This window comes from Microtus pennsylvanicus, chromosome 22, assembly GCF_037038515.1.
Source record: "Microtus pennsylvanicus isolate mMicPen1 chromosome 22, mMicPen1.hap1, whole genome shotgun sequence".
Classification (NCBI taxonomy): Eukaryota; Metazoa; Chordata; class Mammalia; order Rodentia; family Cricetidae; genus Microtus; species Microtus pennsylvanicus.
Window position 1 is genome coordinate 865085 of NC_134600.1, and position 141251 is coordinate 1006335.

The 141251-nt window shown below is 46.1% G+C and overlaps 4 protein-coding genes and 1 non-coding gene across 10 annotated transcripts in view; 4 read left to right on the plus strand and 1 right to left on the minus strand.

Moving 5' to 3' along the window:
- Positions 1-7198: 7198 nt before the first annotated feature.
- Als2 (alsin Rho guanine nucleotide exchange factor ALS2) lies at positions 7199-66906 on the plus strand. Of its 4 annotated transcripts, none has more exons than XM_075956434.1 (34): positions 7199-7331; positions 15296-15373; positions 17783-17937; positions 18917-19812; positions 23173-23530; positions 25244-25412; positions 26348-26444; positions 31351-31428; positions 32501-32683; positions 34165-34336; positions 36574-36754; positions 38449-38514; positions 43000-43162; positions 44284-44415; positions 44739-44867; positions 45166-45236; positions 45517-45583; positions 46138-46340; positions 46456-46521; positions 47485-47583; positions 48041-48205; positions 48804-48915; positions 49175-49252; positions 49933-50066; positions 51759-51926; positions 55174-55291; positions 55895-56052; positions 57194-57316; positions 57747-57923; positions 59210-59255; positions 59480-59541; positions 60082-60231; positions 64108-64204; positions 65761-66906. In XM_075956434.1, exons 2-34 carry the CDS (start codon positions 15354-15356, stop codon positions 65797-65799), a joined length of 4932 nt encoding a protein of 1643 aa, XP_075812549.1. In that variant the 5' UTR covers positions 7199-7331; positions 15296-15353; the 3' UTR covers positions 65800-66906. The 4 variants fall into 4 exon arrangements, 3 of the variants coding, with proteins under 3 accessions (XP_075812549.1, XP_075812552.1, XP_075812550.1); XM_075956437.1 differs by having other exon boundaries at positions 51762-51926; XM_075956435.1 differs by having other exon boundaries at positions 7313-7621.
- On the minus strand, positions 50271-50377 carry LOC142840111 (U6 spliceosomal RNA). Its single transcript, XR_012908895.1, has one exon. It is a non-coding gene; the product is annotated as a U6 spliceosomal RNA (small nuclear RNA).
- Positions 66907-72914: 6008 nt separating the features above from the next.
- Positions 72915-100467, plus strand: Mpp4 (MAGUK p55 scaffold protein 4). Of its 2 annotated transcripts, XM_075956067.1 has the most exons (21): positions 72915-72990; positions 75348-75469; positions 78865-78942; positions 79289-79369; positions 80177-80308; positions 80974-81055; positions 81919-82004; positions 83377-83448; positions 84114-84310; positions 85616-85680; positions 88657-88674; positions 89859-89897; positions 91340-91360; positions 92596-92610; positions 93089-93130; positions 94631-94801; positions 95925-96005; positions 97051-97144; positions 97931-98039; positions 99068-99202; positions 100115-100467. In XM_075956067.1, the coding sequence occupies exons 1-21, from the start codon at positions 72915-72917 to the stop codon at positions 100304-100306; spliced, it is 1908 nt and encodes a 635-aa protein (XP_075812182.1). In that variant the 3' UTR covers positions 100307-100467. The 2 variants fall into 2 exon arrangements, with proteins under 2 accessions (XP_075812182.1, XP_075812184.1); XM_075956069.1 differs by lacking the exons at positions 88657-88674; positions 89859-89897; positions 91340-91360; positions 92596-92610.
- A 1999-nt stretch (positions 100468-102466) lies between these two features.
- On the plus strand, positions 102467-118892 carry Tmem237 (transmembrane protein 237). Of its 2 annotated transcripts, XM_075956079.1 has the most exons (13): positions 102467-102563; positions 103717-103748; positions 104519-104529; positions 105893-105949; positions 107433-107570; positions 110099-110216; positions 110876-111033; positions 113517-113640; positions 113908-114099; positions 114871-114944; positions 115753-115843; positions 116699-116820; positions 118303-118508. In XM_075956079.1, the coding sequence occupies exons 1-13, from the start codon at positions 102531-102533 to the stop codon at positions 118362-118364; spliced, it is 1212 nt and encodes a 403-aa protein (XP_075812194.1). In that variant the 5' UTR covers positions 102467-102530; the 3' UTR covers positions 118365-118508. The 2 variants fall into 2 exon arrangements, with proteins under 2 accessions (XP_075812194.1, XP_075812193.1); XM_075956078.1 differs by lacking the exon at positions 104519-104529 and having other exon boundaries at positions 102472-102689; positions 118303-118892.
- Positions 118893-121862: 2970 nt separating this feature from the next.
- LOC142839919 (cation channel sperm-associated targeting subunit tau-like) overlaps positions 121863-141251 on the plus strand; it is a 38157-nt gene continuing 18768 nt past the window's right edge. Inside the window, exons 1-2 of the mRNA XM_075956337.1 lie at positions 121863-122216; positions 140580-140666. Coding sequence (XP_075812452.1) covers positions 121863-122216; positions 140580-140666 — 441 coding nt within the window. The remainder of the gene's footprint in view (positions 122217-140579; positions 140667-141251) is intronic.

Consider the following 141251-nt stretch of genomic DNA (forward strand, 5'->3'; position numbering starts at 1 on the left):
ATTGTACACATGTGCAAAAATTTCTCTGAGAAAAAGAGCTATGTTTATTGTTACAACAGCATTAATAATATCTAACATCTGAACTTTCAGACGTTAAGTTTTAAACCTTGTGGGATTTAATCTTGAGCATGTACTTTAAGTTTTATTTCAAGATTTCTACAAGAAAGTAAGGTATGGGGCCCAAACCTGTGTTTTCAACACTTGGGAAACAAGTAAGAAGATTGTCATGAATTAGAGGCCAGCCTGGGCTACAGAGTATCTCAAGACAAAGGCAAAAGAGAAACAATTTGCTACATAAGATCTAAGGCAAGTCTAGCCAATGATTTACTAAAAATTGAGACATTTATAAAGAGAGACCAATGACACACACAGAACAAAGACAAGGTAGAAAGACTGTTACCCCTCAAATCCAGTTAAAGCTTGAGTGGCATGGCATTCCACTTGTTCATTATAATAAAGTTTGTCAGAAATGTTCATTTTGGGTCTGGGGAGATGGTTCATTGGGTAAATGTCCCCACCATCAAGCCGCCTGACCTCAGTTCAGTGTTAGAACCTCAGATGGGAGGAGAGAACTGACTTTGTCCAGTTTCCTTTGAGTTCACCACTGCATACACTTAATTAAGACACTGAAATATTGAAAAAAAATAAAGAAGTGCTAGTTCTTTCCTCAAAGATTGTGGACTTTATCACAGACAAATTATATCCTAGCTGGATGGGGATACAGGCCTGGAGTCTGTGGCAGACTTTGGAACCTGAGGCAGAAAGATCCTGAGTCTGAGGCCAGCCTGGACTACATATTAAGACCTTACTAAAAAACAAAACCTATGTTCTAGGCCCGGGTTAAGGTAGTTTCATAAATTTTAGGTTAGTGTGTGTATGTAGGTTGGAGAGTATTTTACTCTGTAGCCCTGGCTAGCCTGGAACTCATTATGTAGGTCACAGTAGCCTCCAACCTGTGGTAAGCCTCCTGCCTCAGCCTTCCAATTTCCAGAATTACAGGTGGCATAACCTACCAAATAAGTTTAAATTTTTTAAAATGACCAGCATTTGTGTTAGCCCACAAATATGCTTAATAGAATATCTGACTTTTCCCGTTAATTTTTTTTTGTATGTGTGTGTGGAGGGTGTAAATGGCTTATTACTTAGGTTTAAATTGCCGTTTATGTACTAGAGAGCGCTACTGAAGGGAAACTAAAATATCCGTCAGAATTTCCAAAAATTAAATAATTCATGGTTTTCTGAAGTTCGAGGAAAAACATCAGATGACCTTTGAAAATGTTTTCCAGCTCTGTGTCCAAAGCGATCGTTTCTGTTACCAAAGACTTCTAATATGGACAGGGATTGCGATGATTTCCCGGCAAACTGTAGGTCAGAGCAGTTTGTGCTGCAGACCGACTAGCCTGAGGCCTTCTGCAGTATGATGGAAGTCCCAGAGGAGGCCCAGCCCGCCCCAGGCATGGGCACTGTCGCTGCCTAAACCGACTGACCCAGACTGAGCCAGGGCGCTCAACTGTGCAGCAAGACCCCTAGGGCCAGCTTAGGGTGGTTTAGCCCTGCCTGCTTCGCCCTCTTCCTTCCCCTCCTGTTACCCTGGGCTAGAGTTTACTGCTCCTCCTCTTTCTCTTCCGTCTTCTTTCCAGGGAAGCTGGGTTAGGAACAGTGGTAGCCTCCGTTCGTTCGTTCGTTCATTCATTTACTATTTATTTATCTATTGATTTGATGTTTTGAGAAAGCCTCATGTAGTGTAGACTGGATTTGAACTTGATATGTAGCCAATGGTGCCGATGAGTTCCTGGTCCTCCTGCCTCCACCTCTGAGTGCGGCTGGGATTACAGGTGTGTGCGCTATATCCAGGCTCTCTCTCTCTCTCTCTCTCTCTCTCTCTCTCTCTCTCTCTCTCTCTCTCTGTGTGTGTGTGTGTGTGTGTATTCAATAAAATTGCCGGTTATCAATAATTTCAGTTTAGGTTCTCTATCATATTTTGGCTGTTCCTTTTCCTCTCTCAAATGTTGTAGATTCAAATTACTGTGTTTTATTTGAGAGCTTGTGTATTTCTTCAATTTCCATTCTGCTTTTTATTAAATTTAACAATTTTGGGGGTGATAGGATTTAATGATTTTTATTGAATATGTGGGTAATCACAGATGTTCCACACTACTAACATGAAAAAATGTGGTCATAAGTGTTAAAATAATCCCTAACAGCCACAGAATGGAAGCCCAGAAGTAGAACAAGATCTTTACTTGATGACCAAGTGATTGATCGTCACTGTACATCGTTAAGTGAAGGAAGAAAACGAAGAGCAATGACTATACCAAGTTACCAAGTTACTCTGGCCGTAAAGAAATGACACAAAAGACATTGCTAATTTCTGTGCTTTAAAAGGTCCCGGCTGTCTTTAGCATTGCCTGACAGCTTCTGCTCCGTCCTAATGGAACAGCCTAGCTTGGATCCTGGTCCTTTAACACGGCGGTGCACACTCCAGTCTAGAAAGTAGGGTTAGGACCATTATTTAAGATACACACTGGAAGTTATTTCTACTTTCCAAGATGCATGTGTTGTGGGTATGTAAATACAAATAAATGCAAATTGCAAAAATAAATGTGCGGTAAAATCTGATCACCAGGAACTCTGTGTGAGACCTCACGAAACTCCCTCTCCCGTCCCATTCCAAGGGTACCCGAGCCCCTTCTGACCCTGGTTTTGGGACGAGGACAGCCTTGTACCAACAGCACCACCTGGTGGCTGGGATGAGAACTGACTAGGTCAAATTTTTCTTCCAAACTCCAAGTCTCGGCACACGCTCCAGTTTTCCTTAGACTTTGCAGTTCAGAGCTGACCTGATCCCACCTCAGGTAGTCTTTTCCTCGCCTTTACACATATCTCTTTTTTAATTTTTTTCTTTGTGTTATTCAGTTGTTCATAAATTTTTCTGAGTCTCCAACCTATCTTCAGCCTGACAGTCGCTAGCATCAGCTCAGCGATGCTCGCCTATGGCCACACCACCCTGGCTGCCCTCCGCAGTGCCTGAAATGTACAGGCTTGAACAATGACCTTGAAAAATCGAGCATTTCAAACCTTTGTGCAAAACATTCAGTTCACGTCCTCTCTTCAGAAATACAGTCCTTACCAGCTCTTAACCCCACCCCCCAAGTCTGTTTGCTCCGCCATAAACTGTCTTCTGTGGTAGCCAAGTGGGGAGATGGTGGCTCACAAATCAGAAGTGAAGTTCCTCAACCTAACATTTTAGACTCCTTGGATAAAAAGGCATCGGCTCAAGTCTGGCTGCTTCCTGTGGGCATGAGGCAACGTGGGAGAGGGGAGAACTGGGAGTCGGAGGGCTCACGCTCAGCGAGAGGTGCGGCTGGAATGGCATCCAGTTTACTGTCATCCTGGAGACTTCAGGCAGCTATTTTTTTTCCACAATTGGGCGCCAGAGCTCAGGACGGACGGATGGCTGCGAGCCACCGTGTGGGAGCAGGGAATCAAACTCGGGTCCTCTGGAAAGGAAGGGCAATCGGGAAATGAACAGTGCTTTTATTTATTTGTTTGTTTGTTTATTTATTTATGTATGATTTTTTCGAGACAGTGTTTCTCCGTAGCTTTTGGTTCCTGTCCTGGAACTAGCTCTATGAATAGTGCTTTTAACCGCTGAGCCATCTCTCTGGACGGTTCAGGCAGCAGTTTCTTGAGGGAGATGAGAAGGCAGGTGGCCAGGAGAAAAAATATTTTGTTATTATTGGCCCTATGAATGGAGTTAGTCATGGGAAGAGTCATTCACTGCCAGGAAGAATGGAACAGAGAAGGGCCCTAGTTGTACAGGTGAGGCCTGGGTGTATAGTTGGGACACAAAAGCAGAGATAACCAGATTTTGGTTGATAGGTGTCCTTGATCTAGGAGATTTGGTACCAATGGTGAAGTCCTAGGAGCTGGTGCAGGTGTTTTCATTGTCTGGAGAGTGCTTTGTAAGTTGGTCTTGGCCCAGACAGCAGGAGTGACCTGCTTTTCTTCTCTGACTGCTAGAGAAAGAGAACAGACTTGGAGGCAACGCTCTGTGGCTCTGGCCGGATGACCCTGGCAGAACCTTCACCTCCTCCATCTCATGGATTCAGAAGTTTAGTCCTTTAGTATCAGGGCAGCTGGGAGTACAGCAGTGTGCAGGAGAAACGGTGCTGGGGAATTCTACATCTTCATCCAAGGGCAACAGGAAGTGAGTGCTAAACAAATCTTAAAAAAAAAAAAACAAAAGAAAAACAAAAAAACTTAAACCGCTGTTTTGTTCTATTTTTTGTTTTTTGGTGTTTTTTCGAGACAAGGTTTCTCTGTAGCTTTTTGGTGCCTGTCCTGGAACTAGCTCTTGTAGACCAGGCTGGCCTCGAACTCACAGAGATCCACCTGCCTCTGCCTCCCAAGTGCTGGGATTAAAGGCGTGCGCCACCACCGCCGGGCTAGACTAGTGTTTTTTGTTTTTTGTTTTTTTTATTAAGAATTTCCACCTCCTCCCGTTTCCCTCCCCCCCCCCACTCCTCTTCCCCCTCCCTCTCCAGTCCAAAGAGCAGTCAGGGTTCCCTGCCCTGCGGGTTTATTTGTGTAACCCTGGCTGTTCTGAACCAGGATGGCCTTGAACCTGCCTCTCGGACCTGAGTGCCTCCCTGACAGGTTCCTATCCTCTTTGAATGATAGCGCAGACTGGTTCTGTTGCAGGACTGTAGGTGACATCTGCCTTCAGCAGACCAGAACAAACAGAGATTGCAGATTGTGACGACAAAGACTGTGAGATTAAAAAGCGGAAGCAGAGGTCACATTAAACTGGAACAAGACGTGGAGATCTAAGACTGACACAGTCATAAAGGGGAGGAGAGTCCTCAGACAATCTCCACAGCCCCCCCCCCCCATTCTCTCAAACCAACCCCTTTACGTTTCTGTAACAGTTTGGAGTACTTTGCCAGATGGTGGTGATGCACGACTTTAATCCCAGCACTCGGGAGGGAGGGAGGCAGATCTCTGAGTTGGAGGCTAGCTTTGTCCACAAAATGAATTCTATAACATCCAGAGTGCTGTAAATAAATTTAAAAAAAAGCAGTGTGCAAGAGTAAGACTTCGCGAGACAGAGTTCACTTGGAGGGTTTTCTTTTTATTAGGGGAAAGGGAACATAAAAATAGAGGAGACTGATCTCGGGACAGAACCAGCAGAAGAGGAGAGAGAGAGGGGGGGGAAGTAGGCAGGGCCCTTTCAAAAGGGAGCCTAGTGAATGTGCACGGGAGGTACTCTTACTGGCTACAGCTGAGGATGTATCCTGTCAGAATCCCCAAGGCAGACCAACACAGATGCCTGAATACCAACACAGAGCAACACAGAGAAACCCTGTCTTGAAAAGCAAAACAACAACAACAACAAAAAGTAGGTAGAACGTTAGGCTGCACAGGAGATGAAGCAGAAAGAAAACAACTAAAGATGAGAACAGTTCATTTATTGGAGAGAAAGAATGAGAAGTGGAACTGAGAGATGGAAGAAAGGAATTTTAAGAATTGGGCGAGTCTCTACATGGATTAGAAGGATTCCTTTACACAGGGGAAGGATTAGTTTGGGAGGACCCAATATCTCTTTCCAGAAGTGGGAAAGGAAGGCTTCAGCTGCAGGGAGATTTTCAACAGTACTTAGGGAAAGGGAAGGAAATTCACCTTCAGGAGTCCCCTTTCCTCAGAAATGTAGATGAAGATTTTATTTTTATTTTTTATTTTTATTAAAAGAGGTGGGTAGGCTAGAGTTCAGGAAGAGGTTAGGGAGTGTGAAGGTGGGGTTACCTAGGCAGGGAACTGGAGATGAATGTGAGCGCGGTGTACAGATGGGACTGTTTTAGGCTCAGAAATACAGTTTGGCCACATGGATGTCTCAGTTGAAGCTGTGTGACCATCCTGAGAGGGGTGCAGGTGTTCTAAGGGGAGACACTTGTGCCCCTCCTTTAGGCTATTAAACTAGTAGTGTAACGGGACCCAAGAATTAGAATTTCCTCAAGAGTCTCTTGTTGGGGAAGGAAAAGATGAGTTCCTGTTGAAACCAGAGGGAACAGCGGACAACTAGTCAGTCCGCTTTGCAGGACAGACCAAGAGCTGAGGTTTGGTGTTTATGATGAGCAGAACCACACTGGAGCATATCTCTTGCCTTTTATTATTTAAACCTCGTGGTGGGGTGGGGAGGGGACTCAGTCATTGGACTGAGCCCTTTGTTCTTCCTCATGTAGTCAGGTTGGAGGAACCAGTTGGGGCCCTGTATGCAGGACTTTAGATTCGGAGTATGTATCTATCTTAAATGGAGTAAGTGTCAGTTTGTAGGTCCAGCGCTGCACACTGCCTAGCAGCAGAGTTCGCTCTTGCTATGTTCCCGGGTAATGTTCCAGGGAGAGCTGACTGATGCAGAGTCCTGGAACCAGGACAAGCACGGATTGCTGCGGAACTGTGAGGCATGAAAAACCAATTCAACGTTGTATATTATAGAGGAGCCCCGAGAGAATCGTGACGGAGGACAACTCATCGCTTCCCGCCTTGATCTACCCTTTGGGGTGGACGCGCGGCACACGCACACTAGTGAAGACATGACGTCATGCGGGGGGGGGAAGCGATCTTCGTTAGAGGGCAGTGAATAAACGAAGCTTGAAGACAGTTCGTGTTTTCAATTTTTTGTTATTTTTCTTGAGACAGGGTCTCACCTAGCTCAGGCTGGCTGTGTGGCTGGCCTCGAATTTCTGATCCTGCTGATCTCTGCCTCACAAGTGCTGGGCTTGCAGACGTGTGCAGTCATGCTCCACGAGGTAAGATCTTTCTTTCTTTCTTTCTTTCTTTCTTTCTTTCTTTCTTCCTTCCTTCCTTCCTTCCTTCCTTCCTTCCTTTCTTTTTTTCCTTCCTTCCTTCTTTTTTCTTTCTTTCTTTTCTTTTTTTTCTTGCATCTTTCACAGTTTCGAGGAGGCAAACTTGCAGTAACCTCCCACCTCTAGCGCGGCCTACCGTTACCGTGGAAACGCGGAGGCCGCCCGGTCCGTTCCCTAAGTCTTCCGTTGCCGCTAAAGTGCGCCCTAGGACCAATGGTTCCGCCTTACCTCAGTCTCTTGCCTGCAGTCGCTGCTGCGTCCCAAGCAATCTTGATTCCTGCCGGACGCCGTCACCCGCTCCCGTTGGCTCCACCCACTCCACTCCGCGGGCCCGCCTCCTCTAGCCCCGCCCCTGCTCGGAGGCCCGGCCCCCGTGAATCAGCTGATCCGGTGTCCCCCGCGGTGAGGTCCGGAGTCGCGCCTGGCGGGCGGGCGGGCGAGAGCGCGGAGCTTAGGCAGCGTCAGGTGAGCCGGTGCGGGTCCGGGACGTCCCTGGGTCGGAAGGCGGGCTGCCGAGGTGTGCGAGCGGGCGCTGCGCTGGCCTGCGGGCACCGCGATTGTCTGTGGAGGAGCCCCGGACGCGGTGGCTCGGCCCGGGTCCCTGCTGCTGCCGTGGTCCGGCTGTGGGATTCCTCCGTGTCCCCTCTTCCCGCCTCCGCCCACGCTGCTTTCCGCCCGTTCGCTCTGGAGGGTTTCTTGAATGCCCGCAGCGGGCGCGGGGCTGGCAAGCGGCTGAACCTCGCTGAGTGCCCGAGGTGGGTTTGCCCCCAGGATGCAGATCGCGGTGAGAAGTGGACGGGGGCTTTTGGGAGCTTTTGGTGGCTGGAAATAGCGTTTGTGGAAAATAAAAATAGTAATTGGTAGTTTGGCCAACTCCTATGCAATAATCCTCCAGAGAAGAGAATAAACATCCTGAAGACAAGAAAAGAACACAGGGGCGATCTGGAGGAAATGGTCCTCACACTGATGTTGGTCCTCCAACATCAGGGCTGTTTTGCAGACAGGCGGCTGTGGGTTTGTAGAAGCAAGCTGCATAAGCAAGCAAGGATTTCTGTGGTGACCAGAGAGGAAAAGCACACTGGTTGAACTGGGGTGGCCAAGGAAGCGCTTTCTTTTTGGTTTGGGATGGAAGGGAGGGAATAACTGCTGTACCCAAATTCAGGTTGTTCGTCTATTGCTCTTACATTTCTAACGGGTCCTTTAGATGGCTGTCAAGGAAACACTGTGTGATGTAGGTTTTTTTTTTCTCAGCAGGCACATAAATGCAGCAAAACCGTACTTTTCTGTTTTTGTGTGTTTATCATATACATGTGTTAGGTAATTGAGGTCAGTGAAAATTTTGCTCTTTATTTCGTATTTTTGATTCAGCGATTCGCTGTGTAGCTCAGTCTGGCCTAGAACTTGTGGCTCCCCTCCTGCCTCAGCATTCTCAGTGTCAGGATTATAGGCGGTCACCGCCATACAATGAGTGAAATTAATATTTTAACCTTGGTAAAAGAAGTGCAGTGCTTAAGAGTTTTATTTAGGCTTTGGAATATCTTGAACACATCTGTCTTTGAGCCTCTTTGCCTCAGTTTTCTTATCTCTACCCCAGACTTTCTTGGTGTTGGTACTTTTATACGTATGGCTCATGCATCATTTATTGTGGTTCCCAGGCCATGGGAAATGACCAATATCTATTAACTGTATAGTTACTCATTTCTTCTAGTACATCATGAGTCAGGCTACATAGTGACCTTTGCTTTCTAAGCGATAGGAGCAATAATATTTTGAAAGGAGCAAAATTGGAGTTTATTAAGAAAAGGGTATAACACAGATTTAAGCACAGGCATTAAAAGAGTGGGCGAGAGACATCTAAGGATGGGCACAAGCTTCTCTCTCTAGAGTCACCAATAGATAGTAGGACCCTAAAGAAGACATAGGCTTCTCTATTGACTGTCTCTGATAGAACAACTATTCTTCATTTTAAGAAATAATTTTATGGTTTTTATTTAGAGAAAAAATGATTTCAAGTTGTTCTCCAGTAACTTTGGCATTTCATAAAGGTATTTTAATATGGAAAATATGCTGATATAATCTACACCTAGTCAATACTTGTTACTTCCTGAATTATGACTAGTATTGGTAGATATAGAGTTTGTAGTTAAATCAAAGCTGTTTTATAATCTTAAAATTTGCAAACATGGCCCAGTGAGATGACTCGTCATCAAACCTGATGGCTTTAGTTAATTCCTGAAACCCAGTGATAAAAGGACTGAGCTGACAGCCTCGAGTTGTCCTCGTGAAAAATAATAAATTAAATAAATATAATAAGTTTCTTGAAAATTCGAAAATAGTATCTATAGTAGTGTTCAACAGGTAATTTGGTGTTAAATTGAGTATAATTTGGTGTAAATTGAAAAATAAACCCGAGGTAATTTGGGAAGAAAACTCGAATAGTGTTCACAAACCACATTTATTTATTTTTGAGACAGGGTCTTGATTTGTAGTTTAGGCTGGTCTAGAATTCTTGATTCTCCTGCTTCAGCTTCTGGACTGCTGGGATTATAGATATTTGCTACCGCACATACCCCTACTTTCTGGGCTGCTGGGATTACACACATGTGTGCTACCCACATACCCATACTTTCTGGGCTGCTGGGATTACACATGTGTGCTACCACACACCCCTACTTTCTGGGCTGCTGGGATTACACGTGTGTGCTTCTGCACATACCCCTACCTTGGGCAGTTGAACTGTCAGGGTAAAGGGTATGGTGAGATATTGCTGGAGTTCTGATTTTAGTTTTTATGTGAATTGATGAGTTTAAAACAACAGTAACTGATCCTGAGTCTTTGGCGGGGTGGGGGGTTAGCCTTATGTACTTATGTATCCTAGGCAACGATACATAAGTCGTGAGCCCTGCTTGGAAGCTGCAGCGGAGTCAGAATGCTAGGGGTTCTCGGGAGGGTCGAACACAAACCCATCTTGAACTCTTAAAGTGCTGGGAGCAGATTCATCCACAGTGCTCTGGAAGGAATTTGGATATAACCTGACTTACAAAGCTACCAAAATTTTATGAGGTCATTAGCATCTTATTTTGAATTGGTTACATTTGTTAATAAATGCGTTATCCTGAGATATTTTAATTCTAACAATTAAATGTCAAATTCCAAGACAGTGCAACAACTTATGCCTCTTATTGCTATGGCAATATTATAAAATATTTCCTGAGAATTTTACTTATTTTGGAAAACCCAAATTTTCAAACTGTGCAATAGGTACAGACAGAACCTAAGTGAGCATTCTTGGGCATTTCTGGTGCCATGGCCACACACCTTTACTTTTAGAGGATTCTGACAGTCAGAAGTGAGTTTGGTAGGTCTGGGTTAAAGCTGCAAGCCATTGAAAGAAGGGTTGGCTGGAGGGAAAGATTCAGAGGGTAAAGGTACCAAGCCTGACCACATTCGTTCAGTTCCCTTGACCCACATGGTGAAAGGAGACTGGTTTCCAGAATTTGTCCTCTGACCTCCACACATTAAACAAATAAACAATGTTTTAAAACCTAGCAAAAGTAAAAAGGAAAGAAAGACTATAAACTGAGTATTGGGACAGCCACCTGCAACTTCAGATCAAGGGCTGTGCCTTGCATGTAGGTTCTCCTTCAAATCTAGTCAGCTTGTTTGCAATGGTTAGTGTGGACACGAGGTGTAAAAAGTTCACGCTTTCCGACCTCCAGCAGCTTTAAATGAGTAAAGACGGAGTTAGGGCAGTTTCCCGCTAGCGCTAGCGGAGAATCGTAAGTCGTAAGTAGGTTTCTAAGCCATTTTAGAGAGTGTTTTTGGGGAGGGAGGTTAGAATTTGAAGTGGCCATGACAGGTTTCCAGCTGATTCGCGTGTCAGTCCTTACAGGTCTGCCATCCTCAGCCGTGCATGCTCGCTAAAGGTGTCAGCGGCAAGAAGCAGTTGTTGGCATCTGGGATATTTGTAGATGTTGGAGTCCACGCATGCCTTGATCCACATGTAAACACAGTGACCAGGACTCCAGGATTTTACCCGGTAGCATACCAGAGTCTCTTAAATCACTAGTTACTGTATCCTCAGTGTGAACTCTGGTTTATTACATTATAACAAATTGCAACTAACTCAGACTTCAAAAGGAAAACACTAGTTAGGTATAGTGAATGGCTCATACATGTAATCTCAGAATTTACATGGTTGAGGCAGGAGGATTGCAGATTTCAAAGCAACCTGAACTATAGTTCTGTCTCTTAACTCCATTTTTTTAAACTTTGTGTGTGTGTGTGTGTGTGTGTGTGTAGACAAAAAAATTGTGGATGGCTACTTGAAAATCTAGTAATTTTGTGTTCGAGTCAACTAGTGCCGCTATGTAATCTGTGAATTCCTTTCAGAGTTTACGATACACTTGGCTCCTTTGTTTTATTGCTTTCCTGTTTTTGGTTTTAACATTTTTTTGAAACAAGGCCAGGAGTCCTGTGGAGCCCAGGGCGGCCTGAACTTGCTATAGCTGAGGCTGGTTTTAACTTTTGATCTGCCCACCTCTGCCTTCTGTGTTGCTGGGATTAAAGAAGTGTGTCACCATGCCGAGTTTTGTAGCAGTATGATGCTGGACTCTTTTGGGGCCCCCACTACCCAGCTCCCAAAGGAATCACACACGTAGACTTATTCTTAGTTATAAATGTCTGGCCTTAGCTTGGCTTGTTTCTTGCCCGCTTTTCTTAATTTTTATTATCCCCTCTGCCTTTTGCCTCTTGGCTTTTTCTTTCTCTTACTTCTGTAAATCTGTGGATTGTTGTGTAGCTGGATGGCTGGCCCCTGGTATCCTCCTCCTTCTTGGCCTACTTCTTCTCCAAACCCTTTCTCCCAGTTTTCTCCTTCTATATATTCTCTCTGCCTGCCAGCCCCGCCCATCCTTTCTCCTGCCTCGCCATTGGCCATTCAGCTCTTTATTAGACCACAAGCGTTCTAGACAGGCAAAGTATCACAGCTTCACAGAGCTAAACAAATGCAACATAAACAAAAGTAACACACCTTGAAATAATGTTCCCAACACAGTTTGCCTTCCTATCATAATGTGTAAAGTTACTTATTTAGATGTGTGTGGGTGCGCTCACATCATGATGAGCATGTGGAGGTCAGAGGACAACTCTTGGGGGCCGGTTCTCCTTTCACCATACCGGTTCCAGAGATTGAACTCAGGTCATCGGGTTTACTCCCTGAGCTGCCTCGCCAATCCTCTTGCGCACAGAGTATGTTTAAAAGGGTACTCTGGCTCCTGCTAGGTACTGTGATCAGAAGCCCACTCCTTGATCTCTGCAGATGCACAGAATTCAGAGTAAACGCTGGCTTCAGCGTTCACTGCACACCGTGAAATGGACGTCTTACCAGAGCTAGCTGCTGTCTCAGACAGAGTTAGTCGCAGTTAATAGTTCTGTTGATCAAATAGCATCACGTTTTTCAGATTTACCATCTGTTTGCATGGCACCTTTCGTCCAACTTTGAAGGATCCAAACCATTCTAAATTAAGCTCTAGAGTAGAAAGTAATTTCCTGCAGATACACAGATGGGAGTAGTGAGAACTCCAGGAAGTCTGGAATAAACAGATGGACGTTAGGTCACCCTGCCAGTGTGGCTTGTTTGCAGAGCCGTGACCATGCCATGCCCTCTGCAGAAAATTGTAAATTTGGTCTCCGTATTATAGGGTCTGCAGAAATGGGGCTTCATTGCTTGTATTTGTGTGTGTGTGTGTGAATTTCGGTGCCTTTTAAGACATGAATTTTTAAATTGAAATTCATTCAACATTTCCTTTGCTTTTTTCTTTTTTTTTAAAATATTGATTTTTTTTAAACTAATGGGTCATTATTTTTGTACAGTAATCTTTATTTAGCTCTTTTCCATTGGATGACTTTTTAGTCTTATGTTTTGAGACAAGGGCTTGTAATGTACTCCGTTAAACTTGAACTTTTTCTTTGCTAATTACTAATTAATGTATTTATTTATTGAGGTAGAGTTCCCATAGCCCAGACTGGCCTTGAACCCACAATAATCTAGCTCTCTACCTTCCTAGTCCTAGGACCACAGGCATGTACCACCATGCCCAGCTTGGCTTTGAACTTTTTCACTCTCCTGCCTCAGCTTTTTAAGAGCTGGGGTTATGGTCAGTTGCTACTATGCCTGGGTTCAGGGTGTAGAATTGTATTTTATTTTACTGCTTAAGGGGGAATACTCGGGAATGAAGCCAGAGCCAGTGTGTGCTAAATGCTCTTACCACATAACTACATCCAGAGCCAGTATACTCTAAATGCTCTTACAACGTAACTACATCCAGAATCAGTGTGTGCTAAATGCTCTTACCACATAACTACATCCAGAGCCAGTATGCTCTAAATGCTCTTACCACGTAACTACATCCAGAGCCAGTATGCTCTAAATGCTCTTACCACGTAACTACATCCAGAATCAGTGTGTGCTAAATGCTCTTACCACATAACTACATCCAGAGCCAGTATGCTCTAAATGCTCTTACCACGTAACTACATCCAGAGCCAGTATGCTCTAAATGCTCTTACAACGTAACTACATCCAGAACCAGTGTGTGCTAAATGCTCTTACCACTTAGCTACATCCAGAACCAGTGTGTGCTAAATGCTCTTACCACTTAGCTACATCCAGAACCAGTGTGTGCTAAATGCTCTTACCACTTAGCTACATCCAGAACCAGTGTGTGCTAAATGCTCTTACCACTTAACTACACCCCCAGCAGGTTTGGGTTTAGTTTTATTAAACTAAAATGGGACCTTCAATATGCCAACAGTCTGAGTGTGGAATTACCCCAAGTGATTAAGATCTTTTTTTTTTCTTTCTGGTCTTTCCTTTACCAGTTCAACATGGTGTGTGTGTGTGTGTGTGTGTGTGTGTGTGTGAGAGAGAGAGAGAGAGAGAGAGAGAGAGAGAGAGAGAGAGAGAGAGACTTGTCCTTATGAAGTCTTTCCGATGCATAGAACTCCAGGTTTTGTAGGAACAACACTCTGTCATCCAGTTAAATGGCATCATTGGCGTTCTCAGTGGACAGCCGTGTTGGGAAGGAGCTGCACTGAGCTCTGGCGAGGGCTCAGCTTATGGCACGGGTGCCCGACAGATAGTTCATCCCTTCTCTGGTTAGCACGGTGGGGCATAAGTAACGTTCCAGAAATTCTGAGCTGGTGATTGGTGAGGGTGAAGGGCCTCTGTCTAGATCAAATGGCAAGTAGTGGGCCCAGAAACACCTTATTTAAAATCCAGATTGTTTCTAGCCATTTCAAGTTTGAAGTGTGTTAGCTTTGAATTGAGATTGATTTGTGGGAAATTACCACATAAGTTCCAATATATGGAAAATGTTATATTTTAATGAGGCACATAAAGTAATTTAATAGTTATCAATTTTTGTTCATTATTGAAAATTAGGATAACTTGGATGTGATAAATCACTGAGATTTTAAAAAACCTTTCTCAGTTGGAATTTAAATTTTTCTGTATCCCAGAAGTACTTAAAAAGTAACCTTAAGCCGGGTGTTGGTGGCGCACGCCTTTAATCCCAGCACTTTAATCCCAGAGATCCTCCCAGGCAGAGGCAGGAGGATCTCTGTGAGTTCGAGGCCAGCCTGGTCTACAAGAGCTAGTTCCAGGACAGGAACCAAAAACTACGGAGAAACCCTGTCTCGAAAAATCAAAAAAAAAGAAAAAAGTAACCTTAATATATGTGTTAGTTGCATTTCTACTGCTGTGATAAAATACCATGGTTACCATGGTTACGACAACTTAGGATGTATTTAACTGGGCTTAGGGTGAAAGGAGTTTGTGCTGGCAGAGCAAAGCTGAGAGCTCTGGAGCTGTGGACAGAGGCAGGGGGTGCGCTGGGAATGCCTCTGGGCGATTGACACCTCACAGCCTGTCCCAGTGACACACTTCCAGCAAGGCCACACCTCCTGACCCTTCCCAAATAGTTCCTCCAACTAGGAACCAAGTATTCAAATAGATGGGGGATGTCTTATTCAATCTGCCACAATCTGTATGTAATTTTTATACTGAATATGTTGATCTTCAGATTGAATTGCCTCCTTTATAATAATTTCTTAAAACCTAAAACATTCGTTGCCTGGAAGAGTTTGACTTCTTGCAGGCTTCCTCATCGTCTTTGACCTTGTATTTGACAGCCAGCGGCATTTGTAAGCTCAGTGGGCAGGCTCAGTCCTGACCTGACTGGGTAGGCAGGCTCTGGAATAGTTGGAATAGTTTCTCTGAATATTTATCACTCTGTGAACACGCACTTGTTAGAGGTCCGCCCTCCCCCGCTCTCCCTTTGAAGGAATACAGTGGCAGGGTGTTCACGTAGTCCTCTCTGCTCCTGTGCTTCCCGTTTATTATTTACTAAGCCGAGTCTTCTGTTTAGGTCTTGATAGAACTTCTGCGGCGGGAATGATTTGGTAATGGAGTATTCCTCCTGACCGATGGACTCGAAGAAGAAAAGGTAAGACGTCTTCTCCTTGCAGACAGCTCCACATGGTTGTAGGGAATGTTTAGTGTGATTCTCTTTTCAGTGGAGTTACGTAGGAGCACATGGTTGTAGGGAATGTTTAGTGTGATTCTCTTTTCAGTGGAGTTACATGGGAGCACATGGTTGCATTTGTGATTGGTAGGTAAAGAGACAAAATTATTTAAGTAAAGATGATTAGAGAAAAGCTTCGTTAGTTTTGTATGCTTATAAACTCTTGTAGACATCTCTTCTTATCAGTGTTGTTTCAATCTCTCTTTTAAAAGGTTAAATTGTGACTTTCACAGCTTGTTAAACTGAATTATAATGTAAGGAAATATTATTTAGCAAAAGTAGAGACATTTTAAAAACCTTTTCTGCTTTTACTAAAATAGAACCTGTTATCTTGAAACAAGCAAACAAAAACACCGAGTGTAGCTGGGTGTGGTGGCACACATCATTAACCCTAGCACTCAGGAGGCAGAGGCAGGCAGATCTCTGAGTTCAGGCCCAGCCTGGTCTCCATAGTGAGCTTCAGGCCAACCAGGGCTGTTACGTAGAGAAACCCTGTCTCAGGTGTAGGGAGGCGGGATTCTTTCTTGACAGTATTTGGAAAGTATAAAAGACTGTTGTCAGTTACAAATTTGATTCTTAAAAAGTCTAAATATTGGAAAATAATAGAGGTTCCCCCCAAAAAAACTTGAACCAGGCAGCTATGGGTGGTGTATATACTAGTTATCCCAGCACGTGAGCGGTTAAGGCTTGAGGAGCAAGAGTTTGAAGCAAGCCTGGTTACATAGGGAGATTCTGCTCCAAAAATCAAACGCCTATAAACACCTCCCACCCCAGTGGAGTTCCCATATAATCTAGCCGTCTCACTGTGGGCACATATCCAAAGGGAAGGAAGTCCATATCTTGAAAAGGAATATAGACTCCTCTGGCAGTAGGAAAAATATGGCATCAACCTGGGTATCCATTGATGGGTTAAAAAGAAAAGTGGTGTATACTGACAGTGGCCTGTATTCAGCCGTAAAACAATGAAACCTTGTTATTTGCAGCAACATGCATGGACATTTTGTTGAGTGAAATGAGTCAGGCATAAAGACACACACCACGTCCCCTTACTTACATGTGCAAGCTAAAAGTTGATCTCTTCAAACTAGAGGGCAGAACGCAGGAGAATGGATGTGGCCAGTGTCTGTAGGGTGCCTCTGTAGAGGAAGACTGCCTTCGAAGGTCTTGTCAGGCTGTAGGGCGAACGTAGATGGGAACAGCAGTGTGTGTCTCACTCTGTAACTCAGACTGTTCTGCAGCTCAGAATGCCTGCACTGCGCACCCCAGCCTCCCTAGTGTTGGGGTTGCCCTCGAGGGCCATCACACCCATTCTGTGTATTTCCAAATAGCTAGCAGAGAGGACTTTGAAGGCCCAAATACAAAGAAACAAGTTATGTTTAAAGTAAGGAATGTGATCATTATCCTGACCATATAGAATTAACACATTGTTGCACTTTCTCTGTATGTTCAAGTATGTGCTTGATACAAATAATCATATTTATTTATTTTTTTAATTTTTAAATGAAACCTAATTTATTTATTTATTTATTTTAAATATTTATGTATTTATTATGTACACAATATTCTGTCTGTGTGTATCTCTGTAGGCCAGAAGAGGGCACCAGACCTCATTACAGATGGTTGTGAGCCACCATGTGGTTGCTGGGAATTGAACTCAGGACCTTTGGAAGGGCAAGCAATGCTCTTAACCACTGAGCCATCTCTCCAGCCCCAAATAATCATATTTAAAAGCTGGAAATACAGGTGGGCTGGGGGTAGAGCTCAGTTACACATCGCTCGCCTGTTCCGTGTATGGCCTCGGGGTGGCCCCGGGGTCAGTCCCCAGCTCTTTTAGCGAATGTAAATCCGTTAGCTTTACAGTCCACAAAAGGTGAAAGATTTCATTTCTTCGTGTCTCTCTCATCAAATCAGAATGGTTTTGTGCTGCCAAACATTAACCATAAAAATATCTCAGACCTTATTGTGTAGAGGCCAATGTGGGTTTAGAGTCTCTCCTAGCCCTTTATATAAAGAGCTTTGTTATCTTGGCCCCGGTGTCATTCATAACCACAGTGTAGAGCAAATGCTGGGCTGTCTGACCCAGCCGTCCCAACGTCTGTGCTGGCAGAAGGTGCCATCCTGGATTCACAGCCCTGTGTAGAGCGAATGCTGGGCTGTCTGACCCAGCCGTCCCAACGTCTGTGCTGGCAGAAGGTGCCATCTTGGCTTCACAGCCCTGCCTTCCCCAGTGCATATCCAGACATATAGAAGGAGAGAAGTCTCTTGAGGGCGAAAGATAACTGTTTGAGTTGTGGGAATAATTTTTATTGTTTTCTTTTTAAATGTTTGTAGCTCAGCAGAGGCAGAAGGATCCAAAGAAAGAGGCCTGGTCCACATCTGGCAGGCAGGATCCTTTTCTCTAACACCGGAGAGGTTGCCAGGCTGGGGAGGAAAGACAGTTCTTCAGGCAGCCCTGGGTGTGAAACACGGAGTTCTTCTGACTGAAGGTATTTCACAGGGCATGCCTTGGTGGCGCACGCCTTTAATCCCAGCATTCGGGAGGCAGAGGCAGACGGATCTCTGTGTGTTCGAGGCCAGCCTGGCCTACAAAGTGAGTTCCAGGCCTGCCAGGATTGTTACACAGAGAAACAACAACAACAACAAAGATATTTGGAAGCCTTTCCCTACCATGGTATCTTTAAAATCTAGAGATAGGCCAGTGAGATTGCTTGGCAGGTAAGGGCACAGGGCACCTCAGCCTGACGACCTGAGTTAGGGCTTCCTAATCCACACGAAGATAGAAGGAAAGAACCACCTCCTTAGGTTGTGGGTTGAGCCTCCCCCACATCTTACGCACACACTAATAATAATGTTTTTAATAGAAGAATAATCTAGTGTCGTAGCCAGGTGTGGTAGCTCATTCAGGAGGCTGAAACAGGAGGTTTGCCGTAGTTTGAGGCTAGCCTGGGCTGCACGATTAGTTCCAAGGCAGCCTAGGTTACAGAGGGAGACCCGATCTCACAAAAGCTGGGATAGTTGTTGTGGGAAAGCTTCTCCTTGTTCTCATGTTTAAGCAATATCATGTTATTAAGTGTCCAAATTACAGAAGACAGACGATCATCTCAGCTGGGGAATCTATAGAGCTCCATGGTAGAGTACTCGGTTAGCAGGAAAGGCCCTGGGTTCAACCCAGGACGGAAAGAAAAAAGAGGAAAGTAAACGTTCAACTCATGGCAGGCGCCGTGTTCCTAGCTGTGTTTTCCAGGTGAGGAGTTGGCACATAGCTAGCTGCGGTTTACCTCAGTGTTTGCTGGCTGCTTTATAGCGGCTTATGATGCTGATGTCTGCTGGCGGTGGGCCTGTGTACCTTAAATTCTCACCGCTCCCCAGAATGCCAAAGATGCAAAAATGCTCTGCACTTTTCCAAGTCTTTATGATATGCTTCTGAAGGTTCACTGACTCTCCCCTATCTCTTTGGAACCTTAGATGGTGAGGTCTACAGCTTTGGGACCCTGCCCTGGAAAAGCGAGTCAGCGGAAGTCTGTCCAAGCAGTCCCCTTCTAGAGAGTGCCCTGGTTGGGCATCGTGTTGTCACGGTGGCCACGGGGAGCTTCCACAGCGGAGCGGTGACAGAAAGCGGGGCGGTGTACATGTGGGGGAAGAACGCCGCTGGCCAGTGTGCAGTAGCGAACCAGCAGTATGTGCCAGAACCGAGTTCCGTCAGCATTTCTGACTCGGAGACCAGCCCCGTGTTAGCCGTGAGAATTCTGCAGTTGGCCTGTGGCGAGGAGCACACCCTGGCCTTGTCAATCAGCAGAGAGATCTGGGCATGGGGCACCGGCTGTCAGCTGGGTCTCATCACCACCACCTTCCCAGTGACAAAGCCCCAGAAGGTGGAACACCTTGCCGGGCGCGTGGTGCTCCAGGTGGCCTGTGGTGCGTTCCACAGCCTGGCACTGGTGCAGTGCCTCCCTCCCCAGGATCTGAAGCCCGTCCCGGAGAGATGCAACCAGTGCAGCCAGCTGCTCATCACCATGACGGACAAAGAGGACCATGTGATCATATCAGACAGCCACTGCTGCCCCTTAGGGGTGACCCTGTCTGAGTCCCAAGCAGAAAACCACGCCAGCACTGCCGCCAGCCCTCAGACGGACGCACTGGACGGTCCGGGAGAGGTGTTTGAGAACGCTTTGGTAGAAACTGAACTGAACGTGGGAAACGTTGAGGCCACAAACGGCGGTGCCGTTTCCTCTCAGCAGAACGTGGCCGGGACAGCCGAAGTGTCTTCAGCCAGAACAGCTCCCTCTTACCCTGACACCCAGGCAGTAACTGCGTACCTGCAGCAGCTGTCAGAGCAGGAAGAAAAGCCACCCCAGGTCCAGGTAGCTGCTGCGTGTTATAACGTCAAGGTGTTTTGGAGTTAAAGTATTTGTGTTTCTTTAGGAACTAAAGTCCTGAATCTTGGGAGCAGGTTTTATTTTTTCCCATCAGGCTGCCGTAATTCTGTTTTGCTAGGCTGAGAGAGGGAGGAGCCTGTGTGAAATCAGAAATGTTCTTGATCTGACCCTTTTTAGTGTTGAAGGATGTCATGCTCAGCTTGCTTTAGAAGTGGCCCAGGCCCGCGTGTTACTTCCTTGCTTGTGTTTTGCCAGCCTGGCTGAGGCACCACATTTTGGTCGTCCCCAGAACAGCTCAGCTTCGTGCAACCGTGAACTCACAAGCTGCTTCTGGACTGCATTGGTGCATCTCTTCAGAGCTGTGTAAAACTGTTTCCTTCTGTCTAGGGACCTTGCCAGGTTGCAGAATGTTTAGTTGAAGGCAGATGTGTAATGATTCAGTTTCTAGACGAGGTGGTGCATGCATGTAATCTCAACATTCAGGCGGCCAAGGCAGGAGGATTGCTGTGTTGAAGGCTAGCCTACGCTACATAGTATTAAGGTAGCCAGGGCTACAATTAACAGTGTCTCATAAGACAAAACAAAAGAAAACAAAAAAGAAAAGAGAGAAGAAAAGAAACTACAAGGCTTATGTTTCAGATTTGTGGTTTTTAGTTTTTTTGTTTTCTGTTTTGACTGGGCCTTACTGGCCTTATTTGAGGTGGGGAAATACTTTTGTCTTGTTTATAATATCCTCATTTAAAAACATAGGAAATAAGTGACACTGTTGTTGGAAACACATTGTTCCAGAAGAGCAGTTTCTGGTTTCCCTCGGGATTACCTTTGTGCTAAAGGGGGGGGGGGGGTCGGAGGGGGGACGAAAGCAAAACATCTCATCCCAAAGAAACTGCTATCTTTTTAGCTCAGGGTCTTTAAAGCCACAAGAGTTTTCAGTTCTTTATCCCCAAGTCTACTCTCTCAGAGTGAGAATGTGGGATATTTTTAGAGATAGTCCTGTTTCACATATATTCTCTGAACTTTGTGTTTGACTTTTTTTCCAATTAAAAGTAAGCTGTTTATAAGAAAAAGTATTACAAAAATCCAAACAAAGCAGCATTAATCTAGCAAGAATGTTTGTAGAAAATTCTTAGACTGTACATGCTTATAAAACATTTGACTTTGCTGGATCTCAAGTTTGAGGCCACTGCAGACTATAGAATAGATCCTGTCTCAAAAACAAACACAGAAGACCAAGTTTATCCTTTTAAAAGTCATTCCTCCATTAAATATAAAGCTAAAAGCTTGTTGTATACAGCTCATTTGGCTATCAAATTGCCACCTTTAAAATTCTGCATTCCAAAAAAAAATCAACAAAAGGAATTGCATTTTCTTTGAACTTATTTTGATAAATGTCTGATGTTTTTTATCATGCATATTGGTTTTGGCAGTGTGTGTTCCTACTAAATTTAACGTAATTTTTGTAAGTAGCATTTTATATGCTGTTTTTTGTCATTGGTTGACTATGAGTTCTAAAATCATATCTTCAACCAAAATTACAAGCAATTAGTTTTTTGTTACTTTATTCATTTAACTACAATAAATAGCTAGAATGTAGCTCAGTGGTGGATTACTTGCCTAGCCTGCTTGAGGCTTTCAGCACCCCAAAATAAAGAATTTAGAAGTATCCATTCATCCATCCATGCATGTATATGTAACAGGTTGGGAATAGTAGTTTAAGATTATGGCCAGTGTTTTCCTCTGCTTAATGGTGAGAGCTTCCCAAAGCCGCCCCTCTCAAATGCTGTTGGTGCACCTGTCAGGAGCATCATCAGCAAAGGTCAGAATCGCAGTCTTACGCTGAATCAGTTGTCAGGAGAACCAAATCGTCATGGTTCTTGCCGTGAAGTGTAAGTAGTTTTCAAGCCTCTGCTGGCTGTTTTAATTAGATTACTCGTGTGCACAGAAGTAACTTCTAGATTTGATATGTAATTTGACAAACTCTGTTGAGTATCTGCTGTATGCCAGATACTATGCTAGGCACTGGGGATTAGTTCAAGAAAACCAGGAGCCAATGTTATTTCTATTTGTTTTTGTTTCTCTGTTTGTTTTGTTTTTGAGACAGCATCTCACTGCGTAGCCCAGGGTGGCCTGAGACCATGCTTTGCTGGGTTTGGTTCTGCATTCAGGATCTTTGACTATAAGAAGCAATTTTTTTTGAGACAGGGTTTCTCTGTAGTTTTGGAGCCTGTCCTGGAACTCACCCTGTAGACCAGGCTGGCCTCAAACTCATAGAGATCCACCTGCCTCTGCCTCCCGGGTGCTGGGATTAAAGGTGTGCACCTGCTCGTGGGTATGTTCCTGTGAGTGCAGGTGCCCATGGAGTCCAGAGGCATTGTATCCCAGGGAGCTGGAGTTGCCTGCCATGGGTGCTGGGAACTTAACCTGGGTCCTCTGCAAGAGCAGCAAGTGCTCTTAACCACCGAGGTATTTTTGTGTGCTATTGGGTATATTTAATGTTTTTTTTCCCTTTTAGTTAACAGTGGTATTTGATAATTTAGCCTGCTTTTCATTGGAATTGGAATTATTTTGTTAATCTTTTTAATATTCCCACTTGCTTCATATATTAATTATTAACCGGTCGCTTTTGTCCTCTCTGGTAACCAGAGCAAAGGTCGTAGCTGCCCAGCTGCTGTGTCATGGGAGATAAGTCTGTAGTGTGAGGGATGGTCAGAGGTGTACGATTTCCTCCTATACATCCTACCTCTACATTTTCATTATAAACACCTCCTTTTCTTAAAATCTTACTTTTTCTACTTCTTAGTAACAAGCAATCAGTATAAATTTTCCTGAATGTATTCAAATAACAGACTGGAATTTTTCCACCCTTCTGTCCAGAGCACCTTGTATTAACCCCAGTGTTTTTGTTTTTTCTTCCTGTTTAGTGCTTGAATCAGACTCCCTGGGAAGCCTGCGCTGGCTTTGAGCTGAGCTCCCCTTACCTCAGCCTTCCCAGGGCTGCAGCCAGGGCTCTTCATCCCTCAGTCCTCCCTCTCCTCTCCCCATGCTCGGTCTTATAAAACATGCCCTCAGCAAGAGGAGGTGCTCAGGGAAGGAGCTATGTTTTCAGTGCCATTTCCATATTCTGTGTTAACTCAACAACCAGGAGGGCACAGTTTGAGGCTGAAGACAAGCCGTCTGTTGTTGTTGGCCTGGCTATGCTGTGTAGCCCAGGGCAGCACCCTTCCTGCGAAGGTTACAGACAGGACCTCCTCCTTGGGTCTGTTTTGGAATTTTTTGCAGATAGCTGTGAGCATTAGCTCTTATTGACTGTTACTACAGGGATTTTACATCCGTGTGTTTGTTTAGCCTCCTGTAGAGGAAGCTGGCCCTGACCTTCACAGTCCACCAACCACAAGCACCTCAGCCCTCAACAGCCTGGTGGTCTCCTGTGCGTCTGCTGTCGGTGTGAGAGTGGCCGCCACATACGAGGCTGGGGCCTTGTCTCTCAAGAAAGTCATGAACTTTTACAGCGCCGCCCCAGGGGAGACAGGAGCCCAGTCGGGCAGTGCTCCCACAGGCCCAGAGAGCCTGAAAGATCTCAGAGAAGAGCAGGTGAAACAGGAGTCAATGCAAGGGAAGAAAAGCTCCAGTCTGGTGGACATCAGAGAGGAAGAGGCGGAGGGAGGGAGCCGAAGACTCTCCCTCCCGGGACTGCTGTCGCAAGGTGAGGTGTGGGGGACTGAGCTTCACAGGCTGTGTTACAGCAAGTTAACTTTCCTATTGTTGAAGCTGGCATATTCAGATCCTGAGCCTTCTGTAATGGCAGTTTACACAGTGGTGGCTTTAAGAGAAAGCCACCTGCTTCTCTGCCTCAGAAACAGTTAGAGAATATAACTTCAGCTTTTTTAATGACTTTATTCAAAGTTTGTACTGCTACCAAATTGATGTATAAGATTTACTTCATGTTATACATTGTTATGGACATAGTAAAAGCTAGTAACATCCTTTTAAAAGACTAATTTAATAAAACATTAACCTAGCAAGGCATAGTGACCCACACTTCTAACCCCAGCACCCTGGAAGCAGAGGCAAGCAGATCCCTGAATTTGAGGACAGCCTGGTCTATGTACTGAGTTATAGGACAGCACAGGCAACACAGTGAGACCCTGTCGCAAAGCAAAACAAACCGACTAGATGAGAGAAAGAAAGAAAGAAAGAAAGAAAGAAAGAAAGAAAGAACCCACTGACCTTTATATTTACCCAAAACGCATAAAAAGATTTTTTTAAAGAAATTGCTTTCTGTGTGTGAGTGTTTTGCCTGCATGTGTGTTTGTGCACTATTTCGAGCCTGGCGCCATGGAGGCCAGGTTACCTCGAGCTGGAATTACAGCTGTGAACCACCATGTGGGTACGGGAATTTAGGCCAGGTCCTCTGGTAGAGTAATCAGTGCTCTTCACCGCTGAGCCATCTCCAGCCCCTGTGAAAGATTTTAAAGATTTATTTATTTATTATATATACAATATTTTGCCTGCACGCATCCCTGTGGGCCAGAAGAGGGCACCAGATCTCACCACAGATGGTTGTGAGCCACCATGTGGGTGCTGGGAATTGAACTCAGGACCTCTGGAAGAGCAGCCAGTGCTCCCATCCTCTGAGCCATCTCTCCAGCCCCCCTGTGAAAGATTTTAAAGCTTTCTTCCCTCCATAGAAGTTAAAGTTTTATATCTTAAAATTAATTCTTTTTTAAAAAATATTTATTTATTTATTATATATACAACATTCTGTCTGTGTGCATGTCTGCAGGCCAGAAGAGGGCACCAGACCTCATTACAGATGGTTGTGAGCCACCATGTGGTTGTTGGGAATTGAACTCAGGACCTTTGGAAGAGCAAGCAATGCTCTTAACCTCTGAGCCATCTCTCCAGCCCAAAATTAATTCTTTATTAACAGTTCTTTGTTATGTATGTGAAATTAAAGCTTGGCTTAGGAAGTATTAGCTTTTAACGATGTTTTGAAATAAGAGAGATTTGTCAACTTTGTGGTATTTTTAGTATATTCTGTTTTTTGGGAGGGGCAGGGTCTTACACTGCAGCCCAGGACGGCCTCAGACTCAGCAGACAATACAGGCATGAGCTACAGCACCCATTATTAATTACCATACTCTTTAGGATGTAAGTTCTCCAGGATGTTGGTAAACGTTACACAGAGAACGGTCTGCAGCCAAGTTTTCGGCAGTATGGCAGATTAAACACTCCCACTGGCTTCTACTCAGGTCCATGAGCATCATCTGCAGACTAATGGGGAGAGAGGCAGGGCGCAAGACAGTAGGGAGCATGACCAGCCAAGCACTCTGCAGGGTGTTTCACAGACACCGTGTTAGTGTGTTTCCTCAGAAAGTCTCTCTGTTAAAGCATCGGCTTCCCTGTTTGTTTCCAGTTTCCCCCAGGCTCTTAAGGAAAGCTGCAAGGGTGAAAACCAGGACAGTGGTCCTGACTCCCACATACAGTGGAGAAGCCGATGCCCTCCTGCCGTCCCTGAGAACAGAGGTGTGGACCTGGGGGAAAGGCAAGGAAGGGCAGCTGGGGCACGGTGACGTCCTGCCCAGGTGAGTGCCACCGGCAGGTGCTGATGGGGGTCAGGTTGGGCAGTAGACTTTTCCTGGGGTCTCCACGCATCCATAGCCAACAGGGCAGGTTACTGTGCACCATTAGTGCTGAAAAAAGGCTTTGTCCTCGGTGCCTCAGTCCAGGCTGGAGGCTAGGCACAAATGGAGGCGTGTACCTTTAGCTTAGTGCTCAGGAGAGAGGCAAGCAGATCCTTGTGAGTCTGCAGCCAGTCTGGTCCACATAATGAGTTCCAGGCCAGCTAGGGGTACATGGAGAGATCCTGTCTCAAAACAAATAATACAAGCCAATAAAGGACTGGAGTATCCGCGTACACTTGTCCATTCCGTTTGATGTGCGTTCATCTTAGAATACAGGAAATGGTGTTGGGATAAAATAGTATTTCACTGAAGCATTTGAATAGTTACATCTTTTCTGGCCCCAAAGATGTGGTGTGCTCTCTAAAGCATTGAGCTGTGCGTATATCAGGGAAAAGGGTCATTTTCTCTGACAGGCGTTCTCAAGACTGTCTATCCTAGCGGAGCGAAGGGAATGGGGATAAAACCTGCCTTACTTCCTGTGTCCTCTGTCTAGTCCCAGTCTTTACGTTCCTATTTTACTTCCATGTGTGGCCTGGACTGGGCTGACTTGGCAGGGATCTTCCTGTCTCCGGGTGCTGGGGTTGGGGCCTGGGCAGTTCTTCCAGCTCAACTCCACGGTTCTTAGTCGATTCTGAATTACAGGGATTGATTAATGATGACAGACAATGCCGCAAGTAAAAAAAATGAAGATTAAGTATAATGTTTAGTAGTTCGAACATATCCTCGTTATTTTTGACATTTTATTTTTATGTAACAGTCCTGACTGTATACTTCGGGAAAGTTATGCTGCTGAAGATGTGTTGACTCTGTGTGTACCTGTGTTTGTTTCCTTCAAGGCTTCAGCCGCTGTGTGTCAAGTGTCTGGATGGTAAAGAGGTGATCCACCTGGAGGCAGGTGGCTCCCACTCCCTTGCACTTACCGCGAAGTCTCAGGTAAGGGCAGACTGGAGTGCGGCAGCTCCTGTGCTGACGGGAAGGAGGCTACCCTGGTCAGGTGCTCGGCTGTCTCTGGGCGGCTGTACTGCCAGGTCAGGTGCTCGGCTGTCTCTGGGCGGCTGTACTGTCAGGTCAGGTGTTCCGCTGTCTCTGAGCACTGTACTGCCAGGTCAGGTGTTCCGCTGTCTCTGGGCGACTGTACTGCCAGGTCAGGTGTTCCGCTGTCTCTGGGCGACTGTACTGTCAGGTCAGGTGTTCCGCTGTCTCTGGGCGACTGTACTGTCAGGTCAGGTGTTCCGCTGTCTCTGGGCAACTGTACTGCCAGGTCAGGTGTTCCGCTGTCTCTGGGCGACTGTACTGCCAGGTCAGGTGTTCCGCTGTCTCTGGGCACTGTACTGTCAGGTCAGGTGCTCCGCTGTCTCTGAGCACTGTACTGTCAGGTCAGGTGTTCCGCTGTCTCTGGGCGACTGTACTGTCAGGTCAGGTGCTCGGCTGTCTCTGGGCGACTGTACTGCCAGGTCAGGTGTTCCGCTGTCTCTGGGCGACTGTACTGCCAGGTCAGGTGTTCCGCTGTCTCTGGGCGACTGTACTGTCAGGTCAGGTGTTCCGCTGTCTCTGAGCACTGTACTGTCAGGTCAGGTGTTCCGCTGTCTCTGAGCACTGTACTGTCAGGTCAGGTGTTCCGCTGTCTCTGGGCACTGTACTGTCAGGTCAGGTGTTCCGCTGTCTCTGAGCACTGTACTGTCAGGTCAGGTGTTCCGCTGTCTCTGGGCGACTGTACTGTCAGGTCAGGTGTTCCGCTGTCTCTGAGCACTGTACTGTCAGGTCAGGTGTTCCGCTGTCTCTGAGCACTGTACTGTCAGGTCAGGTGTTCCGCTGTCTCTGAGCACTGTACTGTCAGGTCAGGTGTTCCGCTGTCTCTGGGCGACTGTACTGCCAGGTCAGGTGTTCCGCTGTCTCTGAGCACTGTACTGCCAGGTCAGGTGTTCCGCTGTCTCTGGGCGACTGTACTGTCAGGTCAGGTGTTCCGCTGTCTCTGGGCGACTGTACTGTCAGGTCAGGTGTTCCGCTGTCTCTGGGCGACTGTACTGCCAGGTCAGGTGTTCCGCTGTCTCTGAGCACTGTACTGTCAGGTCAGGTGTTCCGCTGTCTCTGAGCACTGTACTGTCAGGTCAGGTGTTCCGCTGTCTCTGGGCGACTGTACTGCCAGGTCAGGTGTTCCGCTGTCTCTGAGCACTGTACTGCCAGGTCAGGTGTTCCGCTGTCTCTGGGCGACTGTACTGTCAGGTCAGGTGTTCCGCTGTCTCTGGGCGACTGTACTGTCAGGTCAGGTGTTCCGCTGTCTCTGGGCGACTGTACTGCCAGGTCAGGTGTTCCGCTGTCTCTGGGCGACTGTACTGTCAGGTCAGGTGTTCCGCTGTCTCTGGGCGACTGTACTGTCAGGTCAGGTGTTCCGCTGTCTCTGAGCACTGTACTGTCAGGTCAGGTGTTCCGCTGTCTCTGGGCGACTGTACTGTCAGGTCAGGTGTTCCGCTGTCTCTGAGCACTGTACTGTCAGGTCAGGTGTTCCGCTGTCTCTGGGCGACTGTACTGTCAGGTCAGGTGTTCCGCTGTCTCTGAGCACTGTACTGTCAGGTCAGGTGTTCCGCTGTCTCTGGGCGACTGTACTGTCAGGTCAGGTGTTCCGCTGTCTCTGGGCGACTGTACTGCCAGGTCAGGTGTTCCTCTGTCTCTGAGCAACTGTACTGTCAGGTCAGGTGTTCCGCTGTCTCTGGGCGACTGTACTGCCAGGTCAGGTGTTCCGCTGTCTCTGAGCACTGTACTGTCAGGTCAGGTGTTCCTCTGTCTCTGAGCAACTGTACTATCATAAGGCGGCACTACCTGTCTCCTTTGAGGTTTTTAGGTTTTACGTGGCGGTGAAGAGGAGAGCAGGAGAAGGTACCCAGCCTGTCTCAAAGGAGCCAACCAGGCTGAGGTTGTAGCGTAGCACACACCCACGCGGGCACGTGGTGCTTGGCTCCATCCCCAGACATGAACCAAGCTAGTGGCACAAGCTTGTCACCCCAGGCCGTCCTTTGCTGCATGGTAGGCTTGTAGAGTGGTAGGGCAGGAGGAGGGAGAGAAGCCAGTCGGGGTACACCTGGGTTTCCCTGGATCCCTCCCGTAAGGTGGCAAAGAGACTGACTTCTGCAAGTTGTCTTTGGAGTTGCACCTGCCCCCATCCAGACAATAAAACAAATAAATGAAGAATTTCAAAATAGAATGGCCCATGACAAAGGACAATTTAGCAAACAAATTTAAAACTATTTTCTCCTGATAGGTGACACTGCATTTATTTTCATGTGCTATTTGGGACTCAGGAGAAAAGAGCAGTGGCAGAAGTTTGGGCGGGACCTTGATGGAGGATGTGCGTTTTCACTGACTCAGGAATTTCCTAAGGACATAGATGCACATATATCTATAAATCTCTATAGGCAGGGATTTAGAAAATGTGTTATTATTGTGCGTATGTATATGGTGTATGTATAGGAGTTTGTATATGATGTGGTTGTCTGTATGATGTATGTGTAGGTGTTTGTATATGATGTGGATGTCTGTATGATGTATGTGTAGGTTTTTATATATGATGTGGATGTCTGTATGATGTCTGTGTAGGTGTTTGTATATGATGTGGATGTCTGTATGATGTCTGTGTAGGTGTTTGTATATGATGTGGATGTCTGTATGTGTAGGTGTTTGTATATGATGTGGATGTCTGTATGATGTATGTGTAGGTGTTTGTATATGATGTGGATGTCTGTATGATGTATGTGTAGGTATTTATATATGATGTGGATGTCTGTATGATGTCTGTGTAGGTGTTTGTATATGATGTGGATGTCTGTATGTGTAGGTGTTTGTATATGATGTGGATGTCTGTATGTGTAGGTGTTTGTATATGATGTGGATGTCTGTATGATGTATGTGCAGGTGTTTGTATATGATGTGGATGTCTGTATGATGTATGTGTAGGTGTTTGTATATGATGTGGATGTCTGTATGATGTCTGTGTAGGTGTTTGTATATGATGTGGATGTCTGTATGATATATGTGTAGGTGTTTGTATATGATGTGGATGTCTGTATGATGTCTGTGTAGGTGTTTGTATATGATGTGGATGTCTGTATGTGTAGGTGTTTGTATATGATGTGGATGTCTGTATGTGTAGGTGTTTGTATATGATGTGGATGTCTGTATGATGTATGTGTAGGTGTTTGTATATGATGTGGATGTCTGTATGATGTATGTGTAGGTATTTATATATGATGTGGATGTCTGTATGATGTCTGTGTAGGTGTTTGTATATGATGTGGATGTCTGTATGTGTAGGTGTTTGTATATGATGTGGATGTCTGTATGTGTAGGTGTTTGTATATGATGTGGATGTCTGTATGATGTATGTGCAGGTGTTTGTATATGATGTGGATGTCTGTATGATGTCTGTGTAGGTGTTTGTATATGATGTAGATGTCTGTATGTGTAGGTGTTTGTATATGATGTGGATGTCTGTATGATGTATGTGTAGGTGTTTGTATATGATGTGGATGTCTGTATGATGTCTGTGTAGGTGTTTGTATATGATGTGGATGTCTGTATGATGTATGTGTAGGTGTTTGTATATGATGTGGATGTCTGTATGATGTCTGTGTAGGTGTTTGTATATGATGTGGATGTCTGTATGTGTAGGTGTTTGTATATGATGTGGATGTCTGTATGATGTTTGTGTAGGTGTTTGTATGATGTGAGGATGTCTGTATATGATGTATGTGCAGGTGTTTGTATGTGATGTGCATGTCTGTATGATGTGGGGCTTTGCCCATGCTACAGCATATGTGGAAGCCGGAGAACAACTTCATGGGTCGGTTCTCTCCATCCTCCTTGACTTGGTTCTGGGGATGGAAATCCTGCTACGAGGCTCGCCCTGTCCAACGCTTTTCCTGATTCGGGTCATTTACTGGCCCTGTTGAAGGGTTTCAATATCATGGAAAATTGTCAGCTCACTAATAATCCAGTAGTTAATTAGTGGAGGCGAACCCACAGTGGAGATTATGTAGCTATTAAAATCAAGCTGTATTTTTTGTTCTTGAAATGAGTTTCACCTGCAGCTCAGGTTGGCTTCTGACTCAGCAGCTGTGGCTTCAGCCCCTTGGGTGCTGACTTACATACAGGTGAATGATCACAGAAACGTCGACTTAGCTGGACGTGATGATGCGGTGCCCGGTGCCCGACATGTCAGTACTTGGGATGCTAAGTTAGAATGTCCTGGACTAAAGAAGCAGCGGTGATTTCCTTGATGTATAGATTTTGTTTTATGTTATATTTGCATATATTCCATTTAACAATTGGTCTTAGGACGTTTTCACTGTAGGGACCACATTGCTCCAACTCCCCACCAGTCCCCTCCCTCTTCCCAGCCAACATCCCTCCTTCCTACACATACCTATGCGTACCCGATTGTTACAGGAGCACATGCACCTTATAGAGCCTGCACCACTGAAGAAAAGGGTCTGTGGGAGGAACGTGCCTTCCTCCCTAGTCTGGTGGACTGGCCTCAGACCAGAGATCCTCCTGCCTCAGCCTCCTGACTGTGTTCTGATGATAAGCTTGTGCCACCATGCCAGGTTTCATTTCTGTTTACTCCTCCTCCGCTTCTGTTTTCTTCCTCCTCCTCCTCCTTCCTCTGAAATGGGAGGAGACAGGCTCTCACTTTGTAGTTCAGACTAGGGGCATCTCGCACCTCGTTCTCCTGAGTGTATAGAAAATGAATGAATGATCTCGTGACTATATAGATACAGTCTCATAGAGCTGACCTGGTCATGGTCAAGTGCACACGTCTCACCTGAGCTCCTGTTGTCTCTGATAGGTCTACTCATGGGGCAGTAACACCTTCGGTCAGCTCGGGCATTCTGACTTCCCAACCACAGTCCCTCGGCTTGCAAAGGTACCTTGTGTAATTCAGAATTCTGTGCTATAGCACTTTGTGTGTCTAGGGAAATTGTTTTGTAGATAAATTTAGTTCATAAATATAATTTTTCTAAAAAATTGATTAAAATATGATTTCATAATATGAATCCACTTCTTTTCCAGCTAAATGCAGTTTTTCAAAAATGTTTTTACTTCACAGCCTTGTCTGTATTTTGAATATTGATAGTACTTCTGCCTTCTTTTAGCAAAAAAAAAAAAGGAGAAAAAGAAAAAAGATTCTTTTATACAAAATTTTATGTCTTTAGTGTGTTCTGGGCTATGTTACAATCAAACAATGTCTACTTTGGCTTCTCTCTTAAGTTTGGTTTTAAAAAGTCATAATTTTCTGATGTTATGTTCTATAGCTTACATCACAGTAAACCTTATGTTAACACTTTTTCTGCAGCAAAACTACAGGTTCAGATGACCCTGTCTCTGACTTTTAGATTGATTTTCATTTATATAACACTGGCCTAGGTCCACGTGGGTGTCTTTTCAGGGGTCCTGCCTGTTCCAGCATCCTGGGAGCTGGCACAGTGACGTCACAGCAGAGTTAGTGAGTGGCCAGCGGGAGATGGATTTCAGCACCCGAGGGCCCAGTTGGCCGCAGTGAGAGTTAGCCTTAGTAGGTGTTTTCTTTTCAGGTAGATCTCTGCACACCGCTGAGTGTGGTGGACAGAGGTGCGCTCGAGGTGTGACTTTTAGAGCAGGGCTCTAGAGCCTCCTCCCTGTAAAATAAGCTGCCTCTAGACACCTACGAAAATAACATTAAAAACTATTAAGAACTATACTTTTTCCTTTCCTTATTCTACTTTTTCAGATTTTTATAAAAATCCAATTCAGGTTTAAAAGCTGAACAGCAGTTTTTTGGTTATTTTTTTCCCCTCCTTCTGCTCTGTTCTGTAGTAACTGGGTACCTTGCTGGGTTTGGTTCACCCTCTAAGGTATGGCTGACTGCCCGTGCCCGCTTAAGTAATCTGTTTCCTGCAACTGGATTCTCCTCGGTTGCTTTGGACAGATGGACAGACACTGTCTTTCTGTCATTGCAGGTTAGCAGTGAAAATGGAGTCTGGAGTGTGGCCGCCGGCCAGGATTACTCCTTGTTTCTGGTGGACACCAAAGACTTCCAGCCTGGGCTGTATTACAGTGGCCGACAGGACCCTGCAGAAGGTGATACCCTTCCGGAGAATCCCGGTGGTACCAAGACTCCAGTCCTTCTGTCCTGTAACAAGGTGAATAGGAGTTGGACCCTAAAGCCCACATTGTGTAGCTGCAGGAGCCTTTGAACTACAAGTCGGCCTGACTTTAAGTCCTCTGACCGCTTCACGCTTCACATAAAACTGCAAACCCCTTCCCTTCCTCCCTTCTTATCTCTCTGCTCTGTTCTCTCTAACACACGTGAGATGCTGTGACCTTATCCGCTGTCTGTCTTCTGAGTGTGGGGCTTTCTGGCTTCCTCATCCATTGTTGTGTCTGCACAAAACACGTGCTGGTTTCATTATCTTTTTGAGGCAAGGTCTTGATCAACACGCAGCTCAGGGTAGCCTGGGGCTTGCTGCACAGGCCTCCTGCCTTCTTCTCCCGGTAACTGGGCTTGTGTGATCACTCCTGCATAGGGCAGGCTCTGGAAGCAGTTGCTGAGCCGAGCTCTCCTGGAGGAAGGCTATGCCTGTGCTTCTGTTTCGTGATGCCAGGGCTAGAACTCGGGGCTCTCTCTGCACGGGGCAAGAACTCTCCCACTGAGCTAAGCCCCGAGCTGTTTTTATTTCATTTCTGTTTTGCGATGCAGGAGTATTGAAAAGTGCCATCCACAGTGAGGTTTCCTGGAGGTGATGCATTTCTAACTCTTCTTGGACACTGCTAACTTGAGGGTCCTGAGCTGTGCTCACCGAGAAGGCCCCAACAAGTCACAGGCAGAACTGCCTGCCTGAGTCCCTGAGTTTAGCCACTTCTTCCTCTTTTGAGGATCTAAACCAGTGTCTGTTTTTCCACCTCCTGCCTCGTCTTTATACACTGAGAACATTCACTTGTTTCTGCTTTTCCTGTTAAAGCAACGCACATCCTCAGAGAGACATGTCAACAGGGAATGTAACCCTCAGTGCTGGTACAGCCTAGATTTTCTATTCTCATTGGAAACTGTGGTTTTGGACCACATAGTCTTTGGCTGTCTGGTTAGTAGGCTCTGAATGTATTGAGACAAGACCTTAAATTGCCAGAGGCAGCATTGGCCAATTTTTTTTTTTTGATACACTAACCTGGAACTCACTGTGTAGTCAAGATGGCCTTGAACTCCCAGCACACCTCCTATTTCAGCCTCTGAGTGCTGGAATTATAGGCATTAAACATCTTTTTGGCTATGTGTTTTCTTAAAGAAAATCCCCTTATGTTGGCACTTTTAAGAGACAATAACACAGACACTTGGTATAGCACAGGGCTCCTCTTTGTTCTCATTAATCTTATTTTCTGCAGAGTGAGTCTTGAGATATGTAGTTCTTATCAGTTGACTCTTTAATACACCTGAGGTATCTTGAAATAAATACAAGTAAGTATATACAGTTACTCACATTTAACAATGGTGTGTGCATAAACCAACTCCGAAACAAAGGAGTTCTATACGCAGCATTTGTAAATCTTCACTGTAAGGTGTTGGAGCTTAATAACCTGTTCCCCAACTCCTGGGTATCAGTGATCTTTTTATCTTCCCCCTTTTTAGCTTGGATATATAAGCAGAGTAACAGCAGGAAAAGATAGTTATCTCGCCCTGGTGGACAAGAACATCATGGGATATATCGCCAGTCTCCATGAATTGGCTACTACGGAAAGACGGTTTTACTCAAAACTAAGTGACATCAAGTCTCAGATACTTAGGCCTCTTCTCAGTTTAGGTAAGTTGTCACCTTCCCCCACCCCCACCTCTAGATCATCAGGGCTCTCGTTTTAACTGTCCTTCTGTATTAAAAGGAAGCCCGGTTGGTTGGTTGGTTGGTTGGTTGGTTGGTTGGTTGGTTGGTTGGTTGGTTGGTTGGTTGTGTAGACAGGGTGTCCTGTAGCCCAGATTGGGCACCACTCACTGTGTAGCTGAAGAAGATCTTGAATTCTTGATCCTTTTGCCTCCATCACCCAACTGCTGAGATTAAAGGTGTGAGCTACCATGCCTGCTGGGTTTTATCGCTGTTATTTCCTCCTATGCTAGTCTCAGCGTTACCTGGGTCTCTCAGCGTGTGTCTCTGTGCCTTGTGTTAAGAAAACTCCTGCTCCCTCCCGTCTACAAGCACACACTCACACTCAACAGTGCACATGCTGTTTGCGGCTCATCAGGAGCCAGGCTGCCTCACCTCCACCTGTTCAGATTCCCAGAGCTCACTCTTCCTGCACTCGTAGAAACCGGAGCTGTAGGAAGATGTGGCTAAAGAGAAAAGTATATTCTTCGAAAAAGTTATCCTCGAAACTAGACTTGAGCAATCATACTTCTGCATCTTATCCTTAAGATACTGTATAACTTCATGGGATTGTTTCCCTTATAGTTCTTAGAATTGTATGTATTTGTGTGTGTGTGTGTGTGTGTGTGTGTGTGAGAGAGAGAGAGAGAGAGAGAGAGAGAGAGAGAGATAATGTTTATACAGTATCTTTATACAGTATTTAGAATTGTATCTGTGTGTGAGTGTGTGATATTGTATAACTCCATGGGATTATTTCCCCTTATAGTTCTTAGAGTTGTATCTCTCTCTCTCTCTCTCTCTCTCTCTCTCTCTCTCTCTCTCTCTCTCTCTCTCTCTCTGTGTGTGTGTGTTCATTTGGAGGAAGAGACCTGGTTAGTAGTCTTCATCTACTTAGACCATGAAACCCAATATGAACAAATTCAACAGAATCGCCATATACGGGCTGCCCATGCATGTTTCAGCATTGCCAGGGCATAAATTTCAATTTTTTTCATTCATATATTCATTTGTATTTATAATCTCTTAAAAGCACTACCAGAATGTGAAGGTTCTCACTCCACATTAGTAGGACTTAACAAATGTTTATTCAATCACAAAAAGAAGTTGGAAGTGAGGCGGTAAGACAGAGGAGATAGTTCCCATGGCCTCCACTGGGACGCCTGTATCCATGTATCCATGGTATCTGGGGTCTCTAGGACATCAGCAAGGAATGCAAAGTGAGGTTTGGGAGCTATTAAAAATAACTGCAGTACATGGTAAGACCCTGTCTCAAAACCAACAAACAGCCGAACAGCCTTTCCCTGACTTATGACTTGAGATGGAATTTTCTTTCTTTGTCTCGCTGGCCACAATTAAGACTCAGAAGTTAGGCTGGTAGTCTTTTACCCTATTAAGGGAACGTTGGCTTGTGTCAGGTGAGCTTCTTGTTCCTAATGGAAAGATCCCTACTTTAAACAGCCGGGCAGTGGTGGCGCACGCCTTTAATCCCAGCACTCGGGAGGCAGAGGCAGGCGGATCTCTGTGAGTTCAAAGCCAGCCTGGTCTACAAAAACTAGTTTCAGGACAGGCTCCAAAGCCATAGAGAAACCCTGTCTTGAAAAAAAAAAGACCAAAAAAACCCTACTTTAAACAGCTGACTTAGCAATTCACTTTTATTTATTTGGAGTTTGTTTGTTTTTTTAGTTTTGAGTTATGGTTTTGTGTAGTCCTGGTTAGTCTTCAACTCTCTATGTAGCTAAAGATGACTCACTCACTCCTGTTCCTCATACCGTCCCCCAAGTAATGGAGTTACAGGCGTGCACCACCACTCCTGACCAATTTAACTGTGTCTGTGAATAACAGTGTGTGGAGCCCCAGCTGTGTAACGTCTCCTCCAGAGGATGGGCTCAGAACTTAGGCAGGAGAAGGGAGTGTTTTCAAAATTTCACAAGTGTTAGCTTCAGCGGGTCTGCAGTTTGGCTGAGATACTAAAAAATCACCTGGGAAACCTTTAAAGAAACACCCATTCAGAGATAGCAATACCAAATCCACGGAACCAGGGACCCCATAGTCTATAGGTTTCTGTGACATTTGTGGTAGTGACTGGGGTTCCACAGATGAGTGTTTCAACAGAGAGAGTGTTTTCAGAAAGGGGACCATCGTAAGAAGCTCTTGGTGTTCATGTTGTTATCATTTTGGTGCAGAAAATTTGGGCACTGTGACCACTGTCCAGCTGTTGCAGGAAGTCGCAAGTCGGTTCAGCAAGCTGTGTTACCTCATTGGGCAGCACGGAGCCTCGCTTAGCAGCTTCCTGCAGGGCGTGAAGGAAGCCAGGAGCCTGGTCATCATGAAGCACTCGAGTCTTTTCTTGGACAGTTACACAGAGCAAGTATCAGTCTCAGCACGGGGATTTGCAGGGGAGCCGCACCTCAGAGGAGAGTGCACAGAGAAAGTGCACTTGGAGATAGACCTGAAAGGTGTTTCATTTCATCTCAGCCGACCAGAGTTCCGCAGTGCTGAAGTTCAGTTTCCTTCTGTACCCAACAGAGATGGATAGCATATTTTATTTACATAAAATGTCTCATTGTAAATCTGGTTATTTTTGTTTACTTAGGTAAATTAGACCAAAATTTGAGGAAATGTAGAAGTGTATTTAAAGAGCTAAAGTGTGAGCCTGCTTTTTACTGCTGTGTGACGGGACACTTAGTTACATTTAACGCAACGGTGTTTTCTGAATAACACCAAGAATGTTTTATAAGTAAAACAGACCAAGTATATTTGTAATCTTAAACTATTTCTCACTTTTTCTTGATTTGTGTTTTGATACCATGATTCAAGGCAATAATTTAAGTGTTGTTTTAATGTATACCAGGTAACGCTGTTGATTCCAAGGCTGTGTTGTTTCTATACGTAGCTTATTTGTTCTCCATCTATCTGCCAGAAATTGACTCCGTGCCACCAAGTGCCAGGCACGGCACAGAGTTACAGAATGGGGCCAGTGAGGAACACCTGTTGCCAGGGAGTTCCTGTCGGGCCTGTGTTTTCCCTGGGTTATAAATAACCCAAGGACTGATGTGTGTTTATTATCAAGAGCTGCAGGCAATGCTAATCAAAAGGATATTTAAAGTTGCCCCCGTTCCCACCAGCAGAAATAGCCTGCAGTCACCTAGTATTTATTTCCCTTTCAGACTTAGTACCTAAGTGACTTCAGCCGCAGGCAAATTAAGTATATTGGAAGCTGTTGTCTAGGAAGAATTATCTTGACTTCACTCTTCTAACTCATCAGACATGAAAAATAATGATAGAAGTTGACACACAGATTTATTCTAAAAATTAGACTTTGTTATTTGTATGAAGGTTTCAGCTTTTATTAGTGCAATTTTCCCTTTTTTTTAAATCTTGTATTTATTTACCCCACCATACCTCCCCTCCACTTGATTACTCGTGACCTTTTGCTTTAAAATGAAGTTTCTGTTGTGCTGAGCAATCGTTTAAAGCACAGTAGTTATCTCTGCAGGTAGGATAAAACTGATTTACTTCTGATCGGTGAAGGTTGAGGCAGGATTTCTCTGGTAACAGTTCTGGCTGTCCTGGAACTTGCTTTGGAAACCAGGTTGGCCTTGAACTCACAGAGGTCTGCCTGCCTCTGCCTCCTGGGTGCACCACCACCTGGCTCAGTAATTTACATTTTTAGCCTCTACCACTGAGGCTCCCTTTAGGAAGAATTTCCCATCCCTGGCAGTATCAGTCGCTTACTAGCCCCAGAGTCTGAAAGGAGTGTTCCTGCTCAGAGCAGTCTGTCTGGATCACTGGTGGTATTTAATCAGTGCGATCTATTAGCGGTCTCACCCAGCTCCCTAGTGTTTCCTTAAGGCTTGTGAATCTTGTTTCTGTTAGTATTTCTGCTGCCCTGCTTCTACTATCCCCTGCAGCATCCGCCCGCCCACTCTTCTCTGGTGGTGATGTCCCAAAAGTTCTGAAATTCGAGGGTGAGATTTCAGAAAGTGTCTAGATAGGCATTTGAAACTGCACAGAGCTAATTTCCGTCACTAATGCCGGTGTGTCTTCTTTTCCGCCAGGTACTGCACATCAGTCTCAAACTTCCTGGTGATGGGAGGATTCCAGCTCCTCGCGAAGCCTGCCATGTAAGCGGTCCGCACCTTCCACTCACCCTTCTAACCGCTGTAGAGTGCACGTTTGGGGTTTCTGTTTTTCCTGTTTTATTTTATCTGTTCTTGTTTATATTTTTATCGTATTCTTTGCCCTCCCCAAGCTCCTCTGAGATCCTTCTCCCCAAAACTCACCCAGTTTTGTCTTTTTCTCTTAAAAAAAAAATTAGGAATCATGGAGTCAGCTTTGTGTTCAACTGCTTCACGGGGCCTGCCGTGGGGTGTGGTTGATGTGTCCAGTGTCCCACCATTGACTAAAGTGGACTTTCCCTCTCCCAACAGCCATCAGTTGCATATAGCTTCATGGCTAGGGCTGGGACTAGTGTCCGCCTCTCCTTCTCAGGGTTGGGATTTTGTCTAGTTGGAATCTGCCCAGGTTGTGTGCATGTGGTCACAGTCTCTATGAGCCGATGTGTTTATCAGCTCTGTTAATGTCTGGAAGATGATGTCTCTTCAGAAACATCGTGGCTCTTAAACATCTTCCTGTCTCCTCCTCTGCAGACCCCAGCTTTGAGGGGAGGGTGTGATAAAGACATCCCATTTAGGGTTGAGTGCGCCGAAGTCTCTCACTCTGCACACGGTCCACTCATGGGTCTCTGTGTTACTCTCTGTTGCAAGAGGAAGCTTCTCTGGTGAGGGCTAGCAGTACCGGTCAGTGGTACCGGTCAGTGGGGACAGCAGTGTCTGCAGGAGCTGTCTGTCTTACTGCCGTGTTTACTCAATAGAATAGGTTTCTCCCAGGGCCTGGGACCCATCTAGTCTCAGGGCGGTGTCAGATACAGGTTCTGTCTCCTGTGGTGGACCTTAAGTATCCGGTTACCCTGTGCCATCGTGCCATTACCACACCAGGGCATCTCTGCCAGGCCCATCACTATTGTAGCTGGCAGAAACTGATGGTTATTTCCTCCTCCGGTGCTGTGTATTGCAGCTTTCAGCAGCTTCCAATTGAGCAACAGCTCGACTTCTCCATAGTCCATGACGTAAATATGTAATGTTTTCAGCAGTAGGGTCTTACTGTCGGGTAACCAGTGACATTGACTGTGGCCTGCAATGTTGGGGGGATCTATAGGACTCCTTTGGCCAAAAACTCCCAAAGATGTAATATATTCTTGATACCGAGGGTTTTCTTTGGTAGCATATGATGTCTTGGGGTACTGTCTCCTTCATTATATGATAACTCCATTTACACTTCTTTTGTATATATTAGGAAGTTTCTACCGTGGGAGTTTCCAATGGCTTTTCATTTGGAGTACCATGGGAAAGCTCTGCATGGTCATTTACCCATGAATCAAAGCGCAGTGTTCCATTAACTCTGAGGACAGGGTACCGTTAGCCCCTGACTGTCACCAGGTGTAGTTAACTCTGAGGACAGGGTACGGTTAGCCCCTGACTGTCACCAGGTGTAGTTAACTCTGAGGACAGGGTACCGTTAGCCCCTGACTGTCACCAGGTGTAGTTAACTCTGAGGACAGGGTGCTGGTAGCCCCTGACTGTCACCAGGTGTAGTTAACTCTGAGGACAGGGTACGGTTAGCCCCTGACTGTCACCAGGTGTAGTTAACTCTGAGGACAGGGTACCGTTAGCCCCTGACTGTCACCAGGTGTAGTTAATTCTGAGGACAGGGTACCGTTAGCCCCTGACTGTCACCAGGTGTAGTTAACTCTGAGGACAGGGTACCGTTAGCCCCTGACTGTCACCAGGTGTAGTTAACTCTGAGGACAGGGTACCGTTAGCCCCTGACTGTCACCAGGTGTAGTTAACTCTGAGGACAGGGTGCTGGTAGCCCCTGACTGTCACCAGGTGTAGTTAACTCTGAGGACAGGGTACCGTTAGCCCCTGACTGTCACCAGGTGTAGTTAACTCTGAGGACAGGGTGCTGGTAGCCCCTGACTGTCACCAGGTGTAGTTAACTCTGAGGACAGGGTGCTGGTAACCCCTGACTGTCACTAGATGTAGTAGGATTCTGAAGGAGCACTAAAGTCTAAGATGCAAGATCTGGTCCTTCAGTGCTGGCTTTTGTTAGACCTGACACTGTGGTCAGCTCAGCTCTTTTCACAGCAGGACACCTACTTTATTTTCATCTGAAAGAATGGGCATTTTTCTCCCTTTGGAAAAGAGCAGATGATGTCTGCTGTGATCGCAGAAAAGGGTACCTCGCATGGACTACATCTTGCTCCTGGACAAATAATATCACAACCTCTGATACAACACACTGATCTAATAACACAGGCAAACTGAAAGTTCTATATTTTAGTAGAAAATACTTCAGATATTCATTCACCACCCATACTTAACAGGTTTAGTCAGGTGTGTTTTTATTTTCTATGCTAACAGGAGTGCTGACATCTTGGTCTTACTTCTGTTTTTTGTCAGTCTGATCCTTCTTTGTTAACCTTGGCTAGTGTTCAGCAAAGGATTGCACTAGGAGTTCTAATGTGAGTTGAGGTGCCTCCTCTCCTTTGGTGTTTTCTGGAATAGTCTGTATAAGCCAGGAGGCGTTTGTGTCTTGAAGGCTGGGTTGAATGCATCTTACAACAAAAACAAAATCAAACCTTTGCTCTTCAATGGGAGTGTTTCCTCTGGGGAGTTTTTGAACTGCTGGTTTGGTTCTGTAGTGAGTAAGTCTGTCTGGGTCTGTCTTCTTACGACTTTAGTCATTTATTTGGAAAATTGTTTATCTGTTTCCATTTCGCTAGCATTTCTAGTTTGTCTTCAGGTGTCTCATCTCATTTCTCCCCACTATTGTTCCCTGCTGTTACTTATTTAAGCCTTTTATCTTTTGTTTGTTTTGGTGAACCAATACGTTTTATTGGGGTTACTCGTGGAAATATGGGTGAGGAGTTACAGGAGCAAAAATGATTCAAAGGCAGCTGCAACGCCGTAGCCCACCCCAGCATGGGTGACAGCTCGCTGCACAGCCTGCAGGCAGCTCAGCAGGCTGGAGAGCGACCCTTCCCGTCTAAAACTATTCCAGGCAGAGCTGGTCTGGTCTCCAGAGTCCTCTTTGCAGTGTGACTTGCTTATTCTTGGGAAAAAGGGACCCAGTGAATCTGGTCAGTTTCAGGAACTTCCTAGGGCTCTTTGGAGTTGTCTGCCTTCCTGCTTAAGGCGTTTTCCCTGTAGAATGGAATGTTTCACTCTAAGAGGAAAATGTTATATATACTTCACCTCTTCTTCCAGCTCTTAGACTCTTCCCCAGTGATCACAGAGTTCAGAGGGATGACTGTAAGTGCCTTCCGCTGGGCAAAAACTCAGCCACCCTGCCCTAGCGGCAGTCACTTGTCCTCAGGGCTTCACCAGTGTTTATGAGTTGAGGCTGAATCCGTCGGCGATCTGCTCCCCTAACTGGAGTCTACTTTGTTTATTTTAAAAATTAGGACGGTCTTGTCAGCAGTTTGCTCCCTTTTAATGTTTTCAAAGATTGGGTACTGTTTCTCATTTTAAAATGTTATATTAGCATATATTAATTATTCATAATAGTAGCTTAATTACAACATTTACATGCCTGTGTAGAATGTATTTTGATCATATGATCCTCTTGCCTTCTTCCCAGTCCCTCTGATTCTTTCCTTTTCCACCCTGTACCCTTCCTCTTTCATGTCCATTTTCTTTAATATCCCAATGTTTTTGTTAAGGTTGTTTACAGGATCATGGACTAGGAATTATATACTAGGACCATCATACCAGTGACCACACCACTGAAGAAAATGCCTCTCCCTTCCCCATTAACCATTAACTTCCCGTAAGTCCTCAGGGAAAGGTGGAGACTCCTGACCTTTATTTCATTAATTCATTGCTGGTCACCCATGAATCTTTCAGATTCATAAATTTAGACAGTTCATTGATTTTTCATTATTATTATTATTATAGCACAAGGCTGGCTTCAAGGAGAACTCCTGACCCTCCTGCCCCTTCCTCCCGAGCACTGGGATTACAAGCGTGTACCACCACGCCTGGTTTGTCCCGTTCCTCGAAGTCTAGTTCAGTGGTCAGTGTGTGCTGGCAGTCGAGAGGGAAGATGGAACTTAGATGTATTGTTAGTTCCACACCAGTGCTCAGAGCAAGGAGCCCTGTTTTCCCACTGCGTCTCTGTTCAGCACAGCTCAGCAGTGGCCAGACCCGCCAGAGTCTTGGGACTCTGGGCTGTGAAGTAACGGAATGGTGCCAATTTATCATTTATCCCCGAAACCGTGGCGTGCTGTGTTCATTTCCTAGAACACCAGGAAAGTCTGTTACCAACCGTTTCTATTAGAGGTGCTGTTGTTACCGTTGCTGTATCCTGCACTTTAAAGTCCTATTTTAGAGGTTAAAAATTATAATTCTGTTACTTACACCTGGGTCACTTTATTGTGTCTATATTCATTTCCATAACACCAAGACTGTGCTGGGAGACTTTCTATGTAATACCGTTCATACTGTTTATCCCAGATGATCATAGGATCCCGTTTCCCTCTCTTCCAGTGATTTCCTAAATAAAAACCAAGAACTTTTACAAGATTTGTCGGAAGTGAATGATGAGAACACCCAGTTGATGGAAATACTGAACACACTGTTTTTCTTGCCAGTCAGGCGACTTCATAATTACGCCAAGGTTTTGCTGAAGCTCGCCACCTGCTTTGAAGTGGTAGGTTCCCCCACGTGCCCAGTATCAACATAGGTTGTTTGCATGAAGTCACCTTAAGACGCTGGGCCCCACTAAATTAATACTTAGGCGTGTCTAAAGATTTCACTCTCTGTGAGAAAGTGGAGGAGGAAGGATAAGCAGGGTAGAGCAAGCTGTGGTTCCATTTCCAGTACGGAACTTATTCAGACCTTTTCACCTCGTGAAGCCGGCTAGACTAGAGCATCCGCTGCGACTGCTCCTGCAGGAAGGTCTCAGTCGCATACACATGGTGCATTTCATGCTCTTGTCCCTGTTCTTTGTTTTTTTTTTTGGTGGGTGGGGGGCATGGCTTTCAAGACAGCATTTCTCTGTTTAGCCTGGCTGTCCTGAAACTTGTTTTGTAGACCAGGCTGGCCTTGAACCCAGAAATCTGTCTGCCTCTGCCTTCTGAGCACTGGGATTAAAGAACTGTGCCTGCCTGGTTTTTCAGTCACTGTTTTCTGTGTTTCTGTTTAACCACCATCAACCCTGGAGAAAGCTGTAATCGTTATAGATGAGCGAGTGGAGGCGCAGCTGAGAAAGGCTCCCTGTGGACGGACCTGTCTGCCCTACCAAAGAAACACAGAGACTTACATTAACTATAAACTGACCTCTTAGCTCAGGCTTATTATTAACTAGCTCTTACAACTCAAATTAGCCCATAATTCTTATCTGTGTTTAGCCACGTGACTTGGTACCTTTTCTCAGTAAGGCTGTCTCATCTCGCTTCCTCTGCATCTGGCTGGTGCTGTTTCTCTGTCTTTCCTCCCAGAATTTTCCTAGTCTGGTTGCCCCACCTATACTTCCTGGCTACTGGTCGATCAGTGTTTCATTAAATTAACATGAATGACAGATTTTTGCGGTATACAGGAGCTTTATCCCGCAGCAGCTCCCTTCTCCTACCAGTGTCTACCCAGTCTCACATGCATGGTAGTGGAGTACTCTGACATCGCCCCCCCCCCTCCCTGGCTCCCTTCAATGGGCCGCTGGTGTCCTTGGGCTGAATTTTCCTCCTGCTTCTGCTATAACACACCTGTCCCGCACAGAGGATGCAGTGTGTGGATAATGTTTTGTACTCGTCCCCCTTGTTTATTGGTCTCCAGGCATCTCCAGAATATCAGATGCTGCAGGATTCCAGTTCTTGTTATGAATCTCTTGCTCTCCATCTCGGCAGGAAGAGGAAGGAAGCAGAGTACACACTGGGCTTCTGGAAGACCTTTCCCGGGAAAATGACGGTAAGCCCGCCCGCTATCGCTGGTCCCACCAGCCAGCCTCTCTCTGCTCCTCCGTTCCGGTGGCATGGCCTTCTGAGAACCAGAGCAGTGAGTGTTCGAGTCCCCGTGCATCCCTTGGTTCCGGGGTCCTGCAGACTCCGCTACCTTGGGTTTCCTTGCTGCTGTTTCAGGCTCCTCTGGGCTCTAATTTTAGGAAGGGTATAAAGCTGCGATAAGCTATGACCGAAAGGTGGCCCCAAATACACCTTGAGCCTAGTTTACCCCTCCTTTGCGTGTGCATCTGTCTGATGTTGACGGCTCACGGACCGCGTGGTTCCTCGCAGGACTCCCTGCGGAAGCCAGAGCGCCGACTTCTGTGTGAGAGCAGTAACAGGGCGCTGTCGCTGCAGCATGCGGGCAGGTTCTCCGTGAACTGGTTCATCCTCTTCAACGACGCCCTGGTCCACGCTCAGGTAGGCTGGATCCCTAGCAGGCAGTTGTGAGCTGCTCTCTCATTAAGCTACACCATAGCCAAGATTTTATTTTCTAGTTTGAGAATGAATGTCAGCCATGTGCAGGGTCCTTAGAGCAGGGATGGCAAGGCCCACCTTAGGTGGCTGTGATATGGTGATTGCCGCAGGGATGGTCTCTTAGCCCTCTCAGGGGATTTGTGCCATGGGGCCCACCTGACCTGGTGACAGGAAGGGACCTAGCAGAGACCCGAGGTTGCCGTGGGCTCCTCACAGATGTGTCCTGTGTTCTCCTTTCCAGTTCTCCACGCATCACGTGTTCCCTTTGGCCACACTGTGGGCAGAGCCACTTTCCGAAGAAGCTGGTAGCGTGTACGTGTGTCTCCTTCTACTCCTCTTCTTTCCTTAAGTGGGATGGTCAGGGAAAAGTGTGGGGGTGGGAGGGCATAGGAAACCGGTGAAGGTCGCAGAGAGCGGCAGGTGGGCGTCCTCACTGCGCCCGCTATGGTGACACAGCCTTCTGGATCTCCTCCCTGTGTGGAGCTCAGTCTAGAGCAGGAGCAGCTGTGCTCATGGGGAGGGTGGGGAGGGTTCTGCTGTCGGGGTGGCAGGTTGCTCTAGCGGCTGGTGTTCATCCTTGGGGATGTTTTAGGAACGGCTTGAAGATAACCACACCTGAGGAACAGTTCACGCTCGTCTCCTCCACACCCCAGGAAAAGGTTAGTTCTGCATGGTGTTTCCTGTCAGCTTGGCCTTTTATGTTCGTAAACAAGAGACACACGTTGTTGTTGCTGCTTTGTTAATAACCCTTAAATCAAAACTAGATTTTTGCCCTTTTGTTCTGTTTTCCTGAAACAGTGACTTGCTGTGTAGCCCTGGCTAGCTTAGAACTCACAGAATTCTTTCTGCCTTAACCTTTCAAGTGCTGGGACTATGGGAGTTTGCCATGATGCCCGGCTGATCTTTGTGATTCATTTTATTTGTTTTTTTGTTTTATTTTGGGTATAGGTAGCATCTTACTGTGTGGTGCAGGTTGACCTGGAATTCACTGAATAGTCCAGGCTGGCCTGAAACTCACAGAAGCCCTTCTTGCTTTATAAAGTGTGACTTAATTTTAAACCAGTGGCAATAAATTCTAAGAGGTGGTTCACATCACTCAGTGAGAAAAGTGATGGGTGAGAGAAAAGGCACAGAAGGAAAAGCCAGGGAAACTTAGTGTAGTACCTGACGGATTGCTGCCCTGTACTTCCTGACGTGGACTCTCTGCCTCTAGACCAAGTGGCTTCGGGCTATCAGCCAAGCCGTGGATCAGGCTTTGAGGGGGACATCCGATTTCCCACCCTATGGAGGCGGCAGCAGTGTTCAGAGACAGGAACCACCCATCTCAAGAAGCGCCAAGTACACTTTCTACAAGGATCCTCGCCTGAAGGATGCCACTTACAACGGGCGCTGGCTTTCGGGGAAACCTCACGGCAGGTGAAGAGCGCTCCGTCCTTTTCCTGGGGAAGGGGGGTGGCAGTCACATTGTGGAGACAGCCTTGTTTATCCGAACCATGACTTGATGGTTGTTCCTTTTGTTTATGCCTTCCAGGGGTGTTCTGAAGTGGCCGGATGGGAAGGTGTATTCTGGCATGTTCAGGAATGGCCTGGAAGATGGGTAAGGAAATTGTGTAAAGTAGCAGATGAATTTAAATCTGGTCTCAAGCTGTTGACTGATGGCAGTTGCTTTTCCAGCAAGCGGTGGACTTCTGCTGTGTAGGCGTTAGGGTGCTTTGGATTCCTGCAGAAGATGAGCTAGGGCAGAATTTGTGAGTCAGCTGACCCAGCAGTGTCACCGGGACACACAGGACATAGAGAAATGTTATTTTCAGTACGTTTGCAGAAATAGCTTTCTCCCCTCTTGCTGTGCTGAGGATGGACTGCAGGACCTTGGGATGCTGGACAAGCGCCCTACTGCTGAGCTGCTGCCTCTTGCCAGCTTTTAAATAGTTTCAGATTAGCCGGGCGGTGGTGGCGCACGCCTTTAATCCCAGCACTCGGGAGGCAGAGGCAGGCGGATCTCTGTGAGCTCGAGGCCAGCCTGGTAAGGTAGTTTCAAATTCATTTCTCTGTTAAGAGGGAAATCTTTGGAGGGTGTTATGGAAATGATCCTCTGCTGACCTCACTTTTGGATAAGCTTGTCATCACATTCCTTCGTCCACTTAAAGTGGAGAGGCTAGCGCACACGCGTGACAGTGGTTTCAAGCCCTTCAGTGGGTATCTAGGATGAAAGGAGGATTCGGACCCTCACTAGAGAGATGCATGAGCTGTGTGTGCCGTGATGTCCCCAGGGAGACAGGCTGCAAAGTAGTGGCAGAGACGGGAGAGGACACAGATGCCCACTTTCCAGTGCCGTTAGAGTCAGGCGTCTCACGGTGGCCAGGGAGCAGGCCTGGGTTCCACTCCCCAGCCTGTGCAGATGGCTTAGCTAGTAGACATGACTTCAGCCAAGACCCACTCACCCCTGTCCTATAGGTACCATTTTCTCCGTCCTCCTTGCTAAGATGCTTGTTTGTAATCACATGCCAAAGGTGAGCACATCACTTCTGCATCTTCTTAGGCTTTTCCTTCTCCTTGGCAGATATGGTGAATACAGAATCCCAAACAAGGCCCTGAACAAAGAAGACCATTATGTGGGCCACTGGAAAGAAGGGAAAATGTGTGGCCAAGGGGTCTACAGGTAACGGTGTGTGTGGGAAAGCCTGTGGGTCTGGTGTTGCCCTTTGTGCAGAGGCTTCCTAGAAGCATGCCCTCGTCCACAGCGTGATGATAGTATTATTAAATGTGGCGTGTATCTCCATTTACCTACTGAATAAACCATGACTTTCTATACAAGACTCATCTATAAGTCTAACTTTATTTTTTACTTGGTTCTAATTTGAACAGAATTTTCTTGCATTCTTCCTAGCTCATTATTTCATTTCCCATAAGGGACTAAGCACATATTTTTTCATGTTAGTGCAAAATATTAATTACATCACCTTTAATGATTGAGGCTTAGTCCTTCAAACTGAGGGTTTTGGATTGTTTTTTATGCTTATATAAACGAGTAATTATAGACACCCAGAACAGCGTAGCCTTGTATTTCCTGCAGTTGGTAATGCACATGCTATATCTCTTTGCCCCTTCCGCCGCAGCTACGCCTCCGGTGAAGTGTTTGAAGGCTGCTTCCAGGATAACATGCGCCACGGCCACGGTCTCCTCCGCAGTGGAAAACTGACTTCTTCTTCTCCTAGCATGTTCATTGGCCAGTGGGTGATGGATAAGAAGGCAGGATATGGCGTCTTTGATGACATCACCAGGTACAGTGCTCCACTTCTGTCCCCTTTTCTGCCCCTTCTCTCCCTCCAGTAAACCTCCCACGTAAGCCCTGTTGTATGCCAAGACTCCTTCCCGCCATTTTTTTAAAAATACACCAGTAAGAACCTTCTGAGTTTAAGTGGGTGAAAGCTAAACCTTTTGTGACAAATTATTTAAAGTTTGATTCTATTATAGTTTGAATGTGTGCTGTTCTTTCTTAATTGCATATTTTATTTTGAGACAGGGTCACACTGTGTGGCTCTGGCTAGTCTTTATCTCTCAGAGATCTGCCTGCCTCTGCCTCCTGAGTTTAAGGTACACTCCACCATACCCGATCTAATGAGATATTTTAATGTTATGGAGGAAGTATATAGAGCGTATTCAGTCTGTTGGGTAGAACACAGTATCAGATCCCTGTGTGAATACTGCTCTGACTGAGATGCCTTTTGCATCACACTGTCTTGTCTGAAGAGGTGGCGTGGAGTAGACTACTCATTGACTAGATAGCTGCAGCAGCTCGACCCAGGGGTATAGCTCAGATCTTCTCCACTCTGTCCTTCTTTCATTTGATGGTCACCTTTCTTTCTTATTTCTGTACAGGGGAGAGAAGTACATGGGGATGTGGCAAGATGATGTGTGCCAAGGAAATGGAGTGGTAGTAACCCAGTTTGGGTTGTATTACGAAGGCAACTTCCACCTGAGTAAGATGGCGGTGAGTGGGCTGTGCCCATGTGGTTCACATTGACTTTTAGAATCTCCTATGTCCCTGATGTTTAAAGTCTTTCCATTACTGTTTTCTTTTGTTTTGTCTGCTTGGAGGTGAGGCCTCACTCTGTAACCTGGGCCAGTCTGGGTCACTGTATAACTTAACTGCCTGCTTCTGCTTCCTGATCTGGGGTGTCTGACCGGAGGCTTTGGGGGCGTGTTGTGACTTCTGCGGTCCGTGTTGTGACTTGTGCTTCTCCACTCAGGGAAATGGAGTTTTGCTTTCAGAAGATGACACTATCTACGAAGGAGAATTTTCCGACGACTGGACCCTCAGTGGAAAGGTCAGGAAGCAACCTGGTTCTTTCTTCACGGGCTCTCACTTCTTCTTGACTTTAAATTTTTTAAAGAGACTAAACTTCTTCTTGTGCATTAATATATAACTGCCTCAGCACCTTTTCCCATTAAATGCCGGAACTCATTGGCTGTAAACTCCCTAAGGAGTCAAGGATAAACTTGGCTGCTGGTCTTCCTCCTCCTCCTCCGTCTCCCGTGTTGGGGAGTGCACCATGATGCTCAGCTTCACTTGGATGTAGCGCATACGTATTTTTCCCTCAATGCTTGATTTCCTGTTGCGCCGACACCTGTTCTGATCCCTCTCATGTTAGGATTAATTCGTTCCCCATCCTAGTTTTCCCAGATAAGGTTTTCAGACTAGGGACTTAGGCGCTTTAGAGTTTTCTGAGACAGACATCAGCAGCCATGGCTTTGACACGGCTTCAGCAGCAGCCTGTGAGTGGAATTCAGTGCGTTTCACCCCACTAAGAAGATTTCCTGTTTTCCTGTGGATTTTTTTCCTTTTACCCCTGAGTTGTTTTCATACCTTCTCTCTGGGCATGTATATACATGCATCTTTTGTTTATCAGACTGGCAAAGAACAAATTAAAAAGGAAAGTGTTAAGTATTTAGTATTTTTCCTCTTAATTTTGTAATGTTCTAACCCCACTTCTCTTTCACTTACCAGGGAACACTGACCATGCCAAACGGAGACTACATTGAAGGTTATTTTAATGGAGAGTGGGGGTCTGGGATAAAGATCACCGGAACCTACTTCAAACCTAGCCTGTACGAGAGTGATAAAGACAAGCCCAAAGCCTTGTGAGTACTCACCCTGGGGTAATTCCTGGGTGTTCTGAGTTGTCTTGCTTTCATCAAAGTAGGTTAATATTTTAAAGCAAACTCAAGTTTTACAATTGTCCTTTTTTAAAAATATTTATTTATTTATTATGTATACAATATTCTGTATGTATGTATGCCTGCAGGCCAGAAGAGGGCACCAGATCCCATTACAGATGGTTGTGAAAAACTATGGAACGCTTCACGAATTTGCATGTCATCCTTGCGTAGGGGCCATGCTAATCTTCTCTGTATTGTTCCAATTTTAGTATATGTGCTGCCGAAGCGAGCACTACAATTGTCCTTTTTAAACAAGCTGTAGCGTCTATAAATTGCCCACTGCCTCTAGTAAAGATAGCTCCATCTGTATTCCTGACTGAAGGCAAAGATGGTTCAGAGGTGCAGGTGTGGAAACACCACACACAAGACACACACACTCCAGTACAACCTGCATCAGTGAGGAAAAGGCAGAATCGAAGTATAATTGTTCTCTCAAGTTTTGGGTTGTATTTTCCCTCTTGATTGCATCTTAAGCTTTGGGTTCTTTGTTTTTTGCGCCCCCTTACTGTGTATCCCTGGCTGGCCCTGGACTCAGTCCCCCTGCCTCAGACTCCTGAGGACCAGGCTGACAGCTGTGCACTGCACACAGTTGTTGGTGTTTACCGCTGTCAAGGCAGGGGACCTGGGAGAATGGATAAATGATAATGGAGAGGGCTAAAGTCTCATGCAATAGTCAACTTTATTCAGATATCAGACAGTTTATACCAGGGGTTCTCAGTCTGCGTCCCGACCCCTTTATCAAAACCTCTGTCTCCAAAAACATTCATATTACAGCTCATAAAGTAGCCAAATTACAGTCATGAAGTAGCAGTAGGAACAATTTTATGGTTGGGGTCACCACAACATGAAAAATTGTTTTAAAGGGTCACCATCTTAGGAAGGCTGAGAAACACTGGTTTATATTCTGAGGGTTCAGAACAGTTTCATGACTAAAGTGTATGGTCACAAGGACAAGCTGCACGTGGGAAGACCATAGAGTCTTGTAAACAAGCAACCACCACCACAGTGTGGCGTACACTCACTTCTGTGTGCTGCCCCTGGGGGAGCACTAAAACACCCCGGGAACAGTGTCATGTTTGGAAGAAACTGAGGTCACAAGAGATCTTATCCCTGGAGTGTCCTCACCAGCACTCAGAATTCTCACAGGATCCCGTTCTTGGGCCATGTTCGCACATTGTGCTTTCATTTCAGATTCTCTGTTCCAATGAGAGCTCACTGCATTTTCTGTCCATGTTGGCTTTGTTGTTGTTGCTTTATTTTGTTTTATTTGTATTTTTAGAAATCCGTATGTAATACATTTCACAATTCTTGTAAAATGAAGTATAGAAAACCATAGTTTTATCAAGAGTCTATTTCCCAAAGTCAGTTCTGTAGAAGTGTGGACATCAGACCAATACTGTTGTGTGTAACAATCCATGTACATTAGTATCTGGTAAACAAACACTTACTAAAGTAAATCCCTTCTAAATCTTCCTCCAGTGTTTTTAAGAAAGAACTCCCTCTGGTGTACTGGCAGTTTGGCTCACAAAGCATTTTGAATTGAGTATAATTTTTCTCCTTGGGGATGACTTTTCACAAACTCTGGTGAAGCAAAGGCTGGTGTGGCTTCGTTAGCAGGAAGCTGGGAAACCTGGCGGTGGCCGCGGATGAGAAGTGGAGAGCCGTGTTCGATGAGTGCTGGCGCCAGCTGGGCTGTGAGAGCCCAGGCCAGGGGGAGGTGTGGAAGGCGTGGGATAACATTGCCGTGGCCCTGACCACCAGTCGCCGGCAGCACAGGGACAGGTGAGCAGACGTCTGGCAGCCCATGCCAGAGCCCGTGGCAGAGTGTGCTAAGCCAGAAACTTGAAACCAGGCAGCAGTCGGGTTTGTGTATCCAGCTGCAAATGTAATGTCTAATATGGTTTGAAAGTCTGTGGGAGGGGGCGGCACTGCCACTCAGAGTGCATTGTGGGTAGCTTGGGGTAGCTTGGTCTGCTCTGTCCCTCGCAGAAGCATGCCATTTGGAAGGAAGGGAAGCGTGTTTTATATTTTGAACTTGGAACTGAGTTCATTATCAATCACGGCTGAATCATAGAAGGCTCTCTGGGGAAAGGTGTGGTATGGCCTGTCAGCTCAGGGCAGAAGACATAAAGAAGAACCAGATTTGCAGGGCAGAGGTGGTGCTTGTGTTTAATCCCAGTACTCAGGAGGCAGAGGCAGGCAGATCTCTGAGTTTGAGACCAGCCTGGTCCACAGAGTGAGTTCCAAGACAACCAGGGCTACACAGAAAATCCCTCTCTGGGTGGGTGGATGGGTGAATAAGGACCACATTCAAGTTTTAGATTTGAAATGTACAGTAACCCAAAGAACTCAGCCTGGGCTCAGGAGCAGAACTGAGGTGCTGATGGTAGAGACAGTGAACTTGGGAGTAGGTCAGCAGGAGCCAGCTGCTCCTGGGAACACAGGTGAAAGCTGGCTGGGGTGGGGATGAGCAGAGCCTGAGAACTGGTGGTTTCCGTGTATTCCAATTCTAGAAGAGAAGAGAGACGACTCTTGTGCTCCCCCAGAGGACTGAGGTTAAAAACAACCAACCAACAAAAACCCAGAATTCTACAAAAGAAGAAATGATAATGATACGGGTGGAAAACATTTTTGAAGCATTAATGACTGAGAAAGGCTTGTAGTTTGGAAAGACATGAACCTGTAAATTTAAGAAATTGAGCAAATTCTTGGGAAGAGAAGTCCGAGGTAGTCACGTTCAGAAGCATCACTTTCATAGTGAAAGATCTTGAAGCAGGGCTAGAGAAGAGAATGGATCACACGCAGGGCTAGAGAAGAGAGTGGATCACACGCAGGGCTTGAGAAGAGAATGGATCACACGCAGGACTAGAGAAGAGAGTGGATCACACGCAGGGCTTGAGAAGAGAATGGATCACACGCAGGACTAGAGAAGATAGTGGATCACACACAGGGCTAGAGAAGAGAGTGGATCACACGCAGGGCTAGAGAAGAGAGTGGATCACACGCAGGGCTAGAGAAGAGAGTGGATCACACGCAGGGCTAGAGAAGAGAGTGGATCACACGCAGGACTAGAGAAGATAGTGGATCACACACAGGGCTAGAGAAGAGAGTGGATCACACGCAGGGCTAGAGAAGAGAGTGGATCACACGCAGGGCTTGAGAAGAGAATGGATCACACGCAGGACTAGAGAAGAGAGTGGATCACACACAGGGCTAGAGAAGAGTGTGGATCACACGCAGGGCTTGAGAAGAGAGTGGATCACACGCAGGGCTTGAGAAGAGAGTGGATCACACACAGGGCTAGAGAAGAGTGTGGATCACACGCAGGGCTAGAGAAGAGAGTGGATCACACGCAGGGCTAGAGAAGAGAGTGGATCACACGCAGGGCTAGAGAAGAGAGTGGATCACACGCAGGGCTAGAGAAGAGAGTGGATCACACGCAGGGCTAGAGAAGAGAGTGGATCACATTTAGGGCTAGAGAAGAGAGTGGATCACATTTAGGGCTAGAGAAGAGAGTGGATCACATTTAGGGCTAGAGAAGAGAGTGGATCACACGCAGGGCTAGAGAAGAGAGTGGATCACACGCAGGGCTAGAGAAGAGAATGGATCACACGCAGGGCTAGAGAAGAGAGTGGATCACACGCAGGGCTAGAGAAGAGAGTGGATCACACGCAGGGCTAGAGAAGAGAATGGATCACACGCAGGGCTAGAGAAGAGAGTGGATCACACGCAGGGCTAGAGAAGAGAGTGGATCACACGCAGGGCTAGAGAAGAGAATGGATCACACGCAGGGCTAGAGAAGAGAGTGGATCACACGCAGGGCTTGAGAAGAGAGTGGATCACACGCAGGGCTTGAGAAGAGAGTGGATCACACGCAGGGCTAGAGAAGAGAGTGGATCACACGCAGGGCTAGAGAAGAGAGTGGATCACACGCAGGGCTAGAGAAGAGAGTGGATCACACGCAGGGCTAGAGAAGAGAGTGGATCACACGCAGGGCTAGAGAAGAGAGTGGATCACACGCAGGGCTAGAGAAGAGAATGGATCACACGCAGGGCTAGAGAAGAGAGTGGATCACACTCAGGGCTAGAGAAGAGAGTGGATCACACACAGGGCACCACGGGCGATGAGTGTGCTCAGTCTCAGCAGGAGCCTGCAGCCCAGCATTTCCCAAACACTGAAAGAAAATCAGAGATGAACTTTTCGTTCATCTTTTCCCTTTCCCCTTCCTCTTCTCGGTTTCTCCGTCCGCCTCTCTTCTCCTTTCCCAATGCCCACAGGCACTGCTGAGCATTTAAACGGAATCTCTAGTCTTGCTTGTAGGTAGTTGTTAGCGTTGTTCCTTTGTTGCTCTGGTCTTCTTACATAACCGCACACATTTGATCTTTCAATAGTTAGTTTTGCGCTAATTTTCATTTGCATCTGTTAGTTGCTTTCCAGTATTCGCAATTAAAGAGAATTCAAGTTTTGACTTCAACAGACAATGATACTCTGTATTTATATGTGAGGAAGGTAAACTAGACTGGAGTCGCATGGGCTCCTTCACCAATGGGCCCTGCAGTCACCCATGCTCCTTGCTGTGGGCAGAGGCCTCGCTTCTCTTGCCCATCTTCATCTTTGCTCCTTCATTTATTATTTTTAGCTCTTCCCTTATTTCCTTCTCATTGGCAAGACTGGCACCAGCTGTCATTTCAGGTCCATGAAATTGCCCGGCACTGCGCCTTCAGTTGGACAGTGTATAGTTTTCACGGTTCCTTACAGTAATGAAGTAATGTCAAATGCTGTCTTGAGTAGACTTATGTAACAGCAGGTCAGCCACATTGAGTGCATCGGGTCTGTGCTGGGTCAGAGTAGCAGGTCAGCCAGCTTAGTACATCAGGTCTGTGCCGGGTCAGCGGACGCTCAGGGTAGCAGGTCTGCCACCGTGAGCAAGAAGGGTCTGTGCCAGATGCTCCCCTTCCTCCTCAGTTGGCGACTCTGTGATGTTTTGCTTTCTCATGCGAGATGCTGGGCTCTCCTCCTCTCTCCACAGTCCAGAAATCCTAAGCCGTACACAGACTCAGACGCTAGAGAGTCTGGAGTACATTCCTCAACATGTTGGCGCCTTCTCTGTGGAAAAATACGACGACATCAGAAAGTATTTAATCAAGGTAAACAAGTCAAACGACCTCGCCTCCGTGAGTTAATCACGAAAGACTGTAGATCAGCTGGGTGTGGTCACACACACCTGAAGCCTCAGCATGCTGGAGGACCAGGCAAGACCGTCGGCTAACCTGAAGCCAGCCTAAGCTACAAAAGCCCTCTTACACCCCACTTCACCTCCAAAACAAACAGACTCATCATTCAAATGTTAACCTAGTCTTGGTTTTACTTTGTCTGTTTTGTTTGCTAAATCTTTGACTTTTTGAAAAGATTGTGAGCTCCTGTACTCAGATGCACACACATAGTTTAAAGAAAAAAAAACTTTAAAATATGTAAAAAGGAAAGCAAAAGTAAAACAGGTCACAAAATGTATGTGGAACGTTACCCTGATGGAAAGCCACAGTGTGAGGCCTGTCCCTCTGCCGCAGTGGGTATTCAAACCGCAGCTCCCTATGGTTCTCCCTACAGTTCGGATAGGCCCAGTAGTTAGAAAGTTCCTTTTTCCTGACCCCAGTTTGACTCCTGGTGTTGCGGCGGGTTTATTGTGGGCTGGTTTCTGCTGCTGTTGCCCTTGCTGCCTATTGACCAGCGCCCTTGCTCCTGCTGCCCAGGCCTGTGACACCCCTCTGCATCCACTGGGCAGGCTCGTGGAGACCCTGGTGGCGGTGTACAGAATGACGTACGTGGGCGTGGGGGCCAACCGCCGGTTACTGCAGGAAGCTGTGAAGGAGATCAAGTCCTATCTCAAGCGCATCTTCCAGCTTGTGAGGTAAGAGAGCGCTGCACTGGTGTTTGGAAAGTCCGGACTGTTCTGCTAACCCAGCGTTGTGTGATGCCCGTTTCCCCTTTATCACAGGAAGTAGTCACTGAGAAGATGGTTTTATGCCGCAGAGTCTTCAGTAACTTAAATAATGGAAACACATTCCTGATGTGTTCGTGCTCATACATTTAAAACAATGAGCCTAGCCATTGATATTCCTGCCTCGTCAGCATTCTCACTCACTAAATGTCACTGAAGGTGAAAACAAATACAAGTGTGGTTTCCCAAGTCTGATTTGGTGTAAAATAGAGCAGTGTTATTCGTATTGAACTTCTACGCTAAATCGTATCTCCAAACCCTAAGCACAGGACAGACAGAGCTGACTGTAAAGTTGGGACCCTCACAGCAGCTCCAGTCTCTAACCAAGATAACACTGAAAAGCGAAAACGGCCCTGGTTTCGTTCAGCTTACGAGCCAGGGTGAGGAAGAGTAGATAACACGTGCGGTGTGCCAGCAAGATTAGCGCTCGAAGGAACTCTAAGGAAGGGTGATGAGCTGGGCTAGAGGAGGGGCTGCTGATTCTGGGCGCCTGAGCAGAGAGACTAGGAGAAGCGGTTATATGAACCAGTAACTGTCATCCAGAGGACAGATTCAGGCAGCAGCAACTTGGAGCTTGGAAGCTGGCTTTTAAACCAACAAATGAGTTCTCTATTGAGTCACCTCGGAATTTGCCCCAGAAGCTTCCTTGTGTCGCCAAGCACCTTTGGACTGTGTGGGTGGGGAGGGAGCAGGGTGTCTGGACATCTGGACGGGATCGCTGCATGGGCGTGTTGCTGTGCCCCCTTTAGCCAGAATCATACAGCAGCCACTTTAACTTTCCTTCCCTGCTTAATAAAGGATCTTTCTGTGCAAAGGGGTGTTTGGGTGTAGCTGGTCTGGAAGGGGACCCCGCTGTGCAGTTCCCTTTACAACCACTCCATCCCGTTCTGTAGGGAGCATCATTTGAGAGTCTTGAGGCTGAAAGAGTTGGTTAATGGTGGATTTTGATTTCATAGGCCCTTACATAGCTCAGCTGCTAGAAATTGATATTTACTTTTTTCAGCTGCTCTGGACATAGGATTTTTCTGGTCTGTTTTCAATTATTGCTTAGGTTCTTATTTCCTGAGCTTCCTGAAGAGGGCAGCACAATCCCTCTGTCTGCTCCTCCGCCCACTGGAAGGAGGTCCTTCTGCACTGGGAAGTCAGATTCCGGATCCGAGTCCCCAGAGCCAGGGTGAGTGAGCTCGGTGAGGTGGTGGAGGGTTAGGGAGAGGGCTGCGTGACTCCCAGCTCCACATTTCTTCAGTGGCCCCTCTAAGGTTCCTGGCCACTGTCCAGGAAGGAGCAGCCACACAGAGCCAGGCATGAAGGCTGCTGAGTTAGGTGACCCTGCAAAAGCAGCCTCAAGATGGAAATGAAGGAGATTTTCAGTTTGGTTTCCAGACATCCGATAGAATTGACACTTGGTCACAGAGAGTCAGCTCCATGTGTGTAGAATTGACATGGTCTGGGACAGTCAGCTCCATGTGTGTAGAACTGACATGGTCTGGGACAGTCAGCTCCACGTGTGTAGAGCAGCACTCGGCAGGTCCTGTGAGCCGTGTTGTCTAGGAAGGGAAGTGCTGCCTGTTTTAACACCCCTGCCTCCCCTCTCGTGTTTGCAGGTATGTGGTAACAAGTTCCAGCTTGCTGCTCCCTGTGCTGCTGCCTCGCCTCTACCCCCCTCTCTTCATGCTCTACGCCCTGGACAATGACCGAGAGGAGGACATTTACTGGGAGTGTGTGCTCCGACTAAACAAGCAACCGGACCTCCCTCTCCTGGGCTTCCTCGGGGTGCAGAGGTCGGTACCGAACTGAAAATCCTTGGGCACTGCCGAGAAGTTCTTGGCACGCGTGCGTGCGTGTGTGTGTGTGTGTCTGTGTGTGTCTGTGTGTGTGTGTCTGTGTGTGTGTGTGTGTGTGTGTGGTTTCCCAGCCTTCTCATGGTCTCATTTCTGAGAGCGCTCACCGATCTGAATGTGTTCATTATCATCTATGAACTAGATGACTCATCCCACATAACAGAGATGCATGATTTCCATTCCTATTCCTTAGAAAAAGTTACTTTAAATCTTTGGTGGTCCTTGCCACTTTTTCCTTCTCTCACTTGCAATTTAGAATTTCAGATCCTAAACATTTTCTCTTTATCTCAGACCCTTGTTTGTCGTTTTAGGGAATCACGCGATCATCCTCTCTAGAGTAGTGGAAAAGATGGCCCAAGCCACCCAAGGGTTGTGCCTTCATGCTGTAAAAACGTGCATACACTTATACTGAGAAGCTTTTTTTTAATTGAGTGATTTAATAATAAAAATGTGATGAGGGTAGATGAAGGAGATATCCCGGGCTGCGGTGTGAGGGCTTTGGAATATAGATGCCAAGCTCCTGGGACATAGTAGATGCCGTTGTCAACATAAAAACAACAGCTCTCGACTTTCAGGACGTAAGAGACAGTGTCCATGGCCTGGGGACACAGATTTAATTAGGTTTCCCCAAACCCCGTCTTCCAGCATGGAAGCAGTTTTACAGGGTCACAAAGACCCAGGGAGGCAGGGACATTAGCTATGCTGTAGACCCAGGATGCTGTCTAGTGACAGTCTTAGCTCTTGGATTGGTGAGATAGTATTCTGCTAAGTTAATACCACCTCTTATTATCACAAGTTGTTCTGAGTTAATACTTTGTAAGAGGTTTTTATTTATTATCATAAGGTGTTTTCTTTTTCAGATACAGAGTGGGGCCGCAAATGGCTATTCTGGAAGGCTGAGGCTAGTCCAGGATAAAGTGATTGGTCTCTGAACCCTCAGAGTTCAGTGTTTCTGTAGCACCAAAATCCAGTCAGTCCCTCAGGCTCTGCAGCCGCAAACTAGCCACAGCCAGGCACAGCTTCTTTATAGGAACTTTCGTTCACACTATTAAATCATTTCCAGACTTTCTACTAAACCTAGGGAAAATGTAAATAAAAACATGAAACCCAGAACCAATTTGTAGAGAAGTTATTTTTAATGGGAACAGGGAAACCAAGGTAATGATCCCCCCTTTTTAAAAAGGGGGTAGACCTACCAAAATGACTACTCTTTGCTTTCATTGTAGGAAATTTTGGCCAGCAACCTTGTCAATCCTCGGGGAGAGCAAAAAGGTAAAGCCAATTTTAGCTTCTCGCCAAGCTCGCTTGTCCTTGCTGTAAAGCCGACTTTAGCTTCTCACTAAGCACGCTTGTCCTTGCTGTAAGGTGTCCAGTTTACATGCGTGTAGTCATGTTAATGTCGGATTTCCCCAGCAAACTGGGTCCTCCTACTGGATCCCTTGCTATCTCGGAGCTGAAGATGCCCCTCTTCTCTGACAGTCCTCCTCCTCACGCAGGTTTTGCCCACAACAAAGGATGCTTGTTTTGCCTCTGCCGTGGAATGCCTCCAGCAGATCAGGTAATGTCGGGCGTTGTTGCGGAGCCACGCTGCCATCACAGCGGTGGTCCGTCCATGGCGAGGAGAAAGAACGTGTCCCCCACCCCTTTCTCGCCAATATTTTTTCCAGACAAGATCTGGCTGTGTCATTTTCCTCTCCACTCCTAGAGGTTGTGAGAATTCTCGTGAAGACCACAGCTCTCTTTGTAAACATCCGGGCTGTTTTGCTCTAAAATGTCCTTGTGTTTTCAAGGAGCCGAGAGATTTATCTGAGTACCCCTCTCATCAGCCAAATGGAACTTAACCAACTTCCGATTCAGAAAAGAGATCCCTTTGATCCCGTGGGCCAGAGGAAACATTCTGTCCGGGTTCTTTGACAGCCGGAGGCCTCATGCCCAGGCGCTGTAGGATTACAGAGGCCTCTGCGCCACACTGTGGTTGCCTGTTGTGTCTGATCCGAGGCATGCGAGACCCAAGAGGGACTATTGTTTAAAAATGGCTGGAGATGGCTTTACTGGGGAAATCTTAGGATATCTCTACACTCTGTCTCCACCACAACAGCACAACATTTACTCCGTCAGACAAGCTCAAGGTCATTCAGCAGACCTTTGAGGAGATCTCCCAGAGTGTCCTGGCCTCCCTGCAGGAGGACTTCCTGTGGTCCATGGACGACTTGTTCCCCGTCTTCTTGTATGTGGTGCTACGGGCCAGGTATGGAGGCTTTTCTGTGTATCTGGCTCCGTTTGTGGTTTCCCAGGTCTGCCCTTTGCTTCTCTTGGATTGGTGATAGCAGGTGTTACTACTAGAGCAGAATCTCACTTCTCTGAACCCAGGCCACAGCGGCAGTGTTTCTCAGCCTGGGGGTCGCAACCCCTGTGGGAGGTCAAACGACCCTTTCATAAGAGTTGCATATCAGATATTTACATTCTGACTCATAACAGTGGCAAAAATACAGTTATGAAGTAACAATGAGATAAGTTTATAGCTGGGGTCACCACGACATGAGCTGTGCTGAAGGGGTCACCGCACAGAAGGCTCAGACCCGCTGCCCTGTGGTCCTGTGTCTGTGTGAGGTTCTTCTTTCCCTGCCCTGTGGTCCTGTGCCTGTGTGAGGTTCTTCTTTCCCTGCCCTGTGGTCCTGTGTTAGGTTCTTCTTTCCCTGCCCTGTGGTCCTGTCCCTGTGACAGGTTCTTCTTTCCCTGCCCTGTGGTCCTGTGTGAGGTTCTTCTTTCCCTGCCCTGTGGTCCTGTGCCTGTGTGAGGTTCTTCTTTCCCTGCCCTGTGGTCCTGTGTGAGGTTCTTCTTTCCCTGCCCTGTGGTCCTGTGCCTGTGTGAGGTTCTTCTTTCCCTGCCCTGTGGTCCTGTGTGAGGTTCTTCTTTCCCTGCCCTGTGGTCCTGTGTGAGGTTCTTCTTTCCCTGCCCTGTGGTCCTGTGCCTGTGTGAGGTTCTTCTTTCCCTGCCCTGTGGTCCTGTGCCTGTGTGAGGTTCTTCTTTCTCTGCCCTGTGGTCCTGTGCCTGTGTGAGGTTCTTCTTCCCCTGCCCTGTGGTCCTGTGTGAGGTTCTTCTTTCCCTGCCCTGTGGTCCTGTCCCTGTGTGAGGTTCTTCTTTCCCTGCCCTGTGGTCCTGTCCCTGTGTTAGGTTCTTCTTTCCCTGCCCTGTGGTCCTGTCCCTGTGTGAGGTTCTTCTTTCCCTGCCCTGTGGTCCTGTCCCTGTGTTAGGTTCTTCTTTCTCTGCCCTGTGGTCCTGTCCCTGTGTTAGGTTCTTCTTTCTCTGCCCTGTGGTCCTGTCCCTGTGTTAGGTTCTTCTTTCTCTGCCCTGTGGTCCTGTCCCTGTGTTAGGTTCTTCTTTCCCTGCCCTGTGGTCCTGTCCCTGTGTGAGGTTCTTCTTTCCCTGCCCTGTGGTCCTGTCCCTGTGTTAGGTTCTTCTTTCTCTGCCCTGTGGTCCTGTCCCTGTGTTAGGTTCTTCTTTCCCTGCCCTGTGGTCCTGTCCCTGTGACAGGTTCTTCTTTCCCTGCCCTGTGGTCCTGTCCCTGTGTGAGGTTCTTCTTTCCCTGCCCTGTGGTCCTGTCTGTGTGAGGTTCTTCTTTCCCTGCCCTGTGGTCCTGTGTTAGGTTCTTCTTTCTCTGCCCTGTGGTCCTGTCCCTGTGTTAGGTTCTTCTTTCCCTGCCCTGTGGTCCTGTCCCTGTGTTAGGTTCTTCTTTCCCTGCCCTATGGTCCTGTGCCTGTGTTAGGCTCTTCTTTCCCTGCCCTGTGGTCCTGTCCCTGTGACAGGTTCTTCTTTCCCTGCCCTGTGGTCCTGTCCCTGTGACAGGTTCTTCTTTCCCTGCCCTGTGGTCCTGTCCCTGTGTTAGGTTCTTCTTTCTCTGCCCTGTGGTCCTGTCCCTGTGTTAGGTTCTTCTTTCCCTGCCCTGTGGTCCTGTCCCTGTGTTAGGTTCTTCTTTCCCTGCCCTGTGGTCCTGTCCCTGTGACAGGTTCTTCTTTCCCTGCCCTGAGGTCCTGTCCCTGTGTGAGGTTCTTCTTTCCCTGCCCTGTGGTCCTGTCCCTGTGTTAGGTTCTTCTTTCTCTGCCCTGTGGTCCTGTCCCTGTGTGAGGTTCTTCTTTCCCTGCCCTGTGGTCCTGTCCCTGTGTTAGGTTCTTCTTTCCCTGCCCTGTGGTCCTGTCCCTGTGTTAGGTTCTTCTTTCCCTGCCCTGTGGTCCTGTCCCTGTGTTAGGTTCTTCTTTCCCTGCCCTATGGTCCTGTGCCTGTGTTAGGCTCTTCTTTCCCTGCCCTGTGGTCCTGTCCCTGTGACAGGTTCTTCTTTCCCTGCCCTGTGGTCCTGTCCCTGTGTTAGGTTCTTCTTTCCCTGCCCTGTGGTCCTGTCCCTGTGTGAGGTTCTTCTTTCCCTGCCCTGTGGTCCTGTCCCTGTGTTAGGTTCTTCTTTCCCTGCCCTGTGGTCCTGTCCCTGTGTTAGGTTCTTCTTTCCCTGCCCTGTGGTCCTGTCCCTGTGTGAGGTTCTTCTTTCCCTGCCCTGTGGTCCTGTCCCTGTGTTAGGTTCTTCTTTCCCTGCCCTGTGGTCCTGTCCCTGTGTTAGGTTCTTCTTTCCCTGCCCTGTGGTCCTGTCCCTGTGTTAGGTTCTTCTTTCTCTGCCCTGTGGTCCTGTCCCTGTGTTAGGTTCTTCTTTCTCTGCCCTGTGGTCCTGTCTGTGTTAGGTTCTTCTTTCCCTGCCCTGTGGTCCTGTCCCTGTGTTAGGTTCTTCTTTCCCTGCCCTGTGGTCCTGTCCCTGTGTTAGGTTCTTCTTTCCCTGCCCTATGGTCCTGTGCCTGTGTTAGGCTCTTCTTTCCCTGCCCTGTGGTCCTGTCCCTGTGACAGGTTCTTCTTTCCCTGCCCTGTGGTCCTGTCCCTGTGACAGGTTCTTCTTTCCCTGCCCTGTGGTCCTGTCCCTGTGTTAGGTTCTTCTTTCCCTGCCCTGTGGTCCTGTCCCTGTGACAGGTTCTTCTTTCCCTGCCCTGTGGTCCTGTCCCTGTGACAGGTTCTTCTTTCCCTGCCCTGTGGTCCTGTCCCTGTGTTAGGTTCTTCTTTCCCTGCCCTGTGGTCCTGTCCCTGTTACAGGTTCTTCTTTCCCTGCCCTGTGGTCCTGTCCCTGTGTTAGGTTCTTCTTTCCCTGCCCTGTGGTCCTGTTCCTGTGACAGGTTCTTCTTTCCCTGCCCTGTGGTCCTGTCCCTGTGTTAGGTTCTTCTTTCCCTGCCCTGTGGTCCTGTCCCTGTGTTAGGTTCTTCTTTCCCTGCCCTGTGGTCCTGTCCCTGTGTTAGGTTCTTCTTTCTCTGCCCTGTGGTCCTGTCCCTGTGTTAGGTTCTTCTTTCTCTGCCCTGTGGTCCTGTGCCTGTGTTAGGTTCTTCTTTCCCTGCCCTGTGGTCCTGTCCCTGTGTTAGGTTCTTCTTTCTCTGCCCTGTGGTCCTGTCCCTGTGTTAGGTTCTTCTTTCTCTGCCCTGTGGTCCTGTCTGTGTTAGGTTCTTCTTTCTCTGCCCTGTGGTCCTGTCCCTGTGTGAGGTTCTTCTTTCTCTGCCCTCTGGTCCTGTCTCTGTGTTAGGTTCTTCTTTCTCTGTCCTCTGGTCCTGTCCCTGTGTGAGGCTGTTCTTTCTCTACTCTCTGGTCCTGTCTCTGTGTGAGGCTGTTCTTTCTCTACTCTCTGGTCCTGTCTCTGTGTGAGGCTGTTCTTTCCCTGGCCTATGGTCCTGTCTCTGTGTGAGGCTGTTCTTTCTCTGCTCTCTGGTCCTATCTCTGTGTTAGGTTCTTCTTTCTCTGCCCTGTGGTCCTGTCTGTGTGAGGCTGTTCTTTGTCCTCTGGTCCTGTCTCTGTGTTAGGTTCTTCTTTCTCTGTCCTCTGGTCCTGTCCCTGTGTGAGGCTGTTCTTTCTCTACTCTCTGGTCCTGTCTCTGTGTTAGGTTCTTCTTTCTCTGCCCTCTGGTCCTGTCTCTGTGTGAGGCTGCTCTTGTTCTGCCCTTTGGTCCTGTCCCTGTGTAAGGCTGTTATTCTCTGCCATTATCAGTTGATTCCAAAGGAACGTTCACTTGAAGCAGAATGAACTTCCCACCTCTTTCTGTCTGGCACAGGATTAGGAATTTAGGCTCTGAAGTCCACCTCATTGAGGACCTGATGGACCCCTATCTCCAGCACGGTGAGCAAGGCATAATGTTCACCACCCTGAAGGTGAGTGGAGACAGGTTTTAATCTCAGTCTGCCCTTCATTCACCGTCTTATAAACCATTCCGTAGCTGCTTTTCCTTCCTTTCTTTAGTGTGTGTGTGTGGGGGGGTGTAGAGAACAGGGTCTTCCTCTACAGCTCAGGCCGGCCTGGAGCTCTTAGTGGCCTTTCTGCCAGTGCTTCCTAAAGGCTCCAATGCAAGGCTGAGCCCCTGTGCCTGACACACTGTCTTCTTTATGGAAAAACTCAGAGTAGACTTTATTTTTCTTTTCTTTTATTGAAAATAGATTTTTCTTCCTGATTATGGCGCTTGCTTTGCCTTTGCAGTGTAACAACCTGATTATGGTCTCCCCTCCCCGTATTCCTCCCCGCTCCTACCTACCCTTCCATCCATACCCACACCCTTTCTGTCTCTTGTTAGAAATCAGACAGGCCTCTAGGGAATATAATAAAATACAATAAAATAAATAAAAAACAAGCAAATTGAAATAGGACAAAACAACCAGACAAGAAAAAAAGCACAAGAAACACATATAGACACAGAGACACACTTGTTCACACACACAGGAATCCCCTAAAAACACAAAACTGGAAGCCACAATACAGACGGAAATGACCTGTAGGTTTTTGTTTTTTTTTTTAAAAAGTCCCTCTAAAATCATGAGGCAAAGAAGCTCCAGTGGTTCTCTTGAGTTCATCCTGTATTGGCCTTCCACTGCCAGGTAATAAAATCTTATAAAATTATAATATTTAATATGAAGTCCTATGTTATGGTCACATAAATAGCAAGTCCCTAATGGAAAGGATAGTGCTCATATTAACCATACAGCAATAAAATTTTCACATTGGAAATAGAAGGCGCTAAATAACACTGCTAAAGATATTGAATAAATATAAAAATAAGCATTGCTGTCATTGCAGCAGTCTCGGGGGGCGTGCAGCGATCCGAAGGGAAATAGGTAAATGCTCACGAGGTCAGACTCTCCGAGTCACAGGAGTCCAGACCGAAGTGTGCTGTGCCCGGGATACCAGCGGCACCATGGTCAGCTTTACCCAGGGCCGGTGCGTTTGTAGTGAGGTCACTTCCCCGCGTGGGTGACTGTGGGGTAGACAGCGGCTAGGCTGCTCCTGTGTGAACGGTTACTAGACGGAGATCATTACCATCTGATCGACAGCAGCGAGGTGTTGGTGTGTTTGCGATTGATCCTAAGAAATCAACTTCAAGAGTGGAAAGCGGGCGTCACCCTGGTGTTGTACATGGTAACCCTGAGCACGGGCAGAGGGACCACTGAACGTGCTTCTCTGAAGGGCGTGCTTGGGCGCCCTGGCTTGTCCTGTGCAGGGCTGCTCGGGTTAAGTCACCGTTAGCTGTGTCTGGGGTCTGTGATCACACAAGTCCTGGTGTACCTCCAGACTTCCCAGTCCCCAGGCTACACAGAGCCATTGGGTGGAGTCACAGGGAAGAGTGCAGGCAGGTGAATCTATGGCTGCTGTGTTAATAAGGGATTGTTCTTTCCCTGGCCTTAAAAAGAAAATTTGAATTTGTTTTGAATTTTTTCAGGCTTGTTACTACCAGATTCAGCGTGAGAAGCTTAACTAGGTCACCTGCCAGCTTGAGAGCTGGATTATCTCTGTGGAGGTTGCGCGCCACCTGGAGCCGCCCGGTGGTGGCAGAGAACCCTGTTGAAACTGGAATGGACCGTGTGTTATTTCTGAGCCTTACCAATAATAATTAGAGCCCTGGGCTCAGGGCGGAGAGCGGAAAAGGAACTAGGAATCCGCTTAGCCGGTGTGCTGAGATCCTCACACCTCCTTAGAAGAGGAAACCGGTTACCCCTTTCCTATAGGGAAATGTCTCCCTCGGCTCCATGACGTTGCAGGGAGATTTCCCGAGAAAGCTGCTCATGTGAAAGAAGTTACTGGCCGTTCCTAAGTTATTGGTTTGTCCGGATCCTTCCGCAGTTATCCCCATCCGCCAGCAAGGAGCGGGCTGTACTTGAGACTGAAGCAGCCGTACCTTGCCTCCCGGGATCCCTTCCAGCCACGTGTGCAGCATGCTGCTTCTCCCGGGGAAGAGGAAGAATTTCTAAACTGCAGCTTTAGGCTTTAATAAGCCACTCCCCCCGGGTATTGGTGCTGGGAGAGGTCCCATGAGGGGACTTCACATCCTGATCCTGACATGGAATGCATCCACATAGGAACCCCCGCCCCCTGACTAGAAAGGACGTGGGGAGACACTGGAGTCCAAACCCTGATGCGAGTTGCTACAGAGCCCACTGGTCCCAGGAGTAGAAGGAAGCAGGGAATTGCAAGGGTCCCCAGCCCAGCGTGTGGCCTTCCCTGTACCTCACCCTGAACTCAGAAGGGAAGAAAGGAAAAACACACTTTGGCTGCCCCCACCTCAACAGTATTGTGACCCCCCCCCACTTTTCCACTGTTTGCTCTTCTACAACCCGCCCCCCGGTTGACACTGTAGCGTTAACGCGTGTGGTTTGGGTAACACAGGTGCTCCCGTCTCATCTGCTGTGCTCCCTGGTGAGCCGTGCCCTGCTCCATGAGAGATGACTCAGCAGGCATCAATTACCTTCGAAAAGGATCATGATTTCCGAGCTACTTTATAATCAAGACAAGTGTTTGTTAAAATACTGTTTTGGGATGTTGGCTGTAATGTAACAGCAGTTTTCATAATAAAAGACATTCATCTCTATGAAGTCGTCCATAACTGTTCGAAATGGTGTGAGGCAGGCTAAACATTTAAAGGGTGGCCAGCCTCTGCAGCTCACTTTAACTGCAGCCAACTTGCTGACAGAGAACAACTCTCTGACCCTAGGACCCAAGGAGGAGAGTCTTAAGGGGAATCTGTTTCCTTGAATAAAAGACACGTGGTAGTTATCTTTGCTGTCTTTAGGGAAGGGTAGAGAGGATCAGAGACTGTTCCCACCTTTCTGCTTGCTGCCTTCTGCCAGAATGAGCCTGCACCCTGAGGGAAGGGACCAGTGCTCGCTCCCACCTGGGGATTTCCCTTTTTGTTTTTGACCTTGTGGATCAACACACAAAGGCCACATTTGGCTAGTTAAGACAAGGTAGTTCAACACGTAGCTCCTTGAGGAAGAGGATGGGATCACTGTGGAAATGAGTGAAAACTCAGAGAATGGAACCAGAGAAACCCTCAGATGGCAGCGTGCCCTCCGATACCACATTGCAGCTCCATCCAGTTCTAGTGAAGCAGTCAGGCCACTAGGGCTCCTAACCACTAGGGCTCCTAACCACTAGGGCTCCTAACCTCTAGGGCTCCTAACCACTAGGGCTCCTAACCACTAGGGCTCCTAACCTCTAGGGCTCCTAACCTCCTAGGAGTTAGGAGGAGCCCTAGCACCCATGTAACTCATGAAAAGATCCCAATGGATGCTCACAGAGGCCCTCACAGGTGAGTGTCAATCCCAGGCCTCCCTAGCAGACGTTCGCTCTGTATCCAAGCTGGGACTGCTCGCCCCTGCTCTTTCTTGCCAGATGCCCCTTAAGAGCAGAGTTCTACATTAAGACTTGAAAAAAATAAAGTATCTGGAACACAACCTAAATGCCCCTCAATAGAAGAATGGATAAGGAAAATGTGGTACATTTACACAACGGAGTACTACACAGCAGAAAAAAAAATGACAGCTTGAATTTTGCAGGAATATTGATGGAGCTAGAAAACATTATTTTGAGTGAAGTAAACCCGACACAGAAAGACAATTATCACATGCACTCACTCATAGGTGATTTTTAAACATAAAGCAAAGAAAGCCAGCCCACAAACCACATCCCAGAGAATTTAGACAACAATGCGGACACTAAGAGAGACATACATAGATCTAATCTACATGGGAAGTAGAGAAAGACAGGATCTCAATAAATTAGGAGCATGGGGACCTTGAGGGAGGGCTGGAGCAGGGAGGGGAGAGACAGGGAAGGGAGCAGAGAAAAATGTAGAGATCAACTAAAAAAAAGTTTAAAGAGAAAAAAATACTCGGCACACGTTTGTAATCCAGCCCTTGGGGGGAAAAGGCAGGGACAGGAGGATGAGGAATCCAAAGTTAGCCTTGGTTACACACACACGCACACACACACACACACATACACACACACACACATACACACACACATACACACACACATACACAGACATACATACACACACATACACACACATACACACACACATACAAACACATACACAGACATACATACACATACACACACACATACACACACACACACATACACACACACATACACAGACATACATACACATACACACATACACACACACACATACACACACACATACACACACATACACACACATACACACACACACATACACACACACATACACACACATACACACACACACATACACACACATACACACACATACACACACACATACACACACATACACACACACATACACACACATACACACATACACACACATACACACAACACACACATACACACAACACACACATACACACAACACACACATACACACACACACACACAGAGTAACCAAGGCCACCTGGGCTACGTGAGACCCTGTATCAAAATAAAAAAACAACAACAACAACAACAAAAAAGGTTATCGCTATCCCGAAACGGTGAGCAGAAATACCAGCGGCTCAGAGCGGAGTGTGGTAGCAGGGTGAGAGGAAACCTCGGTGAGGTGGAGGATAAAGCAAGGGTAGGAAGGATTGGCAGGGAAGGCTTACAGCCAGTGAGTCAGTGGTTAGGCTGCAAGGTCAGGATTAAATCCGAGGCCGCGCAGGGTCTTTATCCAGAGCCTCCAGGTGACTCTGGCAGCTGACAGCCGCCTGGGGTTCCTGCTTGCTTTCCTCTTGGCGGTGACACTGCGTGTTTCGGTCCTCACAGGTAAGAGACTGGCTAGACGGCTTGCAATCCTGCATTTCCCAAAGGCACCACCAGCAGTTTAGCTTAGCAGAATCTTGAGTAATCTGTTTTCAAGTGGTTGATTCTCAGACGCCTCAGGTTACACAGTGAGTTATCACAGACTTCAAGAGAAACACTGTGTTTGTCCCCTTCTTCCCTGGGGCCCTTTGATGCAGAGGAAGCCAGCAGGCCCTTGCTCATGTTTACATGTTTGTCCAGGATCTTCATATTGGAAAGTAGTTTGGAAAACACTCATAATGTGTAGGTTGTCAGAACTTTGAGTAGCAATTAGTGTGTCTATTAAAGCAGACAGAAATGCCGGCTTAAAATATTTTAATTGTATGTATTTGTGTGTGTGTGTGTGTTCACATATGTGTTTGCGTGGGGGGGGGCTAGTGCCGCAGAGTGTTTGTGGAAGTCAGAGAACAACTTTTGGGGGACAATTCTCTCCTGCTTTGTGGGTTCAAGGTTGTCAGGCTTGGCAGTGAGCCACCTTGAAGCCCCAAAGCTGACTTTTCAGGTAATTCTCAAATTCCAGGTATTCATAAGGATCACTTGCTTGATAAAATAGCATTTAATGGCTTTTTCATAGTCCCTGTCCCTTTAACCTATAAATTACACCTGTCTAGAATCCTTCATTCTGGGGAAACTTAAACCAAGGCACTTATACACATAAGGTTAGTTTTTAAATCCACATAATAACCTACCAGTAATAAAAAGAACAAGTTAAAGAAAGAAAGCAAAGCTGGGAATATAGCTTGGTAGCATGCTTGCCTAGGGTATGTGACGTCTACGGTTCAACTCCCAGCATTATATAAACTAGGTGTGGTCACACACCTGTAATCCCAGCCCTTGAGATGGGGAGGCAGGAGGAATTAAAAAAAATCATCTGGTTTTCCTTAGGTCCCTAGCGAGTTTGAGGCCAGCATGGGCTACCTGGGACCCTGCTCCAAAACAAAAGAAACCAATGAACCAACAACAACAAAAAAGCTGAGCTATTTGATTATAAAATGTGTATTTCAATGTGTGGGATGTGGAACATAACCTTTAGCATGCAGTGGAAACCACACAAATCCCTGGAAGGATGGAGCAGTTGCAAATGCCATCCAAGAGTGGTGTGTTGTAGTGATTGTCTGGTCGTGCACAGGAGTACCATTGATGAAATGATTTTCTGATTGGGTGGACTATTTGGTAAAGTGTAATATACAATGAACTAGATTAATTATCTAATCATGGTGGTAGCATTTGCCCAAATTTAATGCATTTCAAAATTGCAAACTATTTTGTGTTTATGAAGAAAGCTGAGTTCTAAGCTCAGATCATGCTAGGGTTGATTTGGGTTTGTTTCTCCAGTGGCATGAAAGTTCAATGAGATGCTTGCCAGTTCTGCGGGCACCGTGATTGTCTTAGTTAGGGTTTCTGTTGCTGTGAGGAGACACCGTGGCCACAGCAACTCTTCCTGATGAAGACATTTCATTGTGGTGGCTGTTGTAAAGGCTTTATAACAGGTGCACACTTAGAGCTAGTCCTCAGGGTCCTCCATGGTTGCTGAGGGTCGCATTTTTCTTTTGCTGTTTAGATCAGGGCCTGCCAGGCTCCAGAAGATCCTGTGGGCCGAGAAGTCTGTAGGAAGACAAGCCTACCTTGACCTGAGCAGCTAGGCTGTCGATTCCAGCGATTCTGTCCACTGTCTGGTGATCTTCAGTTTAGATGAAAGTCAGTTTTGCCCAGTGGTCAGCCCAACTGAGTGCGAGGCTCTCCAATCACTCTAATAAGTTGGACACAGGGAGAGTCCAGTTTTCAAACCCGTGTAAGAATCGAGGCTCTTTGCTTTTACATACAGGACTCAGTCTTCTAGTTGGTTTTGGGAGGACTCCGTGATCTGGACATAACAGCAGCATGCAGGCACAATACTGGAGAAGTAGCTGAGAATCCTACATCCTGCAGGCAACAGGAAGTGGTCTCAGTTCCTGGGCGGTATCTTGAGTATATATGTGACCTCAAAGCCCACCTTCGCAGTGACACACTTCCTCCAGAAAGGCCACACCTCCTAATAGTGCAATTCTCCTTGGGGGCCATTTCCTGTCAAACCTCTCCCGTGACAGTTTATCATGTAGAACTACTTCTAAACCTTCGTCCTTGTTTTCTTAACCCTTTCTTCACCCGGCTGGCTGAAATGCAGAAGTGATAGCTGGAAATCATGCCGCCATCTTGGAGCAGATAGACAAGAGCCATATGCACCCCAGGGTGGGATAGTGAGCTGGCGGGACCCCATTACCTCAGTACTTTATGGATTGAGGCTGGTCTTCCAGGTCTGAGTTGTCTCTGTTTCCAAATTGTCGAATAAGTAACGCAGGAACTTCTATCCTTCTAGGCCACATTATTTTGGATTTTCTATTTTGTGAGAGTAAATATATCTAAAGCAATGTTGTTTAAGAAAAATACGTTGAATTGAGCTGCTCAGGCTAGAGAATGGCTCAGACGTTAAGAGTACTGACTGCTCTTCCAGGGGTCCTGAGTTCAGTTCCCAGCAACCACATGGTGGCTCACAACCATCTATAATGAGATCTGGTGCTCTCTTCTGGCCTGCAGGCATACATGCAGGCAGAACACTGTATACATAAATAAAGAAATCTTTAAAAAATATATAAATTAAGCGGCTCAAATCGGTTGTTAAAGATGAGTATTGAAAATAATAGGACTAAGCTATAATGAGTTGTGCCACATGTTCGACCCTGCACAAAATCTACGGGGGACTGTTGTCTAGGACTGTTGTCTAGGACTGTTAGACAAGTTAGAGGGTGAACCAGGAAGGCTGTTGCCCAAGGCGGGGAGTCAAGCCACTGTTACATTGTCTCTAGGTTAGAAGACTGTGCCCGGACAGCTCTCTGTGTGGCATATTCAGTGCAGTCTTCTAACAGGAATTCTGCAACTGCTCAGTGAGATCAGTGAAGAACTCCAAAGTTCTGTGTCCAGAGGCAGCCTCAGTGTGCACTCAAGACAGGGAGTCCCTCTGAGCTCTCAACAGTGGGTCGTTCGCCTAGGATGAGTTACCCAACGGGTGGGAAGCAAGGAGGCAGGATGTGACTTGTCAGTTATTGGGAAAGACGACGGGACTGTGGGACGGCTCAGTGCATAAAGGCCCTCGCCACCAAGGTTGACAAGCTGAGATTGGTCCCCACGACCCACATGATGGAGGTGTAGGGATAAGTCCCGCCCCTTAGGGGGCGTGTTCGCCTCGGGCTAATGTCTGCCTATAAATTTGGCGAGCGTGCTCCGAGCTGTTGCTTCTACTTTCCTGGTCTCCGCGGGAACGGTGGTTCTGTAAGTCTATCTCTACATTAAAACTATATGTATTTTTACAAACTGTCTGCATTCGTTTACGCCGCTACATGGAGGAAGAGAACTGACCCCTGCACCTTGTCCTCTGACCTCTAAACCAGAGCTGAACCGTGCACGTGTGTGTGTGTGTGTGTGTGTGTGTGTGTGTGTGTGTGTGCACGTGTTTAAACATAGTTTAAAAGAATTTTAGAAAAGATGGATGAGGGGAGTGTTTATGGAATACTGGTTTTCTCTTTCACATGGTAGCAGCTGATTGGAGAGGAAGTGTCACAGGGAAAGGCCTGTTTTATCTGATGTGGACCCCAGTATGTGTGGTCTAGTACGTGGCTTACAGAATAACTGTTGTTGAAAATACACTTTAGTGTGTTGAGCACTGTGTGGCCCGTGTGGCCAAGTGACGATATGTTTCCTGTTTATGACTTCCAAGCGCCAACAGGGAGGATGAGACAGTCAGACCGAGGAGCGGAGCTGGCCAACAAGGAGGGGACACTGGCCACGGTACCCAGCCCTGAGAATGGTATGTGTTATCAGAATTCCTTTTCTAGACGAGAGAAGACTTATAGTAATATCCGAGTATGCAATCAAGTACACAGGGATGCTCGCTGTGACCCTCCCCGGGGGCTTATTCTGCACTTTTGCCCGCCAGCACTACTGTTGATAACCACAGGAGCAACTGTCAGAAGACAGACAATTGCCATGGGAGAGTCAGAACCCCGCCAGGCCACCCTGTTTTATATGAACTCAGAACTGGGTCAGTTGTTCACACGCAGAGTAACACTTCAAAGATTTTTGTTTTTATAATGAAAATAACTGAGGATTCATACATACTATGTATGTAGTTCCTTTACTCGGTAGAATGTTGAAATTTATGTTAGGAAGCCTAGAAGGCGCTGGCGAGATTGCTCTGTGAGTCAAGCTGCTTGCCATCAGAGCTGGCGGTCTGAGTTGGAAAGAATCTACTCCCTCAAATTGTCCCCTGACCTCCACAGATGCACACACACACACACACCCTGACCTCCACAGATGCACATACACACACCCTGACCTCCACAGATGCACACACACACACACCCTGACTTCCACAGATGCACACACACCCTGACTTCCACAGATGCACACACACACACACACACACACCCTGACTTCCACAGATGCGCACACACACACACACACCCTGACTTCCACAGATGCACATACACACACCCTGACCTCCACAGATGCACACACACACACCCTGACTTCCACAGATGCACACACACACACCCTGACTTCCACAGATGCACACACACACACACCCTGACCTCCACAGATGCACACACACACACCCTGACTTCCACAGATGCACACACACACACCCTGACCTCCACAGATGCACACACACACACACCCTGACTTCCACAGATGCACACACACACACACCCTGACTTCCACAGATGCACACACACACACACCCTGACCTCCACAGATGCACACACACACACCCTGACCTCCACAGATGCACACACACACACCCTGACTTCCACAGATGCACACACACACACACCCTGACTTCCACAGATGCACATACACACACCCTGACCTCCACAGATACACACACACACACACCCTGACTTCCATAGATGCACACACACACACACACACATACACACACACCCTGACTTCCACAGATGCACACACACACACACACACCCTGACTTTCACAGATGCACACACACACACCCTGACTTCCACAGATGCACACACACACACACCCTGACTTCCACAGATGCACACACGCACACACACACTGACCTCCACAGATGCACACACACACACCCTGACCTCCACAGATACACACACACACGAATGCACACACACACACCCTGACCTCCACAGATACACATACACATGAATGCACACACACATACCCTGACCTCCACAGATACACACACACACGAATGCACACACACACACACACACCCTGACCACCACAGATGCACGCACACATGCACACACACACACACACACCACAACACACACCCTGTCCTCCACAGATACACGCACTCACACACACACACACACACACACACACACACACACACACACACCCTGACCACCACAGATGCACGCACACATGCACATACACACACACCACAACACACATCCTGACCTCCACAGATGCACGCACTCACACACACACACACTATAAACAAATAAATAATGTGAAAATGTTGTAGTGGGCGGGCCAGCCAGATGGCTCAGTAGGTAGATGTACTTGCTGCTAAGACTGAGGGCGTGAATTCAGTCCTTGGGACCCGCATGGTCTAAAGAGAGACCTGGTTCCTACAAGTTATACTCCGGCTTCCACACAAAGGCTATGGCATTCGTGACCCCTGCCCCACACAAACAAACAAATAACAAATAAATAACTCAATGTAATTTTAAAACTTTAAAGTCTAATGGGAGAGGTTTTCAGTAACATTTTCAATAAGTATTTTCAGAAAGGGCGCAAATCAACAACTGTGTTTGATTACAGAGAGAAGGTCTAGAAGACAACTGGATGGTTTAGGGATAAATTCCTGTCTGGTCAAGGGTTAGAGGGGAACGTGATCGCATTATTCTCACGGGATTGCGTGTCTATATGTTGCCACCATTTTACCTGATGTTAGTCTCAGCCCTATGCAAAGCTAGCTTATTTGCAGTTTGCCAAAAGGAATTTTTTTAACACAGTCACACGGTCTTCTGAAATTTATAGCCTAAATGATGGGATAGGGCTTGAAGCCACCCTCAGGCCTTCAGTCCAGTGTTGTTCCCAGGGTTGTGAGCAGCTTCGGTGGTCACACCGTCTTCCTTGCCGCCTCTACCCACCTGCTGGCCTCTGTCCTCCTCCCCTAGGCCTCTCTGGAATCCTGAGGCTCCTTCTGCAGGAGCTGAGTCTTTTCTACAGCCGAGATGTGAATGGCGTGTATCTCTTGTATGACCTCCTTCACTCCCCGTGGCTGCAGGCTCTGCTAAAGGTGAGTGTGGAGCCTTTGCTCGCTCTGGCTGGCAAAAGCCGATGCCTTGGTCGGGTCAGGTTGCCGGAAAAGCGTGCCAAAAGTGTTAGTTTATTTATTTGATTTTTTTAAAGTAAAACTGCATCTTCTTTGTTTTGAATACTTTTAATTTCAGAGCAAAAACAAAACTAAAAACAAACAGCAGCAGCAGCAACAAAAATCTCCATAAAATCTCAATACACAACACTAGACCTTGCTGTCAGGGGAGGGGAGGATTTCCTTGTCTTAAGAAACAAGGACAGGAAAGAAGAAATGGGCAGAGAGCAGGATGGATGAAGGCCTGTCATGGCTGCTGGAGGAGCCATAGGAAAAACAAGGCAAAACCGGCATTCTTCCCAGGGGGGTACTCTAATCTGCTTCCATGAGAGACTCCCCATAACACACACCTTTAATCCCAGTAGCCACACTAGTTGCCATAGAAACAGGCCGGTGCACGCCTTTAATCCCAGAACTAAAGGGAAGAGACAGCTCTCAGACACAGTCTCATTTTGAGATTCCTGGAGGCAGGATCGCCATTTCAGATTAAGGTAGAGGTAAGAGCTAGTGCTTGGCTGCTTTCCTTTTCTGACCTTCAGGTTGAACCCCAACTTCTCTCTCTAAGTTTTATTAATCATGCTCCAATTCTTAGCATCCTCACATAGGAGACAGCATCTGGGAGCCAACTGTGGTCATGGTTGGAGTTATTCTGAGGATCCACAAGTGAGAAGCCAAGAAGCAAAATGTGGCTCTTAACAGCAGTGCCACCGGGTCCTTGAGAGCCTTGTTTTTGACAGTCCCAGTCAGCTGCTGCAGGATCTCCACAACCGGGTGGTCCGGGTTGATTTCCAAGTCCTTTTTGACTGTGATGTAGCCCCTGATAGGGTTGTCTCACAGTGCCTGGGCCTTCATGAACTGCTGTTTGCTGGCCAGCACAGGTGCTCTTCTTCATAATGTAGCGGAGTGAAGACGCGTGCCTAACGGAGACTTTCGCCTTCTCCGCCTTCTTGTCAAAGATCTCCTTCTTGATCTTGTAGAGATTCTCAAAACTTGATTTACTCTCTTCCATGTCCTTCTGGTAGCTCTAGACCGTCTTGGTCCCCAGAGACCAGGCTCTTCCCATCCCCTCCTTGAGCTGGTGCACACTTGTCAAGAGGACGTCTGCTTTCCACACACACTCAGTAAAGGCGGCCGCCCGTTCTTTGTTGTCAGCATTGATGTAGTGGATGGACTTCGTGTCTCCTTCATGTCAAACAGGTGCTCTGACATGGGAGTACATGTAATTTTAAGTTTCAAGAACTCAAGGCCCTTCTTCTGAATGTTTTGTGGATGACTTTCAAGAGTTTTCTCTTTCTGAACATTGTTTTGGAGATACTCAAAGGCAGGTTCTCAGAATCAGCCATGCCCCAGATAAAATTGAGTTACTTGGGTATCACCTCATCGTAACTGTCCACAATGAACACACAACAGGCATGATTTGATGTTGCTCCTCTTGCTCTCAAAGGGGTCAAAGGGAGCACGCTAAAGAATAAATAGCAATGTCCTTTCTTTATTGTCCCCAACTTGTTTTTTCAGAGGTCCCTACGATGAGAAACCAGTGACCACAATGGCCACCAGCAACTCCATACCATCTCTCCACAATCCTTGGTCCTTAAGTCCAACTCTGGACAAGTAAAAATGCTTTTATAAAAGGCCACTTCTGGCTGGGTGTGGTGTTGAATGCTTTTAGCCCCAGCACGTGGGAGGCAGAAGCAGAGGTCTCTGTGAGGCAGCCTTACCTACGTAGCAAGTTTCAGGCAGTAAGGAATACATAGAACTCAAGTTATTTTGGGGATATGGGTGTTTCTTCCAAATAGGCATGAATATGGTCAGCCTTAGGATACGTGCTAAGGTGATAGCCTTTAAAATTGAAGTGGTCACAGCTTCTGAATGACCAAAGATGAACATCACTTGTTTTAAATCACTGGATTCTGGGTCTCACAAGCTGAAGCCTTAGCTGGCCTGGAGCTCACTATATAGACCATGCCTAGGAAGCACTTAACCCCTAATATCCCCCCAACACACACATACACATACATAAACACACACACACAAGCGTGTGCACACAAACACACACACACACACACACACACACACACACACACACACACACACACAAGCGTGTGCGCACACACCCCCTCCAGGGCCTGGAATTTGTGTTTCATTATGAATGCCCCCCAGGCTCACTGTCTTTGGTGAGCATGGATTCTTTGTGCTGAGTGCTCCCAATCCAACTCCCACATACATTTGAGTACCAGACCTCCAGTATAGCAGGAAGCCCGCAAATCAGAGATACAGGAGAGACTAAGCCGCCTCTTGGACCTCTTTTCTCCATCTGTAAGAGAAATCTGATCCCAGAATAAGATGACGGGAATCACTGCGAATCCCGGCGAGCTTTGCTTACCCAGCCTGACTCCTCATCCAGTAGGGAAAAAGAATCCCCAAGGATCAGGGGAGGTGAAGCTGCAATTTGCACAAATGAATTCTCGCCAGAGAATTGCCGGAGGAAGGAGACCTGAACAGCTTCAAAGATCCACACTGAGCAGGGACGAGCACATTCTGAATGTCTGGCTCATTATCTGGGATCCTTGGTGGATTGTGAGTCACACAGTTTGTGCCCAGCACTGTTACAAGGAGGAGGGCCTACTTGTTCATCCTGACAGCCTACAACCAAAATAACCACACAGAAACTGTATTAATTAAATCACTGCTTGGCCCATTAGCTCTAACTTCTTATTGGCTAACACTTACATCTTAATTTAACCCATCTCCATTAATCTGTGCCTCACCACGGGGTTGTGGCTTAGTAGCCAAGTTCCAGCACATCTATCTCCGGCTGCAGATCCATGGCATCTCTCTGACTCCGCCCTTCTTTCTCCCAACATTCAGTTCATTCCTTCCCATCTACCTAAGTTCTGCCCTATCAATAGACCAAGGCAGTTTCTTTATTCATTAATGGTACTTACAGCACTCAGAGGGGACTCCCACATCACCACACAGAGATCCTAAAGGGTCTCAACCCCATAGACCCTCCTGGAGAAGCTCCCCGTTGGTGTCAGCGCCAGGCATCTTCTCTTGTCTCCCTCACCTTAACAAGGGAAACATTTGCATACTTTTTTATTAAAGAAAGGGCTCTGGGGATATCAGTCTCCTGGAGGCAGCCAGGAGTGAGGCCCCTGAAGCCCTGGAACCTCCACTCAGCTGCTGGAGTCACTCAGTGTCATGTGTTCAGGTGTGAGCACAGCCACCTTGGCTGTTTCTTCCTTTGAGACCTTTACTCTAAAATGTCCCTGGTCACGTCTCAGGATCAGGGTCACTGTCCTGCTTTTTCCCTTCCGCAGGTTTATGACTGCCTTCAGAAGTTCAAAGAACGGAAACTGCTTCCCGTGACAACTCATGCACAGACCTTATCCTGTGAGGTAAGGTGGCTCTACCCGGAAACCCGTAGAGCCTTCGCTGCTGCTGTCCTCTGGCCTGGAGTGTTGTTTAAAGGAATGGAGGTTTCTGTTGGGAGGACTTGATCAAGGAGCATGCATTTTAGTAAATGTTCTTAACTGAGCTTAGTATAAGGGGAAATTGTCTTCCAAAATTACACACATAAATGCGCATGCACACACACAAACTCACACGCTTGCATACTGTGAGTTCAAGACCAGCCTGGTCTACAAGAGCTAGTTTCAGGATAGTCAGGGCTGTTGTATGTAAAACTTCTGTCTTGAAACCCCCACAAATACTTTATGCTGTATTTTTTCCATCATGAATCAGGTCTTGGAGCTACTACGCAAAGCCTCCAGTTCTCCTGAGATCCAAGAGCTAAGACAAGTCCTCCAGGCTCCACACTGCAAGGTAAGCATTTGCTAAAATGGACAAAGTTTGCTTATCTGGCATGTGACAGAGGTGGGAGAGTAAATAAAAAAGGATTAAAAACATTATCTACGAATATATATATATTTTGTTTCTGTACATGAGGGGCCAACAGGTTATACTTGAAGATGTGGGACTCACCTGTGATTGACTAATCATCCAGCCACTGCTACCGTATGTATGAGGGGGCACCCAGAACTTTCCAGGGTGTCTTGTTCTCCCAAAAGGATGCTATCCCTCTAGGATTCTGGGCAGTTATCCAGGGTAGCTTCTGGTTATAAAAAAAATAACTGCTATACTTTCTCTCCACATTGGGAAGATTTTGAGGTATGAAATTATTTGGAATATACATTTATCCGCATATACATGTACGTGCCTTTGTGAGTTTATGTGCACCACATGTGTGCAGTTGCCTGCAGAGACCAGAAGGGGGCATCAGATCCTTTGAAACTGGAGCCACAGGCAATTTTAAGATTCCTAATGTGGGTGCTGGGAACAGAATCCAGGCCCACTGAAAGAGCACAAACTTTTTGTTAATCTGTTAACTTCTGAACCATCTCTCCAGCCCCTGAAAGAGGTCACTGTATGCTTTTTAGCCTCTGTATCCCCTGACCCGCTATCTATAAACAGGGAGAATGAGTACACCTGACTATGACGGAATTTGCTTGGGATTGTGCATGACACATAGGTGTGTTCATAGTTGTATGTCTAATACAGCATCAGGTCACCATCTTTGAGACACACGTGTGCTGCACGTGACATTTGCTCAGCTTCCCTTTTCTCTCCCAGGCTTTGCTCAGTGCCCACGATACAGTAGCTCAGAAAGACTTTGAGCCCCTTCTCCCCCCGCTGCCCGACAATATCCCTGACAGCGAAGAAGCCATGAGGATTGTTTGTTTGGTGAAAAACCAGCAGCCCCTGGTAAGGAGAACATTTTGTGTTTTGTTTAAGGTTGTGCTGGGGTTCACGGCAATCTACGTCATATCTGATAGTTAACTTGAATGGCAGTTTTGTCTCAGTCACACAAAGAGTGGAAATCGTGGCGTGATAGCCAGCGTAATTTTTCCTGTGGTTCAAACGCTCTGCTGGTCATGTTTTCAAGACCAAAATATTTCTGTTTAGCATATTTCTTTTATGAGAAGGCAAGATATAATGTGGGTATATATATGTATATATATGTTATATATAATACTTATATATAATATAAACTTTTTGTGAAAGCAAGACATCTATATTATTTATTTTGTCTTTTGCACATTTTACTCAGTTCTAATACACAGGCCTACATCTTTCTCTTCTACTAATAGGAAGTGGGTAAGACATTAATTGATTCTCTAAGGGCACTTCTTTCCTTACAATCATGGGCACTTAACTTTTAGACGGTTCTAAATATTCTATGTCTGTGTATGGATGCCTACCGAGACCAAGTTCTGGTGGGCTTTCCTTTTAGATGGCATGATGTGGCCAATGGCCACAGAGCAATGGGGACCCCTTCCAGCTCTTAAGAAAATCCCTGTGCTGACGAGAGAAGCTGTGTTGTGTTAGTTGTGTTAGTAAAGCCCAGGACCTCTGTGTTCTCTCTGCAGGGAGCTACCATCAAGCGCCATGAGCCAACGGGGGATATCCTGGTGGCCAGGGTCATTCATGGCGGGCTGGTGGAGAGGAGCGGTAAGCTGGGGTGGCATGGTGTACGCCAGACAAAGGGGACACGGGACTCTGTGATTTTTTTTTCTTCCAAAAGCGAGAAGTCTCTCTTTCTGCACTTAGGTCAGGGCCTTCAGATGTTGCTTTGCTTGGCTGTGTAGTAAAGAAACCAAGGACAAATGTTTGAAGGGCTCCAGCTCCTTGTTCAGAGAGCCCCTACATGCTAGGCTCCATGAGGTATATAGTCTTGTTAACATTCCCAAGGAAACCAAGCAAAGCTCCACCTCTGAGCTGTGACCTTGAACTCACTTGCTCCTGGCCCACCACTCCCCAAAGCTGGCGTTGTAGATAAGTGTCACCACACCTAGTTCAGACTTCGCCTCTGTGGTGGCGCACGCCTTTAATCCCAGCACTCCAGAGGCAGAGGCAGGCGGGTCTCTGAGTTCGAGGCCAGCCTGGTCTACAAGAGCTAGTCCAGGACAGGAACCAAAAGCCATAGAGAAACCCTGTCTAGAAAAATCCAAAAAAAAAAAAAAAAGACTTCATCTCACCCCCAACTTCTTCCACACTGGATCTTTTGAAGAATAGTCCATTCTTTTTCTTTTCAAATGTCATTTACTCGCTACCCTGGTATCTTCAGTGTTCTTCCGACTGGTGCTTTGGTTCCATTTTACAACATCAGAGTAGAAAGAAAAAGTACCAAAATCACTCTTGGTGTGGACCAAGAGGTGGATAACATAACAGACAGTTATGGCGGTATAAGTCAGAGTAAACAGGTTTTTTTTTAATTTAAAATTTTCAAACGTGCTTGGGGTCATGAACTTGTAATAGTGGCCTTGGTCTTATCCCTTTGGACCCCCTCCTCTGTCTGTGTTTCTGTTCCCTAGGGCTGCTGTACGCTGGGGACAAACTGGTGGAAGTTAATGGTGTCTCGGTAGAGGGCCTGGACCCGGAGCAGGTGATCCACATCCTGGTAACTGCCGCTCTTGGTTGGTGACTGACTTAATGACGTGCCAAGCTCCGTGGTGTGTGTGCTATAATGGAGTGGCTTAAGTCCCTCTGGGCAGCTTCCTGTCTTCAGCCCTGGACCTTGTCTGTTGCCGTGTAACTCACCAAACTTCATGTTTAACTCCCAGAAGTCCTGGCAAAGGCTGGGACACGCTTCTTCCCCGTGGATCAGCCGTCCCCCAACACACACACAAGTCCCCCATTACCTGTGCTTGATGGGAGACTGAGCCCGGGCTGAGTGAGGTTTCGGGGACCGTCTGCTCCCGGAGACGTCCCTCCCTCTCTAATATGTTCATACAGCTTCAGCCTGGCTGTCATCTGTCTCTGAGCAGCTTTGGGTGGGGGGGGGGAGAGTCACCAAATAGCATCACGTGGGCAGGGATAATGCTTGTGTGTATCGGCTCCTGTTCCTTGGTGCCCGGTGCTGGGAGTTTCAGAAATCAAAGTGCTACAAGGTGGGTCCCGTGTCTGCATGCCTAAGTTCCTCCAGTTCCTACTCTCACTTGTCAAGATCTTCCCCGTGTCAATAATTCAGCACGTTTTCCCCCCACAGAGGAATGGCAGCGCCCATCCCTCAGCTACAGCTGTCCCCCAGACACACCCCAGGTACCCTTCAGATCCACTCCGGGTTTTCACAGTGGTGACTGAGAGACTGAGGTCGGAGTGATAAGATGAATATTTTGTAAGCGACGACCTCAGGATTCCATGCACCCTGGAAGGTTCCTCAAAGGGAATTCGAAGTGTATCCACCTTAGATTTCAATTGGCAGCTCTCTGCCTCGGCCTCCTGGCTGGCACCAGCTGTGGAGTGGCCGGGACGATGCTGGGGAAGCTGCCAGGAGTAAGAATGAGGTCTCGCTAATCTGAGGTGCGTCACAGGGTTGGTAGCTCACGTCAAGTGGGAGGGTTTCTTCTCCACTTCTAGTCTGGAAGCTGTGGGCTCTCTGAGAAGACTCGGGGCAGCCCCTTAAACTTCCCATCAGGTCGGGGCAGCTGGCTTAGGAATGAGTGCCCTGGAAAAGCTCACTGAGTAGGAGAGATGGCAAAGACGCTGTCTTTTCCCCAAGGTGTGTGGAAGAGAGACCCCGCTGAGTGAGGGTCCCGGGGAAAGGCCACCTCAGCGTGTGTTTCTGCAGCCGGTGACCCTGGTGCCCCGCCAAGAGACAGATGGAGATAAATTGCTTCCCAGTTTCCATTTCTGGGTGGTACAGTTAGCTGCGGACCCCTGTGACAGTCGCTGTGGTGACTGCTGTCACGAGACCTGGACACAGTCAGATACTGCTCTGTCTTCTGCACCACGGGGTCCACACTTGGTCATTCATCCTCTTTGTCTTCTAGGCAATGTCTTGCGGTACGATCATGTTCAAGGTGGTGCCCGTGTCTGCCCCGCCTGTGAGCAGCCAGAAGACGGTAAGAGCTTCTCTTGGCTATTCACTCGCTAATCATCTAGTCTCGGTCCTCTGACCACTTAAGAGTCTTTGCAGTAACCGCCGGCCACTGCAAAAAGCAACGTCTCTGAACAGAGCTGATCTATGGGTATCAGCATAGTTATTCGGAAAGTGACTTGACAGGCTCATCATGCCCATTTAGCAAGACATTATCAGTGGCTTCCCACGAGGGCCTATGACCTCCCCAGCCGCAGACTTTGGGCTGTGTTTGCAGCACTCAAAGTGGATTCTTTCTCTGGAATGAGCATCACACCCAGCTGGCTTGCCACCGTTGCACCAAAGAGCTCACTTTGCCAGACTGGTTGGTATTTCTATATACACGTCCACAGATAAGAACAGCTTGGTGACAGGCCCTCCTCGGCTGCCTGCGTAGCCCCTTCTAGTGCTTGCTAGCAGGGAGGAAGCTTCCAGCCTCGGTCCAGTCTGTTTTCTCCCCGCCCTGTGACTGAGACACCAAAGGCACCCCTCCCCCTCCGAGTTTAGTTTAAAAGAGCAGCTCTCTTTTACGGTGAGGGTAGAAAAGAAAGATAAAAGCAACAGGCAGAGGAGTAGGGGGCGATGGTTTTAAGTCGCAATGGTTTCTGGGCGCGCATTCTGCTGATAGTACCATTACGCACCTGCTGCCAGGTTCATGTGCGCGCCATGATGGATTACTGGCCCCAGGAGGATCCTGACATCCCTTGCACGGATGCTGGGTTGCCTTTCCTGAAAGGAGACATTCTACAGATTGTGGACCAGAATGATGCCCTCTGGTGGCAGGCCCGGAAAATCTCAGACCTTGCCGTCTGTGCAGGCCTAATTCCTTCTAACCAACTCCTAAAGAGGTAAGGGAGGTCGCTCTTGGCATCAGAATTAGGCCATCGGGCTGTGCTTGGGATGTCGAGTTTCTGAATGTCTGATAAAGACGCAGGCAAGATGGAAGAACATAGACACCAAAGTTTATAAACCAAACTGTCAGTTTATGGATAAACTTCCAGCTTCTTAACACGCTAAGGGGGACCAGGAGCATTATATCAGCTGGAAGGGAGAGAGAAGCACTTGTGAGACTAGATTAAACCTAAAAATCATGCCTGTGGTCTGAATATCAACCCAATACCCCATTCGTGTGATGGAATGCAATCCCCAGAGCAGTAATACTGAAAGTCAGGGCCTTTAGGAGCTGATTGGGTCATGAAGTGAGATTAATGGATTATAGCACCCGCAGATTATTGAGACTGTGATGAAGGGGGTGTTGGCAGAAATAAGAGGTGTGAGAAACTGAAATCTTGCAGAGTTGGCAGCTGTTGCACTGAGAGGCCCCAGGGCGTGGCAGTTGGAGGTGGGGGTAGAGGTAGAATGAGCCTCTATTGGATAAAAGATCAAAGCCCCAAGAGGAATTAGAAAGGACATTTGCCTGCTTAAAACCGCCCAGAATTACAACTTCTGCTGAGCGTATGGGAGCAGCCAGGAAGAATGAGGATTGGTATTCTAAGTGGGGAACTCTCTCTCTCTCTTTTTTTTTTTTTGGTTTTTCGAGACAGGGTTTCTCTGTGGCTTTGGAGCCTGTCCTGGAACTAGCTCTGTAGACCAGGCTGGTCTCGAACTCACAGATATCCGCCTGCCTCTGCCTCCCGAGTGCTGGGATTAAAGGCGTGCGCCATCAACGCCCGGCTTAAGTGGGGAACTCTTTTTTTTTTTAAATATTTATTTATTTATTTATTTATTTATGTATTTATGTATACAATATTCTATATCGGTATGCCTGAAGGCCAGAAGAGGGCGCCAGACCTCTTTACAGATGGTTGTGAGCCACCATGTGGTTGCTGGGAATTGAACTCAGGACCTTTGGAAGAGCAGGCAATGCTCTTAACCACTGAGCCATCTCTCCAGCCCAAGTGGGGAACTCTTAAAGGAAAGGAAGGATGTTCTGGAAATGATGGTGGGAATCCGGTACAGCCGCTGACCCAGGCTCAGTGGATTAGAGCCACCCGTGGTGAGCCTGCTGCCCCCGATTCAGTGGAATAGAACCACCCGTGGTGTGCCGGAGCCAGATGAAGTCTTTCTGTGTCTTCTGAAGGCAGACTCAGCGTCACCGCCCCAAGAGAACCCGCCCTATGGAGTCAACCAGTCTTTGCTTTCTTTCTGCCTAGGAAGCAGCGGGAATTCTGGTGGTCGCAGCCGTACCAGCCTCACACCTGCCTCAAGTCCTCCCGATGTGAATGTGCGTAGGCGAGTGCGCGCAGAGGCCTCCGACTCGGCACGCACTCACATCCGGGGAGGGGAACTCGTGATCTTAGGCTCCCTTTCTGCCTGAGGGAGGGGCTTAAAGAGTCTCACTGTCCCAAGATAATGCCCTCCGCACCTAGCCCTCAGAAATCCTACCATAGGCTGACATTCCTTTAGTTTTCAGTTTATGAAAAGGAGTCTTAGCTTCTTCTTCTTCTTCTTCTTCTTCTTCTTCTTCTTCTTCTTCTTCTTCTTCTTCTTCTTCTTCTTCTTCTTCTTCTTCTTCTTCTTCTTCTTCTTCTTCTTCTTCTTCTTCTTCTTTTTTTTTTTTTGCTGTGATAAACGCCATGACCAAAAGCAACACGGGGAGGAAAGGGTTGTTTTGCGTACAGCTCCTTATCACAGTTCATTATCGCCGGAAGTCAGATAGGAACCTGGAGGCAGGTACTGAAGCGGAGAAGGAATCCTGAACACTGGTTGGCTCTTTATGGCTTGTTTAGGATGCTTTCTTATACAATCCAGGGCCACCAGCGGAGGGATGGTACCTCCCACATCAACCATTAATCAAGACCTACCCCCCAACAGACTCGCCAGGCCGATGGAAGCATTTTCTCAACAGGAGTTCCTCCTCCCAGATAGGTGTAGGTTTAAGTCAAGTTAACAAAAAAACCAACCAGCACAAGTCAGACACTGCCGAAGTTTGAAGGCTGCTTGAGCCCCGCCCCCCAAATTTGAGTCCCCCCAAGATCCCTACATCTCTGTGGGCCTCACACCTGGACACATGTCTGTGGCTGTTTAGTGCAAATCTCCCTTTGTGTCTTTTCTTTTTTAATGTTAAGGTTTATTTTCTTATTGTTAGTTTGTGTGTCGGGGAGGGGGGTGTTCTGCCTGTACGAATGTCTGTTTACCACACGCATGTACTGCCCCAGGAAGCCAGAAGACGTTGGCAGAATCCTTGGGACTAGAGTGCCGGATAGTTGTTAGAGCATGTGGGCGCTGGGAACCAAGCCTAGGTCCTCTGAAAGGGTAGCCAGTGAGTGCCCTTTCCATCTCTCCAGCTCCTGCTTCTTGTCTTTTTTGTACTGTAGATTGGACCTAGGAGTTGATGTACACTAAATAAGGCTCTCCCACTAGGTAATGTCTCCAGCCCCAGTCCTGGGCTTACAAACGACCTAAGGCCTTCTTCACAAAGTCGCTGACAGTGAGAGACAGCGGCCCAGGAAGGATGACAGATGATTGAAGCCTGTTGAGTGGTCCCGTCAGATTGGCCCTCTGGCAGCCATATAAGGGTTGTGTGTGTGTGTGTGGGGAGATGGGACACAGACAAACATGAAGAACAGCAACACCAATAACAGATTTGCTGCAAATGACGTGACTTCCCACTTACTACTTTCCAATTTTTCAAGCCAAAGATTATGTTTTTCCTTTAATTTTGTATTGAAGAAAATGTCATAATGATCACAAATTGGGTTTTTTTCTTTTGTTTTTTGTTTTTTTTGACAGTGTCTCATGCAGCCCAAGCTGGCCTAGAACTGGTTATGTGGCTGAGGATGACTCTAACTCCTGGTCCTCCTGTCTCCTCCTCCCGGTGTTGGATTACAAGCATGCACCCACTCAGCTCACAGAGATAGCATTCCTGCAGGGCCTTCCCTGTGACTTACCTTTCCTTTGCAGTCACGTGTCTACGTGCTTACAGCCATAGGCTCTCACACCACTTTTTCTTTTCTTAATTTCTCTCCAGAAGTATTTTCACAGCCTACTCTTCCTAGTGATGTTTTATTTTACTTTGGAAAAATAACCGATATTTAATTTAATTTGATTTGATTTAATCCTTTAGTTCACCTTCCTGTCTCATTCTGCAAAGGTTCATGAAGTTGCTATTGCTTTCCAGTTACTCTCTGATAACTAGCGTGACCCGAGGTTGTCGTGAAGTCTGCCTGTGGGCCCTAAGTGTGCTTTATATTATGCTATTTAGAAGTCCATGTAGAAAGCTGTTGGCCTGGCGCTGTTAGTGTTGGCTCCCAGCCCGGAGTCTGGAAACCGCCGGCCAGAGCCATTGACTCACAAGATCACGTCTCTCAGGGAATGCTTTGGATGGCCCAGCATCCTGCCACCAAGCTACTGGACCATTTCTTTGGGCTGTCATGATTGATGCTGTGATAAATGTTCTCTCTCTCCTCTGTTTAAATCTTACCATGTGGAAACATGTGTCACGGCCAGGTTACTAGTGAAAACGAACAGGCTATTTAATTAATCAAGGTTTTGAAAATTCTAGTCCTGTGTTAGATTATACATGATTAGTAAAAAGTTGTTTACTATAGTGCATTTATTGTCATCCCTGGCTTGTGCCATTGTTCCTCCTTCCTTCCCTCCTTTCCTCCCTCATTCCCTCCCTCCCTTTGTCCCAGCCTCCCTCTCCTTCCATCCCTCCCTTCCTCCTTCCCTCCCTCCCTCCCTCTCTCCCTCCATCCCTCCCTCCCTCTCCTTCCCTCCCTTCTTCCCTCTCCCTCCCTCTCTCTCTCATTCCCTCCCTCCCTCCCTCCTCTTCCCTCCCTCCCCCCTCCCTCCCTCCTTCCTTCCCACCTCTTTCCTCCCTTCCTCTTTCCCTCCCTCCCTCCCTCCCTCCCTTCCTCCTTCCCTTCCTCCCTCTCTCCTTCCCTCCCTCCTTCCCCCCCTTTCTTCCATCCTAGACCCGAGTTCCTACAATACACTCCACTAACTCAGATTTGAGAAGAACATGCCTCCTACAGAGCATGTTGCGAGGACATGGAGGACATTTGCCAGAAGCAAGCAGATCCCCACGTGCAGCCGTTCTTGAACTTCTGAACGGCAGTCATAGGAGTCCCCACGAATGCCAGAATACTAATCGCAATGTTGGCGTTTTGCTCTTCTTGTTGTAAGTTAACCTGAAGAGAAAAAAAAAAGCAAGAAACTGAACGCTATTCCCTTTTCTCCCCATCGCTAGCATTCTCTATGGAGGAAGGTAAGAAATGGGATTCAGGAAAACACCCTTACCATTCCCAGTCACTCGACTATGGGAAGCTTTCCCTGCAGATCTGGTAGTGGGAGGGCACAAGAAAGGTGATTTTCCTGATCTGAGCCATCAAGGACAGAGACGTGGGGCTTGTTTATCACGTTCTAGCTCTAGCGGCTAACAGAGCACGGGCTCAGAGCTCAGTGGGAGTTAAGTGCAAGGTTTTGTTTCAACTGTTTGACCAAAAGGTCCTGACATCATAAGAAAATTATATTCTCACCTCTGTGTGGAAAACTGAGGTTCAGAAGAAGAGGATGTTGTCTGAAACTGGAAACAGTCTAGAGATCTGAGCTTCCATCTGGAGGCCCCATGTTGGAGATAAATGGGACCTTTGGGGATTACCTTTCTATTTGTTCTTGTTCAGTCATCCGCATGTTAATTCTCTGTCTATCTCCTCTCTGTCCTCTCTTATTTCTCCCTGTGTCTCTGTTTCTCTCTCTCCTATCTCTCATTGATCTCTGTGTGTCTCTGCCTCCCCCCCCCCCTTTCTCAGCTGCAACAAGGGAGGTAGCTTTTGCCTTTTGACCAGCGACGAGACATTGTATTAAGTGTTTCCCATCACACAAAGTTTCTCTGGCCAAGATGGCTAGCAGCACTCGTCTCGGGGTACAAAAATAACTATTTAGAAGGTAGTTAGGCCACATATCAAAGCAAATTGTGTGCCCTAGGGCCTATGACATCCAAGCCATAGGTTTTGGTCCAGGTTGTCGGTATCAGTTTTGAGTTTCTTTCCTTGGAACCGGCTTCAAAGCCAATCAGGAAGTAATTGGCTAGTCCCAAGCAATCCTGCTGGTGTGGTAGCAGTAGGGCTCTTGCCTGGGCAGCCACTGTGCTATTCAGGATCCACAGCTGGGCAATGCTGCTGATGCCTCTTCCAGCAGGAGGTGCACTTTATCTGGCACTGTGAGCACTAACCAGTGCTGCCTGAATTGTAGCGTACCACATCCTATTGCTCACCACATGCATCTTCCCCTCTGACACGGTAGAATTTGTCTCCTCTCTCCAAGTAAGCAGTAGTTCAAAGGGTAAGACTCAAAGGTGCTCCGAGTTTGGCTGACATAGCCTCAATAGGATTTTGTTTTTAACGTGGGAACACCTTAAGTTCTAGGTCCCCTGTCTGTGCTCTTTTGTAGAGGAGAACATGAGGATTGACGAGATCTGTGTGGAAGCAGGTAACATTTCTCCCATTGAGTCACCACGAGGAGAAACGCCAAGCCCCTCAGCTCTAGACGACCAGAAGCAGAGGTGTCAAAGGGCTACCGGTCCCTTCCTCTGGAAGACCTGTGCGCCATGAGCCTACCCATGGGTCTCTGTTGTGACTCTGCACTTGGGAGGAGAAGCAAAGCTGGGGGTTCTGCAAATCTCCAGGGTTCCATCTTGGAAATTATCTCAAGACGCAGAGGAGATAGCCAGCGAGGTGTGGGCACAGCCGGAAATGCGCATGCTCCTTGTGGAATAGACGAAAACAGGGCAATACCAAATATTGAAAATGCAAAATATATTTTTGTTATTACATTGAATGATTCTAGTCAGGGTAGAAAGTAATGAGTTCCATTTCTATACTAAATGTTTTTTGTAAATTCTGGAAAGATTTCCCTCAAATTTAACGGTGGTAGCAGGACTGGCTGATGAGCCGCTAGGTTTTGTGAGGAAACAGGTCACAGAGGCATTGGTCTGATGGGTGGGCTTGTTTGGTTTTTCTTTGGAGACAGGTTCTCGCTCTGTATCTCAGGCTGGCCTGATACCCACCACCTAGTGTAGCTCGCTTCTCACACTCAGCGATCCTCATGACTCAGCCTCCTAAGTGCATGGGTTATAAGGATTTTGCCCTGCTCTAATGGGTGACTTCATCTTGACGCTATGGGCTATTCTAGTGTTTAGAAAGGAAAGAAATGCTTTTGAAAGCTTCATTGATATATTTCTGAGACCATTGAATACCAGAGAATAACGTGAACAAAACAAAAGCAAAAAAACAGGATCCATAACCTTTTTTTTTTTTTTAGCTTGAGGGTCATTTTCTTCCTTTCCCCCAAACAGATGCACACACATTTTGCCAGTGCTCTCTCTCCCTCTTTCTCCTCGTCTCTCCCCCTCTCTCTCACATACAGCACTAAATAAATAAGTTTATGAGAACAGCAAAAGTTGTTTTAATTGCCGACAGTTGGTTTATCTCATTTCTCTCAGTCGGTCACTCCAGCCAGACATTATTAATTTATTCCTCCTTCCTATGTCCTCTAGCTGTGAGACCTAGCATACACATCTCCTACCCTGATGACCCCTGGAGCAGTCCCCTGTGCCACATCCAGTGGTCAGGGGGAGGTTCCTATGCTGTTCCGCTTTTTAAATTTATTTTCTTCTCTCCAATTATTTTATTTCTTTATTTAATGCTGCATCCCTCTTGGTGATCATAGCCCAATGATTGAATGCTATCTATCTTATTTAAGACCTATGTGTGCCATAAAGCTAACACTGACTCGATTTGATCTAATAAAAAGCATTTTAAAGGTAGTGTATGGGTAGAAGCGTGGGCCAGGCTTGCACTGCTAAGATGCAGACTTGGTGAGGACAATCATGTAATGGTACTTTTGCTTTTCACCTCTACTAAAAACCACAGATGAAGAAACCTTTGAATCTGGTAAGTTAAAACATGCATACTTAGTATTTAACTTTTAGGTATATATTCCATGTTCTGATATAATGTAAACATATTTAGAGATACAACACACACACACACACACACACACACACACATGCTCACATACCCACACAAAGAAGGCAGTCATTCTGGTGGAAGACAGAATAAAGACATTGCCTTGTAGTTACTGAAGCCTTTATTTTCCACACTCTACTCCACATAGACAGCAGATAAGATGGAAGTCCAGTGTTTATGAAGAATAAGCTTTCTTTTTTGTTAATGTATTACTTGTAATAATTAAGGCAGTTTCTATTGTCTGTTATTCAAGATACCACTGGCTTCATTAGTAGCAGAATAGATTCCTATAGTGTTGTTGCTTTCTGTGTTTAAATGGGCAACCTGTCTGGGTACGCTATTGACTTGATTCCCAGCTTCCCTGCTCTCTTAAGAGCTCAATTAAGGATCAGTTAGTACCCAGGTGGCATGCTTGCCAAGTAGATAACCCTTGGCAGTCGTAGGCGATGCTCCTGTTGATTGGCCAGCTTCGTGACTTGTTAGAGCTCTTCAGTTTCCATCTCTGCCTCTGAGTGAAATAGAATGTAACCTTCTTGAATTTCTCCGGGGGGGGGGGGGGGGGCAGTGATACAGTCTATTTAACTAGAAAAACAATGTAACAACAGCAGCCAAAAACCCAGTCACTTGAATATGTCTAGAAAGCAACAAACAAAAACACCTAAACAATTTGCTTTGTGTTCAGACAGCCCCCCATCTGGCCCCACCACCCTGGTCTTCACAGGACCAGCTGGAGAGGAAAGTGTGTGTGTTAGGCCAGCCAGGGCAGAGCAATGATGTCAGGCTGTTGTAGCGTCTGCCGGTCTGCCTAACTAACACCCTTCACAGAATGTGGCAATACGGTTGTGGGAGAGGAGAGAGACTTCAAGTCATTGCATCCCCTTATTTGTGCCTTCATTTGTAGTCTTCATGGATGAACAACAGCTTCACGGGAAGTCTGGACACACAACTTGCAGGACAAATTACTGTCCCCCAACAGTGGAATCAGATCCAATAAGTTTCTGAGCCCCAACTTTGTGGTGTTCATCTGCCTTGCCAAGTTAGAGCTGTTGCTAGGGTTACATGTCTTCCCTGTGATGTCATTCACATTTATTTAATCATTTAACTCGATCTTTGCAAAGATTGATTTTTCACTTTCTGTCTGTGCTTGCTCCAATATCCAGAGGAACTTGCAGAAGGTAATGTCCACTTTTATCTCCTGCCTAGACCGCGTAGGGCTACACCTAAGGTCTTTCTCTGCCACAAGGGGGCAGCATAACTTAAGAGATGACTTCTAAAGGCCAGAAGAGTAGTAACTAGTCAGTGTCATAGAAACCATTTTAAACAGATGTAGGCCATTAAGTTTATGAATCCATGTTAGTGAGATTTCCCTGTGAATATGTTTACATAGCATAGAAAAATGTCGCTAGGAGATGGGATTGATACGCTGCTTTCTTCTTTTTCAGATTTGTTTTAATTTTTATTTATGTGTTTATGCTTGTGTGAGGGCAGAGGGATGGAGAGGGCAGAGGACACTCCCAGATCTCTGCCCAAGGGTGACGTTAGCTGGCCTGACAGCTACAAAAAGCATTTCTGGAAACCAGAGAATGAGATCATGCACTTGCTTGCTGGATCCCTGTCTGTCCCCTCACAAATTCTCCATTCTCTATGTTCCAGCTAAAGAGGAGTTTGTTGGCAATGGACAGAAGTTCTTTATTGGTAGGTGATAAGAGGTGTGGGCTTGTTGCTTGTTAGCGCTGTTCCTGCTATCTGGATACCTTCTTGAAAGCTGCCCGTGCTGATGCTGATGAACCTCTGCAAACTGCTTCTTGTTCTGTCTTCTGTGAATAGAGATTGTGTTTCCCTATCCTGGTCACCCAGAACTTATATTAATTATAACACTGGCCAATGACTCAGGCATATTCCTAGCTAGCTCTTATATCTGAAATTAACCCATTTCTTTTGTTTTGTGTATCGCCAAGAGGCTGTGGCTTACCAGTAAGGTTCTGGCATCTTTCTCCTTCAGTAGCTACATGGTGTCTGCCTGACTCTGCCTTCTTTCTCCCTGCATTCAGTTTAGTTTTCCTGACAACTTATATTCTGCCCTGCCATAGGCCAAAGCAGCTTCTTTATTAACCAATGGTAGTAAAATATATTCATGGCATACAGAGGGGAATTTCACATCAGACTTCCCTCTGTCTGCTTTTCCTCACCAATAATCTGATCTATAACTCATTCTTATTTATCTAAATTCACTGGCTATCTTTTAATTATTTGTCAATCATACATTCTCCCCCCAGACTACGCTATAACCTCAAGAGATCAGTTTCATGGCTGCGAATTCCATCTTTCATGTCCACATTTCTAGAATCTGTCACCTGGGCAGAGCTGTCTAAAGGAGCAGGCCTCCCCGATTAAAACCTGTCCCCCCTTTTCACAAGGCAGGGGAGAGGCACAGAACTCCAGTTTAGACTCTAGAAAGTTGGTCCCAAGCCTGGGTGCCCTTTGGGATCCTTGGCGGAGTCTGCCTTTGTGCCTCGCTTCCAGAATTATCAACCTTGACGTCATTATGTAAGGCTGAGCAGAGTCAGCGACCCTGCAAAGGTCGGGAGTGAGGAGCCTGAGCAGGGACAGGCTGGAATCTGTGGACGATGGTGGCTTGGCACAGCTCCGTGCACCCCTAGCACCTAGCAGTGGCTGTTAGATGCCACGTACAGATAGATACCTTGTGGAACGTCACTATCCTCTTCTTCCGTCTTGTTTAGCTTGGCTATATATATATATATATATATATATATACATATATACATATATATATATATATATATATATATATATAATTAATTAATTGACCCTGTCACTATGTGGCTGTCCCGGAACTCACAGATACCTTGTGGAACATTACTATATGCTTCTTCCGTTTTGTTTAGTTTGGCTTTATTTATTTGTTTGTTTGTTTGGCTTGACTTTAATTCTTTTAATTTTTGTATGTTGATTGATTTGATTGATTGATTGATTGATTGAGACAAGGTCTCACCAAGTGGCTGTCCTGGAACCTACTCTGTAGACCAGGCTGGCTCCCAGAGACCCGCCTGCCTCTGCCTCTCGAGTGCCCGAATTAAAAGCGTGCTCCCCTGCGCCCGCCTCGCTAACTGCTCCTTCCAGCGGTCTCTGTGTTGTCTCGCCTCTGACATTTTGTTCATTTCCTCCCATTTTTAGCTGGTTTCCGCCGCAGCATGCGCCTCTGCCGCAGGAAGTCGCACTTCAGCCGGCTGCACGCCAGCACCGGTTGCTCCTGCAGCTGCTACGGTGCAGTGGGTGCCCCTTACGAGGAGGTGGCGAGGTACCAGCGGCAGCCAGCAGACAAGTACCGCCTCATTGTGCTCGTGGGTATGGCCCGTAATGCGCGCTGCTCAGCCTGGGAGGTTGTCCTTCTAGATTTAACGTTTGTGTTGGCAGTAACAGTGAAAGTGGGACCCTTCGTAGACCCCTCTGTAGATATGTTTTGAAAGCCTGTTTGTGTTTATGAGAAAGCTTTCCAAGGCCAGCGTTCTTTGCCTTTTCTGCCTCCTCTTCTCCTTTGACCTACATTTGAACGTAGTATGAACGTATCATGAACATGGAATGATGAACATATCATGCTATGATATATAACAACCCAAGTATTAACCGGTTCTCTTGTAATGAGGTTCTACCCGAGTTTTACTTATTACCTGTTTGAAATTTGCATGGGTAGGTGGTCACTACAATATATTAGAAAAACACTCTTCAAATTCAATGTCTTTAAGAAACGTTTAGCCATTTTTTTTTTCTTTAGGAAGTGTCTAAATCTCCTGGGGGTAACTTTGACATGAAACAGCTTGTGTGATCTGACTTTGTGACCAAGACCTCTGCAAAACTGGCTCCCTGGAGAAGTAGAAAATGATGTCACTGCCGTTGTGGCTTGTTGAGTTGTGAGCAGGTCAGGCCCTTGCAGAACAGAACGGGCCTGGCAGCCACCGCAGCTACTTCTCTGGTGGTGCAGACTGTGAAATGAAATGATAAAGCCCTTTGTGTTTCGGGTAGGACAGCAGGACCTTATTCCAAGTGTGTATTCTTGTAAGTGTGGGCCCTGAGTAACTGTGCAGGATCTCGGCCCGTGTGGCCAGTCCCACCTCCGGGACAACATGAGGGTGCTTGCTCAGCCACCTGTTAGAAATGTCACTGCATCTGTGGGGAACAGCGCTGCTGCATTCTGATTGTGACTTTAGCTAAAGAAGGTCCCCTGAAACCTCAGAACGTCAACAGTAGCGGACCCTGTGACTTCACTCCCGTACCTGGATGCTGGGGTGGTTTGAGTCATTTCACAGGTCACTAGAGTTTTCTGGTTTGTTCCAGTTCTGAAGAAGGGTTTTGACAGATTTTCCTACACCGGCGTTGGCTCTCAAGCGCCTGCTGCAGACCGACTGGGGGATGGTGTAGCACGTAACCCTGTGTACCCACCTCTGATTCTCTCTGCTCCATCTGTGTTCAGGACCTTCTGGCGTTGGAGTCAACGAGCTGAGGAGACAACTCATCGGGCTTAATCCCAGCTGTTTTCGAAGCGCTGTGCCGCGTACGTTAGTTTTCTTTCCTGGAGGCTCATGTTTTGGTAAAACCTTGTCTATGATTGTACTGATGTCACTTAACTGTGCCGTATCACCTTGCTGGAAAAGTGTAAGGACTGGCCCTTCAATAGTTCTACAGGTATTTGTTTCAATAACTGTGCCGATTGACTAGCATGTGGTATGTACGCTAGGCTAGCCTTTCAAGAGATGGTTTTTCTTTTCTCTTTAAGTGGAAGTCAGTGGGCAACTTGTGGGAGTCAGTTCTTTCCTTCTGCCGTATTGGCTTCTGAGAATCAAACCCGGTCAGTGTAGGGCCTGCACTACTGGATGGCTCACGAGCCAGGCAAGGGGCTGGAGAATGAAACACACATACACACACACACGCACGCACGCACGCACGCACACAGACATGGGCCACCCTTGAAACAAGAATGCTAACTTTATTGTGCTCCAGGGAAGCTTGTATAGGGATCCTTAATTGATAGCCATGCCCCAGCTCTTGGGATTTTCAGCTGTAAAACCCACCAGAAACCACTTCCCTGCCATCAGGAACTCATGAGGGTCTCGTGCTCAGAGCAGTGCAGGCACAGGAGAACAAGCAATTACTTAGTGTTATAAAGTTGCAGTTACTTCTTCGTAAAATAGTAATGTACCTGGAGCGTGGTGTGAGATACCATGAGCTGATCAGTGCACTATCTAAACGGAAGATGCTGATGGTACCCTGTAAGGGAACAGACATGCATTTTAGGCCTCGCCTTTGGGTCAGCATTACCTGTTCTGAAATAGCAACAGGTGTTCCCTAGCTGATATTTATGATACATTCTTTCCCATCCTTTATGAGCAATCAATAAAGGTTTGTAGTTGGTGGAATTTGACATGGCAGCTCTCACCTTTTCTCACCAATTCTTATCACGTTGGTTCCAGCATCTTGTCCGTGATGCATTTGGTTTTTTGTTTGTTTGTTTGAGTTGGGAATCTCATTCCAAGTATACATTTGGTAACAAATCAAGACATTTAGAAGATTCTGAAATGCTTTATCCTCTTCCCTTGTAGATACCACCCGTTCCCCAAAGAGTTACGAAATGGACGGACGTGAGTATCACTACGTGTCAAGGGAAACTTTTGAAAGCCTCATGTATGGACATAGGTAAGGCTCAGAAGCCAATTCTTCCTTCTGGTTACTGGAAAGTAGTCCGTTTTTAGGCATTAGCCAAAACTGTTGGCAGTAGCCCCTCATTTCTGAAGACGTGAGAAAGGAATATGCATTAATTACCAGAGCCCCGGGATCAGGTTTGGGAAGGGGGCAGACTTGAGCTGCAAGCTTCAATGGATTTGAAGAAGTAGACAAGTCCTTGGTTGTCTACTGTGGTTTTCTTCTTCTTGTTGTTGTTTGTTTTGTTTTCTCCTGAATATCCAGTCATTCTTTCTGTGCTGACAAGATCCATGCATCCCATGGGAGCTCACGTTTGTGTCCTACTTAGCTTTCTATTGCTAAGAGAAACACCATGACCAAACTTAGGTTGGGGAGACAAGAGTTTATTTGGCTTATACATCCATGTCCCAGTCAGTCACTGAGGGAAGCCTGGACAGGAAATCAAGACACGAGCTTGGAGGCAGAAGCTAAAGGAAAAGCCACGGAGCTGCTTACAAGCTTGCTCCTCCATTCTTACACAACCCAGGACCACCTGCTCGGAGTGATGCCACCTGTAGCAGGCTGGGCCCTACTATCAGTTATTAATTTCGAAAACACCCTCCCAGACTTGCCTAAAGGTAACCTGATGGAAGCCATCACTCAACTGAGATTCTCTTCCTAGGTGAATTTAGCTTAGTCAAATTAACAAGACAAACAAGCAAAACCCAACAAACACAGATCCTAGTACTACTGCTAATATTTTACTTGTGGAGAATCGTTTCCTCTGTCTTGCTCTCACAGAATGCTGGAGTATGGTGAGTACAAAGGCCACCTGTACGGAACTAGCGTGAATGCTGTGCGTGCTGTCCTTGCGGAAGGAAAGATCTGTGTCATGGATTTGGAGCCTCAGGTGGGTGTGTGTAGAACATTTTCCATCACCCTAAAGTCACAGATGCATGTGCGCATGCCCCAGACTGTAACTGAGACGTTTTGTTCAGGTAGACTTTTAAGAGTAAGGCCACCTCTCACATCTCAGGGCCAGGTTGTTCCTCAGAAAGTAAATTGGCAACGTTTTGCTTTTGGTTGGAGAGGAAGTCTTATTTCTCACACCCAGAACCAGGACCTGGGTGGACAGCCATTAAAAAACCAGTACCAGTCTTTCTTGCTTTGACAGTGGTCACAAACTTGTCCAGGGAACCTCTTGTGGAGGAGGATATTGCTTTAAGCAAAAGACGATGCTCGGTGTTGGCATAAATGTGTTACACGCCTGAACCACACGTGAAGAGAGCTGAGGTTTGATCAGTATTTGTGGAGGCCCAGCTTTTTGATCCTTTCATTCTCCTTATTTACTTAATGATATACTTGTGTGCTAAAGACAACCGGGGGAAAGCGATTTGTTCTTTCTTGAGTAGAGTTGGGGTTATGAAGATGGACGTGCTAGCTAGAGGAAAGGGAAGTGAGGGCAAATGGACCTTTCCAGAAATTTTCTTTGATTTTGTCACATGAGGTCATGCAAAGGAGTCTACTCTCACTAAATAGCATTTTGTCATGTATAACATTTATTTCAATAATTCAATAGCTAGTCATAGCTAGGAAGAGGAGAGGCCAGGATTCTAAATTAATTTTGGTTCTAGAGCCATATTTGTTATTAAATTGTTTTGATTTTATAACTGAGGACAGGGATGCATGAGACTATGATCACACTGACTACAGGAAGCTAGGACTTTCTATATTTAATTTTTAAAAATGTATACCTAGTATTTGGATGTGCTGTGTGGAAGCCAGGGGACGATTTTCACGAATCAGTTCTATCTTCTGTGGTGGATTCCAAGGATCGGACTGGGTTCAGCAGGCTTGCACGGCAGATGCTTCTGCCAGCTGAGCTTTCTTGCTGACCCACATCTGTCTTCTAACTGTGCACTTGATTTTTCTGTGCAGGACATTCAGTTGGCTCGGACTCACGAACTGAAGCCCTATGTCATATTTATTAAGCCACCCAACATGAGTTTCATGAAGCAGTCTCGGAAAAATGCTAAGATTATTACCGACTACTTTGTGGACGTGAAATTCAAGGTAAATCAAGTAGAAATCCTGGTATTTACTTTCAGTCATGGCTAGGTGGAAGGATGGTCAGGCTGGGCCGAGGACATTTTGCCGCTTTCGCCTTTGTTTGACCCTCTCCTCAGGAGCACGTCAATAAAATGTTTTTTTTTTTAAATTAGTTATTTCCACAGAATCCTTTGAAGGTTTTAATGAGTAACGTCTTTACAAGTTATCCTTTTTAGCCAGATGGTAATGACACATGCCTTTAACTCTACCAGCACTTGGGAGCAGAGGCAGGTGAATCCCTGGGTTCAAGGCCAGCCTGGTCTATGGAGCAAGTTCCAGGACAGCTAGGGATGCCCAGAGAAACCCTGTCTTGAAAAACGAAAACAAAAAAACCAAACCAAAAAACACCCAAAATCACCAACAAATTTTATTAGATACTAATTACATATATTAAAATAAGATTTAATAAATTCTGTGATGCTTTCTCCTAGCTTAACAAAAGGACTCATAAGCCACATTTTGCAAAGCCAAACAAATTGTTTATAAGCATATTTGTATTTTTGAATTATTTTTACTTATTTTTAAAATGCTGTAATGAGTGTACCAACACACACACAGAGTAAATAGATGTATAAATTTTAGAAATTTGTATACAGTTTAGTAGTCTTGACTATACATATGTGTATATATAGTTTTACTACATATACACACATGTGTGTATATGAATGTATGTATGTATGTATTTTCGAGACAAGTTTTTTTTTGTGTGTAGCCCTGGCTGTCCTGGAACTCATTCTATAGACCAGGCAGGTTTTGAGCTCAAAGATCTGCCTGGCTCTGCCTCCCAAGTGCTGGGATTAAAGTCGTGCTCCTCCACAGCTAACAACCTGGTGTCTTACTGCCTGTTCTATTCATATTTCTCAATCTCTCCTGAAGGATGAAGACCTACAAGAGATGGAGGATTTAGCCCAAAAAATGGAGAGTCAGTTTGGTCAGTTTTTTGATCACGTGATTGTGAATGACAACTTGCAAGATGCATGTGCCCAGCTGTTGTCTGCCGTACAGAAGGCTCAGGAAGAACTGCAGTGGGTGCCAGAGGAATGGATTTCTCCTGGCCCTGAGTCTTAATCAAGTCCTAAAGACCCGGTGTAGCGGCTGCAATTGGAAACAGCAGTGTTTGACCCACTAGAACGGCAACTGTTGCCATGTTGGAGGAGGCCACTTGTTCATTTCCCGGCTGCTTGGCAGCTCAGACCCGAAATAACCACACAGAAACCATATTATTTAAATCATTGCTTGGCCCATTAGCTCTAGCTTCTTATTGGCTAAGTCTTACATCTTAATTTAACCCATTTCTATTAATCTGTGTATCGCTATGAGGCTGTGGTTTACCGGCTAAAGTTCCAGCTTCTGTTTCTGCGGGCTCCATGACTTCTCCCTGACTCTACCTTCTTTGTTACAGCATTCAGTTTAGTCCCCCCTCCCCGCCTTCCTCTATTCCCTGTGCAGACCCAAGACAGTTTCCTTATTAACCAACTGTATTCACAGCAAACAGAGGGGGATCCCACATCACTGCCGCTTATTATATGGCTATAAATAGCATTGTATAATTACATGGAGCTATTCATTTGGCTCAGTCAAGTTTTTCCATCGTTTCCCAGTATGAGCTGATGGTAGGAACATAAATAATGCTAAATCTCTAAATGTGACAATATTCATGTGAGAATTACAGATTTCATATGGTGTTTGTGAGATTTAGTTTTTGAAAGTTTCCTCTGAATAAATCAGACAATAGTTAATGAAACTGTATTTTACTTTTAAGATATTTTGTCTTCTGTTTTTTTTTTTTTTTTTTTTTTTTTACAAAAGTGCCTAGTTGACCAACTCAGCAAGAATGGCTCACGCACATACCTAATAAGTGGACCTATAACAATGTTATTTCTGAATCAGTGTGATGTGGGATTTCCCTCTGTATGCTGTGATTACCATTAGTTAATAAAGGAACTGCTTTGGGACTATAGCAGAGCTATAGGGGAACAGAGCTAGGTGGGGAAAACTAAAATGAATGCTGGGAGAAAGAAGGGCAGAGTCAGAGAGAAGCCATGGAGCCGCCACCAGAGGCAGAAGTGCTAAAATTTTGCTGGTACGCCACAACCTTGTGGTGATGAACAGGTTAACGGAGATGGGTTAAATTAAGATGTAATAGGAAGCTAGAGCTAATGGACCAAGCTGTGATTTAATTAATACAGTTTCGGTGTGATTATTTCAGTTCTGGGAGGCTGGGGACAAACAAGCAGCCTCTTCACATCAGTGCCCACTTTAGTAAAGGGCAATGGACTAGTTCTGGAGGCCTACATATAAGCAAACTCCAAAATGAGGACTTTTGGTCTCCCTAGATCAGTCACTTCCAGCAGCATTCCCTGAACCCATGTCTGTTCGTCTTCTTCATAGCCACACTTCCCTCCATGCTTCAAGTTTTTTAAAAAAAAAACTCTCTCTCTCTCCCCCCCCTCCCTTCCTCCCTCCCCCCCCCCCTCTCTCTCCCTTCCCTCCTCCTCTGCCCGCCTGTCTCTCTGTCTCCCCGCCCCCCTCTTCTGTTGCTCCTGTTCCGGGTCGGTCTCCCCTTTCCCCCTTTTTACATTCCCTTTCCCTTAATAAAAACCCCTCCAAGTGAACTCTGTCGCCTGGCGTCTTCCTCTTGCAAGCCACTTTTATAATGACAACCAAAGGATTCAAAAAGCTCGTCCTTTTCTTAACGTGAACACCGTGTCTAAAGCAAATGCGGGGAAAATCAAGTCGTTTTTGCATGACAGTAAGGTAGGACGGGATTTGGCTACAGGTTGTGGTTGCTAAGAACCCGTTTTTACGGCTGTTCCCATGGAAGAAACGGTCAGAACTGCATCTATGAATTACACTCTAGGTCGGCAGGGAATCTGGGCTTGGCCAGTCCACGTCTGCCCGGTACGGTACCCCAGCTTTAGTGATCTCCTCTCTGACAGCTCCCAGGCAGGCTGCAACTGGGCCCGGCGTCTCCGCGTTGCCATGACGACGCCGGCGGGGCGTCTGGATCCGGGTCTGGTCCCGCCGGGCAAACCACGCCGACCTCCGCTCCGGGGAACGTCGGCCCAATGCCGAGGCTTCCCCTTCCAGCATAGTTTAAAAGGAAAAGTGCGGCTGCGGACCAGGCAGGGCCAAAAACCGCCCGCGGAGGTGCATCCTGATGACGCGAGGTGCGGGGACGCTCCGGCGGGAGGCGCAGCCCGATGACGCTAGGCGCCTGCGCCTGGGTGGGCGGGGCGGGCGCGCGGGCGGGAGCGGCTCCCGCTGCTCCGCCGCGGGCCCTGGAGACGCGATGGGGAAGAAGCAGGTGGTTGGCGAGGCTCAGGTACTGCTGAGCGGCCGGACTGCTGTCGTCTGTGGAGCCATCCTGGTTGTGAGGGCCGTCGGGTTGCGGTTTCGGGATGGGCGAGATGGCTCGTTTCTGCGGGACATGTGAGACGTGGACCACTAGGTGGGCTGGGTCCCGCTCGGTGGCATTAGGGCCTCCTTCAGTGTCCTGGTCTTGTATCATTTTCATGAATCTGTTTGGATGACGACCACAATGGATTGCTAAGTTGGATAAAAACAAGTGCATCCAACATTTAAGCCTTGGGAATCCGTGCCCTCTGTAAGCAGCATGAGATACTTGCGATATTAAATTGACTGCTAGGCACCTGTTAGCTTTGAGTTCTGTTAAAGATTTATTTATTATTTATTTATTTATTTAAGATGTTTTGCCCACATCTGTCTGTGTGCACCACTGGTGTGCCTGGTTGTCAAAGAAGCCAGATGGAGGCTGTCCGTTTTCCTGGGATTACTGATGGCTGCTAGCTGCTTCGTGGGTGCTGGGAACCGAACTGAACTTCTGCAAGAGCAACAGGTGCTCTTAATGGCCGAGGTGTCTCTCCGGTGCTTGGTATTCTATTTTGAAAGGTTTCAGAAGGCTCTTAACTAATGCTCCCTGAACTTGCAAACGTGGTTTTTTTTTTCTTACTCAGAGCAGCGTAAATTATACCCGAACCTCAGTCTTCTCTGTTCTAAAATATGTTTTCTATTTCTCTTTAAGATAACTCTTTAAAAAGCACTAGACCTCAGTTGGCTTCCTACTTAATAAAAGCAAACCCATATCCCTTCCCTTGGTTTGCAAAGCCCTAATTAATCCAGCGTCTGCGTTGCATTGCCATCCTTGGTTACGATGCTGCAGCCTTGATGATCTTTACCTGGAGCCTTCTGAGCCCAGGGTTGCCTGAAGCCTTAACGTTCCATCCCCGTTGCCCATCATGTTGGCTCCTTTATCATGCAGGTCTCAGCTCAAATAACCTCAGACTTTCCCTAAGTAAAGTAGCACTTTTTATTCCGTATAGATAGTTATTCATCATATCTAAATGCACACACACATCACCTCCTAAGTTTCACTGATAAACAGTTTCAAAAGATTTGAAGAGAATTACTGATTCATTTATGAGGTTTTTTTTTTTGTCTTTCCCTTACTCCTATAGCATCCTCCACGAGCCCTTCCACCTGTGCCGAGGTAAAAATAATTTACAGTCATTTCATTATTGAACTTTAAAGATGTAAAAATCAGAAGCAAAATTAATTTGAAAAACTGCAGTGCTTCAGGGGAAAATAACCTTCCTGGAATTTTTAGGAAAATTTTCCCTAAAAGTTTGGAGGCAAACATTAAATTTAAATCTTGAGAAATAATTGATATAAGTAGTAGAAATCCTTAATCCAGCTGGGCGGTGGTGGCGCACGCCTTTAATCCCAGCACTCGGGTGGCAGAGGCAGGTGGATCTCTGTGAGTTCGAGGCCAGCCTGGGCTACAAGAGCTAGTTCCAGGACAGGAACCAAAAACTACGGAGAAACCCTCTCTCGAAAATTCAAAAAAAAAAAAAAAAAAGAAAGAAAGAAATCCTTAATCCAGCATGATAGAATAATGGGTCTGTTTTGAGTGTTCTCGTGTCTGTTTACAAGAATTCTCCTGATGCCCTTGTGTTTTCGGGAACAGTTCCATCAGGGCTGAAGCCGATTATAACCAGCAGTGTCCTTAATCTGCTTAGTCCCTTTAATTAGTGGATAGAAGGGAATATGTATTTGTGTTTTCAAAAGGTTTTTTTTTTTTTTAGCAGTGCTGTTAAACAGAATGTGTCTTACAGATAATAAACTAGTTTATAAACTGACAGTATGTGAAAGCTAGTCATATTTTTAAGGTTGTGATGACGTAAGTCAGTTTTCAGTCCGATAATAATTAAGTTTCTTTCTTTTGTCCTGCTGATTCCGTTTGGCTGGGGCCACATGAAGTGCGATTCAAGGTGAGTTCGTTTACTATTGGTGTGAAAACTCCTAAGCCTTGGTGTTCTAAGACAAGCGTGGAGATGAGTGTGGTGGCCCATGCCAGTCCTAGTTCTAGGAAGGCCAAGGCAGGGAGGCTCTGCGTTGCAGGCCTGCGAGCTGCAGAGTGAGAACCTGTCTCAGTGGGGTTGAATCTGGGGACGGTGGCGTACACAGATAGGCCAGCCACTTACAGGCTGAGTGAGGAGAGCTGCTTGAGCTTAGGCGTTGAAGGCCAGTTTGGGTAACAGCCAAACCGTGCCTAATAATAATAATAATAATATTTTGACTCCTTGGTTTGCTCTATTTAGAATTGAATCGGAATCTGTAGTTTATAAAACAACAGTAACCATTTGTTGTTACAAACTTCCGTGACTGCTCTTTTAAAATTACGTAAGGCATATAGTTTAGATTGTTCTCTGCAGCCCCCAGAGTGTACCCCTTCACTTGCTGAGAGCTATATCAGACTGTACTTTTCCTTTTTCCTTTAGTCAGGGTAGGCAAGGTTATGCTACACTGATAACTCCAAGATTTTTATTCTCCTAGTATCTTCTCAAGGTTGTTAGAAATAATACCAAGTGGCGGCAGCAGCACGGCTTAGTGGGGCCTGCCCAGCCCGAGAACCTGTGTTGGGCGGCCAGAACCCACATGGCGGAAGGAAAGAAGTGACCGCTACATATAAGCTGTGGTGTGCGTGTCTACACACACACACACGCATGCACATGTGTATACATAGAATAAACGTTCTCTTTTAAAAATAAAAAGCCCTACTAAGTTAATTGCAAAGCTATCGTGCAAAGTTCAGAGCGGTTGTCTTGGTAACGATGTGCTGAGATCTAGGCCGCTTTTGTCACGTGGTCCTGTGGTCCTACTGTGAAGCTCTCTTCCCTGATGTGGAGCCGCCTTTTCGGTGTTTGGGCTTCCAGGTGACACTCATCACTCCCGTCCTAGTACTGAACAGGTGTCACCCTGCTAACCCTCTGAGGTCAACAAGGTCAGGCCCCTCAGTGCTGCAGACAGACACAAATCACTTCTGTTCAGCCTCCTGGCCAGAACCAGTCTCGTCTGTACCTCAGCACCATGGGCTGGAGAGTGTATGGGACCAGATGGATGTCTCTTGAGCCCACTTTCTAATTCAGAGTTGAAGACAGCACTGGGGGACAGTGTACTATTGGTCCCATGCTGTGCGTGGTGGCAAGTGGCCCTGTCAATTTCTTAACACCCCCCCCCCCAAGTGTAAATGCTGGCTGGTCCCAGAGAAGCCAGGGGAACGTCTTCCTTATCAGAAGTTCCGTTCCAGCTGATGTTCTGCCATTCTCGCTGCTGTTCTTTCTGTCTCCATAGAAGATGTACCGCCTAGCCATCCTAAGAAGAAGAAACCCAGAGCGAAAAGCACGTTAGGTAAGATGTCCTGTGTTGTGGGAGAGCGCACGTTTCCCCAGGAACTGAGCACGATCAGCATCACAGATTACAGAGCCCAGGTTCTCGGGTACCAGACTGATGTGTTGAGGACAGGCAGGCAAGCTTGGGCAGCCTGGAGAGTGAGTAGGCGTCTTCGTAGGATAAACTATTGTGCCGCCCCTGTCTGATGTTTACAGTATTGCTGTGCCCGTCAGGTCTTTTGTCCCTAGGTAACATAAGTATGTTTAAGCTCTGTTTGGTTCCAGACCTTTGAACACAATAATGGGTTTGGAGACCTGAGATTCTTAACTTTCCTATTCTGTGTTAGAGCAAGACCCTGAAGGCAGGTCAAATCATCCATGTTTTCAGGCTTTAATAACAGCAGGGTCATGACCCCTTCCTCCTCAGTCACTTAACTGGTGACCCTGGATGGTCTGTGAGTAACCGGGACTCGACACAGTTAGAATCCATTACCTTTGGTTGTCAGTTCTCGCTACTCAGTATTTTCCCAGTGGGCTTAGAACCTCAACGTCACCGTTAGTTGACCCCCTAAACGTCACCCTTTTCTTAAACCTGTGTGTGTGTGTGTGTGTGTGTGTGTGTAGTCTATTTCTAAAGCCAGCAGTGGAAGGATGTGTACTGTTGATGCTTGGGTTCTGCTAGCGTGTCTTCAGGGAAGCTTCTCTTACTGCTGCCATCATAAATCGGGCGTGCCACCGTCTCTAAATCCCTAGCAGAAAGGGGCAATGCCAGTCTTTAATATTCATGACTCCAGGAATGGAAAAGTGGCTCATCTTCCACTTGTGTTCCTCAGCCACTTTCCCCAGTTCTAGGAGAGCCCAGGCCCCCACGTGCTGTGCAAATGATCTCCCACTCCCCTGCATCTCGGGCCACACCTGGCCTTCCTCTAAAGGCCAGCGAGGCTAAGAGCTCTCACCCTGTTCTCGGTATATTTTTATTTTTATTTTCTAGGGAATGGCAGTAGGCGAGAGAAGGTGGTTAAGGGTGATTCAAATTTCCCAAATTATATTGAAATTCTGCTAAAAGGTTTCATTAGGGGAAAAGTTGCAACTGCTACCTCCAGTTAATAATTCCCGTTGACTTCACCACGCGCTGACCTTCTAGTGAAGGCAGGAGCGGTAGAAGCTGTAGAGTTCTTAGGGTGGGGGGCAGGAGCATTGTCTGTTCTGTTAGTTTTCAATTGTTTGCACCTTTTAAAAGCTTTGAGTGATGTGAGGCAGTTCCTCCTCCTCCTCTTCATTCTGCGGGGCTTCCTTTTGGCCCTCTCGTCCTCAGTTTTCCTAATCTCACATTTATTTCTTTCCCATCACAAAGCCCAAAGTTAGAGAGGGGGTCATGAAGTCATCAGGGCACAGGTCAGAAAAGAGAGGGTGCTGATACACAGAAAACACTGCAGGTGTCCTTGCCCATCTTCTTTCTAACTCAGTGGTCTCTGCTCAAGATGACCGGTTTTCTCCTGTAGGTCCTGCTTCTTCGGAAGGTCTTGCTGAGCCTGTTGCTCATAGGCGATCTGAGAGCAGTGAACCACCAGCTGCGGAGCTCAAGGGACACCCAGAGGCTCCTGTTCCAAGGAGACAGAAGAAGATCAGGCCGCCTCCTGGTACGTGAGGAAACCCAGGTTAGACTGTGGCAGAGTTGTGATTTAGAGCTTTGTTCCCGTATTCGGGTTCCCGTAGGGTGGGTTCTCGCTCCCTTAGTTAAAATAACCGCCACTTCAGCTCTAGTGACTTCAGGATTCTTTTCAGGCCTCTTTGGTCCTGGAGTATATGAGAGAAGAAGTAAAAAATTCAGACATAAAAGAGAAAGCTCAGATTTCAGTGCATGCAAGAACTTAGTAAGTGAAGCGGACATTTCAGATTAGTAGGACAAATTCTGTACTAACAGTAATCTAAATAAGAAACAGCATAGGGCTGTTGGGATCGCCATCTGCAGATCATTACACATAGTCTTATTAATTATGAAAGCTTGGCCTTAGCTTAGGCTTGTCTCCAGCTCTTGTAACTTAAATTAACCATAATTTTATTGATCTACATCCTACCACGTGATGTGTGTCCAACTCATTCTACCTCCCGATGGCACCTCCCCTTCCGCTCTCCTGCCTAGCTGTTGGCCAGTCAGCCTGTTACTTCACCAGTCACAGCAGCACCTCTTCACACCGTGCACAGGCATTCCTAACACAACAGCCACCATTTATGGAGTATCTGTAACTCAGGCAGTGCTCTCTGTGTAAACAAAAATACGCTGTGTGCGCGCACACACGTGTGCATGTGTGTATGCATGCATATCAAGACGGCAATGCTATTTGCTTTTTAAATTAGAAAATCTAGTGTTGAGCTGAGCATCATACATACCTGTAATCCCAGCACTCACAAGGCTGAGTGAGGCAGGAGGATTTCAAGGCATAGGCCAGCTACATAATGAGTTCCAGGCTAACCTAAGCTACAAAGCAAGATCTTGTCTCAAAAAAAGACCACAATATGAAAATAAAATAAATCTAGTGTTAATGGGACAGGTATAGTAGTAGAAGCATAAATTGCCTCAGTCTGTTTAGATGTCTAAGTAGAATCAGCTGTAATAATTGATATAATGAAAGGATATTAGCTTTACATTTCTCCAAATTGTGACAGAAAATGGTTTAGGTATAAAACTTGGATTCATCAAGATAGGATACATAAGAGAATGTTTTCTCTGAATATGCCAAGTACAAATGGACTGGACAGTGTGAACGTAATTCTTACCTGGTAGCTTTTACGATGTTAAACCCTTTCCATTTTGTTTAGACAAAAGGGGGAAAAGTTGCGGGGTAATCTTTTGTACACGGTGAAGATGTGTCTTTGTCAAAGTGCCTTCTGATTGGTTTAATAAAGAGCCGAATGGCCAATAGGTAGGAGGAGAGGTTAGGAGGGACTTGTGGGGAGAGTGAGGAAGAAGAGAGGCAGAGATGAGCATGAGACTCTGATGAAGAAAGCATTTAGTACCAAGGCAGTAACCACATGGCAGAACGTAGATTAACACAAACAGATTAATTTAAGCTCTAAGAACCAGTTGGGAACAAGTCTAAGCTGAAGGCCAAGCTTTCATAATTAATAATCAGTCTCCACGTCGTTATTTTTGTGCTGGTGGCCCAGAGGAAGCTCCGACTCCTTCCCTGGGATTGTTGATGCTCTTCAGCATCTGTTGACGGTGGGAGCATCATGCCAATCCCTGTCCTGTCTCACGTTATTTCATTACACTGTTTCCATGACTCTCTTCATGCAAGACACTAGTCATCGGATTTAGGGTTCATCCTCACCCAGCATGACCTCGTCTTAACTTGTCTAAATATGCAAATACTCTATTTACAAAAGTTACATGTGTGTTTCTGGAGCATAATTCAACCCAGAACATAGGTCTAAGCACACACATGCACAGTGAAAACGGGGAAAGTTGCCAGTGCTATCAGTGATTAGATTAAAAAAAAAAAGAATGAAACATGATTTTCCTGTTTCTCATCTAAGAATGCGTATTCCTTTATTAGAAGAGGCAGTGGACCGACTTAACGAAGTGGAGTAAATCCGAGGCTAGCCCTGCAGACACAGGTTAGCCCCTGGGGAGAACTTAATAGGAGTGCCTTCCCTGGTTGGTCCATTGCTGTGCTCCTGGAGGACCGCAGGCGCTGATTGCATAGAGAGAGTCTGGAGCAGAGAGACATGGGATTAGTTGTTTGAGACAGGGTCTCACTTTGTAACCCTGGCCAGCCTGGGGTTTACATTGTTGTCCAAGCTGGTCTCAGATTCACAGAGACTGGCCTGTGTGTGCCCTCTGAGTGCTGAAATTAAAAGCATGACCACCACACCTGGCTAAGTTTTTCATTCAAAATATTTTACACCTCTATACTATAATTTCAAGATTTAATATCCACAAATATGGGAGAAACATTGAGAAATCTAATCCTAGCTGCATATGTTGGGCCGTGCCTTTAGCAGACCGTTCAAGATGAATCTGGCCTACGTAATGAGACTCCGTCTCAAACACTAGCACTGGCATTGGTAGAAAAGAATTGGTGCCACTGACAGTCTTACGAGGGTCAGGAGGCCGTGTGTTGTTTCTGTCTTTACGTTGTGGTCATGTGACGCATCCCATTTTCAGAGTTGGAGACGTCCTTCAGTGAGAAGCCGTCCAGTCCATCTTTACTGCGGAATGAAAATGGCATCCAGGTGGAGCCGCCTGCGGAGGCCGTTCTTCCCAAACCGCGGAGGAAGGCAAAGTAATGGTTTACTCGCCCTTGTGGCTCTCTCGAGGAGGTGGTGCTGGAGAACACCGTATTTGTGTGTGTCCGGATAAGTCGTGTCACAGAGATACGAGTTAGGAATAGAACACTAGCCAGAGAGCAGTGTATGGGCATAGCCTAAGGAGTCGTCTCTTAGAAAAAGCTTAAAAACAAAGAAAGTATTTCCATGTATGTTGCAAAAAGCGAGATAAAGATTAGTCATTGAAGATGAGCTGCTGTGATTTGTTCTTCATGTTAATAGAGTTTGAACTATTTGCAATAAGCATAACTATTGTGTTTTAATAAAGGAAGTTAAGTCTCATATAGAATATAAGAGTATACTTTATAATAATACCCTAGAAGTTATAAAACATTGACGTTTGTACTTAAAAACGACTCTGCGAACAATTTTCGGTATCATTAAGAATTTTATAACTTTAGGCCAGGAGAAGTGGAGTCCAGCCAGTGACCATTTTCTCGGTGAGAAAACCGAGCTCTGCAGAAATACGGGCAGTTTGCGTCACAGATGTGTTTGGGTAAACAGCATATTTTCATGCTCACGAGTTAGGACTCTTTTCATTATTTCCATGGTAATTTTTAATGTGGGCCTTTCTTCAGGGATGATCTATTTTTTCAAAGACTTCCCCTGATTTCAGGAAAACCCAGCCAGCAGAACTACAGTATGCTAATGAGCTAGGCGTGGAAGAGGAAGACATAATTACGGATGAGCAACGCACGCTAGAGCAGCACTCTCGGTTCACGGCACCCACTGGCGTCAGCCAGCCTGTCGGCAAAGTATTTGTGGAAAAAAGCCGTAAGTAATTTCTCATTTTAGAAATCAGTTGCTTTAAATATCGTAGAAGGATATCTTTAACCTGGTAAGTATAGTTCCGATGACCTGAATGAAGGAAATATTTAAAAATATGAACAAAAATTGACACACAAAACTGTTATTAAACTGTTTTCCCAGGCTGGAGAGATGGCTCAGAGGCTGAGAGTACTGCCTCCTCTTCCAAAGGTCCTGAGTTCAAGTCCCAGCAACCACACGGTGGCACACAACCATCTATAATGAGATCTGGTGCCCTCTTCTGGCCTGCAGGCATGCATGTGGGCAGAACACAGTATCCATAATAAATAAATAAATAAATAAATAAATATTTTAAATAAATAATAAACAAACAAGATCTCTCTTTGGGCTGGTGCTCACCAGACTAGACTAGTTAGCCCTCAGGCCCTAGAGATTGTCTTGTCTCTGCTTCTGGATGCTGGGGTTCCAAGCATGGCCAACATGTCTTGCAATTTTAGGTAGGCTCTCGGGGTCAAAGGCAGATCCTTGTCTTTGCAAGGCAAGAATTTTACCAACTGGGCCATTCCCTCCCCTCTCTTTTCTAGCAGTATTACCCAGAAATTTTATTCTTATTTCGTTTAGTCTAAAAACTTCCCTATTTGAGTAACTGATCAAAAGGCATGAGGGGTTCTGTTGGCTATTCAGTAATTTTTTTTTTGAGAAAATGAATTATTCTTTCATTCTTCAAAACATCTGAGCAATGGGTTTTGTGAGGATAATTGAGGTGGAATCTTGCCTGCTTCCTGAGATCAGTTCTGGATTGTTGCATCTAGAAGAACCCTCCTAAGCAGTGCAAGTGTGAAGTCCCACTCCTGAGTCTCAGGAGAACCTTATGGAATACCCCACATCTTTCCTGTGGATACAGAAGCTGTGCACACTCTCTGACATCTTTCCTGTGGATACAGAAGACTGTGCACACTCTCTGACATCTTTCCTGTGGATACAGAAGCTGTGCACACCCCAGCATCTTTCCTGTGGATACAGAAGACTGTGCACACTCTCTGACATCTTTCCTGTGGATACAGAAGCTGTGCACACTCTCTGACATCTTTCCTGTGGATACAGAAGACTGTGCACACTCTATCATCTTTCCTGTGGATACAGAAGACTGTGCACACTCTCCATCATCTTTCCTGTGGATACAGAAGACTGTGCACACGCTCCATCATCTTTCCTGTGGATACAGAAGACTGTGCACACGCTCCATCATCTTTCCTGTGGATACAGAAGACTGTGCACACTCTCTGACATCTTTCCTGTGGATACAGAAGACTGTGCACTCTCCAGCATTTTTCCTGTGGATACAGAAGACGGTGCACTCTTCAGCATCTTTTCCCAAGAATTTTAAAGATTTTTTCAAATAACCACTTGCCTTGCTAGTGTAAACATTTTAATTTTAAAAAAATTACTTATTTTTGGAAATTTTTTTCTTTTATGTGTGAGTGTTTTGCCTGTGTACCACATGAGTGTCTTGTGTCTATAAAGGTCAGAAGAGGACATCGAATCCTTGGAACTGGAGCTGTAGGTGGTTACCAGCCATCATGTGGGTGCTGGGAACTGAACCCAGGTCCTCTGTAAGAGCAGCAAGAACTCTTAACCACTGAGCCATCTCTCTAGTCCCCAACGTTTTAATTTTAATATTCCTAAAGTCTCTAAATTACTTCTATAGACTGTCATGCTAAGGACTTTTAAGTTTAATTCTGAGTTGAAAGTTTATTGATGTATTTCATTAAATACTGTTGATTCCTAAAACTGTTATTTTAACATCAACTTTGGCTTGAGAACAAAACTTTTTGGCATTGCATTATTTATTTTTTTAAAGATGAGGAAATTGCATGTCTAAGCAGCCAAAGGTGAAAGAAAAAAAAAAATACTTAGAGCCAAGGAGAATTTTTAGATTTAACAACAACAACAACAATTCAATCTTAGTTTTACCCTCCTGTTAGTTTTCTTACGCTTGTGTGCTTGTTTGGTACATATGAGTGACGTGCGTGTGAGGTCCGAGGACAGCTCTGGGGATTCAGTTCTGCCCTCTGTGTTGGTCGAGGGACCAAGCTTAGGACGTCAGGCTGATGTGAGGCAGCATCCTTAACTCAATAGCCGTCTTCCGGGTTCCTTTATTTTCCTCTTATTTTATTTCAATTATTTATATGTGTTTGTGCATGACTCTGTGTGTGGGTGTGTAGATGCGTGTGCAAACCCCTGTGGAGGCCAGAGGTGCCAGCTCCCTCTGGAACTGGAGTTGCAGCTGGGGTCTGAACAGAGGTCCCCAGGAGGAACGTTCGTGACCATGGAGCCATCTCTGCAGCCCTTGGTGGTTCCTGAGACAGAGGCTCATGCAGCCCCATGACCCGGAACTCGTGAGCCCGCTGCCAGTGCCTCCCCAGTGCCTGGATGGCGGGCACGTCCCGTCACGCTGGCGATCGTGTCTTTTCTGCTCTGCCCTCCAGGGAGGTTTCACGCGGCAGACCGTTCGGAGCTGATAAAAACCACAGAAAACATAGACATGTCGATGGACGTGAAGCCGTCCTGGACCACTCGGGATGTGGCCCTCTCAGTGTACCGAGCTTTCAGGTGACGCTGTTTGTTGACATTCGTTAAGCATATGTGAATTGGATTTCATAATTTAAAACAAAAGAGAAAGATCTCAGCTGTTCCGTACTTTAAACAAAATTGACAATTTATAATGGTAAATAAATAGATTTATAGGTTTATTTTTATAGACAGTCCACTTGCTCTTTTCAATGTAGGTTGAATCTTATTTTATGTGAAGAGATTTTAAAATATTCTCTACCTTTTTATTTTAGGGATTGGTATATAATTAAACCTTTTCCCGTGCAGGATGATTGGTCTGTTTTCTCACGGCTTCCTGGCTGGCTGTGCCGTGTGGAACATTGTTGTGATCTATGTTCTGGCGGGAGACCAGCTGTCTGGCCTCTCCAACCTCCTGCAGCAGTACAAGCCCCTGGCGTACCCGTTCCAGAGCCTCCTCTACCTGCTCCTGGCTCTGAGCACTGTGTCAGCCTTTGACAGGTAAGGCTGTATGGTGGTTCCTTCCCACCTGTCTCCAGGAAGAGATGGTGAGCAGAACGTGTTACCAACTATGTCTGTTTGCAGGTGACGCCAGCTGCACGAGTACCAGGGTTAGACAGTCACCGCTTACTCTGGGGAACACAAGTCGACCCCCCTTTTTTTGGGTTAGTAATCAGCAGGGCTGGAGAGATGGCTCAGTGCCCTCCAGGGGAGCCCACAGCAGGAACTCACAGGGCAGGACGTGGAGTCGTGAACTGAAGCAGAGGTCATGGAGGAATGTTGCTTACTGGTTTACCCTCCATGGCTTGCTCAGCCTGCTTTTTTCTACAACCCAGAACTACCCACCACAGGGATGGCATCGCTCACAGGAAGCTAGGCCCTCCTACATCAATTCTTAATCAAAGACATAGCCCTATCGGCTTGCCTATAGGCCAGTCCTGTGAAGGCATCTTCTCAGTAGGTGCCCTCTTCCCAGCTGACTCTAGCTCGTGTCGGTAGACAAATCTAACCAGCACTGTAGCTTGATCTACCGCAAGAGGAGGAAGCTCATGATTTTTGAAGATGAGAATTAGTTTGCTTTTCCATGATGACTTGATACTGAATAGTCTTAGTATTAGATATTTGATGTGGCCTTGTAAGAAAGGCTAGGCAGTCTTTCCACTTGCAGACCGGCAGGTGACCATGGGCCTGGTGCCAGCCGGCTAGAGGAGGGAAAGGTAGTGAAGGAGGAAGTCATAGCGCACAGTGACAAGCATCCTCATTCCATTCCAGGACCGACTTTGCGAAAACCTCCGTAGCCATCCGGAACTTCTTGGCCCTGGAGCCCACAGCTTTAGCTTCTTTCTGTAAGTAATAGTTTGCCTTGATGACTGTCATAACTGAGGATTCTTACTGTCGTTCTGAATCAAGAAAAGTATTTTACAGACGTTTAATATTATTTCTTTGTATGAATCATTACTTATAAGTCAGGGAAATTGTAATTTAAAACATAGGAGTAACATTGATAGAACTTTTCTTTTTCTTTGAGGCAGGCTCTCTCATGTAGCTCAGGCTGGCCTTGGATTCCCTGTGTGGTTGAGGATTGCCGTGAGCCCCCTTCCTCTTTGCTCTCCCTGGAGTGCTGGGATTTGTGAGCATGTACCACCATGCCTGGCTTCCAAGTGTTTTTCAGTTATTTTCAGAAGTTGAATTTATGTGTGAGGTCCTGGGGTTCATTCCCTGTACCAAAAATAACAAAGTTCACTGTGTTGGCCTTCATAGTTATCTGGCTCCTGTTCTTTCCACTTGGCGTGGGGCAGACACAGTTGGCATGGCCTTTGCATAATAAGCACTATTTCTGTGTTTCTGGCAATCTGTGATACATTTGTTCTGGGTTACAAGAATTTTATTCGTTAGTCTGAGCAGCTGGAGCAAGTCATCTAAATTCTTAGGAGATCCTCTAGGCTCCTTCTTGCCAGCTGTAGTGATAAAGTGGTGCTCACCTGTCACACTCTGGGCCATGTCCGTGCCCAGTAAGGGGAAGCTTCCTATTGAAGTGAACTTCTTCTGTGCAGTCTGTCCCCAGGTGTGGGTTACTCTGACCGTAAAGAGCCTGTACACCCGTGTCAACAGGAAGTAAAACCGCTGTGATTCGGCCTTTGTTTTCCTTCCCAGTGTACTTTGCTGCTCTAGTGCTGTCTCTGAGTCAGCAGATGACAAGCGACAGGATCCACCTGTACACGCCGCCTGTTAATGGGAGCCTCTGGTAAGAATTCACACAGGTGTTACCAGTTGCTATGGTACTTCTCCACGTCTTCATACACAGATCACAACCAGGCCATGTTTCTATTTGTAATAAAACCACGAGAAGAAAACGCCCGTTTTGTTGGCCAGTGAATAATGACCTTTTTATAGCCTTACTTTTGTCTCTCTTGATATGTAGTATCAAGTAGCCCAAGTTAGCTTCAAATTCTTTCTTTGGCTGAGGCCAACTGCAAGCTCCTGATCATACTGCCTGTGCCTCCTAAGTGCCGTGATCACAGGCAGAGCCACCACACCCAGCTCACCTGCAGTTTTAAAGGAACTGTGTTCTTTCAGAAGTATGTTTAACTCTGTGAGCCATGGTGTAGTGGGTTGGAGGTGCCCTGTGCCTTTCCCCCTGGCGGAGCCCTCAAGACCACGGAGCAGTGGTGGACACTGGGCGGACTGAGCAAGTTGCTCTAGGAAGAGAACACGGGGGAGCCAGCATCTCCAGATGAGCGGCCAGCTGCGGGGGTGGCAGGGTGCTGGAATCCCAGTCTGCTCTGAGAGCGTGGGTGGGGTGGGCTAAGACAGAAGGAGAGGATGGTCAAGTGGGGGAGATTGCCATGGTGTTGTAGGGGAAATGGTCAGGACTCTTGAGGGGAATCCAACTTTTCATCTCTGCTAATCTACAGAGAGCTGTTTAGACTCTTCAGACGTGTTCTAAGGTCTTTTCTCTGTCTGTTTTAGGAGACTCAGACTTTATTTCACACTTGGGATCTCTCTATGAGAGGACACTTTTTAGAAGTTCATAAAATCGTTACATTTGGACGCGCGAGTAAAAAGGAAGGCGTTTCTGATGAGCCTCTCTTTTCCCCAGGGCAGCAGAAACCGAGGAACAGATTCTTGTGCCGTGGATCATCGTGAACCTGGTGGTGGCCCTTCTGGTTGGGTTATCCTGGCTCTTTTTGTCTCACAGACCAGCCATGGATCTTAGTGAAGGTATTAAAATACAAAGATAGAAGTATTCTGAAATTTCTCTCCTCATCTTAGAAGTTTTCCAATAATGCTTTAATAACAAAGTCATTTAAAATAAAATGTTTAGAAGGACAATGAAAATGACAAGGACTCAGGATGGTGGAGAAAACAGGGAAGAGGGCCTAGAGGGCTGGAGCCTGGGAACACTTAGTGAGGGGCCTCAGCCTTCTGTGCATGCAGCCCGTGTGCCTTCTCGGAGCGCTCGGGTCCTGCTCAGCCTTCTTCACTTGATGACGTCACGCTCGTTAGTATCGCCTCTGTCATGCACAAGCGAGTCGTTGGCACAGAGTCTTGTTTCGTTCTTATTTTACCCTCAGTGTGTCCAGTGCCCAGTGAAGTCACCAATCTCTAGACCCGTGACTCTTTTCAGAACACCCAAAGGGGAGCTCCCCTTAGCAGACAGCTGATCGTCAGCAAAAGCTCCAGGAACACTTGGCGCTTTGCTGGACACTGTGCTGCTTGACAGGGTCTCCCCATTGCCATCCATTCGTACGTGAGCACCGTGGTCACCTCATGTCCGCCACCTAACCAAACTGATGAGCTCCAGTGCGGGGCGAGCAGCAGGGGAAGATGCTGACATCCACTGCATCTTCTGCATGTGTGTGCACCTCAACATGCACACACTTGTGAACATGTGTTCACTACACACGTGTTCAATCACAATGACATTGCACTCAATGTACTTTGCTGTTTTTTTCTCACGAGGTATGTTTTTTGTTCATTCGAAGAATTTTTGTATCTAATGGTTTATGTCAAAGGAGTTTTATTTTTGTATTTCAAGGTTTAATTTTTCTCTATTTCTTGACATTTTAATAATATGTTTCTGTGTGAAACACTGTTCACTAGTTCAGTCATGAAAATGCGAACTCCCTGCACTCCAGTGTTGCTGAGACTGATGCCGCATCTGGCTGGCTTGTGCAGGTTCTGTCTCGGTTACAGTGTGCATGGTGCACAGCAAGAATTTTAGAGGCTGCTGTCTTTGAAGGATGGTAAACTTAAAAAGCAAAAACAAAATGAGGGGAATACCCAGCTTATTGAGTCTTTTGGAGATGAAATGGGATCACATATTCGAGGTATTTTAGTAGACACCCAACGTTAGCTCTGATTCCTCCTCCCCAGCATCTTAAATTACCTGATAGACTTAGATCATCTTCAGTGATCCTGGGCTGCCTAGGTGACTTAATTTTCTTGGTAAGATGTGTTTCATTGTCTATATTGTATTATATTTTTAAGATGTTTATAATGAATTTAAATCTTGAACTTGTAAAAATATAAAATGTGTCCACTTGCTGCCAGCTTAGCATTTAGATAAGGGAAGCCTCCCTGAAGAATTCATACATGAGGACTCTGCGTTACCACGTACAAATCGGTATTTATTAAGCTGCAAGACTTTTTTGAAGAGCTGGGAAAGTGTTTAAAGTGTGGTATGTTCATTTTCTTCTCCAGAGCTGATGTTCTTCTCTGACGTGGAAGAGTACCCTGATAGGGGAATCCAGGCGTCTTCATAGTGCCAACACTGTCTCTGCAGAAAGACCACACTTCCTCGCTCTTGTTTTTATAAGATGTGTGCGTGCGTGTGTGTGTGTGTGCCCGCGCGCAATTGAGCTTTTGTTATATGATGCTGAAAGACTTGTGAAGATTATGAAAAACATTTAAATCGTATCTGGTCTTTATACCCAGCATTAATTTCTATAGTATTGTCTGCCACCTTAGCGATACAGGAGATAATGGGCTAAAAAAGCAGGGGGAAGTGTTTGATCCTGTTCTCTCAAATTTGCTATATTCATAATCATAATAAAAAGCACCAATTTAGAAAAGCCATAACTTCAGTGGTACAAAATATACATCACGTTTCAATGTAAATGTAGAGAATAGGGTGGAAGGGGAAACACCTTCATTTTGTATTTTTTAGTCTCCTTATTGAACACTACAATATAAAATCTGTGTTTTCTGAATCTGCGTATCATGTAATAATTATAATTTGAATTGAAAGATATTTTTCTTTATGGCTAATAAAACAGATATATTTCTGTTTGAAAAGCTTTTTAAAAGTTTTATTTTTCTCTTTTAAAATCTGTGCCAGTTGTTCTCTTGTCCGGCTGCACATCAGGATCTGTAGGAGCTTTGGAGAACAGCTGTAGGGCTGGGAGTAGTATTGTGTGGCTGGAAGTGAAGGCAGGAGAATCAGGAGGCCAGGGCCTGGGCTACACTAGAGCCCTTTTCAGAAACCAAAAGCAGCAGCGATAAACTCAAACATAGCAAAAGAGAAGCCGAGCCATGACTCAGCTCAGCCCTGTGATTTTGGGCTAACCCCTGTGGAGTGTCTTCCCCTGCCCCCCCTGTCCTCCCCCCCACCCTCCCCTGCCTTTTTACAGTTGGCGGATAGCAAACCCAGAGTCTCATTCTCGTAGGCAGGTGCTCTGCCACTGGTTCGCGTCTTTAGCCCCCTGGTTTTTTTGATGAGAAAGGGTCTCGTTGTGTATCCCGGACTGACCTCAAACTCCTGATCCTGCCTCCCTAACCTCTTGAATGCTGAGGTGGCAGGGTCCTGGTTCTTCTTCTGAGCCACAAGAAACACGGGTGAAAGTTCACCATTCTCATTCTCAAACTCTCTGTCAGATATCTTCAGGTTTTTGGGAAATTCCACATGGAAAAGGCTGTTTTCACACACTTCAAATCTTTCTTCAGCTGTTGCCTGTGAGCCCCTATAACGTACGTCAATGGGGAGACCTTAAGAAGAGAAAGTGGGGGCTAGAGAGATGGCTCCGTGGTTAAGAGCACTGGCTGCTCTTCCAGAGGTCCTGAGTTAAATTCCCAGCCAGTACATGGTGGCTCTCACCTATCTGTAATGAGATCTGGTGCCCTCTTGTCTGCAGGCTTACATGCAGGCAGAACACTGTAAACATGATAAATAAATAAAAATTAAAAAAGAGAGAAAGTGTCTCAAAGGCTTGAACATGTCTCTGGAACTGTCGGACCTCTCTGATTAGCACACGACCGAACGTTGTATAGAAGATGATTAGCAGACTGATAATTGAAGTGTTTGTCCCCGAGGACTGGTTTGTATTTGGTAAAAGCACCCCACTAAAAATGTCTCTTCCTGTCTGTAAGGCCAGAGTGGCAGAGCAGTGCTGACTGCCCTGTCCGTCTTAGCTGTCCCTGTGATTGGCAGCAGCCAGGAGTGCAGGCCTCTGCTCTGCAGCAGCTGCCGGGAAGCTGAGCTGAGATTCATCACATCTGAACTGTGGTCCCTTGGTTTGGACCCAGCTGTGTAGCCTTGGCTGTCCAGGAACTTGTTCTGTTGACCAGGCCGGTCTTGAACTCAGAGATTCGCCTGCCTGGAATGGAAGGTGTGCCCCCACTGGCCAGCTGCACATTGGCCCCATTTTACAGCCGCCTGCCTCTGTCTCCCGAGTGCTGTTAATGTAAAGGTGTGTGCCACCACCACCCAGTAGTAAGAGTACAAATAAAACCCATGTCTCATTGAGAAACAAAAGCCCCAAGATTATGTTATCTATGGTGCTAGGTATACTTAGTGCTACATTACGTGAGCCCTTATGAAGTCAGAATGAGCTGCAAAGACATGTCACGCAGGAGTGGAGATTAAACACTGCAGCAGAGACCCACACGGGCATCACTTAGGAATTAAGGGGCTTGCGGTTTTGTGCCATGCAGCCTGAAAGGGAAAGGCAGGGACGGAGTTCTTGTTCCTAACCAGTTCTGCCTTTGGAGATGGGCGGCTGCTGGTGGGAGCCTGCCTTGAGGGCCCTGCCAGGCAGCAGGTGGGAGACGTGTGTGAGAGCCCAGGGCAAACATACTGTCTGCCGTCTGGAGGGTCTTAATCTACTTAGAGATAGGAGTGAAGAATCTAGAAAAGGCTCTATGTGAGGCTGGATGCGAGCAGGGGCTGTGCAAAATGGAGTTTTTAGTGGTAGAGATTCACTAAAGGTGACTTTTGAGCTCCCTCTTGCCTAAAAGACTACATTTCCAATATTAAAGCAATAAATAATGACTCTGAGATATTTAAACATTTAACATGTTTTATTTAAAATTTTTATTATTTAAAATTTAATATTTAAAATGCTTTATATTTTTAAAAGCCCAACGTGCAGCTGGCCAACAGGGGCGCACACCTTTGATTCCAGGCAGGCAGATCTCTGAGTTCAAGGCCAGCCTGGACTACAGAGCAGGTTCTTCAATAGCCAAGGTTACACAGAGAAACCCTGTATTGAAAAACAAAGCAAAAACAAACAAAACAAACATCCAATGTGCCTTAGAGCCACCTTTAAAAGATATCTTTAAATGTTAAATGGCCAATAAAGTTCTGGAAACTTCTTGGTTTGCTTTGTGTACGATGGTTAAATTATTCTGATTCTGAGACAGCAGAAGAATTGATGAGTCAGGCTGGGAAACCATAGAGTAAGTCATTGTACTTTTCTGTATGAGAGATGTCCCAGAATAGGAACGGTAAAGAAAGTAGGGTTCTTGTATCAAGGATACAATTGTTTTAAGGGTCAGATTTTTGTGAATGTGGCCTTATTACCTCAAATGAATTTGGAGCGTACTAGAGCTCCAGAGGTAAGGTAAATGTATACGACTGTGCTCCGTGTTTGCAGAATGGTCAGATAAATGTGTTCAGGTAGGATGCTGGAAATATGCATTTGGTGCACAGAATCTGATATTAATAGTCTAAAAGAAATGGTGTGGAGAGAGGCGGGCTCCTAAGATGAAAGTACTATTTAGAAAAATAGTACATTAGTTGGAGAAGGTTGCCCACCAGCAAGCTCTGACTTCCGGAGGAAACAGGAACTGCCTGAAGAGAACCAGAGCAGATGGTTCAGCTTGCTAAATTCACACCTCCAAACCCAGGAGACCTCCCGGCCCTGCAGCCCGGGCAGCGTTCTGCACGTGGTCCATAAAAGCGCGGGAAAGGCAGCTGCGTGCGCGCGTGCGCAGCAAACAGCGGTTGGGTTAGTGGCTAATAGGGCCCTGAAGAGAATGTAACAATGGAGTTGCCTCCTCCGGGAAACCGGAGGGTTTCCATCAGTAACCCTCAAGAGACACCCCACAGGCTTTCCACCGCCCACAGCGCGACGCCCGCCCGCTCCTCCATTGGCTCCCCGAAGCCCCACGCCTTGCCTGATGCCCACAAGTCTTCCATCCCGAGCAGTGTGCCAGGCGGGTCCATGCCCCCGAAGAGCGCCCTCTTCCTTCCGGATGCCACCGCGCAGCAGCGCAGAGGATCCACCGTCTCCTCCGTGCGCTACGCTGACGAACAAGCCAAGCAAGTGGCCTCGGACAAAGAGAAGGACAAGGAGAAAAAGGGCAAGAGCAAGAGCAAGGGCGCAGGACTGCTGAACGTGAGTGGCCCGAGTGGAGGGATGGGGCGCTGAGGATGGGAGACCCGCGGTGCCCTCGGGGCTCGTCCTCCCGAGACCTCCCTCGCTAGACACCTTAGGCGGTTTAGCTTCTGCAGCGTCGTTTTTTATCGAATAAGAGCTCATGCCCAACAGGGCAAAGGACCGTCACTGCCTGTTCACTGCTGGCAATGCCATTGCTGGGTTGTCATTTATCAGGATAGGCGCTAAACCCAAGACGCTTTATTTTTATGATTTATTTATTTTGTTATGGCGCGTCTTTGTTTTGTTTTGTTTTGCTTTTCTGCGTAAACTCTGGCTGACCCGGTACTTGCTATGAAGCCAAGGTCCATTTCAAACTCTTGGCAACGCCCTCCTTCCTTCCCCCCGGTCTTATATACTTAAGGGGTGAGATGCTGGTGTGTACCAAAGTCTTATATTATGACCCTGGAGGACTAATTCTTCTTCAAGTCTCCAGTGTTTAGTGGTAACTAATACTTTATAGAGGCATAAATGACAAGAGAGAACCAAGTTGCAATTCGTTCTATATAAAGGTCGTTAGAGGACTATTAGGAAAAATTTCATCCTCTGTGGCATTACTTTATGAAGAAATAGTGGAGTTGAATTATCCAGAAACACGGGTGGTGGTGGCAGCACACGCCTTTAATCCCAGCACTCGAAGCAGAGGCAGGCAGATCTCTGAGTTCGAGGCCAACCAGGCCTACAAAGGGAGTTCCAGGGCAACCAGGGCTACACACACAGAGACAAAAAACAAACAAACAAACAAACAAACAAACAAAAAACCAAAAATCTGTCTCAAAAAACCCAAACAACAACAAAAATCCAGAAACAGACGGTACATATAAAGGATGAACTCCATCTCTGTACAATAATTATTTGATCTCCAAGAGACTGCTAATTTAGCACACTTTTAGAGCATTGTTATACATTGAGAGCATATCAAAGACTAATAAAAGGAGAGATTCTAATGTATAATACTCAGTTAAAAACCGCAGAGGTGTGTAAGAGAGATTCGCCTTGAAATCAGACCATGGGCTGAGTTTATTGTATATGATCTTAAGGAATTTGGGCTTTATTTCCCAGGATAGTGATTTCTAATATTGTTTTGAACATGGCAAATTCCTTTTTTCAATGTAAAACTTTCCTTTGCATAAAATAACTGATCTTATTATTTGCTGATTGGATAATTATAAAACCACAGAAATGAGCAAAGAGGCCTGGTATTATTAATAGAACTCTCCCTAGGTCATGGTTTGTGTTTTAGTATCCAAGCCGTGCTTGGTAAAGCGTTGATGTGGGAGCCCTGGGAAGAAGGCTGAGCAGTCAGAAATGCGCACTACTCTTGCAGAGGAACCTGAGTTCAGTTCCGTGCCCACGGCAGGCAGCTCACAGTCACCAGTAACTCCATGGAGCTCCAGGAGACCCGGCCTCTGAGATCATTTACACTCATGTGCACATACTCATGCACACACACAAAAAATAAATCTCAAAAAATGTAGGTTTTGAGTCTTCACCATAGTCCTCCTGGATCAGAAGGGTGGATGGATGCAGGAATACATTCAGATTAGAACTGTTTTGAGCTGATTCCTAGACATGAGCTTAAGAATCACCGCAGAGGAAAAGGAGACTCATTGCTATGGTGACGACAGTCAGAGGAACTGGATACACGGTGGTGGGGCTAACTCTTTGTTTGTAGAGTGCCTGTGTAACACGCACAAGCCCTGCACTCCAGAAACAGTGGCCGGGACTGCGCTCTCGGTATCAGGAGGCACAGGCAGAAGGATCAGAAATTTAGGCCTTATTTGCCTACATAGTGAGTTTTAAAAGTGGATGAATGGAATAGCATCAGAAGGAGGGGTAAGGGACTGGGAGTCTCAAATACCTTTTAATTTAAATTTTTATTTATTATTCTGGTTATTGTTTGTTTGTCCTTTCTCTGTCAACTTGATGCAAACTAGCGTCACCCAGGAAGAAGGACGCTCAGTTGAGGAATTGCTTCTATTGGATTGGCCTGTGCCCATGTTTATTGATTTGTGGTGGTTGTGAAAGGGCTCAGCCCACTGTGGGTGGTGCCACCCCTGGGCTGGTGGCCCTGGGTTCGATAAGAAAGCAGGCTGAGCAAGCCATGGGGAGCAAGCCAGCAAGCAACATTCCTTCATGGACTCTGCTTCAGTTCTTGCCTTGAGTTCCTGCCTGATCCTCCCTCCATGATGGGCTGACTATAAGCTGTAATATGAAATAGACCCTTTCCTTCCCAAGTTGCCTGTAGTTGTATTGTCTTAACCTTCTATTTCTGGGGAGAGATGCTATGATCAGGTCAGTGTATGGAAGAAAACATTGAATCTGGGGCTCACAGTCCCAGAGGTTAGTCATGGCCATCACGACAGGGAGCACGCAGGTGGGTATGGTGCTGAGCTCACAACTGATCCACAGGCATGAGGCAGAGAGGGGGCCTAGCTGGGAACTGTGTGGGCTTTGGTAACCTTCACCTCCTTTCAGTGGCACACCTCCTCTGTTAAGGCCACACCTCCTAAACCTTCCCAAACAATTCCACTGCCTGGGAACCAAGCAATCAAATCCATGAGCCTATGGGAGCTGATTCTCTTCCAAACTGCCACATATAGTATTTGTGAGAGCAATCTAAAGCAAACCAGGACAGTTATTACAGGGAGTTGTCACAATGGTCACATGCAGGTCAGAGGATAACTTAGTGGAGTTATTGTCATGTGGGTTCTGAAGGATAAATTCAGTTCACCAGGCTTAGGCAGCAAACACCTTTACCAGAGGAACCATTTTGCCAACCCTTAAAGAGATTTTTTTTAAAAAAAAGTTTTATTAAAATGTAGGTTTCAAGGGAAATTGGAAAGATGGGTTATGCATAGTCCTTAGATTATGATAAGTCGTAGCTTACGACTTCAATAAAAATGTATATTGCCCTCCTGGTTTGATGGCGCACACTGTTGTTCCTGCATTCAGAGACTAAGACGTCAGGATTTGAATTTCAGACATAGCCTGGGCAGTATAGTGAAAATCTGTCTTAAGACTGAACAAAATGTGAAGAACGACCCCAAGTTCTAGTCCTAGTTCCCTTGAACCTCTTCAATTCCTTTCAACAGATGGCGACAGTTCCTCACCCTGGGCCTTGTCTACATCATGGCCAATCCTTACTTCTCATACGCTGGAATCTAGTATTATACTAAACAACCACTGAGTTCCATCTATTACGTCTGTTATTTGAAATAAAGGCCAAGCTCTGGCCTAAATGCAGAAGACACGGCGGAGGGAAAGTCATTCCCTTCCTGTATGCGCTGACAGTTACAGGTAGCTTTCCATTCTAAAGGAAATAGAGAGGGTGATGCCAGGAATTGTGGTGGAGAAGGGACGGACGGTGCTTCGAGGAGCATAGCAAGAGAAAACGTCTCTGAGTAGGTGGGACGGACGGTGCTTCAGGGAGCATAACAAGAGAAAGCGTCTCTGAGTAGGTAGCTTCTGAATGAAAACTTGGAGAATGAAAAGAGGTTGGGGTAGAGGAGAGAGCATTGAGATGGGCCAAGCAATCACGAGGTTTTTGTGGAGTCATTAAGAGTGGAAGGTTCCGGAAACGGAGTGAGAGCGGGAGTGGTGTTGGGGGAGGCTAGGGCCCTCTCTTCGTTTAGGCCCCTCTAAAAGCTTTTGAGAAAGCATTGAAGGCTCAAATTAATTTTCCTATCACATTTGTGGGTTTTTTTTGTTTTGTTTTGTTTTGTTTTCGAGACAGGGTTTCTCTTGTAGCTTTGGAGCCTGTCCTGGAACTTGCTCTGTAGACCAGGCTGGTCTCGAACTCACAGAGATCCACCTGCCTCTGCCTCCCAAGTGCTGGGATTAAAGGCGTGCGCCACCACCACCCGGCTGACATTTGTGTTCTTTTGTGCTTTGGATTCCCCAAACTTATTTAATATATAGGCTATATATACATACATATATAATATATATACTATATATTATATATTTACTCCTCTTACAAGTACTCCTCTGTGATAACTATCAAAATTAGATAGTAGCTCTGGAGAAATGGCTCTACAGGAAAGAGCACCCTGGCAGCTGTCCCAGAAAACCCAGGTTTGGCTCCCTAACACCCACACGGACAGCTCACAGCCATCTGTACCTCCAGTCCCAGGGGATCGAACACCCTATTCTGGCCTCCCTGGGCACCGTGCATACATGTGACGCGAAGACATGTATGCATACAGAACACCCGTATACACAGGATAAATAAATACATTTTTAAATTAAAAAATAGTCCTCTGAGTGCTTGGCGTGCTTTTTGGCTGCACTGACTCTTTGTTAATTAGTAGAACTGCTTTTCTGCGCTCTAATGGTGCTGTTTCTTTTTGTTCCTTACCTTGTTAGGGTTACTTCCTTCACTGAGTTATAGTTAACTTAATTGATTTTTTTTTTTCGAGACAGGGTTTCTCCGCAGCTTTTTTGGTTCCTGTCCTGGAACTAGCTCTTGTAGACCAGGCTGGCCTCGAACACACAGAGATCCGCCTGCCTCTGCCTCCCGAGTGCTGGGATTAAAGGCATGCACCACCACCACCCGGCTAGTTAACTTAATTGAGATCTCCCTTTCTGGCATAGGCCCTTTCTGTCTCTTCCTCTGGTCTTTTGCAGCATTCTGGATGTTGCAGAACCAGTCTTGCTTGCCCGGAGTATTTCCGAATTCCCCTTTTCCTTTCTTTCACCTGTGGCTTGCCTGGCTGTTTCTGTGTCATTTCCACACGTGTGTGAATCCTCCCGGCTTCTTCTTGCTGACTTTTAATTTCACACCACCGTGGCCAGAAAAGATACCTGAGACAGTGCAAGACATTTGTTGACCTCACAGCCTCCGTCCTGAAGAACGCTCAGTGTGCCCCAGAGAGAGCCTGTGTTCTGTGGCCGTCGTGTGGCACGCTCAGTGTGCTGTCTGTCAGCCTCACCGGGTCTGAAAGGTAGCTTCGAATCTGATGCTTTCTCGTTGATGCTATGCCTGGAAAGCCTGTTCATTGTTAAAAGTAGGGTATTTGTGGGGATGTGGCTCAATGGTAGTACACTTACCTGTTGTGGGGTACTTGTGGGGATGTAAATCAATGGTAGTATACTTACCTGTTGTGCTGGCTATTTTTTTCAATGATTTATTTTAATTTCATGGGCATTGGTGTTTTTGCATGCATGCCTGTATGAAGGTGTTGGATCCCCTGGAACTGAGATTACAGACAGTTGTGAGCTGACGTGTGGGTGCTGGGAATTGAACCTGAGTCCTCTGGAAGAGCAGCCAAGCCTCCTAACCACTGATCCATCTCCCCTAGCCCTGTGCTGGCTATTTTTAAGTCAGCTTGAGGCATGCTGGCATTATCGGAGAGGACAGAACCCCGGTTGGGAAAATGCTTCCATAAGATCTAACTGTAGGAAAGTCTTTAGGGTGTTTTCTTAATCAGTGATTTATAGATCTTTTTAAAACTCCTTTGGCTCTTTGTGGGGGCACCACTAAATACATCACACAGGGACTTATTTTTTTAATTAATTAATTTTTTAATATAATTAATTATGTATACAATATTCTGCCTGCATGTATGCCTGCAGGCCAGAAGAGGGCACCAGACCTCTTTACAGATGGTTGTGAGCCACCATGTGGTTGCTGGAAATTGAACTCAGGACCTCTGGAAGAGCAGGCAGTGCTCTTAACTACTGAGCCATCTCTCCAGCCCAGAGACTTATTTTTTCTTATGAATGCCCAGCCTTAGCTTGACTTGTTACTAGCCAAATTTTCTTAAATTATTCCATCTATCTTTTGCCTCTGGGGTTTTTATCTTTCTCTCCTTCTCTTTTCCCTTCTTTACTTCTTACTCCATGGCTTGCCATGTAGCTGGGAGGCTGGCCCTTGATGTCCTCCTCCTTCTTCTCCTGCTCTGTCTTCTCCTCGCAGATTTCTCCTCCTATTTATTCTCTCTGCCCGACAGCCCCACTATCTTTTCCCCTCCCTTCCTGGTGGCAGTTCTTTATTAGACCAATGAGGTGTTTTAGACGGCAAAGTAACACAGCCTCACAGAGTCACACAAAGGCAACATAAAAGAATGAAACCCACCTTTGCATCATCAAACAAATGTTCCACAGCATAAACAAATGAAATATATCTTAAATTAATATTCCACAAGAGTGATGGATGTGGGAGGGCCTACCCCATGGTGGGTGGTGCCACCCCTGGGCTGGTGGTCCTAGGTTCTGTAAGGAAGCAGTCTGAGCAAGCCATGGTGAGCAAGTCAGTAAGCAACACCCCTCCATGGCTTCTGCAGCAGCTCCTGCCTCCAGGAGCCTGTGTTGTTCCTGCCTCCAGGAGCCTGTGTTATTCCTGTCCTGACTTCCTTCCGTAATGAGCAGTGATGTGGAAGTATAAACCAAATAGGCCATGTCCTCCCCAGCTTCCTTTTGGTCATGGTGTCTCATCACAGCGATAGTAACCCTAAGACACCTACCATGTGCAAGGCCCTAGGTTGAAGCCCCAGCACTGAAAAAAAAAATGGACAGAGAATTGAACCCCAGTTGTATTTTACTGCCATTTGTCTCTTCAGGTATAGCAATATTGTTATGTACTCTGATCTTAGATGGATATATAATTACAGTTATCATAACCGTCCTGACAACTTGATCCTTTGATTATTATGTAATCATCTCATTTGTCCTTTCCATGTGTAATAGGGTCTGCCTGTGTAGCACGGGCCTGTCTTCCTGCCTCAGCCTCCTGAGGCTGCCATGACAGGGGTCTGACTGTGTAGCATGGACCCATCTTCCTGCCTCAGCCTCCTGAGGCTGCCATGACAGGGGTCTACTGTTGTGCTCAGCTTCTTTCGTTTTAGCCATTTGACTTGTCTCTGCCTTTAATTGGCAAATGAATCTGTTGACACAAAAAGTAGTTATTTATAAGTGCCTATTGTTGCCGTCTTGTTGGCTAATCTTTGGATGTCTTAGTTCCTTATCTCTGTCTTTCTGATTGGGCAGTTTTCTGTTAGGCCAAAGTCTCTCTCTCTCTCTCTCTCTCTCTCTCTTTCTCTTTCGTGTCCCCACTACAGCTCTTGGCTTTGTGGTTCCTACAAGGCTTACACAAAACTTCTACAGCTGTAGTCTAAGTTTATAACAACTTGGATGACAAACAAAAATGACTCTTTTACCTCTCCCGCTCATTTTGATTTGCTGATACCATTTACATATAACTATCTGTGTGTCCATTGACAAATTATCATAATGGTACTTTTAAAAAATTTATCTATTTCTTTTATCTCCTGGCCTCAGCCTCCCTCATCCTCCCCTCCCAGCCCCTCCTCCTATCCCCATCATTTATATCAGAGGTAGGTGATTTATATGCCACTGTTATAATGTTAGGAGATTACGACTTCTTCCTCTACATTTGCCTTCATTAGAAAACTATGTAACTGGATAGTTTCAAATCATTTTCTTGGAGCGCACATGTTTTTTCCCCTCTGCTTGATCAAATCTGCTGTTGACACCCTCTGTTACATTGATTGATTGCATCAATCAGCTTTCGAAGGTTTTGCTGTTTTAATTGTATCTCTGTGTTAAACTCCAAATTTTTGTGTCTTGCTGTTCTGATTTTTGTTGAACTGTGTTCTTTGGCTTCCTGGGCATCCTCAATTCAGAATTGCCGTCTCAGAAGTTTATAGATCTCTATTTCCTATTAGGATATTGCTAAATTAGGAGGTTGCTTATTAGGAAATTGCTCTTTGGTGGTGTCATGTTTTCCAGATTTGTGTATGTGTGTGCAGGGAAGGGGAGGGGCAGGGGAGAGAGAAAGGGAGCACAGGGCGGCCTTGTAGGAAGAGAAAGAGATAGAGATAGAGAGAGAAGGAGAGAGAGAAAGATCATCAGAAGTGTTTATGTTGGAAGAGCATTGTTTAGAGCTGTGGCAATTACCTTACACTGCAAAACAATGTTTGCAGGTGTGATGCAAGTTATCCTGACAATCAGACCCGGCCCTGGAAGCAAGCAAATGCCCTCATGGGAGAGATTTAGAGGAAGATCGGGCCTGCTCAGAGGAGGAAAAGGAAGAACACGGAGGCAGAGATAGGAGTGACGCAGACAAGGAGTCTGAAGGGGCAAGAACAGGATTTCCCTGCAGCCTTCTGAGTGAGGGTGATCTCAATGGCGCCTTGAATTCAGCCCAATGTTTTGACTCAGATCTATGACACATGCGTGGAATATGGGATATGGCAGCATTACGACTCAGAAATACCACTTTAGGAAAGCAAAATAGTAATGATAATAATTCCAAGGATCTAATTGTGCCAGAATAGGAGTAATTCTAAATATCTTTGATTGCACCCTTACCAGTAGAAAACATGAGCATCTGCAGGCAATGTTGGTTATACATTTATACGATGTGTATGTATGGCAAATTTCTAAATTTGCAAACTCCGGTTATTTTAGATGATAAACGGTCAGTCTTGGTGGCATCGGCCTCTAAGCCTGGCTACTCTGGAAGCAGAGGTAGGACCTTCATGTAGTCAAGGCACGTCTGGCTACCGGGTGAATCCAAGGCCACACTGGGCAACCTGAGGAGCCCTGTCTCAAAATAAGAAGTAAAACTATGACAGAGGCACAGCGGCAGAGGACTTATCTAGCGGGTACTAGGCTGTGGGGGAAGAAGGGAAGGGACGGATGACCGAACAAAGGAACTAAGGGAGGAGAGAACGTTTCTGATAGGGTTAACTATTTTTTTGTGAGTACGAAACCAAACCGTCACTGTGTTTGAGAAGCATGTTCTGAAAGTCCAATTCTCATGCCAGTTTATCTCACAGCTGGCTTTTAATTTGTCATTGACGTCTTTGTGTATATGTTTATGTGTGTGCGGTGTAGGCAGACATATGTGTGTGTGTGGACACACGTGGAGGACGTTGGGTACATTGCTCTCGCCCTTAAGAAAGAGCCTCTCCAGGGGCATCTGATTTTTTTGACTGTGTTCACCATTAAGACTGGCTTTCTGAGCATCGGTAAAAATCAACAAACTTTGGGTCAGCTGTCCAGAAATCAGACTATGGTCTATGTGAGATTAAGACCATTCTTCAGGGAATTCCTTGGACGAATGTCTCAGATGTATGAGATCACTCTTTTTCCAGCTTCTAAGAAGGTGTATGCAGACAAGTTACTGAACATACTAGACCCTAAAGACTAATATTTTGTTTGGTTGGTTTTTGTTTTTCGAGACAAGGTTTCTCTGTAGCTTTGGGGCCTGTCCTGGAACTAGCTCTTGTAGACCAGGCTGGCCTCTAACTCACAGAGATCTGCCTGCCTCTGCCTCCCAAGTGCTGGGATTAAAGATGTGAGCCACCACGGCCTGGCAGAGGCTGATATTTTTATAGTGACATACAAACCCCTTTTCAGGGGGCTTTTATGGAAGGTAGAATTTGTAAGCATTTTTTTGCCTCTCAACTTCATTACCAGGCTGCAGGCTCAGACTGGTTTTGTGTAAAGGATGTCTTCTCTAAAGAGAAGTTTGATATCTTATATGCTTGTTAAGAAAGTACAGTGTTGGAAGAAGCCCAGAACCCATGAGGTTTGTGACCACAGGATTCTGTTACGGTGTTAGGAATTAATGATGTCATTGCCGTCATGTGTTCCGCCACTCCAGGACCACATGAACACATGTCAGTTTAAGGAAGATTTACCAAGGTCTAAAACTTACACAGCCTGTTCCACAGCCTGTTCAGGTTTGGGCCTTGGATGTCACTTCAGGAAGTTAAGAATAAAAACCACTAGCCACACTCCAAGAAAAAAAAAGTACAGTATTGGAAATTAAAGGTGGACAGCTGATCATTGAGGAGTATGTCAGTTATTTTTCATGTATATTACCTGTCTTTTTGTATGACTTCTTTTTATAATATTTGTTTATTTATTATGTATACAATATTTTGTCTGTGTATATGTCTGCAGGCCAGAAGAGGACACCAGACCTCATTACAGATGGTTGTGAGCCACCATGTGGTTGCTGGGAATTGAACTCAGAACCTTTGGAAGAGCAGGCAATGCTCTTAACCACTGAGCCACCTCTCCAGCCCCTTGTACGACTTCTTGTACAGATTACATGCTGCTTCATTTTTAAATGAATCTTTAAAATAAGGAAATCTTTTCAGGAAAACATTTACTTTTTGTAGTTTTGATTTTAAAGGCATGAATCGTTGGTTTTCAGTGTTATTAATGAAGATTCTAACTTTTCATCAGGTTGTGTGTTTTCTTATTATTAACTGTTATGTATGTAGTTAGCATATTGAGTCACTGAACTGTTTAAAAATCTAGCACGGAGAACAAGCCTGTTTTGTGGAAAATCCCTATTCTTAAAAAAAAATAATCACGGCAGATTTTCTATGTAAAAAAAGCAAAAGCATTTGCAATTCAGAATACAGATTTTTTTCTTTAAAAAAAAAGTATTTTGCTTGCAGGAACAATACTACAGATACATTTTAATGAGAATCTTTGAAATGTATTTATCTTTAGGGCACCTGGGCATCTTTATGCTGTTTGTCTTATGTCTTTCTTGAAATAAAATGTATATACGTTACCTTTAGAAAGAAAGAAAGAGAAAGAAGGAAGGAAGAAGGAAGGAAAGAAAGAAAGAAAGAAAGAAAGAAGGAAGGAAGGAAGGAAGGAAAGAAAGAAAGAAAGAAAGAAAGAAAGAAAGAAAGAAAGAAAGAAAGCCTCTCACTAAACTTGGAGCTAGGCTGACAGACAGCAAGGACCAGGGGTCTTCCTGTTTCTCCACCTTTCATTTGTTCTCCTGTTCTTAACCAAAGTTTAGTATATTTCTCCACATTTGCCACCTTAAATTTTCCTATAATTTTTTTTGTCATTCCTTATCCATCTGTAAATTCAGACTAGATAGATACTCTGCTAGATAAGACCACATAGTTGTTGGGCCCACTCAGCTGGCAAGTGCAGTCCCCTGAACTCAAATGCAGCCATGAAGCACCAGCATGCTCGCTGACCGCCTAGGTCATCCTGTGGATGGTCAGCTACTCCCAATGGTCATCTCCTTCCTTGCTAATGAGGAACCGGGGAGTCGTAGTATCCTCTCCCGCGGCTCTGGGGATACTACCTGGTTTCTGTCGTGTTTTGCTTCTGTGCCGGTCCTTGTTTCACAGAGACAGAGAGCGTCAGACGGTAGAGGGAGGCCATCGCTGTGAAACTTGGCTGGGGGAAAGAATGAATGTGAAAAGGACACATTTTCAGTCACCGCTTCCTGGCCTAGTGAAGACTCGTCTAAACGGGGCAGTTGACTCCTCCTGGAACGTACCGTGAAGACAAGGGTTCCTCTTCTTGGAAGCAGTTTTGTGTAGCGATTAAACTGTAGTTATGTTTTGTCCATTTGTCTTCAATACCAACAGTTACCATCTGAGGGCAAGAGTTCTTCAAGCTGGAATCCAGCTGGTGCCAGGCACAGAGTGGTGCCATCGTAAGGGAAATCACGAAGCAATTAACTTAAGGATAACAGGGGTTTAATCAAGACTGGGAAGTAAACGCATTCTAGGAAAAGTAACTGTATGGATTAGCGGGCTTCCAAAGAACTCTGTGGGTAAGACACGTCTCCAGAGAATGGAATGTCGAGGATGTGAAACGGTACAGACATTCCCGTCAAAACCACAAGGGGCTTCTCAAAGTTACCCGAAATCACAGTCTCTCCAGGCTCCGCAGAAGTTCCAGGTCTTATCGGAGTCATTATGTGATGTGTTTAGAACCCTTGCCCAAGATTCCATTAGGAATTCAGCAAATACGCGTTTTTCTGCTGCTGCTGCTGCTGCTGCTCACGAGAGCTGTGCTCAGCTAGGAAGGAAAGTGCCAAGCTATGGAGGTAGGCAGAATCAGGGTCAGGAACTGAGCACGAATCTGTAGTGAAGGCGTCTTAAAGGGTCCAGATTAGCTCTTATCAACTGAAGCTTGCATTCAGAATAGACACTGAGTTAATGCCTGTACCTGCAGCATTTGGAAGGCTGAGGCAGGAGCATGTCTGTGGTTTTGACGACTGCTTAGGTTACATAGTGAACTTCACATTAGCCTGGGCCACAGAGGGAGACCGTACCGTAACAAAACAGACTTCCAAAGTAAGGGATAGAAATGTAATAAAAAGCATGAGGTTTCACTTAAATACAAGTACAATATATCATGGTTAGACATATCTTATGGTATGGTAATTGTAAGCAGTTACTGTAAACCACAGATAACCGTGTGTGTGTGTGTGTGTGTGTGTGTGTGTGAGAGAGAGAGAGAGAGAGAGAGAGAGAGAGAGAGAGAGAGAGAGAGGAGCAACAACAACAAACTGATTGCAGATATAGTCGATAATTTTTCAATTGTTTATTGATACCTATTATTAGTTCTTGAAGGAGAAAAATTGGCAGTACCCGATTCCTAGGTCCCATGCATCCTTTATTGCAATTCTGAAATATGCAATACGTCACTATGAACCACATTACCCATGCTATTCAATAGATCACAGAAATGTACTCAGCTTCTCTAACTGGAACTCTATCCGCTTGGGCCAGCTTCTCCCCACCCGTCTATCTGGCTTCCCCTGCAGCCTCTTCCAGTCTGGTCTGTACTTGTAAGAGTCTAACATTTCTACGATTCCACATACAAATGAGGTCGCAGAAGTCTGGTCTTTCCGTGTCCATCTAGTTCACTGAGAATAATATTCTCTAGAGTGACCCATGTAAGGCAACAGGCAGAATCTCCTTTCTTCTTTAAAAGGCAGAAGCATACTTCATTTTGAGTGTAGTGTGTTTTCCGCAACCAGCCATGGGTGGCATGAGGTGGCTTCTACCTTAGGGACTGAGGACGGTACCCCCACGAGCACGAAGACACAGTAGGTCTTCAAAGCTCACTGCATGCACGAAAAACCATGCAGGTTTCACCCTCAGCTGTGAGAAATAGGAAGTTTCCTCCTGACTTTAAGAACATTTTTAGGGGCTGGAGAGATGGCTCAGTGGTTAAGAGCTTTACCTGCTCTTCCAAAGGTCCTGAGTTCAATTCCCAGCAACCACATGGTGGCTCACAACCATCTGTAAAGAGGTCTGGCGCCCTCTTCTGGCCTTCAGGCATACAGACAGAATATTGTATACATAATAAATAAATAAATATTTAAAAAAAAGAACATTTTTAAGATGCTCAGTGTTTGTATTTAAGACAGGATGGACTGGAAATCCTAGCCACCTTAATTAGATAAGAAAACAAATATAAAATGGAAAAGTGAAATTTTCTTTGTTTGCGTTACACATTAAAAAATTCTTAATTATATCAGAAACTTGCTAGAACTGATAAAATTGTAGAATAAAAAAAAATCAATGTAGAAAAACCATTGTAATTGTTAAATGCTGTGTGTGTGTGTGTGTGTGTGTGTGTGTGTGTGTGTATGTGTGTGTGTATGACAATGTGTTGCCTAGCCCAGGCTGGCCTTGAGCCTTCTCTGTATCAGAGGCTAGCCTTACATAGTGTTAAACTCTTGTTCCTTTTGCCTCTGCCTCCCAAATGCTGGGATTACATGGGCATGCCACCATACCCAGCTAAGGATTTTGTTTTATGTATATATATTCACCTTCTGCCTCCTGAGTGCTGGGGTTAAAGTCGAGCACCACTACCACCTGGCTGAATTGTTGTATATTTTAAGAGCTGAGTGAGCAATTCTTGAAAAATATCTAATACTAAACCAGGAAGTTAATGCTTAACAAAGCCATATTGATTCCAGTTCAGCAGAGGTGGGGGTAAAGACAGTCGTCCTTTTGGGTTTGACTTTTAATAGGCAGCCTTTCCCTGTCCCCTCTAGCTTCCCTTCTTCCCGGGTACTTTACCTTCTTCCGGCACGGGCTCTTTGGAAGTATGTTGTTTAGTTTCCCCGTGTGGCAGATTGTTGTGACTGCTTGATTCATGGCTCTGCACTAGAGGTTGCCTCGCAACTGCTGGGTGACCCCACACTTCAGACGGCCTCCTCAGACACCACCCCAGCAGGGAGGGGTGTAGGGCTCCAGTGTTATTGAGTGTGCATGGAAATCCAGGTCCTCCTTGTGGTTGGTGTCCCTTGATGCTATAGGGGTGCAGGAGGATGGTACTGTCTTGTTATAGCAGTGAGGATGGGAGCCCTGGCTTCTTATGTGGCTCTTTAGCGAAGTCAGAAAGATATGGAAGCATTGATATATATATCTTGATATAAGCATATATAGATACTTATAATATATATCAAGATTTCTATATATATTAGATATATAGATCTATATCTATATAGATCTTGATATGTATATATACATACTTATAATTCACCAGCCAACTGTGATATATGTATATGTGTGTGTGTGTGTGTGTATATATATATATATATATTATACTTAGAATTCGCCATCCATCCGTGATTAAAAATATCTCAAGAAACTCAACACACAAGAACTGCATGTGACCACAATAAAGATCACACATGACAAGGCCACAGCGAACATACTGAATAAGGAAAAAGTCGAAACCTTTTCTTCTTAGGCATGGAATGAGATTTAAAAAGCCTTTCTGCTCAACACAGTTTTGAAAGTGCTAGCCTAAGCAACTATGTAAATATCTCTTCACTAAATACTATGAGACATCGATGAGAGAATTGAAAAAAAATACAAATAAATGGAAATAACTAATTTTGTTACAACGTTCATACTTCTAACAGTGAGCTGCAGATTTTATATTTTGCCAACAAAACACTGACATGCTCTCAAAGGATACATTTGTAAAGTGTTCTCTGGGAATAACACTTGTCCTTGCTTCCCGTTCTCTTCAGCAGTCCCCCCACCCCCGCCACACACACACACACACACACACACACACACACACACACACACACGGTACTAGTCTCTAGTTTATCCTTCCTGTATTACTGATGTTCTAGCCTTGTGAAGCAAGTTTTATTTCTTATTCTTATAAGCAATTTAGTAGCTTTAACCTGCCCAGTGTGTCTTTGTGGAGACTAATAACTTTTCAAGCTGTCTTGGGAGTGGATCACTGTGAGTCAGTCTTTCCAGACACACTGTAGGTTCTATAAATATATAGATTTCCTCTTATTGTTTAAATTTTTCCTGGAGATGGTAATTTTATTTTGTTTTTTAAAAAAATTCTTCTTTTATGTGTTACATCCCAACTGCAGTTTTCCCTCCCTCTACCCCCACACCTCTCCTCTCTTCCAGATTCACCACCTCAACCCCACCCCTGCTCCTCAATGTCGTCTTCTCTCCTCTTCCCTCCCCTCCTCTCCTTTTCCCTCCCCTCTTCTCCTCTCCCCTCCTCCCCTGTCCTCCCCTCCCCCTCTTCTTCTTTCCCCTCCCCTCCTCTCCTCTCCCCTCAGAAAAGAGCAGGCCTCCCAGGGACATGAACCAAATGAGGCACACACCATCCTATGAAGTCCTGACAAGGCTACCCAGTAGGAGTTTCCTCTTCCTCCACTCCTCCCATTCCCCAGCTACCTCCTCTCTACCCCAGATCCACCGCCCCCCCCCCAAAAAAACCCAGTTCTCTCAAGGATATCCACCAAACACTGCATAACCAGTTTCAACACAACTAGGTTCAAACCGTCATATAAAAGCTGGACAAGGCTAGAAAAGGATACCATGAGCAGGCAAAAGAGTTAGAGACTCCCTGCTCCCATTGCTGGGAGCCCACAAGAGCACTCAGCTATATACCCAAACATGCAGAGGATCTAGCTCAGACCCATGAGGGTCTTTGGTTGTTTCAGTCTCTGTGATCTCCAATGAGCCCTGCTTAGATGATTCTGGGGGCCATGTTCTCCTGGTGTGCTTGACCTCTCTGACTCCTTCGACCTTTCCTTCCCCCCTTCTGCGGAATTCTCCTGGTTCTGCCTAGTGTTTGGCCGTGGGTCTCTGCATCTGCTACCATCTGTTGCTGGATGGTGTTTCTCTGATGACCACCAGGCTAGGCACCTATCTATGAGTATAGCAGAATATCATTAGTGATTGGTGTGGGAGATCCTTCTGTCTATGTGTTGCTTGTATTGATTAATGAATAAAGAAACTGTCTTAGCCTGTTGATAGGGCAGAACTTAGATAGGCAGGGAAGACAGAACTGAATGCTGGGAGAAAGAAGGGTGGAGTCAGGGGACGCCATGGATCCGCCACTAGATATAGACAAGCTAAAACTTTGCTGGTAGGCCACGACCTCGTGGTGATGCACAGATTAATAGAAATGGGTTCAATTAAGATGTAAGAGTTAGCCAATAAGAAGGCTAGAGCTAATGGGCCAAGCAGTGATTTAATTAACACAGTTTCTGTGTAATTATTTCGGTTCTGGGAGGCCGGGACAAACAAGCAGCTCCTTGCAACAAGTATTCATGTCATTTAATTTTTTTTTCCATTTGTGTCTGGGTCTCTGGGTTCTCCAGCCTCTGGTTCTTGGCCATCCAGGCAGTGTCAGGCTTGGTCTCTCATGGCGTGGCACGGGCCTCAAGTTGGACCAGTCATTGATCGGCCACCATAACCCCAGCACGTCTTACAGGCAGGACAGATTGTAGTTGAAGAAGGTTTTGTGGCTGGATTGGTGTCCCAGTCGCACTGCCGAAAGCTGTGTCTGGTTATAGAAGGTAGACAATTCAGGCTCCAGATCCCCTACTACTAGGAGTCTTTGCTAGGGTCACTCTGGAAGATTCCAGGAAGTTTCCATTGCACTAGGTTTCCACCCCCATCTGCCCCCGAATTCCAGTCATCTCTCCCCGACACCCCCTCCCCCCACCAGATCCCTCCTGTTTCCATCTTCACCTAGTCCAGGCAGAAATAAAGAAATCAAAGACTTCCTAGAATCCAATGACCATCAATGCACGACATGCCCAAACTTATCTCAGAGGAAAGTAGACACTAAGTACCTACATAAAGAGATTGGAGAGGTCTCATACCAGCAACTGAACAGAACACCTAAAAAAAGAAAGCTCTAGAGCAAAAAAGAAGCAAACTCACTGAAGAAGAGCAGACAGCAGAAGATGATCAGACTGAGGGCTGAAATCAATCAAATAGAAACAAAGAGAACAACAAAGAACCAATGAAACAAGGAGTTGGTCCTTTAAGAAAATCTGCAAGATAGACAAACCCTTATCCAAACTAACTAAAAGACAGAGAATATCTAAACTAACAAAGCCAGAATTGGGAAGGGGACATAACAACAGACACTGAGGAAAACCAGGGCCTCACAAGATTTCTGCAGAATTGACAGTGACTATCCAAAAGACAGGTGTGCCTGAAGCTCTGCAGATCAGATTGATCATTAGATTATATTCTTGGGAGGTTGTCTATTGATCTGTATACGAGTGAAGGATAACATACTTGTGATTGGTGGTTCTTTTTGTTTGTTTGTTTGTTTTTTGTTTTTCGAGACAGGGTTCTCTGTAGCTTTGGAGCCTGTCCTGGAACTAGCTCTTGTAGTCCAGGCTGGCCTCGAACTCACAGAGATCCGCCTGCCTCTGCCTCCCGAGTGCTGGGATTAAAGGCGTGCGCCACCACTGCCCGGCTGGTTGGTGGTTCTTATTTGATGTTCTGCTATCCTTAACTCCCCCCACAAAACATCTTTCTTTCTCCTTACTGTTAGAAATTCAGGGGACCCCGCTCCTCCTCTGTCTTTTTTCCTGAGAAGCGGTCCTCCTCTGAGGAGGTCACACCAGGTCCTTCTCCTGCAGGGCTCGGCTCTTACCCAGCGCTGTACCATCCATAGCCAGAACGTCTGTAGTGTTGACTTTCTCCTTGGTTTTGTATCTTCTATGGTCCCTATTCCTCCCTAGTGTTTTTCACCGTCACTTAAGGATTTTCTCGTCTTGATGTCCGTCCCCATAGGTTTGTGCTGAAATTTTTTTCTTTCTTTCTTTCCTTAGAGGAAATCTGGAAATTGTGAGACCCTTCTCTAAGGTGTCCTATGTTTTATCTGTGTTTCTCATTTTGATAGAGTTACGTTTGAATAGAAGTTTGGGTGACTGCCATACTGGATGTAGTGATCTTATAAATGTTTCAATATATCCTGCGGTGTGTTCAATCCATTAACTAACTGAAGGACCATTGTTCATATGCATGTTTGCTTTTCTCCTCTTTTCTGATTTACTGGAAAATTCCATAGTTAATTATGTACACTTTATTTGTTTATCTAGTGATAAAAGTATTGAAGATAGAAATGAGTTTCTTATTCATAGTTATATCCATTGCCTAGAGCACCAAATACTTACTAGACACTCGGTAAAATATTAGTGGGAATAATATTTTATCCAGTGATGTTCTACTTTTTCATCTAAAGTGTTAAATTAATTTATTTTCATTACAGATGCTAAGAAAAACTCTTCAAGGGTCTCAGAGTGAAGAAATGGTAGTAACAAGTGAAACACCAAATTTGGTACCGTTTGGAGATGTGGTATGTATGAGTTACCTTCAGCGAGCCCGTACAAATTATTTCTCATTTGATATGAAACACAGTTGATATTATTATCTGGTGGTTGAAAAGTAAGTGAAGAAAATAGTCCTCTAGGATAAGCATGCTCATGAATTTTTATTTATATGAGTCATCAAACCACTAAATATTCACCAAAATTATGGAAAACATTCTAATTCACAGAAGTAATGTTTTCTATTATAAGGATCCCCAATCACCTGACATAATTGTAAGACACTGGTTTGAGACCCACCTAAGATCCAGTAATGTCCAGCATCTGTCTGACACAATTGCAAGACACTAATTAGGGGGCCCGCCTAAGATCTGCTAATGCCCCATGTCTGTCTGAAAGAGGAGTCTGTGAACCAGTGTTTTTGTTGAGCTCAAGTGATTATACTTATTTACAGATTGGCCGACGGTTTAAAAATTGACCCTTTTATCCTCCGTGCCCCTCGCCGACCTCAGAAGCAATAGTTTCCATGGGGCCACACACCTTGCTCGGGTGGTGAGATGGCAAATGGGCAAAGGCACTAGCCACCTGGTAACGCTGAGGACCTGCGTGTAAAC

Coding starts and splice junctions, on each gene's coding strand:
- Als2 (XM_075956434.1), top strand. CDS start 15,354: ATGGACTCGAAGAAGAAAAG. Junction 15,374..17,782: donor ATGGACTCGAAGAAGAAAAG/GTAAGACGTCTT, acceptor AAATGTTTGTAG/CTCAGCAGAGGCAGAAGGAT. Junction 47,584..48,040: donor TGTGGCCAAGGGGTCTACAG/GTAACGGTGTGT, acceptor CTTCCGCCGCAG/CTACGCCTCCGGTGAAGTGT.
- Tmem237 (XM_075956078.1), top strand. CDS start 102,640: ATGGGCGAGATGGCTCGTTTCTGCGGGACATGTGAGACGTGGACCACT. Junction 107,571..110,098: donor GAAGATCAGGCCGCCTCCTG/GTACGTGAGGAA, acceptor TCCCATTTTCAG/AGTTGGAGACGTCCTTCAGT. Junction 115,844..116,698: donor CCTGTTAATGGGAGCCTCTG/GTAAGAATTCAC, acceptor TCTTTTCCCCAG/GGCAGCAGAAACCGAGGAAC.
- Mpp4 (XM_075956067.1), top strand. CDS start 72,915: ATGAGACAGTCAGACCGAGGAGCGGAGCTGGCCAACAAGGAGGGGACA. Junction 80,309..80,973: donor TGAAAAACCAGCAGCCCCTG/GTAAGGAGAACA, acceptor TTCTCTCTGCAG/GGAGCTACCATCAAGCGCCA. Junction 81,056..81,918: donor CGGGCTGGTGGAGAGGAGCG/GTAAGCTGGGGT, acceptor TCTGTTCCCTAG/GGCTGCTGTACGCTGGGGAC.